The sequence below is a fragment of the Colius striatus genome, chromosome 9 (assembly GCF_028858725.1).
Source record: "Colius striatus isolate bColStr4 chromosome 9, bColStr4.1.hap1, whole genome shotgun sequence".
NCBI classification, from domain to species: Eukaryota; Metazoa; Chordata; class Aves; order Coliiformes; family Coliidae; genus Colius; species Colius striatus.
Genome location: NC_084767.1, coordinates 29,756,476 through 29,891,710, shown reverse-complemented (window position 1 = coordinate 29,891,710; position 135,235 = coordinate 29,756,476). Strand labels below are relative to the sequence as shown.

General features: G+C 38.6%; 6 protein-coding genes across 15 annotated transcripts; 3 read left to right on the top strand and 3 right to left on the bottom strand.

Annotated features, from left to right (window-relative positions):
- Window positions 1–14,914: 14,914 nt before the first annotated feature.
- MSTN (myostatin) lies at window positions 14,915–20,707 on the top strand. The gene is made up of 3 exons (XM_010205010.2): window positions 14,915–15,287; window positions 17,443–17,816; window positions 20,173–20,707. Exons 1-3 carry the CDS (start codon window positions 14,915–14,917, stop codon window positions 20,551–20,553), a joined length of 1,128 nt encoding a protein of 375 aa, XP_010203312.1. The 3' UTR covers window positions 20,554–20,707.
- A 29,956-nt stretch (window positions 20,708–50,663) lies between these two features.
- On the bottom strand, window positions 50,664–107,509 carry PMS1 (PMS1 homolog 1, mismatch repair system component). Of its 3 annotated transcripts, XM_062003069.1 has the most exons (13): window positions 107,167–107,507; window positions 104,074–104,227; window positions 99,565–99,747; window positions 97,446–97,548; window positions 96,064–96,227; window positions 86,328–86,444; window positions 82,391–82,513; window positions 80,376–80,519; window positions 78,541–79,433; window positions 72,966–73,421; window positions 72,302–72,432; window positions 64,102–64,262; window positions 50,664–59,882 (listed from the first exon to the last, which is right to left on the bottom strand). In XM_062003069.1, exons 2-13 carry the CDS (start codon window positions 104,203–104,205, stop codon window positions 59,691–59,693), a joined length of 2,799 nt encoding a protein of 932 aa, XP_061859053.1. In that variant the 5' UTR covers window positions 104,206–104,227; window positions 107,167–107,507; the 3' UTR covers window positions 50,664–59,690. The 3 variants fall into 3 exon arrangements, with proteins under 3 accessions (XP_061859053.1, XP_061859054.1, XP_061859055.1); XM_062003070.1 differs by lacking the exon at window positions 82,391–82,513 and having other exon boundaries at window positions 107,167–107,509; XM_062003071.1 differs by lacking the exons at window positions 50,664–59,882; window positions 64,102–64,262 and adding an exon at window positions 65,013–65,047.
- ORMDL1 (ORMDL sphingolipid biosynthesis regulator 1) lies at window positions 107,183–113,446 on the top strand. 7 transcript variants are annotated; one of them, XM_062003075.1, is made up of 5 exons: window positions 107,324–107,408; window positions 108,454–108,619; window positions 108,897–109,090; window positions 111,238–111,389; window positions 112,778–113,446. In XM_062003075.1, exons 2-5 carry the CDS (start codon window positions 108,502–108,504, stop codon window positions 112,911–112,913), a joined length of 600 nt encoding a protein of 199 aa, XP_061859059.1. In that variant the 5' UTR covers window positions 107,324–107,408; window positions 108,454–108,501; the 3' UTR covers window positions 112,914–113,446. The 7 variants fall into 7 exon arrangements, with proteins under 7 accessions (XP_061859062.1, XP_061859059.1, XP_061859058.1 ...); XM_062003074.1 differs by lacking the exon at window positions 107,324–107,408 and adding an exon at window positions 107,417–107,532; XM_062003076.1 differs by lacking the exon at window positions 107,324–107,408 and adding an exon at window positions 107,539–107,771.
- Window positions 113,447–114,690: 1,244 nt separating this feature from the next.
- OSGEPL1 (O-sialoglycoprotein endopeptidase like 1) lies at window positions 114,691–125,297 on the top strand. Of its 2 annotated transcripts, XM_062002076.1 has the most exons (8): window positions 114,691–115,603; window positions 116,208–116,595; window positions 117,777–117,981; window positions 118,064–118,212; window positions 118,697–118,827; window positions 119,070–119,141; window positions 119,970–120,021; window positions 125,108–125,297. In XM_062002076.1, exons 1-8 carry the CDS (start codon window positions 115,392–115,394, stop codon window positions 125,117–125,119), a joined length of 1,221 nt encoding a protein of 406 aa, XP_061858060.1. In that variant the 5' UTR covers window positions 114,691–115,391; the 3' UTR covers window positions 125,120–125,297. The 2 variants fall into 2 exon arrangements, with proteins under 2 accessions (XP_061858060.1, XP_010204668.1); XM_010206366.2 differs by lacking the exon at window positions 125,108–125,297 and having other exon boundaries at window positions 119,970–120,322.
- A 1,028-nt stretch (window positions 125,298–126,325) lies between these two features.
- On the bottom strand, window positions 126,326–130,679 carry ASNSD1 (asparagine synthetase domain containing 1). Its single transcript, XM_010206365.1, has 3 exons — window positions 129,198–130,679; window positions 127,762–127,943; window positions 126,326–126,654 (listed from the first exon to the last, which is right to left on the bottom strand). Exons 1-3 carry the CDS (start codon window positions 130,677–130,679, stop codon window positions 126,420–126,422), a joined length of 1,899 nt encoding a protein of 632 aa, XP_010204667.1. The 3' UTR covers window positions 126,326–126,419.
- A 4-nt stretch (window positions 130,680–130,683) lies between these two features.
- ASDURF (ASNSD1 upstream open reading frame) lies at window positions 130,684–133,801 on the bottom strand. Its single transcript, XM_062002078.1, has 4 exons — window positions 133,593–133,801; window positions 132,131–132,184; window positions 131,636–131,711; window positions 130,684–130,772 (listed from the first exon to the last, which is right to left on the bottom strand). Exons 1-4 carry the CDS (start codon window positions 133,671–133,673, stop codon window positions 130,702–130,704), a joined length of 282 nt encoding a protein of 93 aa, XP_061858062.1. The 5' UTR covers window positions 133,674–133,801; the 3' UTR covers window positions 130,684–130,701.
- Between the last annotated feature and the right edge of the window lie 1,434 nt (window positions 133,802–135,235).

Sequence of the window (135,235 nt, the reverse complement as noted above, 5' to 3'; positions counted from 1 at the left end):
ATCTGAATGTAAACTGCAGCAGATATCTGAACTTTGCTATGGAAGGCAAATGGAGGTCAGATGAAACCAATTCAGTTCTTTAGCCGTGTCACAAAACCAACCTTCAACATCAGTTGAAACAAGGCAGCCTCAGTGCATTTGGGCAAGCTGGTTCTGGCCACTCACATTTCCCCTGCCTCCGGCACCTGCTTTGTACTTCTGGGGAACTAAAAAAGATGAGGAAAGAGGCTCCCAAGGCAAAGCTCTTGTGTATACCTTGTCCCAAAAGGAAATCTGACCTTCCCCCAAAATAAAGCTGAAATAACACACCTTGAGCTCAATCTATTGCTGGGAGATTTGTTTACCATCATCACAATCTGTGGCTGTGAGAAGAGGAACCACAGTTCTCACGCTCAGTAGCTGTTACTTTAGAAACGAGGAAGCTGCAGACTGCCTGTCAGTCTCTCCTTACCCTTCACAAATTCCTATGATGAGGAATACTTGTGTGTCTTGCTCTTGTGTTGTCTGCTTTTACATTGAATCAAAAACTGCTCATAGACCACTCTGTGAGAAAGCTGAAGTGAAAAAACAACCCCCTACCAACGACCGTTTTTTCTTTTCCTATACAGAAATGGGAAAGTCTGACCAGGTCACTACAATCCTAAAGCAGTTAGTCCTTCTTGTGTCCAGAGATCCGTCAGTGTATTTCTAGTAAGTGCATTATTGCCCTTCCTTCCAGCAAACATGTTCTTTTGAGAAGAGGTTCATAAAGCATGATGGACATCTTGCAGGTACTGCATATTAATATCAGTTCTCAAAGAGCAACTCTACCTCAACACCTGGCTCTAACTTGTCAGCTCAGAAAGATGGCTATTTTTCCAGAAGCAATACCCTCTCTGTAAATGCTGCAAAGATTCAGAGCATTTTAGGACCCTTACCTTTCATAATCTAACTGAAAGGAGCACACATCATACCTACTTGTATGGAAAAATTACTGACAGAGGTGACTTTCTTAACATCTACACACTATTACACTGAAAACCACTTTTTGATTCAACTCTCTAGAAAACAAAAATTTAATTCTGTGCTATGCAGTGGGAGTTGCTGGTATTATAAGGAGTTCCTCTGAGTTTGTGCTCGCTGCATAGAATCATAGAATCATGGAATGGGAGGGGTTGGAAGGGAGCTTTAGAGATCATCTAGTCCAACCCCCCTGCAGAAGCAGGTTCACCTAGATCAGGTTGCATAGGAACATGTCCAGGCGGGTCTTGAAGACCTCCAAGGAAGGAGCCTCCACAACTCCCTTGGGGCAGCCTGTGCCAGGGCTCCCTCACCCTCACAGTGAAATAGTTTTTTCTTATGTTTAAGTGGAACTTTTTGTGTTCCAGCTTCATCCCATTACTCCTTGTCCTGTTGCTAGCTACTATAGAAAAAAAGGACGTTCCAACCTCCCGATACCCACCCTTTAGATATTTATAAATAAGATCTCCCCTCAATCTCCTCTTCTCCAGACTAAACAGCCCCAGTTTTCACAGTCTTTCCTCATAAGGAAGATGTTCCATTCCCCTGATCATCTTGGTGGCCCTGCGCTGGACTCTCTCCAGAAGTTATCTGTCCCTCTTGAGCTGAGGAGCCCAGAACTCGACACAGGACTCCAGATGAGGCCTCAGCAGGGCAGAGTAGAGGGGAAGCAGAACCTCCTTCAACCTGCTGGCCACACTCTTCTTGATGCATCCCAGGATGCCATTGACCTTCTTGGCCATGAGGGCACATTGCTGGCTCATGGTTAGTTTATTATCAACCAGGACTCCCAGGTCTCTCCCTGCAGAGCTGCTCTTCAGCAGGTCAGCCCCCAGCCTGTACTGGTGCATGGGTTTGTTCCACCCCAGATGCAGGACTCTGCGCTTGTCCTCGTTGAACCTCATGAGGTTCCTCTCAGCCCAACTCTCAAGCCAATCAGGATCCCACTGAATGACAGCACAGCCTTCTGGGGAATCAGCCAGTCCTCCCAGTTTGGGGTCATCAGCCAACTTGCTGAGGGTACACTCTGTCCCTTCATCCAGGTCATTGATGAAAATGTTGATCAAGACTGGCCCCAGAACTGATCCCTGTGGAACTCCACTGGCCACAGTGGAGGAACTGTGGAGTTCCACTGGCCACAGTGCAGCTTTGTCTTGTTTCTCTCCGGGCTAACACGGCTCAAGGCCATTCAAAAAGCTTCTTGAAACACAGCACATCATAAGGCAAAAATAGTGTCCTTTCCATTGTAATATACTTGTTTGTGTGTTCAGTATTACTCACAGTAGAGGCTACAAAATTGGCTATCACCTGTCCTTTTATTACACCTCAGAACGGCCAAAAGAGAGAACTAATTTTAACCCTATATAGTAATGCTCAGATAAAGAGCTGTTAATTTATGATTGATTGATTAACTTATATTGATGTCAGCGGCACCAAATTTTAACCTGAAGACAGAAGATGTGTCTATCACTAAAGAATTAGCATTTCTGAGAACAACACTCTTCCTATATGAACAACAAATATACATTTCATACAATTCCAAATACATCCTGAAATAAGTAATTCCTTCTTAATATTTTCATAGACCTTATTTCTTGTAAAGAAATGTATACCATTAGTCATGTTGCACAATTCTGGAAAGTATTTAATGAGATTATGGTCCTCCTAGCTAATGCTTGAGGGACTGACAAGAGGGAAAGGCTACACAGAAAAGCGATATTGTTTATTAAGCCAACCAGTGTAAATAAGTAATGGTGTGCAAAAGCTTTTGAGCAGAAAACCTACTCTTTTAGTTGAATGTCTAATTAAAACATATATATATATATATATCTATATATGTAAATGCATTTTTGGCAAAGTTTAGGATGTAGTGAGACAATTTCTCTCTACCAAGTTATTACTAGGATATTAAAATTTACCACCCTGATTTCTCAGAGTTATTAATATAAATCATTGGATACATCAATCAAACTTTAGAATTACCAAAGCAGCTAGCTGCACAATTCAATAGCTATTAATTTTTTGTTGTTGTTCTCGAGGCTTTAGACAAAATCACAAAACACTTCAATTTCTTAATGTTAAGCTACTTTGATAATTTGTAGAAAGTATAATAAAGTAATTTGATATAGTCAATTTTATCTCCATTTTGCATTGCATTCCTAATTGTACCATCAATCTCTTTTAAGCAATATGTACTTGAATGCTTTGAAGGTTGGTTAAAACAATTGTATTTTCAGTTGATCATAAGCTTGGCTTTTGTATGCAGCAAGACACTTTTTTCCTCACTTGTTAAAACTTCGGAAACAGTAGTGAACTACTGCTTGAAGTGTACTCAAAATATCCTGGTACAAAGTTCACTTGACATAAAAAAAGTTTTTGCGGTTGTCACAAAGGCAGAAGCATACAAATAACTCTGTATCTATTGATCTGGATATCCTAGGAATTTTTTTTTTCTATTAATTCTTCCAGATCTACTCATTGAAAACCATTTCCTTGCCTTCATTAACAGGAGCATGCCTGTTCCACAAAATCACAGAATCACAGCTAGCATTATGCCAGTGCTCCTTAAAGATAAACTCCGAAGTGATATCTGCTTCACTATCACTATTCAGATCTATTATCTGAATTATATTTTGCAAACATCCTTTAAATTATTTGCACAGTATGAAATGTTTACATAATTTTCCTGAGTGTAGGGCCCATCCACTGATATAGCAATAGACTCTTTGCTGCAAGACTAGGAAGAGTTAATTCCTAAGTGATTTTATGTATCTGCAGAATGATAGAGGGGCTTTCAATGTCTGTTCCTGATGGTAAAAAAAAACCCCAACCCTAACATTGAATTCCTTTGTGATTTATCTTTGTTTCTTATCAACCAGTTGGCTGATGAGAATTAGCAGATTGATGGGAAAGAAAACCTTGCAAGTCTCAAGAAAAAAACCAACACCGAACGCAAAAATGCAAATTTTTAAGGCATCAATCTTTAAATGGTGAGGAATTGGAAGTGTCTGCTGAAGGAGCAAGAGAAAATTCCCAAGAGGAAAGGATGGTAAAGCTAATGCTTTAGTCAGTAGGGGCAGTTTTCCTTCAGTTGATGCTCTATGTGATGCATCATAATGGAGCTCATAAATACAAAACATCTTTACTACATCAATAGAGAGCAACCAACAAATAAAGATAGATATCTAAAAAAAGAAGAGAGGTAGTAAAAGCTGTGGTTTGTTTCTTCCCTTGGATACCTCAGCACCTTTGAACTGTTGCACTAGTTGTGTGAAAATCCTCCAAAGGCACCTCGTTTATTCCAAAACTTATAATTTATGTTATTCTCTTCCAAATGAGAATTAAAACCATCAGTCTCTGATCTGCTTTCTCCTTAAGCAGCTATATGGTTTCCTGTCTCTGCTTTAGTTTGCACAGTTTTTCACAGACACCACCTGACTCTTTGGGGTCCTACTTCAACAGAAGCTGCTTCATCAGAAGCTACAGCCTTTAGTGCCTGCTTTTTGCCATTACACACTTTTGTTATTAATGACTTTGAGAGCTTTAATATATTTCATCATTAAAAATTAGCCATTTCTTTTTTTTTTTTAATTTACATTACCAGCATTACCACCTCCCTTTCTCCTGGTATGTATTTTAAACAATCCTCTGCTCTCAGTCTGCAGGGTCATCTTCCATTTTGTTTCAGGATTCAATTAGATTCCCAAAAAAGTTGAAATAATTTAGCACAACTAAAAATTGTTACACTTATGTGGAGTAGACAATATTTAGAGTATTTACAAAAAATGTCTTACAACTTCAGCAACTGTTTTGACTTTTCAAGTGTTTGTGTTTATAACACTGAAACATGGAAATACTGTATGCAAAAACCCTTGCAGAGCATGCAGGAACCAACTCATGGTGTGAATGCAGTTGGCTGATCCCGGTAGCTATGGCAGCAATCAAGAGAGAACACTGCTGTACATTTTGAATATCTATTTCACTGCAAAGTAATTACATCGTATTATTATCAGGAGTATTACAATGTGACTAATTATGTCCCACCTTAAAAGGTGTTCAGCAAACGTGTTGCCACTGCAGATGCCCAATGCTGGAATGATCTGCCAGGTTTGCAATCACAGAAAACTGTTTTTAAATGTATTTATTTACAGAGCTTTCTCTTAGGGAACCCTCCCTGAGGCCTGGGTTAAGAACATCACTAGGAAACTTCCTAGCCTGGTACAGCCCTCAGAACGTCACCCATCATGTGAGGATAACTTCTTAAGCCAAGTCATAGATATTACTACCAGAGGGGATATGATTAGTGAACCTAATAGTTACCAACATAAATAGCTAACTGGTGACATCAAGACTGGGGGCAGTCTGGGCTGCAATAATCATGTCCTGGTGTAGTTTGCTGTCCTGAGGGATATAGGTCAGGCAAGGAGTAAAGTCAGGACCTGGAATTTTAGGAAAGCAAATTTCCAGCCCTTCAAGGAGTTGGTTAATAAGACCCTCTGGGAAACTGCCCTCAGGGACAAGGAGCAGAATAGAGCTGGCAGATCTTTAAGGACATAGAGCATAAGAGCTCAGATCCTTGGTGGAAGGAAAGGTAGGCAAGAGATCAGCATGGGTGAGTTGTGCCGTGCTAGTCAAACTAAATGGCAAGAAGGAAATGCCCAGGTATCCTGAGAAGAGCATAGGGATGCTGCCTGGTTGTGTAGGGATGGGGTCAGGAAGGCCAGAGCACAGATGGAGCTGAACTTGAAAAGGGTTTGCAGAGAATAATACGGGTTTCTACACATATCTCAACCAGAAAAGGAAGGTCAAAGAAAGTGTATCACCCTTATAAGCAAGACTGGCAAACTGGTAACAACAAATGAGGAGAAGGCTGAGGTACTCAACAACTTTTTTGCCCCAATCTTCACTGGCAACCTCTCTTCCCTCAGTGGACAAATGAAGAGTTATGGATGTCATCTAGCTGAACTTCTGTAAAATCTCTGACATGGTCCCCCACAACTTCCTTCTCTCTAAATTGGAGAGATATGGATTTGATGGATGGATTGTAAAGTGGATGAGGAATTGGCTGGATAGTCATATTCAGAGGGTCAATAGCTCAATGTCAAAATGAAGACTGGTGACCACAAGTGGTGTCTCTCAGGGGTCTGCACCGAGACCAATACTGTTTAGTATCTTTATCAATGACACAGACAGTGGGATCACATGCACTCTCAGCAGGTCTGCAGATGACCCCAAGCTGAGTGGTCTGGTTCCCGTGCCTGACGGACAGCATGACTTCCAGCAGGACCTGGACAAGTTTGAGATGAGGGACCAAGGGAACCTCACAAGGTTCAATAATTGTCAAGTACAGGGTCAATCCCCAGAATCAACAGGATGAAGAGACTGAGAGCAGCTCTGCTGAGAAGGACTCAGGGGTACTGGTGGATGAAAAACCAGACGTGAGCCATGAATGTGTCTTTGCAGCCAAGAAGGCCAAGGTTATCCTGGGGTGCATCACAAGAAGTGTGGCCATCAGGTTGAGGGAGGTGATTCTCACCTTCTACTCCACTCCCCTGAGATCCACTTGCCATTCTGCCTCCAGCTCTGGGGCCCTTAGCACAGGAAAGACAAGAAGCTGTTGGAGTAGGTCCAGAGGAGGGCTGCAAAAATGATCAAAGGGCTGGAGCACCACTCCTGTGAAGACAGGCTGAGAGAGTTGGGACCTGGAGAAGAGAAGGCTCTCTGGAAACCTTCTAGCAGCCTTTCAGTGTTTAAAACGGAGACAATTGTTTTAGCAGGGCCTGTTGCAACAGGACAAGGGGTAATATTTTAAACTGAAAGAGGTGAGATAATTGGCTCGCTAGATAAGAGGAGAGCAGTGGATGTCAACTACCTTGACTTCAGCAAGGCTTTTGACACTGTCTCCCATAACATCCTCATCAGAAAGCTCAAGCAGTGTGGCTTGGATGAGTGGACAGTGAGGTGGATCGAGAGCTGGCTGAATGACAGAGCCCAGAGGGTGGTGATCAGTGGCATAGAGTCGAGTTGGAGGCCTGTGGCCAGTGGAGTTCCACAGGGATGGGTTCTGGGGCCAGTCTTGTTCAACATCTTCATCAACGACCTGGATGAGGGGACAGAGTGTACCCTCAGCAAGTTGGCTGATGACACCAAACTAGGAGGACTGGCTGATTCCCCAGAGGGCTGTGCTGCCATTCAGTGGGATCTCGACCAGCTTGAGAGTTGGGCAGAGAAGAACCTCATGAGGTTCAACAAGGACAAGTTCAGAGTCCTGCACTTGGGAAGAAACAACCTCATGCACCAGTACAGGCTGGGAACTGACCTACTGGAGAGCAGCTCTGCAGAGACCTGTGAGTCCTGGTTGATAATAAACTGAACATGAGCCAGCAATGTGCCCTCGTGGCCAAGAAGGCCAATGACATCCTGGGATGCATCAAGAAGAGTGTGGCCAGCAGGTCAAGGGAGGTTCTTCTCCCCCTTTGCTCTGCCCTGGTGAGGCCTCATCTGGAGTCCTGTGTCCAGTTCTGGGCTCCTCAGCTCAAGAGGGACAGATAACTTCTGGAGAGAGTCCAGCGCAGGGCCACCAAGATGATCAGGGGAATGGAACATCTTCCTTATGAGGAAAGGCTGCGGGAACTGGGGCTGTTTAGTCTGGAGAAGAGAAGACTGAAGGAGGATCTCATTAATATTTATAAGTATCTAAATGGTGGGTGTCAGGAGGTTGGGGCATCCCTCTTTTCTATTCTATCTAGTGACAGGATGAGGGGTAATGAGATGGAGCTGGAACACAAAACGTTCCATTTAAACATAAGAAAAAACTGTTTTACTGTGAGGGTGAGGGAGCCCTGGCACAGGCTGCCCCGGGGGGGTTGTGGAGTCTCCTTCTCTGAAGGTCTTCAAGACCCACCTGGACGTGTTCCTGTGCAACTTGATCTAGGTTGACCTGCTTCTGCAGGGGGGTTGGACTAGATGATCTCTAGAGGTCTCTTCCAACCCTACCATTCTAAGAAAAAAAACCCAATAAAATCCACCTTCCCATGGACTGGGAAACAGCAGAGAAGAAATTATCAACACAGCAACAGTGGCTTCTATTATAGGATTAATTTGTATAGAAAGTTCTACAGTAGCACAGTGAAAGAAACACATGAGTCTATATTTTTTCCCAAGCTGTGTACCTATTTTGACTAGGTATAAGGAAGGAAGTTTTTACAATTAGAGTGGTGAAACACTGGAACAGGTTGCCCAGAGAGTTGGAAGATGCCATATCCCTGGAAACATTAAAGGTCAGGTTTGACAAGGCTCTGAGCAACTTGATCTAGCTGGGAATATCCCTGCTCACTGCAGAGAATTGGACTAGATGACCTTTAAAGATCCTTTCCAATCCAAACTATTATAGAATTCCATGAATTTACTGTCTCAAAAGTTAATTTTTAGAACACTTTACTTCCAAGCAGTGTCCTCTGATTACAAAAATCAGAAGGGGGAAAACAGCTATTCTTACTCTTGTATATCTTTATATTGCTGTGAATTTACTTATCACTGATAGACGAGTACCAGATGTTACAGATTGTTTCCATTTGGCCTGAATCTGTGCTCAGTAGAGACAAAACCATGGAATGGGACTAACGCAAAGGAGGCACACAGCCCATACGAAGGGCAGCAAAGGGATATTTTGAGATGGGAAGCCAAATCTATCCCATGTATAGCTATCTTCTGATAAAAAAAAAAGCTATTTAATTCAGTCCATTATGGCACTGGGATAAGCAGATTTCTATTTTGCAAAACCATATTTTTCTGGTTTTGTCAAGAATATCTGTTAGCTTTTAACTTATCATATAGGTTGAAAGAAAGGAGAGGAGAGGAGAGGAGAGGAAAAATAAAAAAAAGAAAAAGAAAAAGAAAAAGAAAAAGAAAAAGAAAAAGAAAAAGAAAAAGAAAAAGAAAAAGAAAAAGAAAAAGAAAAAGAAAAAGAAAAAGAAAAAGAAAAAGAAAAAGAAAAAGAGCCTTCTGGGCTGCTGCCCTCAGTTCCCAGTGGATGCCGTTCCTCAACAACCCAGCAGAGGACAGGCCGCTCATACCAAATCACTGACCTCCGGGGCCGAAAATACCCTTCAAAGAGCTAGTAGTACCAAGATGAAGTATTTTGGTATTTCCAGTACTTTGATTGTGTAGATGCAGATATGAAATCTTTCCAAATGTGGTAACAGCTCCTTAGAGGAGTTCCAGATTTCCCATCAGAGATGCAGTGGCTAATGCAGCTGTTTTAAAAGACAGTGAAGATGAATGTCAGGAATTTGGAACAAAAGCATAAAAGCTACAACTCTAAAGAAATGATAACACCCTGTAGCAAGAGTAAAGCCCTTAGAATTAAACAGGTATTTAACAGAGCTCTTTTATAGGATTTATCTTAAGATATATAGATATCTGGAAGGCTGCAGAATAAAATCCTCCATAGAAAAGAACTCAGAAAACCTGGCAGTTTTCACTGTGGTTGCATTCTTCCTTAAATGTTTTTACTGGGCCTAATGGGAATATATTTCCTTATCTGTTTCTAAAGTTCATTTCCATTAGTGTATCTGGTTGGTTCTGGAGCAAGATGTTCTGGAATATCATAGAATGACACAGAATCACAGAACTAATATCCAGAAGAGAAAAAAACCCAGGGTGTTTTTGGCCCATTCCACACGTATTTGGCCCATTCCACAGGCAGGAAGGAGATGGCAAGAAGGGCAAGAGTAAGCCAGAAGCTGAAGGGGATGCCGTACAACTTCCCTGAAGCCTGCATTCAGCAGCATGTCTTGGCCAGGTCAAGAGGTACATCACTATCTGAAATAGCCAGAGCACTCAGTCCTACCAGTTTTCACCTGCTTTATACATTGTATCCTTACATACCATGGCTTGTGAGAAACTCCTTAGTAGGTAGGTCTCCCATAGCTGCTGGGTTGAGGAAATACTGACAGAGTGGCCTTTTACCCTGGTACTCAACCTGCAGACACAGATCCTCCTCTGGTCCAAATCCCAAATGCCTGAACATCATGGTTTTCCTGAAAAAATAACCCAAGAGCAGGAGTTGAGAAGGAGTGGCAGCACATCCCACCCAGATGCCAGTGTAGTTGGGCATCTGTACCCTGCATCGTGCATGCTCTTCTCCTGTGTGAAATATGCTCTCTGTTATCAAGAACTCAAAACTTCTTTTTTGGTAAGCTGAAGGGATTAAATATCTGCACCATCAAAATAAAGAAATAAAGTTGTTGTACAGTAGCTGAAACAGAACAATGTTTAGAAGGTTTTATATGACTACTTTGTGGGAAAACAGGTATAGCAGAGGACAAACTGTTTCAGGGAATTTGTTACGGAGTAAGAAGTCACTCTGGTTACAGCTTTCATATTTTAGTTCATGATATATGTTTAACTTTGAAGGTGGTTACTTTTGCCTTATAGTAGCTGCAGCTTTAGTTTATGTAATGTGATTGGGGTGATGTTTTCATAGACTTTTTGTTATTGCAAGATTTATTTCTAGGTGTTTTATATACATGACCTTGTATCTGTTTTGAGGTTCAAAGCAATGCATTTATATTGGGATTCAGGTTGCTAAGAGCAGGCACCTGGAGAGTTAAGACAGCTGGGATCATAGCTAAGCACTTAAACCATCCTAACTCCATTGCATTCAATTATATGTCTGATTTTTTTTATTAAAATTTAACTGTTCACGCTGAAACTCCTTCACAAACATAATTCCACCTTAAGTGTGAGATGAATCCAGTCCAAAAATATTTAAGATGGATTTTTCTATCCATTTAAATATGCCATTCTAGAAATTAGGCTTTGTGCTTGACAGAAGTGAGAGAAAAGGTGACTCAAAGAGCATCTTCCTCAATGGCTCAGAAAGAATGTTATATCTTCCTTGTAAGGCAAACTGGGGCAAAAAGCCAGCTGGTTCAGAGGTAGGACTTGACATCAATGTAAACAGCAATCACAGATTTGCAGTGCATTTCACACCACCTGATAGTTTTCTTCAAGTTCTACCTTCTGAGGTGAATCCATTATGGGAACTATTTCATTTAACTTAAACAGCATGAAAAAAAAAAGAAGAGTGAGTTTCTGGTTCTGCAGGCTGTAAGGAAGTGTTTGGAAATCGAGCCTACAACAGGATGAACTTGTCTGATTTCTGGCAGGGTTATAACCCGCGTCCCTCTCCTTCCCTGCCAAGAGAGCAGCTCCTTCATACCCCTGTAACTCTCCCTTTTCTCAGAAATGTCCTGGTTCCCTTCCATGTCCACTTGGTCCCCCTCCAAAACAAGCTCAAATCCCATCCTGAGCCATATCTGTTTTTTCTGGGTTTCTGGCCCAGCAAGGGATGACACACTGTAGATGGTCCAGAGCTATCAGCATGCTGACTAATGACAGAGAAACACAAGCTGATTGGCTGATAAGAGGCTGCCAAAATGGATGGGTAATGGTTGGGCTCTGCTTGCCTTCTCCTCAGGGAGGGCATTAATAATCTCCTTTTCCTCTACACAGTCACCATTTTTCCATAAAACTGACAGTAACACAGTGTCTTTGAAATCTCTACTTTGGTCAAATTTGTTGGGGGTGGGTTGTTGGGGTTTTTTTTCCTTCCCCCCTCCCCCCATTTTTAAATTTTTTTTTACCAAACACAAAAGCTCCTGGTGGAAGGGGTAATGGAAAGGGATAGCCGTCAGGTAGAAAGATGTGTGCCTTTTCTCCTTTAAAAAGGAACATTCTTACTTTGCTTGATTTTGGGGGTCTGAGCCATGATCTTTGGATAGTTAGGATTGGGAGTACTATTCACTATTGGCAGGCATGGCGGGTAGAATGACACAAATCCCAAAGATAATATTAAGATGCCATAAAGTTCAGTAAGATGTCCATTTCATTTTTAACTCTTCTTTAGTTTTGCTGGTGGTAACATGTTTCATTTTTTTAAAATTGTTTTTTGCCAAATAAATTTTTGAAACAACTTTTACCTGGTCACTTTGTCACTTTTCTCACTTCTATCACCTCTAGTCATCACTTTCCAAAAACACTACATTGAAAGTCAGAAAGAAAAGCAATTTGCATTATTCTTATTACCGATATTAGATACTTCAATAGCTCCTAATCAGGTGCAACTGTGTAAGCTCTCTTCTTGCAGTCTCATGGAAATGTAAGAAATGTCAAGAACAAAAGATTAATAGAAAGGTGCTTTACTAACAGCCTAGAGTTATTCAGAGCACATGGATGTGAAGTGCATTTTGTGAGAGAATTATTGAAAAAAATATTGCTATTGGTTGTGCAGCTGCTGGTGAGTTCTGAGGTGCTTTTGTCATCCTTGGCTGGTAGTCCTTTATGCCACCATTACAGCTGCTACTGTGGCCTCCTGCCTCTAAGCAGCAAGCAGAGAACTGGTGCTCAGTGGGGTCTGTTTGCCACCATGTGTCACTTTGGTGGCTGAGTGCAACTCAGCTCTTGCTCAGAGCCCGCTGGGGTTTCCAGCATACAAGAGAAGACATTGCTCCTGCTCTCATAATAAAGTGCTAAAGGGTCTTTGTTCTGTGGGTGGTTTTTGGTTCTTGCTTTTTTTTTTTTTCAGATTAATGGCGTCATTGGAGAAGGTCTGGAAAAAAAAGCTCAAAACTGCAGTTCTGCATGATCATGGTGAGCCACAGTCAGTGAGAAGATCTTGAAGGAAAAGGTCCAGTGTGGCCACTGAGCACTGGACAAGTTGCTGCAGAGCAGACATAGTGCTGCAGGCATTGTTTTTCAGAGCACTCATCTTTTTCCCTCTGCAACACAAGTGGCTCACAGCCATGGTCTGTGGTGCATTTCATTACTCTGATATTAATGACTGCATCATTATTTCCCCCCTCCTGCCCAAAGTCACCAACAGGGTCAGTGCTTTTCAAAAAGATTCTTTCTTTTAATCATCCTACATATCTTCCAATAAAATACATTTCCAGCACTTGACATGCACTAAAAGTCTGTTTAAAATATGTTGTAGGCAAGGCAGGCAGTCTCTAATGCAAGATCAGACCTATCCTGACTTTTCAAGCGCACTTGTGTTACCACACTTTGCAAGTAACTGCACTGGTCTCTTGTATAAAATGCAAATGCTCAGGAGCTAAGAAGCCAAACTGCTTGCTTTAAACATGGATTTTGGCTGAAATCAGAATATCAGGGGCTGATCGTAAAGCCATAGGCCTGCAACGTGCAGGTGTGATACATCTATCAATTATATCAACTTTACACCAGGGTAGGTCAATCAATTTCAATTTAATACTCATGATTTATGTCACTGGTCATAAGCTGAGTCTTAGGCTCAGTTCTGTGTGATGCAGTGCATTTGCACGTCCTGGAGAAGTGATATAAAAGAATATGATTGACCAGGCAGAAAAAAGCTCTTTGAAAGTTCTATCCCACATCTTTCTATATACCAACATCTTTCCTACATAGACACATGCAAAGAAACCCAATTGCCAAACCACGTTTGTCAGAGTTTTAGGTAGATTTCAGAATGGAGTCTTGCACGAGATTCTAGGATTTCTGTTTGCTGCAATATACAGATTCCAAATATACACAATATTTACAAATTCCAGGATTTCTGCTTGCTGTAATATACAGCCTATACCAAACAGTCCCCCCCAGCCCCCTCACATCCCCAAATAAGGATTCCATATTCCATATGGAATATGGATTCCATAGTTCTTTCTAATAGCACATCTAATGTGAACTACATTACTTTAAGATTTTTATAAGCCATGACCTGTAAGCATAAAATTGTGTCAAGATGTGTCTCCCTTACACAGAATGAATACAAAAACTGTCATGCATATAGAGAACTTAAAAGTATCTGAGTACAAAGCAAAAGAATGCATAGATAGGTATTACTTAAATTGGTATAATACAGAGACATTTTGAACAGAAATAAAAGATGACATGGATAAAGAAGAGGTACTTAGAGATTTAAAGGTTTTAAGTCTTTTAGTACTTGCACTAAAGGCAAGCTTTATTATTTGTGTATAATATTAGAGTAGCTAAAGATATCCTTTAAAAATACCTGTGCAACTAAAGTTCTCTCAATATTTAGTTTACTGCACCAGATACTGCTGACCTAGTGATAACATGAAGAAGGGACAGACTAATTTTTTTTTAAGTGACTTAATTCATAAAGGATTCATTCTGTTTATTTGGGTGTATTCTAAAGGGACAAACCAATAAGATATGCATTTACATAGAGTCATACATGCACAAAATCTTTACTACTGCTTTAGCTAGTACCTAGCAGGCAAAGCCATTAAGATTTTTTGAAATATGAACTGCTCAATATATTTTAGTTGTTGAAGAACCTCAGTTAACAGTGTTTGCAATGCATTTCTTAAGTAGTTTTTCCCTGCCTGCTGACAGTAATCTCCTGGGATTTTCTTTTAAATAGCACAAACTTTCAAGTCAAAAAACCTGGCAGAAGCCTAAAGAAAGTTTAAGAGAGGTCTGTCTTGACTCCTAGTACAAGTACACAGTTGGTATATATTTAAGAATGACAGTGCTGTCTTTCAGTACTGCTGCCTACAATACTTGGAAATATATCCTTTCAGTATGCAAAGACATATCCTCTGTGAAGCACCCAGTTAAATCAGCTAACCCTTGGCTGTAACTAAACTCTGTCTAGTGACTTGTGATTGACAGGGCTTTACCCTCTGACAGCCAGATTCATTGTTGGGACAGCAACCAATCATCGGGTTTGACGACATGAGCCTAATCAAAGTTGGAGTATAAAAAGTCCCCTTGGAATATATAAGGTACACCAGTGTGGCAAGCTGTCTCTCAGATTGCGTTTGCTCTCACGGATCTGTTTAGTACTGAAAGGGAAAGGGAGAGGGAAGAAGAAAAAAGGGAGAAGCACTGCATTGAATGTGAGATCATGCAAAAGCTAGCAACCTATGTTTATATTTACCTGTTCATGCTGATTTCAGTTGATCCGCTGGCTCTTGATGACAGTAGTCAGCCCACAGAGAATGCTGAAAAAGATGGACTATGCAATGCTTGTACGTGGAGACAGAATACAAAATCTTCCAGAATAGAAGCCATAAAAATCCAAATCCTCAGCAAACTGCGTCTGGAACAAGCTCCTAACATTAGCAGGGATGTTATTAAACAACTTTTACCCAAAGCTCCTCCACTTCAGGAACTGATTGATCAGTATGATGTCCAGAGAGACGACAGTAGCGATGGCTCTTTAGAAGATGATGACTATCATGCCACCACTGAAACGATTATCACAATGCCTACGGAGTGTAAGTAACCCTGCTGCTTTCACCTCCCACCACTCCTCTGAGAAAGTTGTCTCCCTGCTGTAGAGCCACGCAACTCCTCCTCGGGCTCTCCCAACAGGCTGCTGGCTGAAGTCTGCTAGAGAGAGGGAGGAAAGTGCTATTTCTAAAGAATTTGAGCCAGGTTCAGATGACCGTGTTGCGAAGCTTTGTTTTACTGCTTGGTTTTCGGCTCTTTATAATGTGTATGCCCTCTAGCACTTAGGATTTACCCATTGCCTTAGAAAGCGAAGGGAGATCTGCAGTTTAGTTGAATTTTTTACCTGCAGTGCTCAGGGCATTTCCTATCATAGATATAAAGTACAAGTGCAGATAATGAGATAAGTATATTTTTCTGAGGGAATTTTTAATGAATGGTATTTTTAGGAGCAACAGAAATCAGCAGAAATACAGCTTAGAGCACTAGACCTACCTAAATGCAATATGTTATAGCAAGTGCAAGTACAGAGTTAAATTCTTGCTTCTCTGCTGATCCCATAAACTAGCACCACCCACCTCCCAGTTAAAACTATATATTTAAAGCAAATATGCTTGTAGCAGATTTAAATGTTAAAATGTCCATGCTACAGCAATTAGCTCCAGTAGTCGTGCCAAGGAAGAATGAAGGCATTTACTGAATGAGCAGTTCTGAGTTATCTTCTGAGTGCTAAACATCTGCTATGACTCCTATCAAGTATCTTTTGCATAGCTAATACTATAATATCTTATGTTTTCATCAGCTAAAATATTTGGCAATGGCAGCTGTTTTTTAAAATAACACTTAATGAATATGATGTCAAAAAGGAAAAAAAACCCCATGACAGGACATACAAGGCATTTTAGCAGTTACAATATGCATGCTAGAATAATATCAGCTGCTCTAGCAGCTAAAAATGTACACATTGATGAAAAAGTAACTTTATCTCTAAAAATTTTCAACTTATTGATTAATAAGATGTGTACCTAATAGCAATGTATGTCTGCAGCCTTATCACAAAGTTGAGGTCTGCCAACAGTTTTATTCCAGTCTATTCTGTCTGAGGCTTTATAGCTGTTTTTAATTAAACTGTTACATAATAACTGTGGCTGAAGAGAGGTCATTGTACTACGTTGATCTGAGCTCATTTCCTACTTTTTATAAAAAGCCCTTGAACTATTTTAAATGCACTAAAGAGACAGGTATCTTAAGTGGTGAGATTTATGAATGTCAAAGCCCTGCACCATTTAAGATTAGCATTACCCATTTTATCCTGGCACGGACAGATACTGCCATGACTAGGTATGACAGCTGCATCGTAGGCTACAGGAAGGAGGAACACAGCATGGCACATGACTTTCCTGTAATATTGTTCAAATGAAAAGAAAACAAAATGATCCTTAGATTAATAGAGTCTTAATTTTTTTCTTTGCCCCATTGAGAAAAAGAAATTTAAGTGTTTGTGCCTCTGTTTATCAGCTGTGTAGGACACTAAGGCTATTTGTAAGTTAGAAATAGTGAGATCACCACACATATATGTTGTGTCAGCTTATGCAAAGTTGCCATTCTGCACACTTCGTGAAGGTCTTCGAGGGACAGCAGAAGTGAGTTGGTAGTAGTCACTGTGAAGTGAAACAGGTTGCCCCCTCATCCCCAGGTAATTTTTTGTTAGGGAAAGAGGGCTTTTCACAGCCATACATGTCAGACCCCAACACTGGTAGCACTGCCTGAGTGTTGGGCATGCTGAGGACTGCAAAGGGCCTCCACAGCATGCATCTTCTTGTGACTGCCTATCATTTCTGAGCTTCACACCTCCTCTCTGCTTAGCCTATTGAGAGCAAGGCATTGACTCGAGATGTTTAGAAAATAAAAAGCCAAACTTAAGTTTAGCCTGTTTATGAAACAATCACCAGTTCCTTGTCATATGACGTTACTTTTAGGCATAACTATTTTGCTGACATCTGTTAAATTTGCTGTAGAACATACAATTAATTATCACCATGGATAATTAATTAAGTTAAATCATCTTTGTTACTGGTGCTTTTTATAACATTGTGTAAGACTTCCTACAAAGTCTGGAAAAAAAGAGAAAAATTGGGGTTTATATATGCATATTTCTTTTTGTTCCCTGTTCAGTAATCTGTTCTTTCCATTCATTTATAGCTGATTTTCTTGTACAAATGGAGGGAAAACCAAAATGTTGCTTCTTTAAGTTTAGCTCTAAAATACAATATAACAAAGTAGTAAAGGCACAGTTGTGGATATACTTGAGGCAAGTCCAAAAACCTACAACGGTGTTTGTGCAGATCCTGAGACTTATTAAACCCATGAAAGACGGTACAAGATATACTGGAATTCGATCGTTGAAACTCGACATGAACCCAGGCACCGGTATTTGGCAGAGTATTGATGTGAAGACAGTACTGCAAAATTGGCTCAAACAACCTGAATCCAATTTAGGCATCGAAATAAAAGCTTTTGATGAGAATGGAAGAGATCTTGCTGTAACTTTCCCAGGACCAGGTGAAGATGGACTGGTAAGTTTATTTAGAAAAATGCCATTTAAATATCTTGCATTGTATTGGAAAGCATTTAAGTTGTGTTTTAAGGATAAAATGGAAGGGAATGGAAAAGTTCTGTATTTCCAGTTCTTTGGTTCTTTAATCTCTGATCACGTCAAAACCAACACCACCCCTGTGCTTCTGATTCCCTATTTGGCAAATTGAGACAAATTGCAATAATTCAGAGGGATGCTGAGAGGCATTAGCTAGAAAATGTTTTGGTAATTACTGAGGGATGGTACTATCAGAAGAACACTGTTTTCAAATTTGAGAGCAAACACCACTTTATAAGCAGTTATTTTACATAAAGCTAAAAGAATAGTTGCTAGATTCTTTCACTGATGGGAAAGTTGCCCCCTATCTATATTGCTGAGAGAGAGAGGGAGCTTCTTCCTACTCTCTCAGTATATATTTTCTATTAACAGGAGCAAGTGTTGTTTATGTTTATGAAGGTGAGGATAGAACTTCATAACGTTAAGTTCTTTACCTTTCACTATGTGATAAAAGGTGCATTATTCCACCTATTAGAAATGTTTGAATAGAGAAACTTTGTTTGGTACAGTAAACGAGCCATAATAATTAGAAAGTGCATAAAATAACGATCTGGTTTCTTTTTGTAAGTATAGATGAACAAATTAAATCTGAAGTGTACTAGTTAAACAACAGTATTTTCCTTATTATTTGTTTCTGCAAATCATTGCTCATCTACTGCTTATAAACATTTCTGAACCTATCACAGCTGAAACAATCACAACCAAGAAATCTCTCCTCTTGAATAAAGAAAATTATTTCACTTTTAATTCTGTGCGGTAGATCAATGTTTGTCATGGATCCATTTAGACTGAAAAAGACCTTTCAGATGATCAAGTTCAACCTTATTTATGTAGCTATGTAACATTTAACTTCATACCAGTACAATGCATTTGAGAGAACTTAAAGGAAAAATGCTGTGATATTTTAATTGTAGATCCACTATAGATGTGGATCTCCTATACTTGAAATAGGCCAGCTGGATATCACGACAAGGAATGTCCTCACCACCTCTGACCATAAAAATACCCACCGCTGTGCTTGCACACATATATAGATAACCCATGGTTATCATCATCATCATCTATAAAAACAAACTGATTTAACAGTAGGGCAGGGCTAGATGCACAGCTGATAATGGGAGAGGAAATTTCTCTTTGCTTTCCTCCGGCTCCTCCTGGTGTGGGGATGCTCCTCTCACCAAGTCTTCCCCATACCATTTACTTTTGGGAGGAGCATCTCCAACAGCTGGACAACTTGCAGCCGTAAAGGTGGATATCTTGGAAGAGACAAATCTGTGTAATAAAGTTAGCTGGGCTTTTATTTACTCCTAAGGAATGGTCTTCCTTCATGGGTCAGCCCAATCAGTGCCAAACCAACACGTGAGGCTGGAATTTGCACGTGGAAGGGAGGAATCTTTGGGAAGTTTTTCAAACTGGGGATTGTGAAGGTTGCAATTTCTTTCTGTTCTCAATTGGTGACTGTGGAAACACATATTTACTATGAAGCATGTGGCTCAGAGATCTGTCAAAAGTGCATTCCTGGTCACTAGACTCTTTCAGGAGTCAAAATATTAGTGGTAGATCCAAATTCAGTACATTCAAATTCAGCACATCAAATTCGGTGCTCTGGCAGAGAGGAAAGCTCTGATGCACAAGGAACCTGTACTAGCAAGTGAAACATTCATTTCTACTGCCGTTGCAGTCATTCAAGGATGACAGCAGCTGCAGAACAAATTTTGTCCTCCTTGGTCTCAACAAGAAGACTTCCTTGATATCCAGAAAGCCTGAACTCAATATGATTTTCATGGAGGGAATTTCAGAAGGACTCACAAAAGGGAGACCAATACCATTCGGTCCTGCCCTTTAAAATTTTTTTGAGTTTTTTGTTTCCTTTTCGGCGTTTTTCTATAGAAAAAAAAATAAAGTAACTCTTATTGTGGACTTTAAAGCAAACAAATAAAACTCACGTGAAAAGTAAAAATCCAGGATCCTCTAAATTTCTGAAACGTTCTTGTTGCAGTTAACAGAAACGATGCTAGTGCTGAGATAATCATGATTTAAGGACCAGAGACTCAGGAATTAAAACTCTTTATAGAGAAACGGCAGGGGATTGCTGATCCTCAGCAGATAGAATAAGAATAGTCCTTGGATAGAGATTTTCAGGACAAAGTTTTGTTTGCAAATATGACAAAAATATTAGTTTGATGCATCTATAGCCGATATATTATTTATTTATATCTTTTTACTGAACCGAGGCTTACCTCCGTAATGCTTCCTGATTCCTTCTGCTCTTCTCACAGAACCCCTTTTTAGAGGTCAGAGTTACGGACACACCGAAACGGTCCCGCAGAGATTTTGGTCTTGACTGCGACGAGCACTCGACAGAATCGCGATGTTGTCGCTACCCACTGACAGTGGATTTTGAAGCTTTCGGATGGGACTGGATTATCGCACCCAAAAGATACAAAGCAAATTACTGCTCCGGAGAATGCGAGTTTGTGTTTTTACAAAAATACCCACACACTCACCTCGTACACCAAGCAAACCCCAGAGGCTCAGCTGGCCCTTGCTGCACACCCACCAAGATGTCCCCCATAAACATGCTATACTTCAACGGGAAGGAACAGATAATATACGGCAAGATACCGGCCATGGTTGTAGATCGCTGTGGGTGCTCATGAGTTTGTCATTAGATCCACTGCTTCGGAAATTGTGGAAGCTACCAAAAAAAAAGAAAAAAGAAAAAAGAAAAAAAGAGTTCTACCCCCTCACTGGTCTCTGAAACTGTGAAGTTATGCATGCTAGGCATTGCCGACATCCTATATGCTGTGTGATAGGCTGCTGTGCAAATTTAGTGCAGCACCAGCTACAGAATGTGAACTGAAGGATGATATAGTTACCTGACGGCTGGCCTTGATCAGTGAAACAGAAAAGCGACACGCAAAGCCACCAGATTTAACACACATAGTTCTTACATTGTGAGGGAATCAATATTCAGTCATTCAGGCACAAATTTATACGCAGGTTCCAGTACATGTTGGTAATCAAAAGCAAGCTTCTTCTCATCTGAGGACAGAAGGAGCAGGCTTTTAAGTCTACTTCTTCACAGCTTTGCTTAATGTTATATTTACAGGAAAATATATACTGGTAACACATACACCACTACACAATACCACCAGAATCATCCTTAAACACTTGAATATATAGTGCAGAACTGCAAAATGTATCAGATGAAACTCCACATAAATGGACAAATCCTGAATTTAGGGATGGCGTAGTGTATTTAGTGTGTTTCCCTTCCTTTTTCTCATTAGTATGCTAGTAATCAATGGCAATGGTGCTATGTAAGCAGGCTGAGTAAATAGAAAGATAGTTACCTAAGTGAAAGAATTTAGACTAATAAAGAATTTGCCCTGTCCTCAGGAACACTATTCAACATTGGTAAGAAATACATATTTTTTAAATGAAAGTGAATAGTTTTGTAGACATGGTAAACCAAAAGGCAGCAGAGAAGTCTAACATTCAAGTCCTAATCCCACATTATAATCTGCCTTTGCAACATTACCGTTTGCACTATGATAAACCAATGCAAATAACTGGTTGCTACAGTGGTTTAAAAAACCACTTTGATATCACGTACATGTGTAATATGTATGCATCAATATTTTGTAAATAAATGTTTATTTTTTAATCACTGTTGGTATATGTTCATAGCAAGAAAAGAATGACTTTAACCTGTACTTTAGTTTAATAAAAAAACCCCAATATTCTCATCATAATATAATTTTCCAGATTTTAACACAAATAATACGTAGGAACAATGCAACAAAGCAAACCCTATGTTGAGACTTATACCACATTTTATATGTTTTTTTACATTGGTGTGAGCCTTCTATGATAAATGATGGGTGTTGACACGTTTATGAAGTTCTTTGGGCTACAGTTTTTATGGCCATTTTGATCCATGACTGAATTTCCGTACTTTGAAAGCTGTGTTCATAAATAATGATGATACCAGAAAACATTGCTATTAAATGCATTTTATAATATTTAAAATTTTGCAGCAAAATATTATCTTTATTTGACTAAACATGGTACACAGATTTCCACAGAAATCCTGTACGTTTTCCTCATGCTAAAATACATTAATGGAAAGTAAAACCCACACTATTTACTATAAAGTCCATTTCATTTCACATGTGAAATACAACTGATGAAACAGGTGTTTGTTAAGAGAACATAATCACTTAAAAAAATTATTCATGTTAGCATGATGCATTTTTGCTATATTCCAGAATTCAGTTTTGAATTTTCCTTTCTGTAAAACCACCCTAATATTGCAAAAGTACTTGATTTTCTTTCCCTTCCTCTTTTATATATTTTCTGCCTAGGTGGTAAATATTTTGTATTGACTTTTCTAATTTTTTTTAAAATTATGTATGTAAGGACATTAAAATTTGAAGTTTGAGCAATGAGGTTTGAATCTTAAAAACAATCAGATTTTTCTACGATTTCTTGTGAACATTTAGGAGTTCTGCTGAGGCTGTGTCCAAGCATCAAGCAGATGTTCAGCTTCTCCTGATGCAGTTCATCAGAGCAGGTCTCTGGGGCCCTTAAATACACTTTCAATTTAGTTTCCCACAAAACACAATCAGAGTACATAAAAAAAAAAAATAAAACCTCTTAGAATACAGAGTCTTGTTGAAGCCACAAGAAGTTAAAGTACAACACAATTATTTACACTCCACAACCCAAGGTTAGAGAACTAAGTGAAAAATCCTGTTTGTTGAAGATAACAGCAAAACTTCCACTCGCTTTAAGGGACACCAGTGTTTTGCCCTTTGACTTCTAACTCATGATATTCAGGCACCAAGCAGTCCCATTCTGCTCATATGAACTACCAATAGCATCTCTCTGAGCCAGGCATAGCAAAAGCCTGTTCAGAGACTTCAGATTGACTTCCATGGTGTACCATGTAGTTAGACTTTCACTAGGTCAGTTAACTCGGTCAGTTCATATAGCAACAGCTGCAGAGATGTGGCAGCAAGCAATTTGGAGTTGATAGCAAACAAAATGCATTCCCAGTCTGCAACAGAGTCCTGTTACAATACTTGCATGATTATTTTTACTCATGGTAGCTAAACTAAAGCTTATGCAAATTCAGTCACCCCCATGAGTGACATCATTGGCTGCCAAGTAATAACTGTACTCTGCATAGATGTGCTGCACAAGTAATGGAAGTTCTTTTGCTAGTATCATTGAAAACGAAAACAAAAAATGAGAAAAAGAAATAATATGAACTCCTAACAGCATGTACTCCACCAGCATTCCATCTCAACATTTAGACAAATTTTATTCCATAGAAATTTATTGCAGTATGTGACAAACTTGAAAGTGTCATAGAGCACTCCTGGCTCCCACACATTTAATATTATCCTCACATATAAGTTGCTACTCAAAGAACATGCACTGGGCTCTGATCTTGTTGATTTTAGCTGCTGACTGCTTTGTAACGAATGTGTTTATTGACAACCAATTTGAGATGTCAACTATTCGTTCAGCTCTTATTGTTACATATTTCCAAGGCTCAAGTACCAGAAACTTCAGCAGCATCCGAAGCTCTTCATATGTCACTCAAATCTCACTGTGAAGTTGTGTACCCAGAAAGAAGAAAACAGGCAACAAGGGACAATCTGAGAAAAAATCAGCCTCAGTTCTTTTCCTGGCATCATAAGAACTCCTTAGGAATGACACAGGTAGAATCCGGCTTTCCAAGGCAGCATTCAGGTGCCCCAAGATATGTGTACATGCCTGCAATGACAGGGCAGTCCCTCATCTTGATTTTGCTTCAGCTCTTCCTCTTGGTTCTGCCACTCAGCTCCCCCCCTCCTAGCATGAGTCAGTTTCTGTGCCACTGCTATTCTATCCCTACCTCCTACACAGTTCCAGTTGCACTGTGGCTCACGCAGCATTTCCTCTCTCATTTCTCACAGCATCTCCCAGCTTAGCCCAGCCCAGCCGAGCCCATGTCCATCTCCAGCTCACAGCACACTCCACGCTCTGCCCCATGGCCCCTTTCGCAGAGGGAAGAGCCCCCATGCAGTATTGTCTTCCTGCCCATTAACCAGACCCAACATATCCTGCTTCTGCTGAGTGTGTTTGGGGAGGAAACCTTCCAACACACTCAAATGGAGCCTTTGGGGAGTTTAGCAGCTGACACAGAACTCATCACCACTAAGCATATGTGAACTAATTTTTTTCCACAGATGTATTATTTTGCTAAATATGAGCAGATTTCAAAGGAATGATTAAAGGCCAAATCCATTCATGGTTTTTGGGGGCTTTTCCTCGGTTCTGCAGAGTCTAGGCTTGGGTTTTGTGATCGTTTGTTGGGGTTTTGGGTTTTATGTAGTTTTTTTTTGGGTGGTTTCTTTTTTAATCACAGAGATTATTGAATTGACTCATTCTTGGATGCAAATAAGCTCTTTTGGCTAAATGCCTTAAAAAAGAAATCAGTCTGAGACTAGGCCTGGACAGTTCTATCCAGACAGTTGCATTTCGTTAAAGTCCCAGCAAGACAAAGCAGGGTATCATAATGTGATAACATTATAATGTTATCTAAAGCAACATTATGTGTCTTAACATCACAAGTATCTATCCATTATACTGATTTAATATCAAGACAGGTGGCAAAGAATCACTCAGTAAACTATTATGACTGCATCTGTTTCTGGGAGTTGACCTGCTGGAGAGCAGCTCTGCAGAGAGAGACCTGGGAGTCCTGGTTGATAACAAACTGAACATGAGCCAGCAATGTGCCCTCGTGGCCAAGAAGGCCAATGGCATCCTGGGATGCATCAAGTGTGGTCAGCAGGTCGAGGGAGGTTCTGCTCCCTCTCTACTCTGCCCTGGTGAGGCCTCATCTGGAGTCCTGTGTCCAGTTCTGGGCTCCTCAGCTGAAGAGGGACAGGGAACTGCTGGAGAGAGTCCAGCGCAGGGCCACCAAGATGATCAGGGGAATGGAATATCTTTCATATGAGGAAAGGCTGCGGGAACTGGGGCTGTTTAGTCTGGAGAAGAGGAGATTGAGGGGTGATCTTATTTATATATATCTAAAGGGTGCGTGTCAGGAGGTTGGAACATCCCTTTTTTCTATAGTAGCTAGCAACAGGACAAGGGGTAATGGGATGAAGCTGGAACACAAAAAGTTCCACTTAAATATAAGGAAAATCTATTTCACTGTGAGGGTGACGGAGCAGTGGCACAGGCTGCCCAGAGGGGTTGTGGAGTCTCCTTCCTTGGAGGTCTTCAAGACCCGCCTGGACACGTTCCTATGCGACCTGATCTAGGTGAACCTGCTTTGGCAGGGGGGGTTAGACTAGATGATCTCTAAAGGTCCCTTCCAACCCTACTATTCTATGATTCTATGATTCTCTATGCAATCTTCCCCTGCAAGCAGTAAGACTATACCTCTTCTTTGAAATGCATGTGTAGTGTGTTTGAATCCATAAATATAAGATATTATCAAGCTCTGGAAACTAACTAAAGTGCTAAGTGTTTAGTTTATAGAAGCCCTGATGAGATTCAAAGGAAGAAGACAGGGCTATAGGCCAACAATTGAATTTGATTAGCAAGAAGTACAGAGTTGTTTGCACCTGGCTATTTTAAAATAATCACAAAACAAGTGATAGTCCAACACCTGCCAAAGTAATCTTGTGGAAAAAAGCAATGGAGAAGCGCAAAACTACAGTTAATTCAACAGCAAATTACTGCAATTAATTACTGGGTGTGTTGATAAATTAGGCAGAATCATTCTGTCTGATGGTTGGACATGGTGAACTTGAGGTATAAAGAGCTATTACAGTGGATATTCTGATGTCTGTTTTTCAGTACTTCAGAAGTGTAGATGACAACAAGCCTCGAATCCCTCTGTAGATGAGGTGATAAGATCAGCAATGAGCTTTGCAGCATTTTGGGCATAAATATGGCTGATTTTCACCAGTCTTGACAGTTAAGGCTTTCCGAGCCTGCAGGAAGTGGACATAATTCACACCCTGTGTGTTTCAAAACAGTAGTTTCTAGAGAAAATAAAATAGCTTAGTGTCCATGAGACAGCTCATGTTGCATCAGTTCTTGACCTAGAGGCTATTTGGGCTCTAAATCTAATTACGCTTCCACAGCAACAAGTGAACCTAAAAGCCATTATCTTTCCTCTCTATAGAGATGTCTTTCACTTACAAGTCAACAATCAAGTTTAATTTCAAACCTGTTGCTTTTCCATTATATTTATCTTAACTACTTTGGGTTCATAAAAGTAAAGCCAATCTCTCTTCAAGAGATGAAAGGATTCAGTTTGAATGAATCCTGCCTGTGGAAAGGCAGAACAAGCCCTGTCTCGGCACTGTCTTTTCTGTAACTCCTGACGATCTTCAGGATGCTTTTTCTTTAGGCAGAAAAGCATAATAATCTTTGATTTTGGCAGGAAATGCATCTTATGTTCCATGTTTCACCCGTAAAATTAACAAGAGCTCTTAAAGACTATAATGGTATAAGGAAGAGTATCCTGGAAAGCACTATGGAGGTATTACTTGGCAGACAGCTTCCACAAAATTTAGAAAAGGCAATTTGCAAAGTGTAACTTGTCTATTGTACATGCACAAGGGATGTTCTGCTTCTACATATTTCAAGGAACTGAGCACAACACAAAATCTGAAGCTTGAAGGAGTTAAATAACTTGATGTAACCAAGGCAGTAAGATTTTATCTTCCCAAATCTAGGATATTACTGGAGGTATATGCCTAAACTTTGACTTCCACTACCATAGAAATACTTAAACTGAGAGGTCTAGAAAAGATTTGTTCTCTGAAAAGATTAAACAGTGTTTTAAAGTAAATCTAAATCATAATCTATTGCATAATAATCTGGATATGTAGGAATTTAAAATATCATTACTGGTGACTTGGCTAACAGCTAACTTGATTCATGGACTTTTCCTGCAGAAATAAAGGGAGGTTTCCTCATTAGTTTTTCACCTAGGACAGAAGCAATTATCTCCCCAACCAAGTAATGGCATTAGGCAGATAGTACATTTTCTTAAGCACCATGCATAAACAGCATGCAGAGCAAAGACTTTCTGCTCTAGTGAATTTGAATGAGAGGTTTATTCTGATTCTTGTCAAACAGCAATTCACTCTCCTGCTAGCACTTTCATCACTATTTTTCATATTGTTATCCTTTGACTTTGGTAAGGTTGACATATGAAGCAGCAAACCTGAACACCTGGCTCTCACACATTACAGCTTCAGGTTGCAGCTCCTCCTTGTGCGTGTGGCACCAGGTGCTTGCAGCAGCGGAGGAAAGCGAGGAACATCAAACACACGCTGTCAGGATGAGCTCAGCTGCCTACTGTATCCTGCTGTCACGTGGTATAGCGCAATCAAGGTGATACTCCAAGGAGGTTAAAAAAGTCAGTTGTTTTGCTGCTATAGGTGACATGTACCACCATACGCTGAAGCTTCACCTCATCTAGAGGCCAGAAGCTTCTGTTCGTTGCAGTGGGGAATGACAAATCCCATAGGAATTAACTGTCTGTCCAGAGGTACCAAAGAAGATGGGTTACTCCAACTAATATCAGCATATCTTTATCATAATCATTTTCCTTCTAAACAACACATTAAAATTGGACTTCTCCCTGGTGCAGAAGCATTTCTCTAAAGTACCATCACAATATGCAGCCACAGCATTAGAATTTCATATGCCGACTTGCAACTGGATTTGAGTCGTCACACTGCTATGTATCAATAGCTGCCAAACAAATGCCAATCCTCAACAAATCCTCAACAAATAAAATGTATTTAATTTGGTTTTGTTTGCTTGTTTTTTCTCCACAGAAAGTTGTTACCTGGTACAATTCAGGCAGAACATCCCATTTACAGTTATGTCATTTTCCTAATGAAACAGACAAGGCAGCTGCCCAAAATATTCTCTTTAGAGGCCACTGTGTCTCGAAAATATTTGGAGGCTACCTGCCTCACTTTTTGTTTGTTAGCTTTTGCATATAACTTGGGGCTTACTCATTTATTAATCTACTCTTTTGTACTGATGTCTTTTTTCAGTTTTCTGATATCAAGACTAGAAATACTATGAAAGCATCCTTACAGGTTTCTCTTCTGATTTCTATGAGAATCTTACCTTTCTTGTTCCCAAACAACTGTCTCAGCTTTCCTTATCAACCAACTCAGATTTAGACTCAAACTTGATCTGCCACAAAATGATATAATTACTTGGTTTTGGCCATTCAGCCTTCACAAGGTTTTTCCAGATCTGTTCCCATGGACCCTAATTCTGGTCTGGAAGCCAATTGTTCCTTGGCAGCGTTGCCATGGATCTCAGTCAGAGATTTAGCAACATCTTCTCCAACAGCTTACAGCAAACACCAACATCCCCAGCACACCCAACCCACAGCTTACTTATATCACAATTTGTGAGTTATCTGTATTAGATTCCACCCCTTAAAAGAACAGGAAGGGTGGGATGCTATGTCAGTTGAGACTGAATTTTTCTAACTGTACTTGACACTGTATTTTCATAATAAAACATTAGAGCTTCCTGTAAGTACAAAATGCAGTCACAGACTAGCTGGACATATCTAAGGTAAGCGTAATCTACTTGATTCAAGAGCAATAGTTGAGATGCAGCAGCAAAGAGCTGGATATACACCTGCAAGACAGGTGCCCAGGACTAAGCACTTGAGCTTCTCTAGCTACAGCTGGTGAGGTTGATTCAGTCTGGGCTGGTTTAATACCTCTCCTCAAGTCTCACATTTCATTCTAGGATTTCTACCTGTCTACAGACAGCAAAAAATATTCCTGTTGTATAAGGCACATATCAAAGACAAGAGAACGCGGCTAGTACTTTAGGAGCAAGGAAGCCAGACCTCAAAAGCCAGCTTCCTTCTCCCATGTGCCACTACATGCAGATGAGGACCTTACTTCCCTTATACCTACTTGACCTATCTAGTTTCCTCATGGTTCCAGAAGTGACAGCAACTCATACATGGTTTATTTAAAAAAAGGATTAACATTTCATTTACACAGTTAAAGATAAATGCAGTTGTAGGAGGCTTATATAGGTAGAACAAGCCTCTCTTCTGACAGGAGGAAGTAGCAAGAGTGCTGTAAATGTGTCCTTTGCTATTAGTGAGGTTCAGCAGTTGGTTGCACAGCTGGTTGCAGGGCAGGGCTTTGGTTTCTGACAGAATCCTCTTAGGGTGAGCATTGCTCAGAGACACGGGATCTAACAAAGTGGTCAAGAACATCTTTGCCAGCAGGCTTGCAAACTAATGAGGAGTTCTCAACAGATTATTTGAAGAGTGGAGTCCAAACCACTAGTGAGTGCACATGGTGAGGACTCACCATGGATGGAGCAGGGAATACTGACCATAGCAAGATGCAAAATCATCAGATTAATCTCCAGTGCCCATGCACAATGACATACATAAGAGGAAATCCACAAGATTCTCTAAGTATTTGCAGAGCCACTGGGATCAAAGAGATGTCTCCCACTAAGGCAGACACTATGGTGGGCGTCCGTTACGGAATATCTTATTAAGAAATAAGGAAGCTTCCTTTAAAAAACTTGATGAAACTTTGTGGCCATGGGTTTATGTGGGGATTTTAACCATACCAGCACCACACAGCAGGGCACCAGCAATCCCAGAGATTTCTGGAAGATGATGGAGACGTGGAATGTGCTGCATGAGAGAGAATTTCTGCTGCCTCTGCTACTCACACCTGGAGAGGAAGGTGATGACGGAGGGTAGGGAATAGGAAATTAGGGTGTTAAAACAACAGAAAAGCAACTCTGGGTTTCTAGCTTGTTTCAGCAGTTAGTAGGTGTGATCATAGTAGAAAGCTGTCCTGAAAGGTGAAGGGGCTCAGGAGAACTCACTGATCCCCAAAGACAACTTCCACACAACCCAGGAATGGTCCTGCCTGGTGTACAGAAAGGGATGTTTTAATTAAATGAGCTTAAATAACCTTAAATGAGCTTAAATAAAATAACCACATAATAAAAAAGTTGACTCAATGCTTCAAAGGCTATTTATTTGCTTTCTAGTAGCTGCAACATTTCTGGATTTTTTTCTTGCAAACTCTAGGAGGCATTCAGTGAAATGAATAAAGTCCTTCTTCTTTCAGAGTGTTGTCTTACTGCAGAATTGTTTGGGTTGGAAGGGACCTTTAAAGGTCATCTAGTCCAACCCCCTGCAATGAGCAGGGACACCTTCAACTAGATCAGATTGCTCCGTCCTGTCCAACCTGACTTGGAATATTTCCAGTGATAGGACATCAACCACCTCTCTGAGGAACCTATGCCAGTGTTTCATCACCTTCAGCATAAAAAATATTTTTCCTTAGATCTAGAGAGAATCTACCTTCTTTTAGCTTAAAACCATTACCCCTTGCCCTGTCGCAACAGGCCTTGCTAAAAAGTCTGTCTGCATCTTTCTAATAAGCCCCTTTAAGTACTGGAAGGCCCCCTGAGCCTTCCCTTCTCCAGGCCAGTCCTCAATCTCTTCTTTGGGCTTCACTTGTTCAAGAGTGCTAAACAAACTGAAACAAGCAGGAAATGGAAAAAACGGGCACAGGAAGTTCCACTTGAATGTGAGGTGAAACTTCTTTCCTGTGAGGGTGAGGGAGCCCTGGCACAGACGAGCCTGGGAGGTTTTTGAGTCTCCTTCTCTGGAGGTTTTCAAAACTTGCCTGGACGTGTTCCTGTGTGATCTGATCTAGGTTGACCTGCTTCTGCAGGGGGTTGGACTAGATGATTTCTAGAGACCCGTTCAAACCCTTATCTGTTCTGTGATTCTTTTCCATTGGTTGTTTTACTGATATGTAAAGAAAAAATCTAAAATAGGCATTTTAGATAGTGAAGTCAGACGTAGTGGTGTCACTCACAAGCATCTACATTTCCGTGTCAGAACACACAACTGCCTAAGTCCTGTTCTCCCTAAGACCATATCTGTGCTACAAACATACAACCACATAACATGAAATTATTTTATTTCTCCTTCCCCTTTACTTATCTGTATTGTACTGCTGTTGGGTTTTGCTTGGTGTTTTTGTTGTTATTGTTTTTTTTTGTGGTTTGGGGTTTTGTTTGTGGTGGTGGTGGTGTGTGTTTTGTGTGAGTGTGTGTTTGTTTTTTTAAAAAAATACAGGAAGCCTTCTAAAATCTGTTCTTCTAAAATCTTTTCTCCCAGATGAACGAGCACCTAAGATATGGGGTAATTCTACTAAAGCACTACAACCTAATGTGGAATAAGAACCTATCGGTTACACAGGGCAAGAAAAGAATGGTATGGACTCATTCACAAGGTAGAGGGAGGAATAATACTTTAATCCTTTGTTCCAGTTCATTTTTAAAGTCTCCTCTCACCATTCATTGGAGACTTCCCACAAGCCCCCCCACTGTGAGCTGTGGGCTTCAGACAGTAAAGAATGTTTTGTAATTTCTTTGGTGAAAAAAAATTTCAAAACTCCACTAGTTAATTTTTGAAGCCTACTTTTGTTCATCAAGTACTTTAGGAAATTTTTAAATGGACATTTTTAATAATACTTGGCCAGCATGAATAAATGGAAGTGTTAGTGTCATTACTATTAAAAAAGTCACAGAAACATTCTTTTGTCTGTCCAGATGGTCGTACTTCAGTGAACAGTAAAACAATGAAAAAAATCCCTTGGAATCAATGGCAAAATCACAGAGCAGAATCTGAATTTCATGACCACTATTTCGTAAGTGAGATGAAAGTCTTCAATTCCAGATTTCAGTTGTGCTAAAATACTCAAGTAATCTTCATTCTGTAAACGTGGAAAGAATGTAAGAGAATACTGCCATTATGGTGGCTTGCTTTAGCCCTCTACAGAGATTACTACAAATAACTGTAATTTCATCCCAGGAAATTAGTTTGGTACATGGGTAATTGGATGGAAACACACATTTATTTGACCTGCTATTCAGAAACCAGGACTTTAGATTCTTGAGTTTTTTGTATACCTGTTCTTAATCAGCTTTCCTTTGAGTATACCCGTTAACACAAAAAAAGAAGTATCACTCACTCTTGTTGTCAATAAGATAGTGGAGTTTGGTTTTTAAAAGCTGAAATTTCTAGTTTAATGTTTTAAATTATTACTATTTCACATAATTTTGATTAAAGGGAAGTCTCACTGCACATAAACCTTGGGGTAGTAATGTGGCTTTAGCATGAAACTTCAACTTCAGCATTATTCCACAGCCTCATTTCTGCTTTGGGGTTCAACTCAAAGCAGGCTATAATTTATATTCAATTGTTCTTAGAGTGCAAAATTATGTTGGTTTTACTCTTGTGTTGTTCAATGCACTAAGTCACCCCTGTGCTGAGACTTTTGATCAAGCATCCCTTGAGAACATCAGATTTCTCTCAGCCTCACTCATCAGTGAAGGTCTTTCTCTAAAAATTGAAAAATAATGAACTTGTGTTCCCATCATGCTGAATACTTCTATTCAAAGAAACAAATAAAAACCCCAAAAGACAACAGATAAAGATTCATCTTACAGCTGAAATAAGTATTGTAAGAAAATTATTATAATGTATTTGTCACGACTCACATTTAAACTACAACTCTATATCATATCCTAGAATGATTAATCCTTAACCTTAGACATAATTACTTTCAAGGAAATACTTTTTATATCCTTGTGAGTGTGAACTCTCATTGCCACAGATGGCATTACATATGCATTCTGACAAAAGGGATACCCTGTTATCTTCTGTGCCACTGTTCAAAAACTTCAAACTATTGGCAGATGCTAAAGTGCTACTAGTGCTAGTAGAGTGAAATGAAGTGCTGTAAAAAGAAAGACATAATTTCAAATATTTCATAGATGATTTAATAGTATTGTTCTCTTTATCAGTAATTAAACTAGTAATTTCCCTGTTGAAAACTAAAACCACTAGATGCTTAGATTTTGATTCATATATATAATATTTGTAAATTACTTATTTAGATAGTCTATCCTTTCTAAATGTGTCACGTAGATACAAAATGTGCTGTCATCACAAGATAGTACTAATGAAAATAACCCTAATGAAGATTTCACAATGAAATACTACAGCAATAACAGAGTCACAGAAATAGTCTTATTGAAGATTTTTTATTCCTTTTCTGAGGATGCCCTGTGTGAATTGCTGAGGTCTGGAAATGCATCTCTGGCTACAGTAGCTGTTGTTAACTCAAACAGCAGAGCCCAGAAATTATAAGTAATTCACTTTGATTCCCACATAGCTTTTAAAACAAAAATATGCACAAGTCTGCCTGCAAGATTAAAATCTAATAAAAGCTCCAGACTTGATCATTTTGAGTGATTGTGACACTCTGGGGAGACACAAATAGCCTCTCATCTTCCTGCATTTTCTGGCGATACACTCAATAGGTTTCCCAGGATAACTGTATCTCCTCTTGTCCTGCAGAAGGCAAGTCAGTGATCACTCCTAAAACTAATGAAAGCATTTGTTGGACTAGATGATCTATAAAAGTCCTTTCTAAACCTACTGTTCTATGATTCTATGATTTGTGTATACAGATCTTACCCTAATTAACTACATCCCAAACATTCTCCTTCCTGTTGGTACCTGGTAAAATGAAGAAGTCATATAAAGAAAGATTGAAAAAAATACTTTGAACAGATTTGAGAATAATTAAACACATCAACAAACCCCAACTGAGCTTTCTGATCATCAAAGCAGTGGAGGACAGTCAACACAAAATCATACTTCCAGAATGTGTTAAAATATTGGTACCAAAAAAATCATTGAGAAACACATTCAGCTCTTACAGCCGGCAAAAGAATAGCTATATGTACATACGTGAAAAATTTAGAGCAAAGAAGTTGTAAAATACAGCACAGTGACTGAAACATCTTAGAAATACCTGCAATACCATGAGATACACAATTAACATCACAATAAAAAATGTAAAATGCAAGATGATGAAAACTCTAAAGAAATAAAAGTGAAATAAGTTTTCCAACTTTTAATGTGCACTCCACAGGATATTTAAGTTTTGCTAGCTTTCACTAGCTCTATGCTCCTTGACTAAATTAGGTTACCTTCCAAATGTAAACACCACTATAGTGGAAAGATCCTTTACCACTGGATGCCTTTGAGAAAAAAAGACATTCCCTACCGTAAAACCAAATCAGAAACTTAGAATACTTCAGCAAGGATACACCAATAATGGAAATACAATGTTTGCTTTTGAAAGTACTATTCCAGAGGTGAACTGGCTCCAAGAGCAGTAGGAAACTGAAATACTCTAAAACATTTCTGGGTGCTTTTTTCCCCCATTCCCTCCACATCAGTATAGTTTACAACAGCGTATCTATCCTGTAGGGGCAATATATGGGTGTGCAATGGGGACCCCTCTATGGAAGTCCAGTTTCAGGTGAAGTAACTTGAACTAAGTAATGACTTGGGCAAGCCCAGTACTTCACCTTGAAGCAATACATCTACTCTGAGCATTCCAGTGCAAAGATTCCCCCCAGATTTTCACTTTCTCTGAACACGTCTTTGCGATTCAGATAAAAACCTGCCAGGGTGTTTTTCTCTGAGACTTCACATCACCTCAAAGGAATGCTGTTGACACCTAATCTCGTAGCATAGAGTGCCAAACATTTTACAATCCATCCGTTTTTCACCAAATGATCACTATCCTATGTTCAACTGGAAAGTCAGTTTCCACTCCTAGAGCTAAAAAAATATCAAGTGAAAAAAACCCATCCCACTGCTTCAAGAACACTATCACAAGGGGCATACTAATAGCAGAAATTTAGTGCTATTCAGTAAGAAGACAAACTGCAAATGCTCCTTCCAAATAAAACACTACCAAAAACTCAATCCAGAATAACCTCTACTGGTGGATATTTATTTTTAGGACAAAATGGACTTTAATTCTGGAATAATTACTACTCACAAATATAACATACAGAAGGAAGGGAAAAATAATTAGGAAATATGCATAATTCCTTGATGGGACAAAGGTGGATGACACACCATCATCCTCATGACCTATAACAAGAGCTGTCATGAAACATAACATATTTCTTGTACATTGCCATCTTCTTAGCCTTTCTCCAGGACCATAATGCAGTTTTTGCTAATTACTGTCTTTCCATAAATACACCCACAGTTTGTTTCTGATGGACTCTCAAAAGTGATCTGCTGCTTTTAACTTTTCTTCATGTACCACGGTTCCTCTGGGAGAGCCACGACCCAGGGAAGTTCTCTGTTGTGCGCAGTGCAGGGCTGGGAAATTGAGACCCCTATGGATTCCTCCATGAGGCCACTACCACTGTGATACCTCCTATGCTTCATGAAATGGATAGGTACAGAAATTGTTTAAATATTGTTAACTTATAAGAAATTTGCATGGTTTTATCACTACATTCTCTGGATTAATGAAGACGTGACGTAAAAAAAAAAGCAACCAACCAACCATAAATGTTTAAATTATCACCCAAAAGCTGCAATCTCTCCAAATTAAATGACGTGAGAGACTGCAGTTTTGCTATGGGGATACAATACTCACGTAAACGTGATTTTGCCTCATCTTGGCAAAAGATTGTTGACAAAGGATGTAGAGAAGCAGGAAGTGGAGATTTTGGGGATCCTGTAGGCATCCTTGTGTTACTCTGAATCCTGTTCTTGTAATGGAAAGTCTACCTAGTGAAAAGAGATGCGTGTTTTTCCATCACACACACCTCTCCTATGGGCCATGAATCATCTGATAGACTTCAGCAGTGGTTTTCATCTTTCTGAATCCAGGAGTAATCCAATTTTAAATACAGAAGGGATTTTCCAAGGTAATAAAAAATGTCTGTTGTTAACATGAGATATTTGGACAAATCTATCTTTACAAAATTAACTAGATGTTTCTAAATACCTGAAAAACCGATCAGTACTGCCTGTCTTGGCATCCTGCTTTCTCAGTATTGAGCTTAACCATTCAAGTTGAAATGCAACTCAAACAAGCCATTGTACAATATACTTCATTGAAAAAGACTATGTTTATATTTGATATTTTCACAGTTACATATGTTGAACCTATCATTTAGAAACAGCTGAGAAACTGAAAACATTGGTGGAAAGCTAAATCACATTACATATTTGGTACTGGTACATGAATGTATTTCCAAAGTCCAAGGCTAGAAGAAACAGTTATTATTAAGAACTTCTCTCTACTTAGGTCTTTAAAACAAGCAGTCCTGTTCAAGTTTGTTTATGCATCTTATACTGAACTAAAAATAATAATGCTCAGTTAGTGATGCTTTTGCTTTCTTGATCTTCTTCTAGCCTTGGGAATACCACAGTATTTGCCAGGCAGGTTTTTTTATAAGGTATATAGATGTCAGATGCATAAAAATACGTGTTCTTAATATAAGGCAGTGACAGCAAGAAGCTAAGTCAATGTTACGCTTGCAGTCTAATTGAACATGTTTCCAGGCACCTGTGGCATGAACTTAGTGAAGCCAAGCAACACAATCTGAAAACAAATTACTGCTAATGTTCTAATTAGCATTAGTCTAGCAACTGTCACTAACTGTCCTAGATTAGGGATTGCAGTTCTGCTGCAAGTTTATGCAGCATCTACAGGAGAGTCTTAGTGCTCTAACACTAAACTGGAACACAGTCATCAAGCTGGTACCAGACCCTCCCTGTGGGTGGGCCATTTTCAAAGGCCACTTGCCACAGTAGAGTACAGCAGCACTGACAAATTCAGGGGCAAGGCCTTTTACTCTTATAGCTCAGGACTTTAAGTGATATGGGTTTAAAAAATTACCTGAAAACTCAATCAGCAGCCCAGAGCTTTTTTGTGGAGTTTCTACAAATCTACACTCATGTTCAAAATAAAAAATAAAATAAAATTCCCTTTTTGCAAAGTCTGTTGGATGAGCTTATTTTAGTATTATTTTACATGGCTATGTCCATTTCAGCAGCACAGAATGGAGAATGAAAATCATTCAATACCATTGCCTTTCCAGCTGTAGTTCTAGATGAAATATTAAGCTATCACATAACAGTGGCAGCTCTCCAGGCAGAGAAAAAAAATGTTTTGCACCTGTTTACATATGTATTTAGTCATTATCCATCGTTACCTTGACTCTACATTTGATTAAATACATTCCTGCCAGACTGACTTTCCTTTATGACAGCTTCAATGCCCTCTGTTACAGTCAAGCCTAAATCTTTACTTTCTAAGTGACAGGGAACCCCAAAGGTACTTGCCATTTTATTTTCCTGCATCAGTGTAGTGTGTTGACCGTAGTTGGACATTAGGTGCTCACCAAAGTCAATCACCTCCATCCCCAGCTGGACAGGGGAGAGAAAACATAATGAAAGAGACATGGGTAGAGATAAGGACAGGGAGACATCAGTCATCAGTGACTGTCACGTGCAAAACAGAACTGAGAAAATTAGTTTAATTAAATGAGATTAGGATAATGATAAATAAAATAAAACCTTAAAAATACCTTCTCCCCACCCCTCCCCCTTCTTCCTGGGCCTAACTTTACTCCTGCTTTTCTCTATCTCCTCCCCACCAGTGGCACAGGGGAATGGGGGGTTAGTTCATGGGGTCAGTTCATCACATGTTTATCTTTGTTGCTCTTTACTTCTTAGGGGGAGGACTCCTCATGCTTCCCCTGGTACAGTGTGAGGTCCCTCCCACAGGAGAGAATCCTCCACAAACTTCTCCAGTGTGGGTCCTTCTCACAGGCTACAGCTCTTCACAAAGTGCTCCAGGGTGGGTCCCTTCCATAAGATGCAGTCCTTCAGGAAAGAACTTCTCCAGTGTGGGTCTAGTGGCTGCTCATGCATGGACTTGCCACAGGGTCACAGCCTCCTTCAGGCATCAGCCTCCTCCCTCTCTTTCTCCACTGACCTTGGTGTTTGCAAAGATGTTTCTCTCATATATTCTCAGTCTTGTCACCAGCTGCAGTTTCTGTTGTGCAGAGTTTTTTCTCCTTTTTAAAATGTCTTATCCAGAGGTGTTACCACTGTCATCGATGGGCTCGGCCTTGGCCAGCAGCGGGTCCATTTAGAGAAAGTTTCTAGCAGCTTCTCCCAGAAGCCACCCCTGTAGCCATCCCACTACCAAAACCCTGCCACACAAACCCAATCTTCTGTGATTTAAAGAAATCCTTTCATGTGTTCATTCAAAATTTTGTTGAAGATCTTTGAAGCCACCCATCTGCCAACCTATGTCAAATATACACGAACAGACTTCCTATTGATGCCCCATTCCATGTCACTGAAGATCATCATTTGCTACTGATCTTACTCTTCAGCTTCAGTAACTTACACCAAGTATCCTCCCCAGCAGAGGCACAGAGGCAAATGGCATTTTTATTTGTGCAAACACTGCCCAGTCTCTCTTTTAGTAATACTGGTAGTATTACAGTTGCTCTAAGAGTTTGATTCAGGCTTGAATGATTTTCGAAAGAGTTACGTGACTTGGGAATTGAAATCAAAAGCATAAACCAAACATGATGAAAATATTTAGTTATTTTGGAGCCATAATGTTATGTAAGGAACTACTGGGAAAAATTTAAACAAATATAGTTCCTTTGCTGAACTTTGTCCAAGACACTGACATCACTGCTAAAACCAAAAAATAGAGAAGGTTATTTGAGAAGCAAATAAGACCATAAGGAAGATGTAAGAATTTTACCATACCAAGACAGTGATTAATTCCAGTCACCACTTACCAGCTATGGTCAATTTGTTTTCTCTTTATCTGTCAAACTGCCTCCTGTTCTTTAGGAATGTGAAGAAAAAATATACAGGAATAGATCTTGAAAATGTTTTGCTGCCCACATAGATCTGTATAAGCTATATATATGCTCTATGTGATAAAGATTTTCTTGGAATAAGTGTTCCTTCAGGTGAGACTGTACATTGGTTGCTCTCCTTATTGCTTTATAAGGGAAGCAGAGCCTTAACTGACCTTCAGCAGGGTTGGTTGATGGGATTTGTTTGGATTTTTTTTTAAAGAAAACCTTCAGAACTTTTAATCTATATTTTGTCAGCTAATCGGGATGGTGGAGAGTTGTGTCAGAATGAGGATCATTGCAACTACACAAATTTACTTTGAAGGTACATATGTATTTCAGCATAAATAAAAATGATTACCCCAGCAATTGCCTACAGACACTCACTTAAGTGATGCAAAGGTATAGTACATTGAGCTTCAAGATAGAAAAGTGCTATTTGAAGAATGGGAAGGGCAGAATATCAAACCTTTCTACAACTCTGAATCAACAGCTAAAGGAAATTAATGCACAGATCTAACTTGAAATAGCAATACCTGAAAAAAAAAAAACAAGTGCTGTAGTTTCTAGGGAAGCAGCAGGGACTGTCTGAGCCTCAGATGAAGAGGGCTTTAATGTGTTCCTTGTTATTTGATAGCTAGTCTTAATATAGTTAGAAGAGTCTGAAGCAGGTGAAGGCTGGCTTTATCAAGACAGGAGTGATAAAACCTGTAACTTTCATAGAGTGGGTACAAAAACACAGAGGGGATGAAAAAGATCTACAAGATAATGAAAACAAGTCTTTTTTTTTCTATGTTGAACCACAAAAACCTTTTCAAACAGTGTGAAATTTAGCATGGTTCAGAATAAAACATGGGCTTTGAAAAATAGAAAGACAAAACAGAAGATAAATAATTTGGTTACATGGGAAGACTAAAATGACATTTTACAGAAACTTGAGAACATACCAAAATCTTCTTGAATAGGATATGTGCAGTTTTCCATATCATCTCTTCCATCTGAAGCTACAGGTTATATTAGGTTACATTGATTTTAAATTCCAAGTATTAGTAGATGATTTCTCAGTGGTGCCCTAATGACACAACAGGCACATGAGGCTCCTTACAAGTTCTCAGCCTCTAATGGAGCTGTGGCTTCGCAGAGGACAGCCATCAGGAGCACAAAATGGTACACTATTGAAGCATACAGAAGGGACACAGCAGGGACTCTGTCCTACATCTACACTGATCAGAAATATAAAACCAAAATTCCCAAACCAGGCTGAATGGAAGACAATTTTAACATCTTTAGTAATGATCTGGATAAGAGGATAGAATGCACTCTTAGTAAGTTTGTATATGACACCAAGATAGGTGGAAGTGTCAATCTGCTTGAGGGTAGGGAAGCTTTACAGAGAGATCTAGATAGGCTGGATGGCTGGGCCAAGGTCAGTGCCATGAGTTTCAATAATGCCAAGTCCTGCACTTAGGCCACAACAACCTCCAGCAGAGCTACAGGCTTTGGGAGGAGTGGTTGGAAAGCTGCCAGGCAGAGAGGGACCTGGGAGTTTTGGTTGACAGTGGGTGAACATGAGCCAGCATTGTGCCCAGGTGGCCAAGAAGGCCAATGGCATCCTGGCCTGTATCAGGAAAGGTGTTGTCAGCAGGAGGAGGCAGGTGATCATTGTCCTGTACTCGGCTTTGGTGAGGCCGCACCTCAAATACTGTGTCAAGTTTTGGGTCCCTTTCTACAAGAAGGATATTGAGGTGCTGGAGAGGATCCAGAGGCAGGCTACCAAGCTAGTAAAGGATTTGGAGCACATCTGAGGAATGGCTGAGGGATCTGGGGCTGTTTAGCCTGGGGAAAAGAAGGCTCAGTGGAGACCTTATCGCTCTCTACAACTACCTGACAGGAAGTTGTAGTGAGGTGCGGGCTGGCCTGTTCTCCTTAGTAACAAGCAATAGAGCAGGAGTAAACAGCCTCAAGTTGCGCCAGGGGAAGTTCAGGCTGAATATTAGGAGGAATTTCTTTACTGAAAGAGTTGTCAGGCATTGGAACGGGCTGCCCAGGGAGGTGGTGGAGTCACTGTCTCTGGAGGTGTTTTAGAGATGGGTGGGTGTTGCACTTAGGGAAATGGTCTAGTAGTTGATAAGGCTGGGACAAAGGCTGGACTCAATCTTAAAGATATCTTCCAGTTGAAATGACTCTATGATTCTATGAGGGAACATTTCCTTTAGATGCTCTATGGGACAGAGCCAAGAGAGACAGCAGTGCTAAAAAGGTTCCAGAATCACAGAATGGTTTTCATTGGAAAAGACTTTTAAGATCACTGAGTCCAACCACTAGCTTAACATTGCCAAGCCCATCAGTAAACCATGTTCCTCAGCACCTCATCTACATGGCTTTTAAATATCTCCAGGAAGGGGACTGGGCCGTCCATTCTAGTGTCTAACAACCCTCTCGATGACAAAGGGCCTTCTAATATTCAACCTAAATCTCACCTGGTTCAGCTTGAGGCCATTTCCTCAGGTACATTAAGGAGATATCAGGCCAGGAAGGCATCCCATAATATTCTTTCCAGTCCAGAATATGAAATACTGCAAAAGTGGGTTGGAGGATGAGAAGATTATGCAGTTGAAGCCACTTATCTTTAGTTCTTCAGAGACAAAGATGAAGAGGGCACCCATGGGGCAAGTAGTGTCAGTGTTGTTTAAAATAATCAAACCCTACCACTGTAGGATTCATACAGACAAAATTATATTAGCACTTATACAAGAAATTTCATATTTCCAGAATGAAGTGTGTTCTACTATACATTGATATACAGGTTCTTTGCAGATTTTCTACTTATTTCAAATTACACCTTCAACTCTTAGTGTCCAAGAGCATCACAACACATTCTTCAATAGTCACACAACTTTCCACATTGTCTTAAAGTCACATGTAAACTGGAAGCCCAAGCAGATGGAAGGAACAGGTGATATTATCATTTAGAAACACATCTCAATAACAAACTTGTGGTTCAGGAACAAAACAGAACATACAGACAACAGGTGAGTAACTGAGTGATTTACCACACATCTACAATCTAAGCTAAAGCAAAATGGGAAAAAGAGGCATCTGAGATGAGCAAGTAGAGGACAAATTCCATTGTATTGATGTCTTTTGGAAAAAAAATTAAAAATCAATGCTAAATTTAGATAATTGGATTATCAGTTAAGGAAAAAAAGAGATACCCTAAAAGAGATAAAGTGCTACAATTTTTGAACAAGATGATCAAATAGTAGGCAAACTTTACTTCTTATCAGTAAGTTTATGATGAGTTCTGAAGACCACGACTTCAAGAAAAAGCAAAGGACTGGGTTTCTGAGGGAATCAATGAAGGTAAATTAAATATGAGAACATTTTGAGGCACTCACATATAAACTCATCATCTTTACAAGCAGTAAAAAGGAAGAAAAAAACTCCTACACTCAATAGCACTTCATAGTGTGAGAAGTCAATTAGAAAACAGCATGAGACAACCCTGAATTATAACAGCTCCATATTAGCACCTCTCTTCAGGTGATTTTCTTGGTTCAGTAACTCTGCCAAGGCAAACAGGGAAGATGGCACAATATGAAGCAGTTCCAGGTGTCGAGTTTTGCTCCTGGGCAAATGCAAGCCATATGGCTGCAGCTGACACCATTTCACCAGTCATGTGCTTCATTTATGTCATAGATTGACTTCAGGCTGACAAATGGCGGGGCGATGAGGAAGGGGAGCAGAATCTCCTGAGCTTGTGCTCTCCGTACATCGATGAGCACAAGAGCAGGATGAGCTGCAGCAGGGAGAGGGAGGCTGCTGACCCAGCCAGGCAAGAAGCCCCGGCCAAGCTGCTGCTCCCACTTCTACAATAGAGGACTCAGCCCGTGGCCGCTGCTTGCCCTCAGTGGAGAGTTAAAATAACAAGAGTGGGAAGAAACAGGAAGGTTTTGCATTATGCTGTTATTTGCAGTGCCAGCAACAGCCAAAACAGATTAGCCGGTGTCCAAATTCATGAGCATATGCTTCAGAGCCAGCATCCCAGTTGTTCACCATTTATCTACACCTCATCTCCTCCTAAGAGAGCATTAACTGTTTCAAAACTTCAGTAAGTCATCCTTCAAAATATTTATCTCAATTTCAGTTAAAGTGAGTACTCCCAGTATGGCTGGTTCCACCAAGAGCACAGCAAAAGTTTTGTCTAAATATCCACCTGTCACCACAAACAAGTTAACAAAATAGTAAAAAAAAAAAAAAGAAATGTAGAGCAGTCATTAAAGGCAACATCCCATAATGATGAAGATTTTTAAAAAGTATGACAAAAAGTACTGCTAGAGTTTCACTCTAATGAATGGAAATAATGCTAGAATCATAGAATGGTAGGGGTTGAAAGGGACCTTTAGACATCTAGTCTGGCCCCCTGCAGAAGGAGGTTCACCTAGATCAGGTCACACAGGAACACATCCAGGTGGTTTTTGAAGGAAGGAGACTCCACATCCTCCCTGAGCAGCCTATGCTGGTGCTCCCTCAACCCACAGCCTCAGTTACCGCAGCCTTTTCTCATAAGGAAGACGTTCCAGTTCCCTGATCATCTTAGTGGCCCTGTGCTGGACTCTCTCCAGAAGTTCTCTGTCCCTCTTGAGCTGGGGAGCCCAGAACTAGACAGAGGGCTCCAGATGAGGACTCACCAGGGCGGAGTAGAGGGGGAACAGAACCTCCCTCGACCTGCTGGCCACACTCTTCTTGATGCATCCCAGGATGCCATTGGCCTTCTTGGCCACGACGGCACATTGCTGGCTCATGGTTAGTTTATTATCAACCAGAACTCCCAGGTCTCAATATGCAGAGCTGCTCTCCAGCAGGTCAATCCCCAGCCTGTACTGGTGCATGGGGTTGTTCTTCCCGAGGTGCAGGACTCTGCACTTGTCCTTGTTGAACCTCATGAGGTTCTTCTCAGCCCAACTCTCAAGCTAGTTGAGATCCTACTGAATGGCAGCACAGCCTTCTGGGGAATCAGCCAGTCCTCTCAGTTTAGTGAACTGGTTTGGGTTGGAAGAGACCTTAAAGATCATCCAGTTCTAACCCTCCTACCATGGGCAGAAACATCTTCCACTAGATCAGGTTGCTCCCTGAACACTTCCAGAGATGTGGTATCCTCTCTGGGTAACCTGTGCCAGTGCCTTACAGTGAAGAACTTCCTTAAATCTAATCTAAATCAGGCCTCTTCTAAGTTAAATCAAATAATCTACTCTTTAATGACTGTTTCAGTGCTTTTTTTGAAACTTCTAAAGTATGTTTCCAAAAATGACTAAGATGCTAGTACCAAAAATTATTTTTTAAAAAAATCCATACTACAAACCCACTAATTTTGTACATATTTTACAATATTTAATAAGCAGATTATGTCATTAATTACATGCAACCACAGAAGGGAATTGTGGAGTTTAGAGTGCTAGAGATAGGTTGAGAAAGAAAAATGGTGTAAATGAAAGAAAAAGGGTAATAAAAATGTGTGGAAAAAAAATCCTTTTTCAACCTCAGATGTGACAGCTTCTGAGTTATATTAAATCAAATTTTTAGTGCAACAAAAAGCATTTTTAATTAAACTGAAGTTGTTCATGAGAGCAGTGAGTGCTAAGGGGGAAAGAAGGTGTAGATGGAGAGTTAGAAAAAACAAACAAGACTAGCAGTTGTGTGTAACAAAAACAGAAAGAGCAAAGACTACTGAGAAAGGCATGCCTGAGCAGAAGAAAAGAAAATATTCCTTCTTTTCAGAGGGCGAGGATGCAAGAACCAGCAGCAGAAAGAAAGAAAGTACAGGAGACAATTTACTGGAAAATTAGAGTGTGACTGGGGCGGGCGGGAGCAAAAACAGGAGAGACTATTTGCTGAAAGAACAGATTAATAAAAATTCAAAATATAGGTAAATTTAATACTTTGTTCTTGGATACGAATTTCTGAAAAATCAAATTTGATACTTACATTAAGGGAAAACAGACAAAAAGTTACAGCACAGTGTTGGGTCAACAAAAACTACAAAACAAGAAAAGCTACAAAGATCACAGATGCATAAAGCTATGGAATATGCACCTCCCTGATATCTAGCTGTGAATCACCTTCCACTTACATAAATCCTTTGCTGCTTTATTCTATCAGATTACCTTTACCTAAAAATATTAGTCAATGAAAGAAATGTTCCTATAGTATTAAAAAAAATGGAGTATTTTTCCTGCACAAAAGTTTCCAGGAATTTGTGTCTCATTTTGGAAACAGAAGCTAGTACAAAACATGAAACTTGTCAAAGCTCAAACAAACCAAGTAATATAAACTTCAGAATGTGTAGAAGACATGAGTGCATGCGAGAGTTGATGGCAGGAGACAGTATATTGCCCTTGTGCCTGTTAGGAGACTACCAGTATGAATAAAGCTATTTATATTTATTTACATATAAACTAATTAAAAAGAACACATTTCCTTCTATAATAGAAGTGTAAGTGATCATAAGAGAAATGCTCCATAGCACAGCCATATTTTATGCAAATATTTACTCTTACATGTGGAAATTTAAAAAGCACATTTTCAAAGGTTATAGTGCTAAAACTATATAAATGGCTTATTTCAGATCAAAATGGGAAACTAGTTTTAAGTAAGAATATATCTCATTTGATCATAGGCAAGACAACTAAATTTCCTATTCCAAGTTAAAAATCCATTAAAGCCACACACAGAATCACACAGAATTTTAAGGGTTGGAAGGGACCTCTAAAGACAATCTAGTCCAATTCCCCTGCCAGAGCACGGCCACCTAGAGTAGGTCACACAGGAACTCATCTAGGTGGGTTTTGAATGTCTCCAGAGGAGACTCAACAACCCATCTGGGCAGCCTGTTCCAGTGCTCTCTCACCCTCATAGTGAAGAAATTCTTCCTTGTATTTCTTTAGAACCTCTTGTGTTTCAGTTTATACCCATTGCCCCTTGTCCTATCATTGGACATCACTGAGAACAGCCTGGCTCCATCTATAACTCATATTAACATCTGCATATGTAGCTAGTATAGATTCTTCTAAGCAACAAACAGTACAGCACATTGAGCTACATTTACTGTCAAATATTTAAGTAAGATTAATTCAGCTTTCAGCACAGGTCAAAAAGAGATATTTGTCACAGTGTAGTTTTTTCACTGAAACATAATAAAGACCTTGGAAGGATGTTTTAAGCTTCTGGGTTTCAAACTTCTGTATCAGAAGACGGATTTTTTTGTTGTTGTTACATTAAAAAAAATAGCTTTTTCAGTTTGTTGATTGGTTAGTTTTGCTTTTTTAACCTTCTTCAGAAGCACCAGAGAGTGACAGGCTGATGCAGGGTCAAGACCCTTAGCAATCTGCACTGACTCAGAAAGTAATACTAGGAGTGCTCTCAGGAACTCCAGCAGTGCATGATACTCACCTGTGTAGGATCATATATTGATTTTTGCTATCTGAGATTAGAAATACATTTCTTGTGCTACAGGACAAATCACCTGCAAAATCTTCACCTTTCCCTGCAGTGTAGTAAGTAGTTCACCTGCTTAGACCACCGTGAGAGGTTTCACTTAATTACTGAAGATGTTATGGCACTGATGAACAGTCATCTTTTGTTTCTACCTGCAGCCTAGGTGCTGATGTACTAGGAGAGAAATAGCTGACCTACACAAATATTTACGCTTGACACCAATTCCAATGGCCTGCCATACATGACAGACCAGACTAAATGATCTCATTTAGTTTATTCAGGTTAGTATGCAGTACTTAGGCTTAGTATGCCTCACTCCACAAATGAAGAGAGAAATTTATGTTAAACTAAACACAAAAAAGTCTCCCAGTAATGTACCGCAGCATCACTTTGTCATCTTTGTATTGCAGATAGAAGGTAAGCAAATTCCATATTTAGAGAGCACTGTATTTGAAATCTCTGTATATCTGGCACATACAGATATTCCCTTACTATCTTGTTAAACACTGAGTACTAACTCCATATCTGTCTGCTTAGGCAACATTTAAAATTTATATATATAATCTACTTCCAATTAGTATCCAGTATCTTTAATAAAAATTGCAGGGCTTTTATAATAAAAGGCACTTCTAGTATAAGAAGTAGCAGAAAAAGAGTACCTTGAGTGTTTAGATACTGCTGTTAAGCTTACAAGAGACTCTTTAAGCAGATGGAACATTATATATTTATATGCACATGCATATATATGCACAGACTACAATATAGACTTCAGGCGAGGCAAAAATCACATTAGCTTTATTACATAGTTTCTATTTTTCCTCTTTTGCAATGAACCCATTGCAATAAGCTTTCCTATACTTTTAGTTTGGTCTGTTACTTCTTCTGCTCCTGGAAAGAAGTTCAACAAGGAATGAGAACAGTTGTTGATACCATCTCATTTCAGGTCTGTTGCACATAGTTCACACACATCCAGGGCTCAGATTAACCTCATCCATTTTAAATGGCAGATAATTAAGAAAAATTAAGCATCATAAATTACATTTCATCCAAAAGGCTCTTAAAATGCTTTATAGACTCTACACACAGATCACTCCATCAGTCACCGAAAGCAAGTACCTCTGGGATGAAATGCAACAACTGTTCCACGGGGCATGGCAGAGGAGAGGAAGTGAGGAATACCAGCACATCGAATTGCAATTGCAGGGGGAATTTAGGTAGGAAGAATGTAATTACCCCATTTGGAGCCAAGCCAGACCATGGGGGTTAATGTCTTATAAAGAGCCCTATGAGAATTTTAACAACCCCGACTGCTCAGGACCTTTAATTTATATTAGCCCTCAGGAGTAAGGCTAACAGCTCCGCTCAACTGGTTTCATATGCTGCTACAGGAAGCAGGGAAAAATCAACTTCTAGTTGTTCCCTGCAGTTTCTACCCAACTACTAGGCAGATTAATACCACTTAGTCTGCAATATCTGATGAAAATGCAGTAGAAGGCAACATGACTGAAAGCTGTACCAAATCAGAGCAATTCCTACTGATCTTTCAAAAGCTGTACAGGAAGCTGTCCCACTCTGGTGAGTCCCAAGTCCTCATAAAGAAAGCATCCAAGATCATCTCAGCAAGTTCAACAACAGATGAAGTTACACAGATAGGAAGACAGCATCAAAAATATCTATTCCCTCTCCAAGAGCAGCCTCTGAGAAAGCGCAGGAAACTACAGTATGTGTACAGATCAGTTTCTTTCATATACGAACTAAGCAGTTTTCACCAATTACCCTTATTAATATATTCTGTTAGCAGATATGTGTCCGTTTTAATTCTTTTTGCTTAAGTAAAACATAAAGTTAAAGGCAACAATGAAAGTAAGAAAGATGAGCAGGTAGGAAGAAATAGAAACATGAAGCTCCTATTTTTTCCCACTGTCACCTTTAATCAATAATAAAAAAAAAAGTGGACTTGCTTCCAAGTTTCCTTCCTTCAAAATAAAGTATCAAGCAAGGCTATAATGGAGCATAGCTTTTCACTTTCATTTAACCAAAAGCCTTTGGAGCAAATTCCAAGCCACTGCCAAATACTCTTTGAAATTGTTTACATTATGTATCCATGCTCCACAGAAGTATCTTATTTCTTCAACTAGGTTACACACAAATTAGAGTCATTTAACTTCTTTACTACAGGTATTTTTATTTAATTGTTCTTAAGCTTCTGAACGTCCACAGGGGTGCATTTTATTTAATTTCATCAAATTTATTTTGTTCACTTCAGACTTGCATAATAATAAAAGTATCGTGGTATTCCATATCATATTCTCTTAAAGACCCTTATTTGTTCCATCTTACAACCAGAATTACTTGTTAAGAGGCAAGAAATGGTGAAAGAAGAAACAATGAAAGGCTTCTGCAAATCAAGCAAGGCGGAGCTTTTTTGGGTTGTAAATATTCGTTGGCTGCAGCAGAGATGCTGTATATCATACAGACAATGCTACTGCTGCAGGAGCTTTGTGATTTATGCTAATGAGAAAAGCTACCTTGACGAACAGAAAACAAAGGACAGAACAGTTCAGTGCTGATGCAGATTTTGAACATTAGGTTTAAGTTTCACAGGAAATACCGAAGACCAGTGGTTACAGGAATCTCACAATGCTGGTACATATCTGGGAGTCTTCACTGGACTGTCAGTCAGAGGCACAAATCACTTACAAGTGATTTGTACCATGTGGTTTCATCCTAAGTCTTATCAACACTCCCATATGCTCTGCAGTAGAGCGGATAGTCCCTGCTTTTTAAAGAGGATTCACTGTCTAGAACTTCAACCACAGAAACAACTTTGAAAAAGCACCTCATTCAGTCTTTTCATGTAAGACCATCACGCAAGAGTGCTCCACATCACTGCAGCTATATGGGAGAACTTGCCTTGCTCTCAGTTTATATTTAAGCAGCAGATATATCTCAGCACCAGATTGCTGTGATCTTCTCCTCCCCTCCCCAAACATGGTACATTTTTCAAGGGCTAAGGAAGTGTTTAGGTGCCTAATTTTTCACTTAATTTCAAGATTAAAAGAGCTTTTCTAAAACCTTAAGTACTAAATTTTGAGAAGTATTTAGGCGCGTAGACAGTTTTCACACATGCTCATCTGTCATTGACTTCTGAACATTTAGGAAAAGCCCAGTGCTGGTTTAAAGTCTGTGTGTCCTTGCTATATTCAAAGATAACCCAAACCAGGAGTCCAAAATCTCTGAAAAGCCATAAAACGCTGAAATTCATACTTCATGAACTTTGAACTCGCTACAGAAGACACAGACCAGTTCTGCCTGAAGTTATTTTTAGGGATGTGTGTGTGTTTTGACCATATAAAGAATAGGTCTAAGATACAAACTAATTTCTTATCCATGTGGAAATCACGTCAGCTTCTTGGCAAATAAAAGCCAAAGGCAGTAACTTGAGAAGATTTAAAAATTGCACTGTGTAATTGATCATGTCTATAAGTTAAGCGCATGCTTTCAGTTTTTACTAAAAAATCAGTGTCATACATCACAAAGCAAATTTTGTCTCTGTGGTTAGCAGAAGTGTTCTTCTCCTTGAGCACCTGTAAGGCAAAGACCTGCATTCAAATGTATTGCTTTCAAGCTATTCATGTGCTACCTTGAATACAGCAATTGCTACACAGGTAAAGAAAATGCTACATAGGTTAAGACAAAATACAAAATCCACTCATAAAAACAACTCCAGGTTGGACTTAGGAGGAACTCCAATTAGGCACCCCACAGAAGACAGCTAGTAATCATTCTTATGATCATGAAGTGGATCATTACAACACAACTGATTAGAAAATCTTGCCAAACTCCCTCTGGCCAAAGAGGCCTAAACTGCAGAAATACTTATGCTATTGAAATGTAAGCAAAATCTTTTTCAAATGGACAAACAAACAAAAGAGCATTTGTGTGATATGAAGGGTCAGCACCTAATTTATAGCAAGAGGATGCCAAAATGAGGACCCTTTTGTATTTCTCTGAATACCTGCTATCACATAGATGCACTGCAACTTGCACATATGCACAGAAATTAAACAACATGGACAAATTCATCTAGTTACTTGATATGAAATATTAAAAAAATAATAAAACTCAGCAGTGGTTTTCACATTTAGTACAAGGTGGGGAAAAACAAGGACTGTATTTTGCCCCATTGGTTAAAGTGAACAAAAGTAGCCATGTATCTTAACACCTGGGAAAAGTCAGGGCATGCACAGCTGGCCGCGAGCTGGTCACACATTCCTGAAGTTACAATTACGACCAGTGTTCTCAAACCAGGCCCATTGACAAGCAGTTGCAGATGGCCAAAACACTTATGTATGGAAATAGCTTTAGTCAGCAAAATCTTAGAAAAATAATGTATCAATAGGAACAGTTGTATATGTAGATATAGCACTTTCTCAGTGATGTTTTCTTCAGCTAGCCCACAGGTCATGTCACATAAAATGAAAACGGGAAATATTTTGTGTTGCGCATCACATATAGCATTTGGTACTAGCATATAGTTTTCCCGCAAAAGCAGACTTTCAACGTAGTTAAAGTGGGGAAACACTATCAATGTGTTAGGTTCTGTTCCCAGATTTGCCAACAGCCAGCTACATGACCAGTCTTCTTTTTAATACACCACTTTAATGAGGAGACAAATATGCATGACTCTCATTTGTGTATACAACTTCACATTCTGACACTTGAATGAACAGCAATGAACATTGTAAAGTACCATTTTATAATCTAAGTAACATAACAAAAAAACCCAACGTACTCCTGTTTTGTCTCTCCAGTAATGACACAAAAAACAATATACCTGACGAAAACTTCTCAGATACCTACTGAAACAATCAAAATTCAAACATGTTAGAAACAGAAAAATGTCCTGTGAGAACATAAAATTAAGGTTTTAGTTATTTGCAAAATAATCCTTGCAAGATGCTTCTTTAATGACAAGGTGATCACATGATTGGGTGACATTTTTTGTGATGCTGAAAGCATGGACACATCTAATATAAAATAAAGGGCAACAGTTATTGTTGTGTTAAAATGAAGGAGGGAAAAGAAAGAGCAATATAAGATATGCTTTTCATTACTTGTTTTGAAACTTCTGTTTGGCAAAACCTACACCAGAAATGATATGGCAGAAATTTATCAGACTTCACACTGAAGTGGCCAGAGCCAGCAATCAGGGCAGAATATCACTTGAAATTTAAACTAGGGTACTGACGTCTATTTAGAACACAAAGTGAACCTTTTTTTTTCATAAGAAAAGAACTGCAACCTTTTCTGAAACAGAATACAAAAAAAATTACATCAAGGTGTGATTATAAATATTTTAATTGCTATTTTTTCTCAAAAAATACCAGTAGAACAAATATACAAGACTATTGCTCATACCTGTTATCCCCTGAGCAAGAGTCCCATAACTGTGAATAGCACAGACCAACAGATGAACATCTTTACGCACATGATCAGCAAGACCAAAAGGTCACTATGATTTTAATTTACTATTCACTATAAAACTCGTACCTTCAACTGACTTTGCATACTTTTATTACGCTTACCTGGAAGTCACAAATCACAGGTTAGATTACAAATCAATATAAACTCCTATTAATATTTTCACTCTATGTAGCCCAAAGTAGAGAAGACCTCTCCAGAGCTTCCACTGTCCATTTTATTGGGCCTTACAATGCAGCAAGACAGACAAATCTTCCTTTATGAAGATTAGGGACTTTTGCCAGGATAAAGTTACAGTTGAAGACCTATTCTAGTCCAGTAATAATAAAACTCTCTCAAAACTATTAATGTTTGCACACAACAGTTCAACTTATGGTTAAAAATGCTGGTAAATAAGTGTGATTCTCAATTTTGCAGGTTAGTATTTATGAATATGCCTGATTCTCTCGAAAGAGAATTAGCTGAGAGGTAAATTTGAACTTGCATATTCCGTTCTGTATATTGAGCTTTTCAAAGATTATTTTATTCGGCTTGTAACTACCAACACAAATGCTGATTCTAAATATATCTGCTGAACTCTAAATGACTTCTGTTTATAGAAATAGGACATAACAAGCTATTAAATCTTCCTTACAACAAACTGTGCTATGCCAAAATACTTGCTCCAGATTTTTGAGCTACAGTTAAGAGACGTAGACTGGCAACCAGAAGAAAACTGGCAAGATAGTTATTATTGCAATATATTTTCTCATTTAAGCCTTTCCTTAGATGGACTTGATTTTAGTGTTATTAATTCTGCAGCCACAAAGTTGGGGTTAGATTTTTAAAAAATATAAAAATCCAATGGTGTATGCTCAAAACCTTCATTACATGACTAAAGAATTCAACACACTATTGCTATATAGCACCCAAATAAATTTGGAAGAAACAGGACACAATAATAATGAAAAACTGCCTAACTTTTGATAACTCAAAGTAGTTTAGAGTCAGAAATCATATACTCCTGAGGGCTCCATGAGGAGTTCACAATTAGGGAAGAATAAACTTCACCCACCCATTAACCATTAGGTTTATGTTCATCATAGTAAAAAATGCAGATTTGGGGTTTTTTCTTCTGTACGCTCTGCATCTAGCTCAAAGCTGATTGAGCTTTTTCTTCAGTTTCCATAATCTAGAAGTGGTTGGTGCACAATTCAGCCTTTTCAGGTTCTACAGTGAAGGTCACTAATAGTGTAAAATAATACTATTCTAAAAGGCCATTTTATTGCTGTTAACAGTTGATGCATAATCACATTTACTCATTTACAGAAATAGACCAAAACTGGAATTTCAAATCCACACTTCTTTAGAAGCATTTTAAGCTGCTCAAAAGTAGCTGTAAATAAAGTGTAAAGGTATTGCTCTCCTAAGTGTCAATGGGATGATAGGTAAGCAGTTCTGAAAAAGGGGATTTTGAAGCTGAATGTGAAGCTTTAAGTGCAACAGCTAAGGAAATGTCCTGTAACAGAGAAGGCTATCTTGTGAGAGAAGTAACTGTATGAATTTCTCTGGTGAGAAGACATTTTTCTAGAAGCACATGTATACAGTTTCAAGGTATTAGTAACTATTAACAGGTTCTAGTTCTAACTTACACACACCTAAGCTGTCAGGGACCATCAGGAACGTTAACTAACTAAACAATAATAAGCTTTGCTGGCTCACATAAAGAACAACAGAAATCCAACAGCACATTGCTTCGAAATAATCCACTTACTACTAGTCAGTTTTGGGCAAGTCTGACAAGAATCATACTTTGATTTGCTCCTCACATATGAAACCATCTGTCTTTCAACCACTACTATATATGAAATGAACTCAAATTACTTAAAAAATAACTTCTCGTTCTCTTGAAGTGAGATGAGAAGACTCTATAAAAGCTACTTAACAAACACAAGAGGGTTTCTCCCTCCCCTCCTCTTTTTTCTTTTTTTTAGAAAATAAATTCTTTTACCTTTTCTCAAGAGCACTGTTTCTTATTTACCTAACATAAACAGCACCAGGCTAATGAGAACATGACATAACCTCTTTGCTATTTTATAGTAACTTAGATAATTTTACCTGACCAAGCATATTTAAAATCCTCCAAAACCAGGCAGTCCTGATATTAGAAATAAGGTAGAATCTTAGTTTATCAATGCAATTTTATTACTGCAATGACTTGACAAGTGACACTCACATATAAATGCATCATACACCATTCCTCTGTTAAAGTGCTTGCTCCTTGTGAATACTGTAATTTAAACAAGCATTTTAAGTGCTGAAGCAAAAAAGATTGGTTATTTAAAATATGTAAAAAATGTAATGATTCAATTAATGCTGACTTACTCCATGCATGAATGAACAATTTGACCTGGGCTTGAATACAGTATTTTAATAATGCAGCTGCCATGTTCATTGGTCTCTACATTTCCTGAAAACTAATCTGCCAAACCAGTTATACAGTATTAATCTTCTGCACTTCCGTTCTTGGAGTGCTAGCAATGCTCCACAATCACACGATATTTCACTGAAATTTTACATTTCTTAGAACATTTACAGATACTGTAATTCTAAAATCAAGACAGATATTTTCCAGTTGAACTACTATTGCCACTTTTGAGTGGCAGGTACTGGTTTATCAGGCCAGTTTACACACAAGTTTTTAAATATTTTTGTTTTCTTCCTAGGTACACGTGGTACTGCATCTGCAGTTTTAGGTATTTTTTTTCCAGGAGGCTGTCAGAACCATAGTTGTTCCTTACTTCAAAACCTTAGTAGGAAAATGTATTTGTTTTAAGACACACAGATACTAAATAAATTAAGATTAAAATTATTTTCACATTAGCCAAAAAATTCCATCACTAAACAAGAACCTCTTCTGTACCACCTGACTGGTACAATCCCAGCATGTAGTGCTGGACCTAACTGAGCATACTCTGACTAAGCTTCATTTATAAGAACCAACTAACTTCATATGGAGCTCGTATGATGTGTGTTAACCTGTGCCCTCAAGAACAGTTTCTTCTCACCTTATAAATAACAGCTTACTTCACTTTGAGGTGAAACTACAAATATAGAAGAAGAACTCTGAGCAAAACCAAAGTCAGGGTTGCTTTGGCTGACTAATTCAGCCCAATGAAGTCATCAAAAAATTACTGATGGGCAAAAAGACTTACAATGGGTTGAGGAAAGATTACAATAACTTTGGATACACATTTACAACTGTAGATACAAATTATTAAAAAAAACACCTAAGAATTCTGTAACTGCAGATGACAGCAGCATTACAGTTAATATTTAATCATGATATTGTGAGAATGTTCAGTAGTGGAAGACAGGATTAACATATTGCTTTAAAACATTCCATTACTTTCTGCATCTGTTTACTGATAGTAAAAGAAACAGCTGTTCTAAATGTAACATTAACAGGTGTAAACCATTCATTGGAGACTTTAAAACAATAATTCTCCTCCATTTCCTCCTTAGCTATTTTCAAATGACATCATGAACACTCCTCCTATTATCTTACACAATTAACTCGTAATTGTTTAACCTCTCCGCATGTCCGCAAAAACGTATACATGTGGAGTTAGCTTCCTTCTCATTTTGTGCAAAAGGCTCTGTTCTTCTGCAGTGCACATCCTGAACTAATGCACCAGATGTGTCCCATAAAATGGTTGGTCACACTGTTCAGCAGCTTTCCTTTAGCAACTGTTCTATATCAAATTTACTGTAAAAAAAGCATTGTAATTATGAAGTAACACTGTATCAAATTCACAGACCTAATACCTCACTATGTTCAGTTAAACTATGAATGATAATTGAGCTTGAAATTGTATATTTACTTTAAATAAGTCCTCCAAATCATCTGCAACAATGTGTGCTTAATTCGAAGCCATTAACAAAAGATTTAACATTTCCAAATTTATACTCTCCATAATTTCAGATATGATACTTCATACTTAGGGAGTGGAGGGGAGTGGAAGCTACTTCTGGTAGCTTTCCATTTCCAAAACTAAATGGATATACCTTAAGTTTCATACAATTGCTAACTCAACCTGTTAAATGCTGGGTACCAAAGAAACAAAACATTCAGGAATCCTTCAACATTACTATTGCAACTGAAAAATTAATTCAGAAATATATTTCTTTAACAAAACAAAACCGTCCTCCCCAGCAAAACAAAATGAGACAGAAAGTAAAACAGGCTCTCAAGACCAAATGTTATAAACCTTTCAAAAACTTTAAAAGTTACTCTCTGATGCTTGCTCTCATAAAAGGAATACCATTACCTATGCTGGAGAAAAAGAAAGGAGAAATTAAACCACTGGCATAAATTGAGAGCAAGGAATGAGTGTTTGTACCACTAAACAGAGTGCTGCTGATTCTATCACAGGTTATTTTAAATGTTCTATATTAGCACATAGTAATACAGAATCAATTTTAACAAATCACAAATTACATCACAGATATTTTAGTGGTGCCAATGACTGCTAATTTCTCTGGTTTTGCTATTATTCTCTGAACTGCTATTACTCATATTAAAAGAAGAAGAAAAAATCCTCAGAAATACTCCAAATCCTTTCACACAAACACTTCTTAACTGAGAGAAAACAGAAACTTCATTATTAATATTCTAAATACATTCAGAAAAGAAACACAAAAGGCACTACCACCATTTCATCTTTATACTCATACTCACACCCAGGGAGAAATAGTTTTGGTTTTTTTTCCCAATGATATTTTCCTCTATTTAAAAAGAAAATTGGTATTTGTTTCTTATTAAAATAACGTACAATTTCTCAGAATTTGTCTGAGGCATAAACCCAAGCTGCAAACACACTGATCCTGCCCAAACTGACTGTACGAATGATCCTCTGAAAAATACGCTACGTACAACTAAAAGGTTTTTTTCATTTTTATTATGAGATTGTGTGTTAGTCTGGAAAGCTCATGATTAGCCCTTTGGGAACACTGATACCTGCACTACATATTTTAGGAAGGCCAACATGCACACTATGAGAATCATAATAAGCAGTAAGACTTTGACCTGCCAGTGACTGAAAGTAAGGAAGGAGTGATGATACTGTGACCTGCCGACCCATCATTTGAAGCAGCAAAAGTTGTATAAAATAAAATGCCAGCAGAGGGCAGCGCAAATATTCCAAGTCCCCTGCAATACTGTAGGGGAGATAGCTGCTGTAGGGGAGATAGCTGCATGAGTCCACAGTGTGGGATACAACCATGGGGCAGGGCAGCCCGTCTGCTTGCCACAAGGAAATGTGCCTGTCACGTCATGCCCCACTGTTTTTTCTTCTAAGGTAAGAGGTCAAGCACAACAGGAACCAAGTCCACTCATGACACATTTTACGCTTTCTTCTTCCCTTCCAACAGCTCATACAGCTGGGGACTTATCAACTGGCTGCAAGGACATGCAGCTTGTGCATGCTCTCCAGAGAGCCTCCGGGTGTTCAATACTTAATGAAACATCTGAGTGGCACCAGGTGCAATGGCAATCGTTGATGCGCCTTCTCAAGAACCATTCATGACATCAGCACGCCATTTGCCTTTTTTTTAAACTTGTAAATCTAGAACTGGGGTACTTAGCTTAAATAAGGAACATAAAATCACTAGAGGTATCAGCAAAAGCATCTCTAGAAACAGGAAAATACCATTTCCTCTGTCCATACTGAATAAAACAGAGACCCACCTTGCCTAAACCCATCTCCCATTGGCACAGTATCAGAGCAACTCAATTTCAACTTGCAAATCCAGTCACAAGTACTGTGGTAGACCTAGACTTAAAGCTTCAAAGCTGTGCTGGCACCCAGCCCCACAACCACCTCCAAGATCCCATAGAGACAAAAATCAAACTATATGTACGTGCACCTAAGGAAGATATCCACAGCAGCCCTCTGAGGTAACGTATGGCAAACCTAGCCAGGAAAGAAGGGAGCAGGGAAGGAAGGCTGACTCAGCCTCTGACCTGCTACACCTGCGTACACAGCAATGCTGGCACTGACTTGCTTCTCTAGCAACTAAGCCCCCTTTGGCACCTATGAACACCAACTTGCCAGTCCCTTTTTATCTTCAACCTAGGACCTGAATATCTATTAAACAAATTTGTCCTCTGCAATGCCATTGCTGTATGAAAGCACTTGATATTGACTACTTTTATTGAAGATACTAGCATTTGCTCCAGCGTAACTAAGATATAGGTATTTTACCTTTTGGAAAAGAGCCAGCAATTACTTATTTCATTAAATACTACACATTATTCCCAACTAGAATTGGTGCATATATTCATTTAAGTTCCAACAACCTCAGTTTGGAGATAAATTTTCATTTTCCAGCTTGCTTTTGGCTTTTCTCACTGTAATAGCTACTCTCTAAACTCTCACAGTTTGTATCCAAACAAGCATAAAAATAACCAAACTATAACCTTCTGCATCCACTGCATGCTGAGATCCTGTTTCCCCCCCAGAGCCAAGAGTCACGTCTCCTTCCTGTGTCTCCATCCACCTTCTCACTTCCATTCTAAAAATTCACATCTTCTGCACCGAGTGACATTTGCAGCCAACAAGTGTCCAGTTTTGCAGTGACATTCTCATCTTGTGCCTTGCTCACTAGTTAGGTTTGGAAAGATACCCTGCTTGTGCCCTCAGTCATCCCTGTTCTTTATTAAAAGGATAAACTTCATTTTAATGGCATAAAAATATCATTACTATGTTTCAGTTTAGAAGTTAGATGTTGTCATGGATTGCTGTGATGTGGTTTCTTAACTTGACCAGCTCAACATCATTTGCTACAGAGCTATAGATCGGTAACTGAAGATTTTCAGATTGTACATTGGCTTTTCTGGTCCAATACTCCTGCCCACAAACTAGCTTGCACACCGTTCTTTCAGCAACCTTCAACCATTTCCCCAGCAGCCATAGCAATGCTACAAAGCTAGGTCTTACCACCTCATTTTCATAGTACTAAGACTTGTTAACAACAGAACAACTGGGATGGACAGGAATATTAAGGCTGAAACTTTCAAAGCATGCTCTTCCAGAGGCATTGCATCTGCTATGCACAGAAGGCATAACTGGGTAGCTTTATGGAAGTAGGCTACTACTTGAAGTAGAGAAAGAAACATAACATTCTGGTAGGGAAAGAATGAACAAATTTACCAGAATCAATAACTGTCTATACAGTAGACTTTGCCCTAGTTATGCCACATTCTCAAGTGAGGACAGTTAATGGTTACCACCCCTAACCAGTTTGTTACGCACAATGCACCAATGCACATGTATCGGCATCTGCTTTCTGTCCTAACATGGCCTCCTGTGACTATAAGACTTTCAACTTTCAAGTCACTAGCAAGTCTTTGTTGATCTAAAATTTTAAGTGTACTATACTTTTAAGAATTACACTTCTGTGTGTAAAAAACCCTTTTTGGAGAGTGGGCACTAAGACTTCAATACTCATTTATGCGAGCTAACAATTTCCAAATAGAAAGAGAAGACCACGAAAATGTAACTATAATAACTGTATACGGCAATGCAATGTTTAAATACCTACAGCTATCTGCCATTCCTTTGAAATTTAACATCTCAAGTCCTTAGTACAATAAACTTTGTCAGGCTCTGTGGAAAGTAACTTCTAAGTACTTCACACCTAAAAAATTTTGAGATACTGGTGTTTTCTAAACCTGCATCATTAAGAGCAGCATCAAATCAAATGAGAATATTTCTTTAATAAATTATTTAAAAAATAGTGATAAGTTGTTTCTCTACAACACTTCTTTCCAGTTTTCAAGTAGCATTTGAATTTAAATTAAAACAGTCTCTAGGAGTTGAGCATATGATAATGAAAAGTCATTATACAAAAGCTTTGCACAAAACATACTGAAATTACAGAGTAATAATCAAAATTAAGCAAGAGAAATATGATCCCAAACAAAATGTTCCATTTACTGATTCATTTCCATGGAGTCGTGCTTGTCAACTTCTGGAATATCTGTTAAGTGGTGAAAAAAAGGACGACCATGAACACAGCCTTTATTTTCCTTTCCAAGCTGTTGCTTCATCCTGTAAATTGTGTTTTGTACATCTTCTTTTGACAAATGTAAGGGCAGCTGCCGAGCTAAACGTACTGCTTCTCCCTGTGGAAATGAAAAACAAAAACAAAACACCAAAACGTAGTTTTCAAGTACCACTTTTTAAACATGTTAACCTGTGGCTACCAGAAACCAGGAATTAAGCACTCACTGCTTAAATGTCAATTCTTCTCTCTTCTGCTGAGAAATATTCCAAATATCAGAAACCCAAATGTAACTCTGTATCTTATGGGTTATTTCATGACACTTCTACAATGCAGCCACCCATAGTCAGTCTCCTGGTCACGCTTGCACTTTTAGGGTTGACTTTTGCAAGATGCTTTGCATTTCTGACTACGTTTCCTGTTGGCACTAGTATCAGCTGAAGATGTTTACCAGTTCATGAGACAAATTCTACACCACAAACTTTAGAACTAACATAAATGAAGTCAAACAGTCATTTAAACAAGGGTTTAAAAAACGTTATAGTGAATTTTTAGATTAATGTTGTATTAACTATGGTCTGTTGCATCCTACTGTCTGTTACCTCACAACACTAGAAAGCAGAAGGGAATATTAAACACAATTACTGAAGCACTCATCCTCAAAGAATCAAGCAACCTCAAAAAGAAGCTGTCAGGTTTTTTGTTTCCTCTTCCAAGATGGGCCTTCCTGCCATTGTCTTCTTTTCGGTACTTTAGTAGTGTTACCTAGACTGAAATTGATACGGCATACAATCTCCCTTGACATTGCACAAGTCTAATGCAGCATTCATAATGTTTTAATCTGAATATTTTAATTTTTCTTTGTCTGGGATTTCCCCTCACTCTTCCAAGTGGAAAAAAAAAATCACTGTGGACTATTCTCTACCTAGGAAGGCTGCTTCTTCAATTGTCACCCTATTCTTTCCTCTGGGTCTACCAAAACACAGCAAAAGCTGCAGATATGCTGCCTGCTACACATGAAACACAATAAAATGCTGAAAATTTGAAATTCTGAACATGGCAGTGAATGGTGTTTCTAGTGTTTACCCCCTAAAATGGTCCAAAAACTCAGGGCTTATTTTTATAGTTGCTTTTGTTTTCATGACAGCAAGCCATATACTTCCTACTCAATATGTATTTTCCAACTACCACTACTGCTGCACATTACTAACAGTTCCTCGCAGGATCAATGTTGCTCTTAACAAGCCTTCCTTTAATCATCTCTCTAGATATACTTTTATACTTATGTCTGTGTGTATCTCTATATATTTGTATATATGAAAGTGAGACTTGTGTATCTATTTCTCTAAACCAACAACACTCAAATCTGACTGATGGGTATTAGTAAGTAGAAGGAAAAAAGCTTGTACCTCCAAAGCAAGTTACAAACCATTCCCATCTCAATGTAACTCATCTCGTAAGCTTCTTTAATGTGTGGATGAGAATGGTTCTGTAGTACACAACAGAATCACTCATTCAAAAGGCAGCTGTAAATGTACTGCCCTCAAAAGACAGGGAAATATTTATATAAGAAACATTTAAAAGATGAAACACATATTCTGTGTGAATGCCTTGGTCCCATTTTGAAGTAGTCCACTTCAGCAAAGAGTGTTAGTAAATGCTTAAGAAGAAATTTAACATATATTTTCTAAACATTTTTGAAAAGAGATCTTAAGAAATTGGACTGAAGACTGCATTAGTGAAACATCTAGACAAGAAGTGATAGAAAATTACTATTGTTAGTTACTCCAGCTTTAACTAGTACCACATATATAAGTTGTCTCTGTAACTTCATGCCAATTAATTGTTTCTGGATGGAAGATGATATCTATTTGCATATCAAATACTAACAGAGTCATTCCAGTTCCAACTGTTGCACAGTAACTTCTGTAAGAAATCAGATTAAAGATTCTTTTACTGAAGTACCATATTTCTGGCAACTAATAATGCTGGCTGCTTGTCAGGAATACATGGTTTCATCCCCATTACTGCACCGCAGAACTTGTCATTACTGTGGCCTTACTGACAACCAACAGTATCCGCTTCCTTTAACTGCAGAAGTTAGTGATATTAACTCAATACCTGCATTTTCAGAGGCATACAGGGCTCATCATATGTGAGACTTCATTTTTCACTTCAATGACTTTATTTCACTGACAGTTTGCTTTTCTGGAAAAAAAAGTTTCTGTTTGTCTATCTCTGCCCTTTCAACTGGAAATGGCATGCTTCTTGATTTTCACAATGTACATCTCATTGAGAGTAACATCATAATTAAGCTTCAATTAATGCCTACTTTTCATAAAATACTACCTTAAATAATTTTATTTATTCATAGATTTATTTATGAAGGAGTTGAATCCTGATGGCTCTTCTGGATTCACAGAATTACAGAATCTTAGGGGTTAGAAGGGACCTTTAGAGATTATCTAGTCCAATCCCTCTGCAGAAGCAGGTTCATGTAGATCTGGTTGCACTGGAATATGTCCAGGTGGGCTTTGAAGACCTCCACAACCTCCCAGGGCAGCCTGTGCCAGGGCTCTGTCACTCTCACAGTGAAATAGTTTTTCTTATGTTTAAATGGAACTCCGTGTTCCAGCTTCATCCCATTACCCTTTGTCCTGTTGCTAGATACTATAGAAAAAAGGGATGTCCCAAACTCCTGATATCTATTATTTATATATTTGTAAATATTAATGACATCCCCCCTCACTCTCCTCTTCTCCAGACTACACAGATCCAGTTCCCACAGCCTTTTCTCATAAGGAAGATGCTCCAGTCCCCTGATCATCTTAGTGGCCCTGCGCTGGACTCTCTCCAGAAGTTCTCTGTCCCTCTTGAGCTGGGGAGCCCAGAACTGGACACAGGGCTCCAGATGAGGCCTCACCAGGGCAGAGTAGAGGGGGAGCAGAACCTCCCTCAACCTGCTGGCCACACTCTTCGTGATGCATCCCAGGATGCCATTGGCCTTCTTGGCCACGACGGCACATTGCTGGCTCATATTTAGTTTATTATCAACCAGGACTCCCAGGTCTCTCTCTGCAGAGCTGCTCTCCAGCAGGTCAATCCCTGGTGCATGGGGTTGTTTCTTCCCAGCTGCAGGACTCTGCACTTGTCGTTGTTGACCCTCATAATTTTCCTGTCTGCCCAACTCTCAAGCCAGTCGAGATCCTGTTGAATGGTAGCACAGCCTTCTGGGGAATCAGCCAGTCCTCCCAGTTTGGGGTTATCAGCGAACTTGCTGAGGGTACACCCTGTCCCCCTCATCCAGGTTGTTGATGAAAATGTTGAACAACCGATCCCTGTGGAACTCCACTGGCCACAAGCCTCCAACTCGACTCTGTGCCACTGATCATCACCCTCTGGGCTCTGTCATTCAGCCAGCTCTCGATCCACCTCACTGTCCACTCATCCAAGCCACACTGCCTGAGCTTTCTGATGAAGATGTTATGGAAGACAGTGTCAAAAGCCTTGCTGAAATCAAGGTAGATGACATCCACTGCTCTCCCCTCATCTAGTCAGCCGGTTATGCACTCATAGAAGGCTATCAGGTTGGTCAAACAGGATTTCCCCTTGGTGAATCCATGTTGACTCCCCCTGATAATCATCTTTTCCTTTATATGTTTAGTGACAATATTCAGGATGAGTTGTTTCATCACCTTTCCAGGGATGGAGGTGAGGCTGACTGGCCTGTAGTTTCCTGGGTCATCCTTTTTGCCCTTTTTGAAGCCTGGAGTGACATTGGCCTTTCTTCAGTCCTCAAGCACCTCGCTTGTCCTCCATCAATGTTCAAAAACAATGGAAAGCAACTTAGCAACTGCATCAGCCAGCTCCATCAGCACTCTTGGGTGCATCCAATCAGGTCCCTTTGACTTATGAGCATTAAGCTTAGCCAACAATTCTTTAACCTCTTCCTTATCCACCCAGGGCAAATCCTCTGCTGTCCAGACTATCCTATTATCCTTGCTTCAACTTTCTTCTAGATTTTGTACAGCAATTTAATGGTAGCTCTGTACTTTAACACAGAGAAAGGTCTTTCTAGTCTGAAAATCGCCTATATGGAAACACATTGTGAACATAAGCTTCCAGCATGTATTGTATCACATCAGATAATGGGTTTTGGCTATATCTCATTTAAGTATTTTGGTGAACAATGCACCTCAGAGAGGATAATGACAGTCTTCTTTTCAAAAGTAACGTCTGCTTAGAACAGAACTACAGTAAATAAAGCAGAAAGTTAAAGATTTTTTTTGAAGTTGATAAGGCTCACCTCCATGATACCTGAAAGTGAAGTTATGTCTTACCTCCAAGTAATTTACCACTTTGAGAGGTCTACATTCATGTACTTCCTTTGCATTTCCATTAACTACTGCATTCAGAATTTCTTTCAAATCAGAAACACCATAATATGGCAGACAATTTGCCATTCCTTCTATTTCCAAATGACTTTCTGTAGCTGAAGCATCTGAAAACACAAAACCAAAAGAGTAATTTATACACTGCTTTAATTTCTACTCTGGAGTAATGCAAAAAAAAAAAAAAAAAGAAATTGATGTAAAATCACTAAGTAAATTAGTCTCACAAATGCAATACAATTAAGAGAACATTTTTGCTCCTTCCTTGTAGTGAAAAGCATTAATTTGTCCAATATTTCCTTATGAAAATGTGTGCCCATTCACATTACAAATGTCTCAGGTTATTTTACTTCAAATCCTAGCTGGCAACTATGTAAAACATTTTGCAGCATTCCCACTCTTAAGCATAGCTTTAATTACAGCTTCTATGGCTTTAATTAAACATACATGAAATTAAAGCAGAAGCTACAATTTAGCTTGAAAAAAATTTAAAACAGAGTGTTGCTATTATTTCCTATGTAATTAGTTTAAACATATGTAGAGTTCAAATATTAACAAATTCAGCTTCTATTGAAATAAAAAGCAGTTTTTTCTCCTATCACATTTCAACAAACTTCCCAACAAAAATCTTTGAGGTGTAAAAGTTTTCACTTCTTATTCACAAAATGTAAAAGTTTTCACTTCTTACTCACACTACTTGCTAAAAATCTGAAGGAACTTGCTACTGTATAGCTAACATTTCTTCCACTCTCAGTCAGGAGGACGTTCTCTAGGGGTCAGGCATGTTCTCATGCTGTCCTTCAGAGCTCCTCTTCTCATTCATGTTGGGTGCACAGAACCCCAACTCACATGGCTATCTTCCCCGTTCCACTACTACAATTCTAAAAAGTAAAGACTGGGGAAGAATACAATTCATAAAGAAAATGAATCCATTCCTGTCTAATGGCTACAGGCAGGATAAATTACATTAAGTCCAATTCAAGAATTGTTTTTGCAAAGTAAAAAAGCTGGAGACAAATGGATTGCTACAAACTGGATTAGACTTACAAACTCTGATAAGGGATCATTCATGTTCCTAATCCAAACAATGTGATACATTTCCGAAGTGAAAGAAAAAAATATATGCAATAAATCATCACAATGTACTTTCATTAGCTAGTAGAATGAGACTGTTATCCATGAGCAGGCAGTCATTATTTGGCAGTCATTAATTAAGAGCACAGATGAACAGGAGGGCTGTACAGGTTGATTTTTTTTCTAAATATGGGTGTTTCAATAGGTAAATAACGTTGTGGGTGTTTTTTAAGCTTCATGGTAAGAGATGTTTTGAATGGAGGGGGAATTTGATATAGAGAACAATGCCCCCTACCCCTTCCCCGAAATTCATAAAAGCTCCTTCCAGCTAGATATCTAACACTGCTTTAAATTTGAAACTTACTTCCTTTTTCACCCATCGTCTTCCTTCTCTTTTTCAAGCTGTCCTTCCCTAATCGTGACCAACAAACACAGACACATTTTTATGCAGCACTGTAAGCCTGGGATCAGACTCACTAAAACCAAAAGTTTGCTAGTTATGCAAACTGAGATAAGATGATATGCTATGCTGACATTTCCCCAGAAAGCCCTGGGAAAGGCTGTCAGTAAGACAGGAGCAAGAGATAATGTCTGGTTTTAATCTCCTTCAAGTCTAGATTTGAGTAACTGTTCCAAATAATTTGATTATACTGCTTTCACACCAAAATGAGAACTTAGTCTATCTGCCAGTCTTTCAATAATAACCTCTCTGTATGTTACCAAAGACAAAATTCTAAGTTTCAAGTGTCAAGATGTTTTTCAGTTTCAGTGCTTCCTCTTAGAATTTCACAACACTGAGATTCTGGATTTGCAAAAGTGGGTTTGTTGGTTTGAGGTTTTTTGTTTTGAAATCCAGTAAACCAATCATACATGCCTGCTTAATGAGACTGCTAAGCACAGAATCACAGAATCTCAAGGGCTGGAAGGGACCTCAAAAGATCATCTAGTCCAACTCCCCTGCCAGAGCAGGGCCACCTAGAGTAGGTCACACAAGAACTCATCCAGGTGGGTTTTGAATGTCTCCAGAGAAGGAGTCTCAACAACCCACCTGGTCAGCCCGTTCCAGTGCTCCATCATCCTCACAGTGAAGAAATTTTTCCTTGTATTTCATTGGAACCCCTTGTGTTTCAGTTTATACCCATTGCCCCTTGTCCTATCATTGGACATCCTTGAGAACAGCCTGGCTCCATCCTCCTGACACCCACCCTTCATGCATTTGTAAACATTAAAGAGGTCACCCCTCAGTCTCCTCTCCTCCAAGCTAAAGAGCCCCAGCTCCCTTTTACCAATAGCAATTTTCCTATCTGCAACTTTTTACAGCCAGATTTGCCTTCACCATATTACTCATTAATTTTAAAGAGAAAGGGAGCTCTAAAGAGTCTAACATAAGAACCAAAAATGCAAATTCTGGCTGAGACAATTTTTCCTCTTGGGTATTTCTGTTTGTGTGTCATTCCTCTTTTTTGCTTACATTCTTTAGACTGCAAATTAGCCCACTGCATGTTGATTAGCCTATATTTATCTGCAAGTCATACCAAGAATTCTGATATTGGCAGCTTTTTATGATCTAAGCAGATGTCCAAGTCTCAGCATTCTTGTAAATTTTTGACAAAATATATGTTAAGATTTTTGTGTATTCAAACAGCAGTCTCCAAGCAGTTTACACAGTAGTTTCTACAAAATGCTTTGCAAATTTCAAGGAAAATATTTCTGTGAACAAATAAACTAGCTTTCAATTGGCTAAAAATGTGGATTTCTCATTGCTGCAAATTTCCTCTTTCTTTTTCCAAACAAAACATTCACAATCATCTTTGGATAATTCCTTTTTGATGGCCAAGAAAAACTGTTCGCTTCCAGCTGCCACGTAAATTAGGTGACACTGTAAAACTCTGTCTTCCAGTGGATATTCAAAATCAGATTGGAATTAAGGAGCAGGATGACTTTCCACTCGTGGGTTACAAAAGCTGAGGCAGCTTTTATTACCAAGGAAGATGGGTTATTTACCTACTACTGTTCTTTGAGGCCTTGTAAACATATTAGTGTTGTGTGTGTGTCTGTGTGTATATATGTTGGGTACACAGTCTATCAAGCAGACAGTTCTATCCTGAATGCCTGCCGTGGAGCATGACCTGTAGGGCCTAGTGTTGCTGCAAAAGCAGGTAAAATGTGCTCTTTGCTCTCAGTTTCATTCCAGCTAAGAATTCACATCTCTCTCTAGGATTTTCACAAAGACAGACAGATGTGCACTGAAGGTACATACAATAAATATCTTAAGAAGAACTGGATGGATAGAAAGCAATACATCTTACTTCTTGAAATGTTCTTCTGTATGTAGGGGTCATTGCAAGCTATACCCAGCAAACAAACGCCTGGCAGGTCCCAGAATACTGAGTTAAGTAAAAGCAAACAGACTGGTCTCCCAAAGGTAGCATCATTTGAAGCCTCAGTAAGGCTAGAACATGAGGGGGCGGGAGGGCAATGGGAGACAGACTGGAGCTCAGCGTCACAGCTTTGCAAATCATAACAACTGGCACGTTCCACACAGAAACCATTGATTTTGCCTAACTGACATACAGTAAGAAGCTTTTTATTATCTATTTCACAACATGTTTTTCACTGTCAGCTATCCAGAGAAAAACCTAGTTGAAAACTACTTAGGCTACTGAGCAATCAATATAAAGAGAGACAAGGAGACATTACAAAGTTCTTAGTCTCCCAAACCAAGAAGAGAGGGCACGTCCAAGACCTAGGATACTTGGAACAACTTTGGCTGCAGTCATACAGAGTCTTTGAACAATATGGAACAAAGGTAAATTAGACTCCTGTGTTAGAACAAGGAAGCATATAAAGAATAGACTTATCTTCAAATGAAATAATAGGCAAGGAATGCCTGAAATACTTGGACTTCTATAAAAGTAGTAATCCAAAGGCTGCACTTGTGAAAAAGGAAAAGATTGCCAGAAGTTCAAACAGTTTTCCCATCAAAATGGCAGAACAACAACAAAACTCCATGTGGAACTGAGTCTTTGTTGAGAAGGAAAGGCCTAATTAGACCTTTAAAAGCCTCCCAGGAGTAATGCATCTGGTGTCACACAGGGCCACGGGTTCAGAGCGAGGCATGTCCATACTACGCCTGTGATATGTAACTCCTGGTAGTTTACTGGAGCAAATAAAGTCCAGAACCACCCTGTTAGCAAAATGGTTTTGGTCATTAAAATAGTGTAGTTGTATTTCTACATATTTCAAGCACTGTAAGGGAATAAGATCAATCTCTTGAACATTAATCCAAAGATCTGACAAATTTAGTGCAAGAATAATGAATTATTTCTTTTTATTCTACGAGATATGCTGTCCTGTACAGTTGTGTCATCCAAATAAAGAAAAGTTGGTAATTTGATTTTAACAGGTGATATTGATTTTGTTACTTCCCAAGTCGCGTCTATTTTGCCCACGATCATAACTGGTGAGCGATCCTTGCCTGTCCTTGTCTCGACCCATGAGCCTTTTGTTATCTCTTCCTCAGCCCAGCAGGGACACAGGAGTGAGCAAGTGGCCATGTGGTGTTTTGCTGCTGGCTGGGCTTAAATCTCTACAGTGGACTTTTCTTAAGTAAGAATCTATTAGAGTCAAAATCTTTATTAAAAGTTCCTTTGTGCTGTAAGTTGCCAAAAGGTAGGAATTTAAACTGAAAAGAAGCATCTTAGACAAAGACCAGTTGAGATGCAAGCCCAACACAAGAAGGGAATTAGCAAAGTCACCTTTGAAAATAAGGCAGGTGTTTAGATTTTCTTGTTAAATAGTCAGTCCTGTAACACACTCCCCCATGCCCCTAAAAGGAATTACACAATGATGTATGGTACTACATTAAAGTCATTACACCCATCCAGGAAACAGTACTAGTGAGGTGCTCAACACCAAAGCAAAAGGTCTTGCAATTCAAATTAATATTTTAGTATTATCAGTAGATTTAAGATATGATAATAGGCAGCAATACTCAGAGTCCTTCTCCTTTAGTAGAATTATGTGTCCAGAGCTAAACAAATAATCAATGCAAAGTACTAGACTGACAGTTCTCTTCAGAGATCACCATGGGTCAAAGAAATCCTCTTCTGTGTCCAAAACTGCCAAACATCAAATTGGAGCAGCTAAGTTTCATTTTTTCTTATTGTGGATGGGATCGTATAGCTACTGATACCATCACAGACTTAAACACATGGATCAACAGGAGGACTTGTTATTTTGCAAGAAATTACCAGAAATATTATGATCCTATTCAAATTCAAAGCTAAAAAAAGGGAACCTTTGCTTGTGACATAAAAGCACATCTCTGTCAAAAAACTGTGCACTACAGAAAATAAAACTCTTAACCCAAGATGAAAAACGAAGCCATGCACTAGTGGCTATCACTAAGAAATCAACCAGTGGTCTGAAAGGGATATCTAATATGAACATGTCAGGACTGAGATTCTGAAGGAAAGTATAAACCTTCAAATATGCTACAGTGGACCCTGACAGCAAGAAAGACTTGATAGTTCAGTTAATACTAGGACTGATCCAACTGACCTCAAAAGTTGGGAAAAATGAATTTCAGAGGTATGTAAACAGAAGATGAGGTTCAAGCGTGCTGCTAAGTGCACATTTGTGTTCTGGACACCTTTCCACAGCAAGCTGTGATTTTATCATCCCCCATGCAAAATGGCAACCCCATTCCAAAAACTTAACAATATACACTGAAGAACCAGAACTTTTCTGAGGCAACTTCTAGTTCAACAATATTTGAATGCCCCCCTTTAGGCTGTGTCTGAATTTAAAAAAAACCACAAGAATAGATATTGAATTCAGACAGTAAACAAAAAAAATTTTTTCTAAAAGGTGGCAAAGAATCTTTTATGAAATGAAGTTGTTCTCTCAAATCTGAAAAGTCCTACAGACTACTCAGGTGTAAGTGGGACAAATCACTCCGGGTCTGCAGGTCACTTTCCATGAAGATTATACAACAAGAATCTACAAATTAAAGAATCTCAAACTGCATAGTGAAATTCTCAGAGGAAATATAAGGAGTATTAATAATTAATACCAGTGTTTCTAAAGATTAGCTTTAATAACTATTTGTAGAAGACAGTAGCATATTGGTAGCAGATAGTAGCATATTTGTAGTTTAAGAAAAAAAAAGACAGACTGATGAAGTATTAAGTAAAAATGCTTGGGACAGTTGGAAAAAAGGCTGGGAGAAATTCCATTAGTTGCTGGTATTTCTACCTTCATCTACAATGGTATGCTCCTTTAATAACAGAGGCTGTAACTGCTCTAATGTCATCAGCAGAAGCTTATAAACATGACTGACAAGCCTCAGATGTTATTAATGTTTCATTCAAGTAGTTAAAATATAAGACTGGGACAAAGCACTGAATTAGATTCCCATTCCTCATATGGGCTAGTCGTATGGTATTGATCAAGTCCATGACCACAGTTCGTTGACCTATGTAGTGCGTATAAAACATTTTTACTTGCACTAACTGTAAACCAAAATGAGAACAATTTCCTCACAAGATTTCCTTTCCTTAATTTTACATACTTAGCAACACAGGAGTGGAAGACAGTTACTACTTCTCAGTTACTGTGTTGAGTCACTAGCTGCTATATTGTACAGTTCTGCTCTTAAATTTAATCAAGCCATCTAAAACTAGTTTCTCATCTCCAGTACCACAAGATCCGTCAATAGTTCTCCTCCACTGTTGTCTAGAAACCGTCTTCAAATTTTCACATTCAATCTATTCACATTCAGTTTATATCAACTGGATTTTGAGCAAACTTATTGGGGGCAGGGGAGAAGTATGTGAGCAAAAAGGCTAAACAACAATCCCTTTCTCCCATATTTGTCTAGAGACATATATCATAGACTTTCAGCTTTTGATTTGCTACACAGAATAAACTTTTTAAGAGTAGCCCCTTAGAATCATTCAATCCAAGATTATTACCATGAATACGTTTCCTACAAAGTGTTTTCTATTTATGTAGAGATACAGCCAGTCAGAAAGTGGTTTCCTTGTTTTTGCTGTTCATGATTTGGTAAAGAAAATAGTTTAGGCTCTGTTCTTCCCAAAAGCCAGCCTCTGAGTGAAGGAGTTGCTCTACATCCCTTTTTTGTACCTACGCTTAAAAGACCCCATATGTTACAGTAGATCTGTCATCACTGTGCATATGTGAGGATCTGTAACACATGAAGCTATAGCATTTCTAACAGCTCTTATAGAGAATCTTTTCTCTGAGCTGTCAGCTAGGTACTACCCCCAAAGACGTTTGCTTTCCTTGGAATTCTGCTAGAGAAATCCTGATCTGCAGAACCAATCCTGTGTGGGTTGCCCCTGGGTTTCCGACAGCATCCCTATAAATCATTCTTCAGAAAAATGTATGAAAGTTTCATCTCTCCTGATAAGATGAAAGGATCTTCTATGAAACAGATTTATTCTGTGATCAATATAGAGGCATTGAAAAGTAGGCTGTCTCAAAAAAAGAAGTTCAGAACAAACTCTATCAAAAGGTGCAACGGTGATCTTGTCACTCTCTCTTTGGCCTTTGTGTTTCAACTCCATTATGAAAGTCGGTCAAAAAACACATCCAGCTCCTTAACAGACCTCAGCTGCTTAACAGCAGAGGAGTAGTCAAGCTGAAGCATGTACTCATAGAAGCTTTTGCAAGTATCACCTTGAAAGAAGCTGCCAGGACTAAGGAATTCTTAGCAGTTTAACCTAAATACCATCAGAATGGCAATTAAGGATTTTGACATACAGTATTTTGAGAAAAGAATTAAAAACGAAAGTCGGGAAAACATGGATTTCAGAGCATTCTTTGAAATACTACTGAAGTCTTCTGTTCAGTTATCAGTTTCCATTACTCACTGTTCTGTGTAGAACAGTACATTCTTTGCCAAGTAACAAAATCTTAATATTAAAAAAGCACCATGTTGGTGCTTTAAATCATAAGGCGATGTAGGATAACATGATCTACATCAGCAATCATTTAAATCACAAGAATCAAGTCTAAATACAACCAAGAGATTTTAAAACCATCATACCTTCTATCACTTTTATCTGGAATCCATTTGCTACAAGCCTTGGATCTGACAAATAACCTGATCCATTGAAACTCTGGTAGTCCTTCTGCATTTTATAAAGAGCAGCCATATATTGAGATCCACCAATAAGACTGGAAAAAAAAAATTCCCAAAGTGTTAAATCCCCAAATCCTTAATATAAAAATTAAAATTGTAATAAAAATACAGAAAGAAGTAGTAAATGCTAAGGAATGACCATCATTTCAGTATTCTGAAAAACCAATTTGTTTAAAGAAATAAAATAAAAACTATCCAGATATCTTAAAGAATGACCAAGTTTAGGCATCTAATAATAATTACGTTGGCCATTCCCTAATCTATGGGTGAAAGTTAACTAGAATGAAGTTGTGAAAATTGGGAGTATTTAATTTTCCTCTAAGGGAAGAAACTTGTCTTTCCTGGACTACTAATGAAACTGGTCAAATTCACACTTATTTCAACTACAGTATGACCAGACTTGCTCATTACTGGAAGGAAAAAGTATATAAATCATAAAAATCTGTTCTTATAGATAAACAATGCACAAATCACAGAATTAGAAGCTGGGCCTTACCAGAGCTTATGGTAAATAATTCTGAAACGACACTTGAAATAATATACAAACTTTTGCTCAATTGTACTATACCTGTCCATTAACACAATTGGCTTGTCCAGTTTCTCTACTGGAAGCTTATGATTCATCAGTAATCTTTTACGTAGCAGGGCTTCTTCCAGTCTATAGGGATTCAGCAACATTAGCTTTCTTTCATTACTAAATATCCAGACATCAGGAAAACTCTGACGACGGATGAGGAAAAGCTCATGTTCATCTGAATCTTTTTTCTCATGTTTCTGAAGATGATGTGTACAGGAACTTAGAGAAAAAGGCACTGTCACAATTTTCGTAGGCTGTTCAGGTTTCCATTTCTTTTCAATTTGAACATGAAATATCTTGTCAAGCTTCCGCTGGTCGGATGGGGAAGTCTTCAGTTTGGTTTTCTGTTTTTCTGTCTCCTTTGTTGGTCGGTGCACTGTCTGCCCTGTAGCTTTCTTGACCTCTCTGTTATACCGTTCCAGGTCCTTAGCTGCCTTTATTTCGTAACTTAAAAAAGAAATCAAACCAGTAGCATAATCATATTAAAAAAACAACCACCAAACAAAAAAACCTAATCACCACCTCCTAACATACTAAAACATAAGACGAGGTAACCACTTCAACAGATAAGGAGGACTCCCATGGTCCATTCAAGTAGCCACATCAGTATGCTTTCCACTCTGATGGAGATGGGAAGACATAAGGGAACGTACCCGTGCTATGTTACCCTTTGAAAATGATGAGTAGGAAAGTTTCCTTCCTCATGACAGTCTGCAAAACCTGAATTACTGAAGGGGGAGGAGTAGTCTCCATCATATGAAGAGAAACAGCAAGTTGCTTTTGATCTCAGTCACAAAGCTGCGTATAAACCTAATCCACAATCAGATATGTAGTTTAGAAGGAGTTTTGTTATAGGCACATTCAGCCCAATTCATGAAGTCATTTGAGCCTCTAGACTTCTAAAGACTTCAAAAGGAGTTCATGAGCTTAGGTAAGAGTTTGGAGTGTAATTAACTTCATAAGCCTCAGGCTTTACTTATTACAAAGAGGTACACTTGATTTCAAATGACCTAAAATTAGCCACATAAATAAAAAGCCTGAGAACACAGAATAGAGAAGATTACCACAGAATTCTATAACTAATAGAATGCTTTTGAAAAGTACTTCAAAAGGAACTGCTCCTGAATGCTGTATAAATGGCCACAAACATTACTACATAGTAAATCTCTAAAATCAGAATGAATTCTTAGTAAGTTTACAAATATCAAGAAGATGGAGAAACTTGTATAGATGCCAGGTTTATATTTACCTACTGCCTATGAATCTTACCTTTTTTGAAAGCCAAGGAAGTGATTTGCTGAACATTCTCTTTTTGCCCTTATTTGATATTCTGGATTCTAGCAAGTGATTCAAACCAGTTCAATTTTCAATTAAAAAAAAAAAGTAATACTATCATATGTAACTATTGGAAATAAGTATTTTAGCTGGTCATATTTATTTATTGCTACTTGCTGGAACAGTTTGATTCAATTGTGTGTACGCATGCTGGAAAATTAAGGTCAACAAAAGGGTCACCGTTTGCAATTAATTATGATGTGCTAGCATTCACATATGGTGCCAATATTTAGTTAACTTAAAAAGTCAGCTTAAATAGTTTCTTGCAATAAATCATGTCCTAGGAAATATGGAGTAAATGTTAAGATAAAAAACATCTGCTCTTTTTAAAATGAATGGATGAAATCACTTGAACAGGGTTTTTTTTTTATCCCAAATACATTCATAGCTTTGCCCAGATAAAAAAACAACTTTGTTTTGAATACACCCAACTGCAATGCAAGAGAATATTTAGCTAGAAGAGAAGTGAGCTTTCAGTGATACACTGCTGATCCAAACCAAAAGCACTTCCGCAGAAAGTCCAACTTGCCTCTCATTTTAGGCTACGATTAGGAAAATTCTAGCCTTACAAGCTTTGATTGCAAAGGTTTTGCAAATTCATACACCTCACTGTCATTGATTTGCTAAGAATCCAAGGAAACAGCAGGTTTACAAATAATGAGGGAATACTGTTGCCTTTTCAAAAATCTTTACAGAGGAAAGTACAACTGACAAGTGTTAGACAAACAGTTTCTTCTCTGCTTTGTGAATTAAGATTGTAAATTAAGGATCTTTTCCTGAAGCTACAAAACCTAAAGCCAAAAAATCTGAAAATCTGGTTGTAATGATTGTGTGGAAGACTAGAATAAGGTCTAGTTTCAAAGGCAGTAACTAGGAAAATGGATCCATGATTTATTGTTTTCCCCTTCCATTTTAAACTGAAATGAATTATTTAGCAAATAACAGAAATCTTTTAATAGAAATAATCTGAATTTGACTATTTGGAGTACACTCTAACTAGAAATGGCCACTTGTGTATTCCTAGGTGTCCAGAATAAAGAGGCATCCCATTCCGAAAGTAATGCATCTCAGCATCAGCCTCTTTACCTAATGAAAGCAAAGCAGCTCAAACTATCACCACAAGTATTACATTCCACTTCCACTTCTGTGGTTCCTCACTTTGTGAAGAAGAAAAAGCTTTTAATTGTCCATATCAGCTTTTCGGTTTGCTTTTGAAACGCATAGGCCTCAGGTGACTAGCACTGTTTCCTAGGAGTGAACAAGACCAACCTGCTATTATGACTGAATAGATGTCAGGGACAAACAACAGTATGTAAGGGCTGACACCAATTATTAATATCTTTATTGATTATGAATTGATTATGTCAGTATATGAATGGAGGTGGCTAAAGATATGATAGATGGCCAATGACCAGACAGTACAACCAAGTGATCTCCATTCAAAGGAAAGCAAACATGTTAACACAGTAAAAAATAATTTTTCTGGAATTGCTAAGGAAATATACCCCAAAGTGAAAGTGTTGAAACTAATGTGTATATATATACAAACACACACACAAGCCACAAGAAAGTTTATCAGGCAATAAAAAGCTACCATACATGAGCTAGTTACTACTTAGCCACTAATGACCACCTATGTGCATATTCTTGCCTGTCAACAGATAGCAAAGATGACGCTACCTGAAAAGTTGTTCCTCCCAAGGTACAAATATGCTCATGAAGAATTACTGTAGAGTGCTGACAAGGTAATTTTTTAGTCCTATGATAATGTGTGTGTAGCTCTGTATCTTTCCCATACCTTCAGAATAACTACTGCTCCCACCTTCATGGCACATGGAGCGATTTCTCCCACTCCTACCTGAGCCTGATATGCAAGAAAAATTAAGGCCAGAAACACACACAAGCTGTACTAAGTGAGAGAAGGGTGCAAGAAATTAAATCCTGGCTTTGCAAACCAGGAGAATATGTGATGTTGCCAACATGGCCATGCATGGAAGCTTTCCTCTTCTATTATAACCTAAAGACCATAACATTTTACTTTCCGGTTGAGCTATAATCGCTGGCTTGTTTTGAAAAGGCTATCTTATGTCACTATGAGACATCTGTTGGTTCTACTGCTCCCAAAAGGGATTAAAATTCATTTAGACCTGATGGAGGAGTCACAGAGAGAAATAGAGAGGCTGAAGCCATACACATATATTGTACCGTAACTGTGACTATCACAGAAGGAGAGAGGACTAGATCCCAGGAAAAGTGGTTGCATGAAGCTGGAGGTATAGTGTGCTCAGCAGAACTGTGGCACTCTGGCTGCCCTGTTGTATATACATTTCTTGTTACCTCTAGGTGGCCCAATTTATCCAGAGTATCTGATAGGCAAGCCTTATGTTCTCTGCCAGAGATAAAACAGTTCTGGATTGTGGCCTTGAAGGAAAAGATTTATGCATATCCCTTCCTATTTATTATATTCTGAGGCAATTTTAAAAGATTAAAAGTGGGAAAAAAAAGCCCTGTGGATACAACTACTGGTTAATTTCTCATTCACTTCAATGTCTACCAGACCATACTGCATTTAATCCTACACATAGGAAAAACTTCATTACTGGACAGGTCTCCTTCCTGAACTAACACAAGGTTAATCTGTAGGCACACTCTTAAACATAACAGTTGTACCAGGAAAGCAACCATGAAATCTCAAAAGCTAAAGCAGAGCAAATTAAAATTTTCTGAAACAGCTGGCAGAACCTTTTGTTTAATTTCATTAAAAGTGTGAATATAATTGAAGTAGATTTCTACTATTACATTAATATTTCTGCTAATGCAGAGATGGACAAAACACTTTCTCACATGTATGGTTTTGTGGCAATCTGCTTGCTTAGTGAGCTTTAAATCGGGTAAATCGGAAACTAGATAAAAAGGTTTTATTTAACTCTGGTTTAGCTGGTATTCAGAACGATGTAGATGATTTCAAAGTCAACAAATCAATGAAAAAACAGATATATTAGCAATAATTCAATGTATATAGCTTCTCTTTCTTACTATTCCCCTAATCAAATCTCTCTTTAGAGTTAAAATTACCGTTTTGGCTAGTATAATTTCCTTCTCAATGGTCTTTCCTAATTCCCTCTCCTTGCTTCCATATCATGAATAAAATGCATTTTCACAAGATTTACAAGGAGTTTGTTCTTCAGAAGCAAAATTTCCACTCTCAAACTCTCCACTACAAATCACAGTAAGCACTAAAATCATTACATGTAGAACTACTGAAGCATTGCTTCTATTTTCCGAATTTGTGTGATATCCTACAATGTTTTACACTTTGCAAAATTACAAACAAGACCTGGAAAATGCAGTGTTTCTTTTTTTTTTAAACCGTCTTAGAATGTCTCAAAATGTGTTATTCTAATTAATCTTTTACTACAAGTTTTATAAAGGACAATATATCCATAATATTTTAACTAATCGAACTATGGTCCCAAATTAGACTAAAATATTTCCATTACTTGCATATGGATTTCAAAAACTCTGTGATTTCTTTCAGAAAACTACAAAATTTAGCTGCTCAGACTGTAGCCTAAAAAAAGGTTTTGTTTTGCTTGAAACAGATTAAAATTCACAGTGGAATATACTCTCTGAAGTCTCTGAATAGCTGTTTAGGGGAAAAGGAAATTCTTTGTGTCATTTGATTTGGTTTATAAATACAATTCTGAGGTAGCCTCAGTTGTGATACATACTTAATTTAGAGGAAAGGAGTTTACCAAACATTAAAGTACTAAAGACCCTGAAAATGAATTCTCACTTTGTAGAAATAAAAAAGAACATTTTATTGGAAAAGCTTTGGAGGAGCTATACTGTGGCTCATCCACCACCATGCTGGTTTTCACTGACAGTGCATCAGAGTGACAACCTACAGGCTGCCCTCAGAAAGCAGAAGTTTGCAGGATTCAAACAGTACATTTTCTTGCCTGTTATCTCTAAATAACAACCCAGCTAAACTGCCCCTACCTAACTGCTGCATGAAAGTGACAAAATGAGTAACTCAAATCTGCAGTGCACATCTGCACATAGCAAAAGATGACTAGTCACAATATCGATGTTGATTTTGAAAAGATAAAAAATATTTTTCTATTCTATTATTTCACAACTGGGAAGCTACTTTTAAAAAAAAAATCACTACAGGTGAGTCATGGGTTAACTACCAGATTTAGAAGTAAGTTACAGCCTAAAAACTTACTTCTTTTTTTCCTCTTCATTCAAATTCTTCCACTGCTCTTCAATTTTCAGAAGGATGTCCCCCATGCTGGTCTTCGGATTATCAGCAATTAATTTTGGACGACATTCTTCAGTGAAAAATCCAAATGCAGACTTGGCTTTCCTTATTATTCTACTACTAATTAAGTCATAAGCTGTCACGTGTCCAAATTTATCACTGAACACATTTCTTTTCTTTATGCTTTGATTTGAGACTTGTGGACCATTGCTTTGTTCATCAGTATGTTCATTTTGCTTATTTATTGTTTCTACAACTTCAGGAATCAAAATCTTAACAGGTTCCAAGTTATCTCCTAGACTGTTTTTAAATCCACTTCCCATACTCCAATTATCAGCAGAGATTTCAGGTAAGTCTTTAGGGACTAAGGCTTGCTTATTTCTTTCTATTTCATCAATATTATCAGAATTCAAAAGATGCTCATCAGCTTTTTTAGACTTGGGGTCAAGAACACTGTCACTTTGAACATCAGTCATGTTTTGTCCATTCTGTTCCTCCTCACACAATAAATTTAAGGAACTGTCTGGACAGGCATCATTCTTAGAAACCTCTTTTTTGTCCAGGCAGCTATGTACATTATCACCACAAAACGTCTGATGATTTAAGCAGATCTCTGTGTTTTTTCCTGCTTGACAGTTTTGCACATCACTACTGAATGAAAGGAATGAAGTATGAGCATGTAGATTATCGTTTCCAGATGGCCTCATTTTATTAACAACCACATCTGTTTGTTCTGTTCTATGAACAAACATGTCTTCTGAGTTAACATCTGTTTTATTACTTTCACCAGGGACTGCAGCAGGTAGCGGCCCATACAGTGACTTCAACACATTTTCAACAGCAAGCAAGACAGATTCCTGAAAAACAAAACAAAAAGGGCACACACATAAGCACACCTGAAAATGTAACTGACAGATACGGAGAATATAGAACAATAAGCCAAGTGATCTTATTTGGAATATTTTTCAGGCAAATCTGGACAGATTTTGCATTTCAGTTGTTCAAAAAAGACTCTGAACTGGACACATTTAGCCTCAAATGTTTTGTGACAGGTATTCTGCCTCAATGGTTATCACAAAACCAATTAACTGCTTGCTTTATAAAAAGTTACTCACTACTTAAACCAGTATCAGGTAAAGCTATTCCTATTTAACAAGGGGTTAGAGACTTTGTAGTGAATACAAATGCACCAGCAACATCCCACTGCATGTAAGCATGTTTGTTCAGGTGCTTTTATGGTGCATGCTTCTAAGCCAGCTGTACAGAAAATGATGGAAATGAAAAGGAAAAACAACACACAGAATAATAAGAATTCCAATCCCTACCATTCTGTGGAAAAAAAAAAAAGAAACAACCTTTTTTCTAATGCAAAATATTGCTTTAACCGGAAATCAACTACCCCCCACCCGCACCTTAATGTACACAGCTTTTAAAAGGTGATTACTTAATGTGATTATGAAGTTAAACATGAGATTTATGTAGGGTCACATATCATAATTCCATTTAGCTTCTCTCACTATAAAGCCATCTGAAACCCGAGTGATACACAAACATATCTACACTGTAAAGATAATCTGTGAAAGGAACTAGCAAATCAATTTTGAATAGCCTTCCACTTAGCCTGTTCAATACTTTCCAAATAAAACTGTCCTGTGATAAAGGCAAGCTATCATGTTACATAAAAAAGATATATCAGTGTCACTGTTTACCTTCAAATGTTTCAGTAATCTCAGAAACCTTTATTATGCTTACAGAAGTAAAAAGCTAACAGATCAAAACCAGATTAAAACCTCAGTTACCTTATAATGAAGTAAAACTTGAGTTTTATCAGGTGTTAAATTCACATCCACGGCAGAGGCAGGCACAGTAATATTGAGAAAGAAAACAGGATATAAGCGAGTACAGTCCTTGTGTGTCACCAGATTGTAGTACTGTCGAATTAACTAGAAATTGATTTCATGAAGAGATATCATTAAAGGCAATAAAACAGACACAAAGGCACAGAAACAAAATTTTACATCATGAAAGCATAATTGGTTTGCTGGTGCTGGTGTTTTTTCACCTTAAAGGAATGCTAAAAAGGTTTAGCAACTAAACCCTTCACAACTACTCACTCACTCACCCCCCACAGTGAGATAGGGGAGAGAATCAGAGTAGCAACGATGAGAAAACTTGTGGGTTGAGATCAAGGCCGTTTAATAGATAAAGCAAAAGCCACACACACTAAGATAAATCAAGAAATTGATTCCCCACTTCCCTTGGGCAGGCAGGCATTCAGACACATCGAGGAAAGCAAGGCTCCCTCATCCATAACAGTGATATAAATTTACAGCTTTTCCCCAGACCCTGCTTGCCCTTACTATTTTCTCTATAATCCTCCCAAAAACTCCTTCAAAAGCTTACTAAATTAAGTAGTTGTTTCAAAATGTTGGTCTTGTTAACTAGAAGGATTAAAGAAAGATCCTTTCATTTCCCTCTAGTATCAGGGATCCTTCCACAGACATACATACTGGAGAAAAGAATATGCTAACAAAACAAAATTGAACGCATTAAAAAACACGAAGAACTACTGCAAAATAAATTTTCATTTTTATTTATTTTTAATTCTTAATTATTACTTAAGTAACAGTACCTAAAAATATTTTCAAATTCTTTTAACCTTAGTATTCCCTTAGTCTGTCCTCATCTGTCTGTGAACTGCAGTAACTAGACATCCACCAGTACTCCTTTCCCATATTTAGCATGCAGATAAAAGTGATCTATAGCTTTTCCAAATCCATCAAAATGCACTCTTACAGATGGACTCTTTTCTTCACCTGACCAAAAGAATAAACTTAAAATATGGACCAAATAAAAAAGAGCAGTGGAATACTATCACACTAATACAAGAAGAGCCCTAAACTACTGGCAATGTAATTTTGCTTTGTATGACAGCACTCTATGTTCCACCTTGAATCTAAGCCTCCATGCTCTGGTTATAAAGCTGTCTCTGTCATGGAATTCAAGCTGAGCTTTGAACTCCCAGAAGAACCAGGCACATCAAATGCTGCGTGAAGATAGAATAGCCTTATTTGACACCTAACATATCAACACCAGTTCAGGGTTTACATCTACAAAGCTTTGCTTGCCAACTGAAAACAAATTCATTGTCTCCACTTTAAAACCTACATATATACTTTGGCATGAACACGATTTTCTTTTCTGGGGAGGGCAAGGATTAGGACAGCAACGCTGCTCTAACTGAGGTGCTGCAAGGTTCAGTAGTGTGAGAAACCCAAGAATATCAAATTCTGCCTACACAATGTCTAGCTGTAGTCAACGCTGCTGCACTATCACTTTCATTTTTGTCCAATGCATACACAAATTAAAAGGGAAAGCATGCTATTTGCTTGATAAACCCACAGCAGAAAGTGAAGAAAATAAAAACTTTACTTTCAGAAAATTTCTCTTACAAGAAACCAGCATAAACCTCCCCCATGTAAAACTGTACAGATGTATTTCTGCAGGCCAATATAAAGAAAGAATCATCTATTCTAGTCTCTTACGTTAGAGTATCTGAAATTACATTTTTAAAACAACCATAAACATAATCTTCAGCTCTATGGTTGTAAGTGACTGCAGCAAATAGAACAGAACTGAGGCACCCAGGGCATTAGACCTGTGGAAGAGATTTCTGTTGTAAACACAGATTTTGTTGTAATAAGGTAATAGGATGGTTATTTTATGTGGGGAAAAAGGTTGCAGATTGCAGAGGGGTCTCTGACCTCAAAAAGTCACATTTGTATTCTATGAATAAAAAGCTTGAGGATGTTACCTTCAGTATTTCCTTCTGATGAACTGGACGATTATTTACAAAAATGAAACTCCTTTCTGAACTTGAAAGGCTTGTTAAAGAACTGTCTGACTCAGCTTTTGGGAGAAATCCAGAGAGATTTATCTGCAATGATAAAACAAATACAGTGCAAAAGCCATGTTAAAAAAGAGAACCCCTAAAAAATCTTTTAGAGATAAGATATTAAAATGGAATTATACAGGAGCCCAAGTTATTTAAATGCATGCACTGCTTCTTGAAAGTTATGATACAAAAAAAAGGTAAAAATCACTCAAAGAAAAAAACAAAAAGTTGAGAAGGATGGGTTTGTATCTACTTTCCTTGATCAATTTATTGCCAAATTTCCTACATTTGGACTGCCAGTTGCACCAGGTTGCTGTCTGCAGCTGAAGGTTGCAAAGAACCCCAGTCAGCTTTAGGTTTGCTGACTGCAGGGGGTTGCCAACTTAACCCTGGACAAGCTCAAGGCGTGGACCACTGACAAACTTGGCGAAGGCAGGAGTGCATTACCTCTAGGGAGAAAGCCCAAAACACATAATCCCTCCCTTTCCAAACACAGCACACCTTAAATAGCCTGTCACAGAACATTTTTTCAGGGCACCTATATTTACCTACGCCACCTGTATCCAAATCATCTGACTCTCAAGAGTGCTGAGCACCCATGATTCACAGACTGCAGTAGAATCTGTGAGCACACAGCATTGCCAAGGAGCCTCAGAAAAAAACCCAAAACAACCAACCAACAACAAAAAAAAAACTCCACCAACAAACCACACATAATTTGTGTACCTACCACTAACTCCCAAGATTTACGATTTTTCTGTTCAGATTCTTTAGTTTAGTTTTTTTGTTTGAGGTTTTTTTAAGGTCAAAATGAGGCTGCATGACTTGTGCTGCCTGACCCATCACCTCACCCGCCAAGCAACTTTGAAACTGTTGGATCAATTTCAATTCAATCTGATAAAGAAGTAGAAATCCCAAAGATATTATATTTCTACAATTTCTGTGATAACTGACAGCTGTTTGGACAGGAGAGGCTTACTTATGAAAAGGCAATTGCAACTTTTAAAAAGCCAGGATCCATCAGCACATAAGAACTGATGTGACAACCAGCCTACACATATTGCCCCAGCTAATAGGTGAACACTGAGGCATCATGAAGATGGAGATTTTTGAGAGAAGAGAAAGTTGGGAAAACGTTGTGGCAGCAGGGTGCTTCACTGAACACAGAAATCAGACCTTGTTAGTTTTGTTTTTGGCAGAACTACCTCTATTTACTAAAATCCAGATTACCAAGCATTTGAAACAGAATTTAAAATCCCTGGGATTTGGCCTATCCTTCCCATTCATCTACGTCACACCAGCTATCTGCTCATGTGCTCCCTTATTCCCTCTTGACCTTGTAATACGCATTCTGTGCTAAAGTTGGAGTGTTCTGGTCACACATAACCAAATACCACTGGTCAAGTTAAAGAGGTGTCAAATATCTGTTGGATGATTATCAGAAAACAACATGCAGCACTTCCAGATTTTATCCTGCAACTTTAGCATATCCTCCCTGAACGTTCTTCCTCTAGAGTTCAAGCTCTTCTTCTAACTTACAAATATTTGTACATTTCTTTCACTTCAAACAGTATTTTTACATACAGGTAACATTACAACAAAAGTGAAAGTCTCTAAATTACTCATTTAAGAAGTTGGCAGATTGAGAAGTGGCTGACTGCTGTTATTATTTAAAGCCATACAGAGAATCAGTATGTTCATTAAAAGTTAGTAACAATTTCTAAAACTAGTATTTTTCATTAGAATTTTCATATATTAAACTATATGAAGGATAAAGATAAAATTAGAGACTGGAAAACATTCCAGAACTTAGCTTTAAAATTAGATCAACTGTTTACAAAAACAGTATTTTCGTAAAAAACAACTTACATATCTATTAAAATATATCTCTGTTGAGTGGTAGAATGTCTGCCTTAAGTACTTATCTTCTTCCCAGCAGCATGTGTATCTGCTAAATTTAACCTCCACAGAAAAAGAAGAGACTAGGAAAATGTCCTACGTGAAAGTTTTTGGCCAAAATTGATCCATCCATTTGCAAGACTGAAGGATGTGAAAAGTATAGATGCTGTTTTGCACCTGTAAAAAGTTGTGTCGAGTTTTATTTTCCTAGTTCTCTTTTTATTTTACAAGTATCTCCTGAGTTTACATGCTCTGGGGTTAGCTTGAAATGTGTCCTTGTTTAATTCAGTGCTAATATTGGACTAGATGATCTCTAAAGTGCCCTTCCAACTCCTACCATTCTATGATCCTATGATTCTATGTTTTGAAGAAGGCCAGTTTTTAAAATCTCTGGGTCACTCATTACAGAAGTTTTAACTCTGCAGCTAGTAAGGTACTGCTTACAGTAAGCTGTTTTAGCGAGATTAGTTTTGTCTTCATACCAACCTTTGCAGCAAAGCAGTAAGGATCTACACAATGAATGAGTAGGAAAGGAAAATAAATAGAGATCTGCTCTCTGGTCTGTGTACTGAATGAGGCACAGACATAATAGGAAGGAAAAAAACAGCATATGACTTATCATTAAACACCTATCCCAATATCTGCACACAAGGGAGAAAGCAAGGGTTACACAGGCAACTTTAATTCTGTCATTTCATACTGTTTGGCTGCTTCATTTAGATATGCCCATGGTTTCTGAACACAGATTTGTGCATGAGCAATAGGCATGGCTCACTTATACACCTATAAATGATGCACACGGTATTTTACACACTATTTAGAGAGAGAGAGAGAGAGAGATGGAATGTTCCCCAACTTCTATTCAAGGAATACGAATGCCTCATGATATAGCAAAGAGGTAACCTGAGAATCTGAGTCCCTCCTTCAAGCTAGTCCCTTCTAAATACCCCCATGTCTTCCTTTTGGAGCCTCCTGCACTTACGCTTGGGGGCACATCCAACCTGCACTCAGGTAAGAATGACTCTGGATGTCCTCTTCATCTAAGACTTTGTAAACTACAAGAAGCAACTTTGATTTTTTTTTGCCCCCCTCATTTCCATGCATGTATATTGTGGAAGCATTCTGACAAGCTCAAGATTTAAGTCTGAATAATGCTAGTTAACACAACTTCCTATGCTGCATTCAAGATGGTAAGTTGTGTTTAACAGCCACTATGACTTTACAGATGGTGATGCATCTCATCTAGGTGACTGGTCAAGATTATTACTACAAGATACAGGAAAATGCAACTTTGAAGAATCAGCAGTAGCAAGATTCCCTTTCATACTAATGTCTCCAACAAAAATGGACGGAGAGAAAACAATTTTAAAAAAATATTAGACAAAGGAGAGTACCATGGGAAATTCCCTCAGCAGGAGCAAAGAATGTCAAGTGCATTGAATTTTTTGAAAACTAATTAGCATTTCCTTGAAATACATGTTTAGTGGAAATTTCGCAGAACTTGCCTTGTAAGTATATGTTTCTTTTGCTGCAAAAGTGTCCCTCAATGAAATTGAGGACATATTCTTTAGAGTATAAGGCTAAGAGGCCACAAGGATGAGAATGATACAAATGCTTAGATATCAACCAGAGCACAACCTGCCTGGAGGCCAAGAATCCAACTTAGACAGCTCTGAGCAATCAGCAATTCTGCATTTGTCATCACAACTGTTTTTACTGCCATTTGATCAGTACCACGTGAGTCCTGACTAGATGATTCTTGGAGTGAAGAGTGGATTTTCAATCACCAAACCAATTAATTTTATAAAGAGGACAGTAATAGAATCAAATGTATTAATAAGATGTCAATCTGGAAATAATATTATCTTTTTCAAAATCTTCTTCTTTTTGAATTTGGATTTAGCTGTCTTCATTGACAGGCTTTAAGTGGATTTGTGAGAAGGAAGTTTAAACTCACCTCAGGATCTTCACAGCAGTGTTGAAAAGGTACCATACTGCCCATAACGGCTGTTCCCAGAACTGACATACAGGCCATTTTGTGATCCGATACCCTGGTTTTCTGCCAAATAACTGCCTGAAACAAATGGCACAGAGTCAAATTTTTGACATTATATTTGTTGAACTCGAGTCATGTCTATGAACATGCATATGCAACTGCACACATACTGTATATGTAACATTCTGTACTTTGACCCTCTTACATTCACAACTTTTCAGTGTTAACACACACGATATGGTACTTTTAAGCATGTCTTCTCATATTGTGTTACTTATTTAGACTTGTAGAAATTGGAAAATCAGGCAAAGCTTTTATTTATGGATGTCAAGTCGCTAATCTGGACTTCTGCACCCAAAACAATTGTTAGAAACAAATCAACAGAAGTACTACTCCTCTTAGATATATAGCAGCAAGCTTTATATCTTAACTAAGCATATAAATTCCGAGTTTATGATACGTGTCTGGCATGGTGGTCAAGGTTTGAAGGTGGGCACTGCAGTGCTTATAGTACTTATATTTAAGACACAGGACATTTTGGTAGAAATCAGGTTATTAGGTGTCCACTCATAGGTCTCGTCTGGATACTCTAGGTCTATGATAAGCCTGCTATTTAGAAACACTTCCTCAGAAATTGCTTTCCTTTACAAGGAAAGCAGCCGTTTGTCTGCTGAAAACACAGTAAAACTTAGATGGATAAGAGGATATTTGCTCTATTAGCTACACATCTTGCAATACCATTGCAAAGATTTGACAAATATAGTAAGTCAGTTTGAACTGCAACTTGCATCAGAACTTATCCATCAAGCCCAGTTACATATACAGAAAGTATCAGCTACTTTGGAAAGTGTAATTTTGTCTCTCACTAATGAGACTACTTCACTAAACAGCCACAAATTTAACTCTGAATCTGCTGACTTTTATTGCTACACATCAACAACAAAAAAAAATCTGGCTTTCTGCTTCTAGGCAATTGAGACTGCTTAACTCAGATCCACTTTATGTCTGTTTCTGTCACTGTTAGCTGACTGTTTATACCTCAATATGTAACATTCAAACACAAAAGGAAAAAAAAATGCTGCAAGTTGCACTTCAAACTTGATGTTACAATGCTGTTTAAAATGATGTTTTAAATAGGTGCTAGGTGTCCAATAAATTCAAAGTGTGTTCACAGTGTTCTGGTATGGGATGTTATATGAAAGCATGTTGAGTGAGAAAAGAATACACATGCACCCATCTCAAGAAATGCAATACATACCCTTAAAATTCCACCTGTCCAGTGGGATATTTGCTGGCCTTGAGGGGTGAATACCACAGAAGAACACGGTACTCCTGTAAAATGATATTCCCTTTCTGCAGGACAGGTGGAATTGTAAAGCTCTTAGACTTGTTGAGCCTAAAACTATTCCTCAAATCTTTAATTTTTAATTTCCACGTACATTCCACAGCATTTGTGAAGTGAGGATTTTTATCCCTGCCTGAATCTAACTCACCTCCTAGACACCAGCCTGACAGCCCTTTGCACATGCTGGACCACAGTTCAGTCATTCTACAGCAAGCATGAATACCTCAGACCTAAAGGACAATTATGTCAGGGAGGGCAATGGATACAAAGTGAGGAAAAGGAGAAATGAGAAAACAGAGCCACAGGCCACGTGTCCACAGCTCTGGCAGGGGGAGCCTCCACTGTGCTTCGGCAGCAGGCAGAAGCAAAGGACAGCCCGGGGCTGCCCAAAGCATGCTGCCTCTCAGCCTCTCTCCTCTACACCTGCTGTAAATCTCTTCAAAGACATTTTGAAGTGATGAAAGAATTTGTCCTCTTCTTTGGAGCTCCTCTTATAAAATATATCCTGTACTGCGGCTATTTTAAAACTGATTACTTAAAATGGAAACACAAAGTGCCAAGCAATTTTTTCTTTACTGGAGATATTTTAAATTAAATGCATGTGACCAAACTGAGAAAGGCATTTGTTACATGACTAACATAAACATCATGATGTTTATTTTAGTTTATACTAGTGTGATGCCATAGGTACAGATATAAATCTTAGCTGCTGATTAATGCAAGGTTATTACACTGCTTGATCTGCTGAACGGCAGATACTCGGGACTGTGAAAAGATCACTTCAGTAAGGTGGTTTGAACAAAGCTGTGGAAAATGAAAACTTACTAAACACAAACTTGCTAAAAGTAGATAATGTTTGTAAGTTCAGGAAGTATTGTTTAACTAGTAATATATTTATCACATATTAATACTGAGAACTACAGACAAAATTTTAGAAACTAGTTACCATTGTAGATTAAATTAAAGCTTATATACTAGAGAGGCCAGGCAACTCCTAAATTTCTGTATTATATAAACACAGAATAGATTGTGTGTTCATTTTTGCCCTGACTGCACAACATGAAGCAACAACACAGCAATAGCTGTTAATTTAAAGAAAATTATGTTTTTAGTCTCTCCATATGTATCAATAGGCATTAAAAAAAAAATCCACAAAGAAACAATGCCTGTTCCATTTCATTTATTTTAGAAAGTGCTTGTTTCCATGAGGTTCCTGCAATACCCTATTCTTTTAACCTTGCTTATACCCTTTAGTTTAGCTAAAAATACACACTCACACCCCTCATATTTTTTTCTAGGTCATATAAAGCGGGTGTCCAGGATGAGCCAAGGAAGAATCTGACTCTAGTCAGTATGATGACACTGCAAGAAAAAGCCTACTCAAAGATATATTATTACATATGGCCTATCTTAGGTTTTGCTAGAGCTAGCCAAATATATCCCACCTCCCTCCTTGCTTCATTGAGGGGGATTACATGATCTAGATTTTACAAAATGTCATAACACATAAAAATCTATTGCACATATACAGAAGATAAATACATGTGTGTGTGCCCGTATGTCTGTATTTCTCCACCCTCATCCAGCCCTAGGACATAGGCATACTTTTGTTGAAGATGACAATATATACACTGAGCAGGCATCTATGTTATTTCAGCATGTATACACATAGCCAGAAGGATTCATTGAAAAACGTGTAACAAGTAGAGAAAGAGTATGCAACCTCTTCCCACTGGAGTTCCTAGAATATGGCACTACAGAGTTAAGTTGCTCTTTGTCTCCTCAAAGACACCAAGGAGGAACAGAGAAAACATGCTGCTACTCCTCTTCCCCAACTGTCCTTCAATATTTTAGAACTTCTAGCAGCAGTCACAAAGAATTGCCATCAGAGACAAAAGAAAAATCATAATTAGAGCTGGAGACTGGATGCTGCTGCTGGCTGTTCTACTTCAGTGCAATTTTGAGGCTACAAGTTAAAACACATTCATCCTGTTTACCTCACTACTATATACCATCAGTAACGTAATGAAATGGACTTCTACTACTCAGAAGCCATCTATTTTCTTCATTTGTTTTGTGATAATCATCATGTTATTTATCTTGTAATAAAGTTCAAGGGTGTAAAAGTCCAGCAAAATCACTGTACATAAACTGCAGGTTGGTGAAGTATCACGACTTAGCTCTGTAAGTGAAATCTGTATTTCACATTCTCTCTGATTTTGTTTTACATGCTTCAAAAATCCTGTCACTCTGGCAAGACCTCACTGCAGATAGTGAACTCTTTGGGCCAGTACCTTCCTTAGCTTTTCACTACTTCAAACCTAATAGTCTATTAACTAATTGAAATTTCTGCCAACTTGTTAAGAGAATATAACAACAGGAACAAAGCCAGGCAACAATAGCCAAAGTTTGAAGTGAGCCTAAGGGAAACAAAAACCTACCACCTAGTACAATGTGTATTGTCTCTTTTGCTTCTGATGCACAGACACCTTGCTTCTCTGCAGTGGCAGAAAGTCTATCAGATGAGATTATGAAGAGAAGAAGATAAGGTCTTAACCATATTCTTTAAAATCCCATCTTTGAAAATGCTGGTGTTTGTCAGCTCCACATTGTAACTGGTTTCTTTTTTTAAAACCAATGGTAAGTTACCTTCCTAAAAGAAAGCTCTCGCATAATCTTCCCTTCAAAAAAAGAAATCACAGCAGTTTTTAAATTTAGCTTTAAGAAAAATAATGCAATTCTATACATAATTGTAATTATTTTCCCCATATATTTTACACTTGACCCTGAGGAACCTGTTGTCCTATCTACTTAATAATTGATGGTGGGACAACTACCAGTGGAGATATGCAACTCAAGGCATCATTTTCCCCCTCATCAGGTGCAGTTGACCTACCTGTCTATCCCACAGGCATCAGAGAGTACAGTTACCAAGGGGATCTGCTGAAGGACAGTAATGTTCCACAGTACTGTTCATCCTACAAATTTAAATGTATTTCCTGCTTAGATTTCTCTTTTGTAACATGAGAACTCTCTATCAATGAAAAGACTTTCTTGAGCGTCATGCAGTGGAGAAATGCTTAGATTTGAAAGTCGAAAGATAAGTTAGGAGAGGACCTAAGAAATACTACAAGGAGACAAGTACCTTCATCTGGTAACACGCTTCTTTAGAGAGTTTCGAGAATTACAAAGACTATAGAGAGCTGTAAGTTTTCCATTTGCTTTAACCACACATATTCAGTTGTGGGTGTTTACAGAAATTCCATTTCCATAGTAGAAAGAACAAAAACCTAGCAAAAACCCTCTCAAACAATTAAACTACTGTCAAAAAAACAGTTTCTGATCCTAAACAGTCATTTAGACTGTGCACATCATCACAGTGAACTCCATTTAAGTAAAAGGAGCTTTGAAAACCTTTTGGAAAACAGTGGTTATAAAAATAACATATCTAACTGTGACAAAGTACACTGGTAAGGAAGACGGCAAAATTCCCAGATGGCTTTGGAAACATCTTTTTTTCCACTAATTTTTTAACAGTGTACAAAGTGAATGTGAACATCTAGCAAGAGCTAAAGGCACATCTCAGAATCTGCAACACACATTGCATATGTGAAACAGTACTTGTTTTGAGATTTCAAACATATACTGTGCTGTCATTTGAAAAAAGTGATGGATGAGAAACTGGAAACCTCAAGGAATTAGTAATAGGATATAAAGCATTTCACCTCTAGGTCACAAGTTCAAATTCAACCAGGTTGGTAGTGACCAAAAGTAGTTACCATCTGGCAGCTGTTCTCTGGCTGATGTAAAATGAGTTGAGGGTCTCAGCGCATTTCCTAGTGGACAGGTGTCCTTAGCACAAAAAACACCATAATTAACCCTCTGTTTGGCTTTCTCAGTAAAGCCACTGAACAACGAATGGAAGTAAAGACTGAGCTGTATTCCAGGTCATCATGAAAGCATGCTGGCTGCAAAGCACTGTAGATTCTTAATAATAATTCCTCTTTATATTTTAAGCACACAGATTAAGGAGGGTCTTAATTTATCATCATTACATTAAATGGAGTGGCCTTTCCAACTCAAGAAAGAGATTGTGCTGTTGTTTCTGCTCAATGCAGATTTCTTTTCAACATGCAGCTATAGTAGAGTTTAGAATCCCAATGAATGAATAATCCAATTATTAAAAATGGCAATTTACTTCAACACGCTTACAGTCTCAAAATCCCAACACTTATTACAGAGGACTCAGACACAGAAAGCAAACTGTTCTGGGGCTGCTGGATACCGACTGTAGGTTTAGAATATCCAGCTTTGGAAATAATACGAGACTTACTGTAAGGAAAAAAAAATTATGGCATCCTTTAGGTCAACACCAACCACAGTTGCAAAGGGGGTCTGGGTAACAATATTGTCCACAGCTTTAAAATGGACCTCTTGCTTTCAGAAGTTCTAATCCATGACCCTCTCAAGAAACGAAGAGGATGATTCTAGGCAGAACTGTGTGTAACTAGGATTTCAAACTATTATGCACATGAAAACCACTGGGGAAAAAAGAAATTCTCTTATGCAGATTTCTCCTCAACAGGAACTGGAAAATGTATTGAGCCTACCTGTGGCCCACCTGTCCTTTGCACAAGGCATGGGACTGGTTGTATATGGTATGACCTGTTGATTGGCACCATCTAAACCACATGTTGCCATAATTTGTTTAACCTTACTATAGCTGAAATTGTTAAAAACAGGTATAGTTATTTGGTGTCCTCTCTCCTTTTGCTGTTTGTGGAAAAAAGGCAACTTGAGCATAATTAAACTATTTCATATCAGCCTTTCAACACACAAAAACATTTATTGAACATTAGTGGGTTTTAGGACTGAGCTGACAGCCAGTGGTATTAAGCAGTGAAGTGTGAAAACTGCTGTTCCAGGGGAGAGCCCAACACCACCTGGGGTACAATACAGCCAGTGCTCATAAGTGGCCAGATCATGGCATTTCGGGCTGAAGAGTGATGCGGTTTAAGCAGTAGTTGACTTTGGAATGTTCTTAGCATGCCTTCAGATAATGTTAACTTTAAATAAACTTGCTGAATACTCATGTAAATTATTTCCATTTGGCTGCCTCATTATTCAATATGCTTTCAAGGAACATGGTGATGAAAGAAGAAAAATACCTCTTTCTAACATAACCATACTGGCAAGAGGATCAACATTATCAGTATTCAAAGAATGTCTTGGCAGGATAAAAAGAAGGAGCACTAGCTAATCCAACTTGTCAAACTAGTAATAGTACTTCAAAGGTTGATCTGCAAAGTGATTTGTTATTTATTGCTAATGCAAACAAAACATTCTGAGCAGAAAGAGCAATTGAGTATTTCCTTATCTCGGAAATAAACAAACCCTAGGATGACTGACAGAAAAATATCTATTTTCTTACTTAAAAAAACAACTCAAAGGCTGGAAGAGCATTGTAGTTCTTCACAAAAATCAGATATTTAATGGTAGTATTTTCCAAACTAACATGGAAACGTGGAATAATAAGAAGAAAAATTTCTGGAAATTTAATTCAGAAGCACAAGACATACCACTTTAAAAATATTCCCCACGGTGGAAATAAAACGTGCAATGAATTGTGCATCCTATAAACATACATACATTCAACAATTCAACAGAAGGCCTGACTTGCCAAGGTAAGTTTCTGCTAGAATCAATTAGGCAACACATTTTCATCTGCCTAACTTCTGTCACTTCTACAAAAATGTCAGCATCATCACATTCTTCCTCAATACAGCCAGGGCTATGCTTTCTTCTACTCTCCTTTGATTTCTCGTAAAATATGGGACTGTCTTTGAAGACTGTTTGGGGTTTTTTTAACATGTACTAGTTTTGTCATTTATTTTTAATATTTCCTTGAAATACACTTATTTACACTTTTTTCTCTTACTACTTGTTATACTCTTTCAATCTGTCTTTCCTAATCTCCTTCTGTAATACTCCATTTCTGCTACCTTCTTGCTCTTTTAAGCCTTGGAACCTGATCTTACTCCTGATGTGTATCTTCTTCCATTGCAACAGAAAATATTGGCTCAGCCCCAAGAATTTGAGATTCTAGGAACTCCTACACATAATTGCACATACAATTTTTTTTCAATTAATATGAGTTACGTGAAAAATAAATCATTCTAGTAAGTTGATTCTTTCTCCCAATACATTTCAAACAGAAATAGACGACATCCTCCCCGCCCTCCCTCCCCAGCAAATCACAGATATCTCTATTCAGTAAAGAATTATTCTACCAGAGATATACTGTAGTATCACTGTAGGAAAAACACCTTCTGATGTGAATTAATAATTTTAATGACAATACTTTTCCTCCAGATGCTAAGTATTAATGAATATTCATGCTCTGTTATATTACAGTAAGACAGATGCACATAAACCTGATGAAAGTTGTTATGCACTGGAATTTCAGAATTTCAAATTTCCTAAAAAGTATGATGCAACAGGTATTTTTTTCTTTTGTAAGGAATGACAACAGCAGTATATATATAGATAGGAATATGTATTCAAAGATTTTTAACATTTTCAGACTATTTTAAAGCATTTACACAGACTACACTTTCCATAGGGTTTCTTAAGCCTTTACTTTTCCCCACTCAGTAATAGCTACTGAGCGACCTCTTGTGTTGAAACGTTTGAGTAGCTTTTTGTCTTCTAAAGGCTATCAGTGCAAAGTGAAGAGCCCCCCAAAAACAGCACTATTTCTGTCATTACAATGAAAAATACTTCCTGCAGATAGTATTTGTATTGATTTATTTTACCTACTAAAATTGTTTATTGAAGAATTTACCTCTGAAGCTAACAGGATAGGTAGTAAAAAAACAACGTCCACATCATTTTTGCAGTAAGTATTGTGAAAAAGGCATGTGATTAACCTCTGGCACATCAACTCCATTGTATTAAAATAAGCAGAGAGAAAAAAAAAAACAAAACAAGATATTTAATGGGCTAATCAAAGGGGATGAAATCAAAATACTGTTAACAAATTTGTTAGAGAGGGCAAAACCAACCAACCAATAAAAGACAAATTTAGTTTTATTAACCAACATTTAAGACTAATACTATGAACCACTGCTAGATATGTCAAGAAGTTTAACCCAGTGTAAGAAATGCACAACCCTGAGATCTCTGATTTCAAACTTTCTATCATCCCAACAAAGTAAGACTGAAAGTAGCTGCATTTTCTCAGCTTTGGAATGATAACTCTGTAGCCACAAGCCTGGCATTTGTTTTTCCCAGTATTTACACTTTGATATTTGGAAATACATACATAAATATAATTAGAGCATGTTACACAACTTCAGAGAAGAAGAGGCAATCTGTTGTTGTTTCAAGAAAGCACAGGGTTATTCTCCATTCTCACCAAAGGAACTGAGATGTGAATGTTTGGCTCATAAGAGTTAGCAGATCAAAATTGCTCAATAAACAGGCCAAATAGCAATATCCACAAACAAAATGCCTTTAGAAAAGAAAGAATTGCTGAGGGGTCTGGCCACGAGATGTCACCCTCTACCTTGTGGCAACCTGGAAATTCATTAGCACAGCTTTCCTCTCAGAGGTGTCAGAAGCAGGAGTACAGCTAATAAAATCAGCAACATTAAATTGGGGTCAGGTAGAGGACAAGTGCTTAACGTGTCATTTCTATACTTGTGTTGTAGAGTTACTGTTCAGTATGCTGTGAAGTCAAGGTAGCCTCCAAGCAGCCTCTTTCTGTTTAGACTTGCGGGAACAATCTCAACTAAAGCCTGTTGCTGTACAACATTACACTTACTTGCACCAATGTAGCAAATTGAGTGGAATTTTTTCAATCTTTTTTAAACAAAACCATCATTATGTATTGAGCTCTTATGACTTAGCATAGCTACCTCTGTGTGCTACACTACCTACCCAGACAAATATCCTAACAAACTCTTGAGAGTTTTTTCAGTCGGTTTAGAGTTAACACTTGATCAGGCCCTGTGGCCTACTAAGGTCTCACTGCTTTGTTCTGCAGAATACTACCATCATCTTTACTAACCACCAGCATTTAAAGTAATTTTTATACTTCATATATCTAACCAGGCCACTCTGCTGCACCAAACCAAAAAGATCTGAGTCTGAGTTTTAGAAATTTAGTATCAAAATCTGTAACTGTCATAACTACATGTCTATGAAGGGAAGAAAGAAGAGGAAGTCCAAAACCTGTGATGAAAGAAAATTCCTAGGAATCAAAGACTTTCTGTAAGTTATTAGATGAACTGTACAAATTTATCAGAAATTGATCTTTAAGATAGCTGATAAAGAATGACTCGTTACTACCTTATTATGTGTTAAGGTTATCCTCAGGTCCGGCTTTATGATACCATACGCTGTCAGTAGATCTTGGATTTTTTTCAGCTCTTCCTTACATTTTCTGTTTGTTGAGTAAAACTGCTTTCTTACAGGAAGATTCTGAAACAACTTTAGGACTGTTACTGTAGTACCTGCAAGCAGATGACAAAAAAAAGAAGTAGACATTAGGCTGAAAGCATACCACTGACTGGATACTGAGGTACTTTCATTTTGACTTGAACAGACCTCTCTGTATGCTCTTCAAAAAAGTACCTGCAAGGATGTTGTAAATTATTCAACAGACATCACTGTGTTCAGTCAATTGTTCAAAAATTTTGACAAAAGACAAGCCAATGGAGCACACAAGCTTTCTGGCCATGGAAGATACTACATGGACTCATGGGTTAAAATTAGACTTCTCAGCTTCATCTGTCTCTTCAGGATTTGCCTACTGACTAGCCCTTGGCAGCTTCTTCTGGCTTAATGGCTCCCTGCAAGCAGTTAGTGCTGAAAAGGAAGGGAACCGAGTGAGCAGTCAGCTCCCTGTGGGTGTCGGAGCACTGCAGCCAGCTGTGGGGCAGATTCTGGGCTCAATATTGGCAAGCAGTTGCTGCAAAAAACTGAGCCTTACAGAACAGCTGCAACTGCTTCCTCAGGAGCACACCCTTGCCACATGGAAGAAGCATATAATTTCTTTTCTGGGAATACACATTGGCTAGAGTGTGAACCAAGAACACAGTAGTCTTAATGGTCCTCGCTGAGTGGCAATCAGCCAAGCTGAGCATGAAGCACAGCAGATGCTACTCCACACCTACACTATGCCTCATCCACCAAGACAGTCTCTGATGTGAGGGCAACCTTTCATCTCTCACACAACCACATAAAAGGATTTCCAGTGACACACCTTTCCTGCAGGTTAGAAAGACCCATGTCTTTGTCTGGTCCTATAGGCATACTGCTTCCAGCAACTCCTTCATATAGCAGTAGGGCAACTTCTCCTTCTCCAATAAGGACTTTGCTACATACAAAAACCCGATTTTGGTCCTGAACAAATCTTTCTTATATAGTAAGTCTGCCTGGACCCAAGGTACAGAATTTTTATACCTTTTATTTTTGCTGTCAGCTTGAAGAAGTGAGTCACAAGGAGAAACCAGTTTATAATTACTATCTAAAGCAACTTCCAAGACATTTTATTTCTTACGGTAACAACACATTCTCAGTTGACAGACATAAGGCAAGAAATGTTTACAGCTACACGGATTTAATATTCAGCCTCCAAGTACAGAACAGGTATTTCAACATCAAATAGAGTCTCAGAGAAACACAAAATACTTCTGTCACATTGCAACACCATAATAATGATATCCTACCTTGCCCAAGATGGGAAGGTTTTTTGGAAGTTATATGCCCAGTGCTATCCAATGTATACTGAGTGCTGAAATCATCAACAGCTGTCCTTGTTGTGACCAAAACCTGAAAAGAGTGATTAAAAACAATTATGCTCACCAAGGATTCACAAAATTCAGAATGAGCTTAGACAAGCTCTGGTACCACTCATCATTGTGCTACTTTAGTCACCACGGTTACATTTAATTAGTTTATACAATTTTTCTTTTACAGATATTTTGTAAGAGTCACAGAAACATTCTGCATATTACTCATTTTTCCCACTCATTTAACTAAAAGCTATGCATTTCTGTCACATTAATAGACAAAGCATAGCAATCCCTACTACCTACCACACAGACTCCTACATCTTCTGTTCTAGCACAGGTTAAATAAACTAAATCAACTTATAATTTTGCATTTTCGTCCTTCTTTAGAGCAGCCATACTATGATAACTTCATAAATTCATGTGAGACTCCACAAAGATAACAACTACTATCAAACAAACAGTATATAATCTTTGCACACCCAAGCATATCTAGCAATCAGTAGTAGCATGTTTCATAAGCTATTAAGATAATACAGAGATCAGCTTTAGCAAGACCAGTCATAGAACAGCCATTCAATAAACTACAGTTCCCTCAGTTCAGTTATCAATATTTTGAACAACAGAATCACTATACTTCAACCACCTGAAAGACATAATGGTTATCACACATACAGGGCTTTGGGATATTTTGGTTTATTTTAATGTCTCATATGAAGCATTCTGAGTTCAGCCATGCCTCTGGAAAGAAAAAATAGTAACTGATTAATTGGAAATTACAATATTACAGACCTACTTAAGGGCCAATAGTAAAGTTCCTCTTAAACGAAACTTCAGGCGGCATTTTGGGTAGGCAGAATACAAGCAATGCCAGGAGTGTTTAATTAACATAATTACTGATCCAACACCTCAGGCCACCTCCCAACTCTTATGAAATGTACCACAGAGATGATTAAAAGCACAGAATGGATGGCATCCTGCTGACAACTCATTAGAAGGACCCAATGATTGAGGGCTGTCATCATCTGTCAAAACAACAAAACTTCTGAAAGCATCTTCGGAAATCTCCATACAAACACTCCTGCTTAGTGCAATGTGAATGTAGCCCCAAGTAGCACGGAGTCAAGCTCTAACATGTCTCCTGACCTCAACAGTTGATAGTTCCAAGCAGACAAAAATATCAATATCTCCTTGCAGGATCTAATCCATGGCTGAATAAGAAGGAAGTATTTAAAACTTGATCTTGGTTCAGCATGGATACAGGAAGGCAGAGCACAATGGAACAGGCAAACGCTGAGCCTCTAATAGCCTGAACACTTTTCAGATGGTTTTGAGCAAGCTTACTTTCAGTTAACAAGTTAAATCATAAATATCAGTACACTGACAGTCCTCTGAACACAAACATCCAGATCACACTCAGATAGGCCAGGGAGCAGGTTCCTGTTTACTCATATAGACAACAAAGTTTGGGCAATCGCAGTCATATACGTGTCAAGGAGCAATATGGAGCTCAGCAAGATCCCATGACTGCTCATCACCTAGATAATAGCAAGGTAGAAATAATTACTGGAACAATTGCTATGTGAGCCATTAGTTACCTGATGCTCCTCATTGTGTTTCACTCTAACTCAAACAGCAAACAGCCACACAACATTCAAGAGGATAAGCCTCTATCAGGAGAATGATTTCTAAACAACTACTTCCCTATACATCTATGCATGAGGAATCACGTAGGTATACCTGATACAAAACACAAGGAAACACTAACCAATCCGTGTCTGACCTATTCAGATTGAGGGAAATAAACAGAGCACTACTTTGTGACCAGCATGACAGAAAGGCAGGACTGACACTAACAAAAAAACATACTGCTTCCTAATCAGGCAATGTGACTTCTGGGGAGGGAGGCAGAAGCAGCGTATACACGTTAAAGTTTGGAAAACATCTCTAGTAGGCTTCTGGAACAATTTAATGTCTTTGCTCCGATATTTTAACAAAACATTGACCAGCACACACAGAGCATAAAAGACCAGATGCATTTGTAGCAACTGCTCACCTCTGATATGCAGCAAATTGATCCCAAAGCTTCCCCACGAAAACCATATGTTGTCAACCTTTCCAGGTCCTCAGAAGAGCTTATTTTTGAGGTGTAGTGTTTAATTGCCATAACTGGAACATCATCCACTTTGATTCCATTGCCATTGTCTCGTACTTCTATTTTGTGAAGCCCATAATTTTCCTAAAAAAAGAACAAAACGTAACAGAGGGCTAAAATAACTGCATTAAGTCACATGTTGGAAGTAGCTAAGGTTACACCTTTTAGCCATCCAGGAGTTTTGCATATTTGGAGAATCTGAGCACCCATTAAATGCCTCTTAAAAAAAGGAAAAGAAAAATATTTGATGTTACAAAAGTAGTGATGGTTTCTCCAAACAGATAAGGTAATTCATAGCTTGTGGTTTATAAACAGCACACTAAAGTAAATACAGTAAAATTAAAACTGGAATCAAGTAAAAAACTTTAACTATGGTGGAATTTGCAAAACCTAAGCTCAGAAAGAGATCTATAGCTGGAAAGATAGACTTTTTACCCTCTCTTACCTACTTGATATTAATTTATTTTCTTAATAACACCAAAAATGCAGCGCTGAACTCATTAAAGTAAGTGGGCCGTCACTCAGAACTGTTTTAAATTTTAGTCTTTATCCATGTGATTTCAGTACTTCAGTTTTCTAGTTTCTGTATTGTGTCTCAATATAGAGAAGCTGTAATTCTAATGGGGGCAGGGACTAAAACAAGAAAGCTTGTAAAGTAGTAACATACTTTACAGAAAAAAACTAAAGGTTCCTAGAGGGTCTTTTAAAAACAGCTCTCAAGGAAGCTAAGTTTAATTCTCACGATTTACTGTTACATACATGCAATGCGTTTTTTACTGAATTCTAATTTAAATGTGTCAGTTTAATAAGCACCAGTGTAATTAAGGGAAAACTCTGAAACCCCAGATAATTAGGAAAGTTAAATGAAAGATGGAATTCAGATTCTATAACAAGTCAAACAGATGCAACAAACAAATGCTTCCTTCCAGCTACATTATAAACAAAATGTAAATTCATACAATCATAGAGTGGTTCTACCCAAAAGAACCACAAGCCACTAGGAGAAAGTAGAGAGCTGCAGGATCACTAACAAAGCTTCTTTTACAGAAGACTGTCTTGCTCTTTGAAATTATTATGATGTAACACACAGAAAAGTGTGCTGTAGTGTGGAATACATTTAGGTGACCTTAAAGGTCTTTTTGCTTAAAGAGTATCTTGAACAAGCTGATGCTGTACAGAGCATGTACAGAGCATGTGATGGTTGCTCATAGAAAACTGATCAATTAAACAGAACTAACTTTGTTGTCCTATCTGGGCATATAGTGAAACCAGTTATGAAATAATACAATGTACTCTCAAGGCTATTTCTTGAAGTAAAAAAAAAAAAACAAAAAAAACACAATTAAAAACAAAAGGAAGGTATCTAGAGTTATAATCTATATTCACACACAGTCTGCATTAGGAAACATCAGAAGCCTCTTAGGTAGACACAGAACTACATATATTTAATTAACTGATATGCAGGAGAAGTGGCAGTACATTTCACTTTGACTTAAATATTAACAAAAACATCGTTTTTCAGGTGAAGATAGCTTCAACACCATTCATGAATACAATCTCCTATTGGGAAGCAAAATAGAACATAAGCAACACACCTCAACTGAACATAGAAACACATAAAGAGATATAAACACAAAACCTTCTACCCTGCTGCTATACGTACTAATAAAGTGTTTGAACATTTTACAGTGAGACTCTATTTCTGTTTCTGTTCTTATTTTCACTTAACTGCTTCAGAAAATTACTAAAGTTGAAGAAGATAAATCTCAAGTGTCATATGAATGATTCTCTATTTCTTTGTTTAATATTACTCACTTTTACTTCCAGTTTAAACTTTGTATTCTGTAAGACCTTCCACCATGCTACACAACCTAAATGATACTGAAGTCATGATCTCATGAGCTATTAAAGTTGCCCTACCAGACAGTGATGCCAAACTATATGGTTCAAATCCCTCTTCTTTTACTCATGAACAAATCTCATATTTGTTTCAGCTACAGCTCTGTTACTCAAGAGAACGCTAAGATTAATTCAGCTTATTCAACTGCCACAAATAGTATGCTTTTTTTGCTATTTTTCTTTTGAATTAGCAAGATGAATGGATCACGATAGGCAGAAGTGTCTAACAATGCCAAGCAGATGGCTGTAGACAAGAGATGTGATGGATTGGGTGTAGAGTGGAACCTCACGCTGAGCTGAACTTCTTCTGAGAAGGTTCTAAGCATTAAAGCTCCCACTTCATGCATTAGAATAAAAGATGCAGAAGTGTCTGCCTTTTATGACAGCCATTTTGTATGACAGTAACAAACCTGTAGCTAACAGTCACCCTGCTTGCATACCAGCTTTGCTCCAACTACTAAGACAGGCTGTTCCTTATCTTCTCTATAAATTACAATATGCAGGTCTCAGTCAGACTGCAGATTATTCGCATAAATTTATATTTTGTGGAGGTCAGGGAAACTGGCAGACCAATGCCCATAGAATCTCTTTATCCATACAAAAGCAATTATATTGTTGCATCAATGAGTTTTGGCATACTTTAACCTGAAGCCAGGACATCATATTAAAATTAAAACCATCATTCTACATATGCTAATGCACAGCTGTGATACAGAGGCAGTTGACTCTGCTGCTAACAAGGTAAGCTCCACCACGTTTTTACTTCCAAAAGCAACAAAGCTGAAGCTCTAATCAATAAATAGATACCACTCAACCCTCACAGAAAGGCACAGTTCTGTTTCTAACCAAATGACTGACTTTAATTAAATTACTTTAATCAATTGTAAATGAAGAAATGTTACACTATCTAAAACTACAATATAAGCTGATATTTTTCTCAGTGTTGTGTAAAAGCTAGTTGACATACCGGGCAAAGATGCTGAATAGCATCATTCATTGTAGTTTGGTCAACTGAGAAGTTTACAAGAGATAAAACTCTAACCAAAGCTTCCCACTGTGACCAATCACTGCCAAAATCTAGCAAATCTTGAGGATCTGTATAAAGTCAGGTGTGCTTTAGAACACATTGTGATAGGATAGAGTTGAACTGACAACCAATATATCAGTAATGCAGATGACTTGTAATCACTGCAAATGCTCTTTTAAATTGATTTAGGACCTCTCATTATGGAAAAAACGGTTATTGCACTGTGAAACCCATACTGATTAGAGGACTTTCTCCTCCAGCTATCTGCATGGCTCTGTATCTGCACTCCAGTAAAACAGACAAGGTTTGTTCTAAGAGTTTTTGAAGGCTCCAAAACCTTCTGTTGACTTCTTGCAGTTATTGATCAGCTCACAGGATCTGATTCTAAAACCCTTATGCTCAGAACTGTGCACACGCAACTCCCTTTGGAGCTACTCATGAAGCAAGATACTACACAGTCCAAATACTGAGAAAATAGAAGCCATCACAGATCACAGTGAAGATGGAGTAGCTTCAGCTCATCTAAGGCAAATAAAAAATACGCATGGGCATGTGCAGGAACAAACATTCAGATGAAAAGCACTTGAGATTCATTCAGAAAAGACAGCAATGATATAGACCAACAAGCAGAAACTGAATTGCCCTGCTAATTAAGAACATTTGTCTAACAATTAAAAAATAACATATATTCACTGTTACTTGCAGGAAAGGAAATTGGTTGCAAATCTGAATACATCCATTTATACAGACTGTAACAGTGCACCTTCTTACAAAGTAAGAGATAATGCTACTATGTGGCTGTTCAAAAAGCACTGCAAAACCAGAAATCCTCATGGCAGCAAGAAAATCTGATCAGTTAGCCATTTTACACAATTTGGGAGAAAAGCACAAGTTTAATCTGAGCAATATTTCCCTTTTTCAGAAACTATCCTTGAGTGATTTGCCAACTTTTTAAAATATCTTTCAAAAAAAAAAAAAAAAAAAGGGTTAGATGTAGCCAGAGCTCACTATGCTAATCAGGGACTACATAGCAATTTACATTACAAAAACATGTAGTATGGCCATCAATCTCTGCCACTGATTTAATTTTCACCTCCCTTACAATATTTTTTAGAGAGCACTGAACACACCAATCCAGCAGTGAAACTTAAGCCAAACATCTTTTAAAACAAGCTGTAAGTCAGAAAAAGTAATTTTTAAGTAGGAAAAGAAATATTAAAGAAGTTGACAGTTTTCCCCCAAGATACACTGAGAAGCACAAATACGCCTTACTATTTCGGCAGAGTCTCAAAAAAGTTAATGGAAACTGAATTTGGACCATTTTTATTTGTGGTAAATATCTATATATATAAACAAATATTATTAATATCCTTTGATTCTCCAAACCATTACAGCCTAAAAAATACATTTGCAGTGGAACAACTTTCCTTGCATCTTATTTTACATTCAATTCTCTATACAAGAAAGAAAGAAAGAGACCATACCAGTTTAATATCAATATTTGAGGCACCGGCATCCAAAGAATTTTCTATCAGCTCCTTCACTACACTCACTACTGATGTGATCACCTGAGAGCTTGAAATGAGACGAATGGTCTCTGCTGACAGTTGTTTCATAGTGTAACAAGATGCAGAGAAGCTGCACGGGAAGAGAATAAAAAAAGAATATAAAAGGCACATTAGAAACACACACTTCTAAGTAATCATTTCACAACAACTTTAAAGGTAGGTAAAATATAATACTGTGTCTCAAGAGTAAAATTTTCAAGAGATAGTAAGACCCACCTTCCTCTGCAGTCAGTGGAAGTCTGACTCATGGAAAAAAAAAAAAGAACACAGGACTATACTAGAAAACACTATTGTGAGTAAATAAAACTTCTAATAAAATAATTTAAGAATTCAGAGATGTACTGAGCAGGCCAGTTTATTATCTCACATTTAGATAGTCATCTCCTCTAAATTACTACATGTAATGTGTGATCTTGCAATCACAACAGAGTAAACAGACCAGATGTTAGTGCAGTGCTCTTCAGCCAGGTTATTTATGCAGCATCAGGTCTAATTCCAGCACTGATGCAAAAAATCAAAACCAAACCAAAAAAACCCTTTTGAATATTTGTTGGTTTTTTTCACAACAAATTCCTTGCATCACTTTTCCCACCCCACATTATATTATTTAAAATTTCTGAGCTCAGCACTAGTGTGCTGTATGATCCCCAGTACCTAAAAAATCATGGAAGAAATATGATCTGGAGGCAATTGTTCTGGAGTTGGGAAAGAAGTGCTGAGGAAGCACAGCAGTGCTGACAGAAGAGTCATATTTAGTGGCAATGTCACCTACTGCCAATAATGAAAAAACTAAACAAAAAAAAAAAGATTTAATTATAATCTTGCCTTGCTCATGTGACTTACTGTGTGCAATCTGGCAGGTCAGTTTATTTCTGTGTCTTTGTATCTTCCACTTGAAAATGAAGATGCCTTTTATTATAAGCCAACTGAGATTTCATTTTTTTGTAATCACTGTACGGTTACAAAATTCCTGCTGCATTATAGAGACCTCTACCATGAAGAGACTGTAAGAGGTTTTGCAAATTTTTGCATGTTTCTGTTTAAGTACCCAAGTAAACCAATTCACTAAGCTCCAGGAAAAAGTTTGTTGATCCTTGTAGCCTGACACAAAGAACTCAACCGTGTTTTTTCACACATATAAGAAAATGGGAAGAGCACTGCTAGAAAGCTCTTTGCACCTTAAGAATGGTTCAGATTTGGATTTCTTCTCTCCACAGCAACACTCTTAATGGGTTATGTTGCCTAATGTTATTTACATTGAAAGGCAAACAATACTTGCAGTCCTGGTTTTGCCATGGAGTAGGTCCAAGCTATCTGCTGGCAAACACAAGACCGTGCACTCAGCACCCACCCCAGGGATACGAGCACATGTGGAGGAATGGACCAAACACAGATTTCCTCCTGACACAAGTCAGGAGGGTTAACACAGTGAGGGACTTAGGCCAGTACCCCAGAGCAGCACTGTCCTGCTGTGTACTTGCAGCTGACACAAGACAATTCTCTGCCTCAACAGCCTTCTAAATACTGACACTCTTTATAATAGAAAACACAAAAAAATATGCTTATTTGAAAAAAAAAAAGTGTTTTGAAGAGGAAGCAACATTGAAACTTTCCTAAAACCAGCTACGAAGAGATTTTCTCTTTATACTTTACATTCCAAAGGGAGTTTGCCTTTCAGATGTGATAAAATAGATCAGACAAATCTGTTTTCCACCAAACTGGAAAAGGAGCATGGGAAGACGTGTTGTTAAGGACAGAGCAATATTGATCATGTACACGCATTCAGAGACACAGGTTTCTTCATGCATTCATGTGTTATACAGGACTTTTGTGTTAAGTGCTTCATGATTAACTAACGATCAGTGCCAGATCAGATCTGGGCATCTTTATCTAAAGACACTGACTGATCCAAGGAAGAAAGCTTAAAACAGAAATGTTGCAGATCCCACAGACAGATTTTCTATGAGGAGTGACTGATGCGGGTGGTTTGGGAGAGGAACCAGCTCCCAGAGGGCCCTTTTGTGCCACGGAATCAAACACCCCATGCAGGGCTGCTCACTAGGTCGCTGAGGGAGGATGCACTGGTCATACAGCCACGCTGGCCACATCTCAGGGCCACGTGCTGCAAGAGGAAGGGAAGGGCCTCTGGTACTTGCTACCTATAGAGACGCGTCCAGTCCCTGGTGACTTTTAGCTAAACAATATATATTTCAGCTCAAGCCACATTACTACTATAAATCTTCACTGACCAGGTATGTTATAATCCATGCTCAATGAGAAGGCACAGTATTTTCTGTCTTTGAACACCATCACTTTTACCCTACTAGATGAAGGACAGTCCAGCAATGAAAGGTGTCTAAATAGTGATATGGCCTGCCATTAGATAAACTACGAACAAAAACTCCTTAAATTTTACAGTAGCAGCCTCACAGATTTCTAGAGTAGCACATAAACCCTACTCCAACAGCCTGGATGTTATTCAGAGTCCACCAGAACACATACTCATGACAATTCTTCAGTTTATGATCAAGAAAAGGGGGGAAAAAAGGAGAAAACCTGCAGGTAAAACCTGCCAATGGTCACTCTTGAGTTCACCCAAAACCACATAAACAGTCTTCAGTTCCCGCTTCAGGTTCTCGTTAAGCAACGCACGAGAGGTCGCGCCAGCAGTGGCGGGAGATGAGGGGAGGTAAGAGTAGGCAAGGCAGCCATCGCCGCGACGGGCCTCGCTCCCCAGCAGGGCTCGGCACCGCTCTCGGGGAGGCTGCGCCGCCCTGAGCCCGAGCCCGGGCCCGGGCCCAGGCCCAGGCCCGGCCCATCCCGCGCAGCCCAGGGTGCCAGCGGTTCTGCCGCGCTGCCAACAGCTGCCCACAGGAAGCAGCACCCCCGCTCTGGCGAGGGCCGCAGGGAAAGCGGCAGCAGTACCCGTAGCAGGCGCGCAACTTCTCCGCGCCGCCCGTTCGCCCTTCCCAGGCGCCCGCCCCCCGCAGGGCCCCGGGACTGCGCTACCTGCGCCGCCACACCGCCACGGCCGCAACGCTGCTGCTGCTGCCGCCGCCGCCAACGCTCCCGTCGCCGCCGCTCCTGTGGGCGGTGCAGACAGCCCGGCCCCTCCCCTCGCGACAGCCGTGCCCACGGGGAGGCCGGGGAGGGTTCTACCTGCGACCGCCAGTCTGGACTCTGCTCCTGCTCTTTGGGGGCCGTGGCCATCGAGCAGCTGGCGACGCTTGGGTCGGCTGTTGGTCGGAGAGGTGGGGCCGCGCTGGGAGGGCGGGAAGACGGGAAGACGGGCTGTGCTGCCGCTGCCGGTTGGGCGCCAGTGCTTGCCCGTAGGCCTCGCGGCGCTCAGCGGCTGCTGCCAGGCCTGGCCCTGAGGCGAGTGGCAGGGCTCGGCGGGCTGGGACGGCGGGAGGGGAGGTCTGCCGGGGAGCCTGCACGGCGTGTGGCCGGGAACGGAGGCGGCGCTCGAGGGAGGCCACGGCTTCTGCGCCAGCGACCTGCGCCGGGTCTGTGGCCACAGCGTCCAGCTTTCGTGCGGCAGGGCTCCTGGGGGCGAGAGAAAACCGAGGGTACAGCGAACCGAGAGGCGGTATCCAGCTCCTCAGATAAGAAACGTGAGGAAGGAAAAAATAGGAAGCGATAGTAGATTAAGCCGTGTGTCTAGGTACCCGCTCACCGGCGGTGCTACATCCCGGGGAGGGAGGAACGGCCACACTTCAGTCAACAGATAGTGTGAGTGTTCTGAAATACTTTTCAACAAGTATTGATCTTAATCGGCGTTGCCTTGGTTCAGTTACAGGTTGATCACATCTATTTTTATTCTACTGCCTACTGATTATATCGCAAAATACTTTGCAGCACTAAGCACAAACTTTCTACCAAAAGCAAGCTGTTTTGGCTGGTTAAAAGAGATTTTGTAGACTGATTTAGGTGGAAGTTATGAAGTCTTCATTCCAGTCTCATAAATTAATATAAATAGTCTCACAAATCATATGAGGTAATTTAACGATTTTTTAAATTAATGACCATTACAAATGCTAGTATAAGGGGATGAGAATGTCACCTTCAGTTAAGTCCTGTCAATCTGTTGAAGTAATCAGCATTATGAAATTGTTCTGTGCATCTCTGTTTATGTCTGTCACTTGAAAAACTTTTGAACCTGTTGGCTAGTTTCAGATATCTGAAAGACAGAAATGTTTATCTGAAAAATAACAGATGGGGAGAGGGGAAAATCCGAAATCTCCACTCTGCTGTAAGAAAGCAAGAATATTAATTGTTGTTTGTTCTTTCTAGCAGCAGGTGGCTGGAAAATTGCTATATGCAGAGTTCTTCACTAGCTATTACATGAACAAGAAACACGAGGAAAATGGTCTGATATGGAAAGTGGAAAAGAACAGTGAACATTGTTCTGGAAAAAAGAAATTAGAGAGCAAAAGTTACAAAAAAGCTTGGTTTCTCACAGGTTTGCAACTTCAGCTTCTAACTATTTTTTTTTTTAAATGTCCCTTCTGTAGCAGGCATTTGGCTTTCATTTGTTTGTGCCTTTTTAAAATAAGCAGTTCCCAACAGCCCCTTTGTACTGACATGTCTAGAAACCATACTTTGAAGATCTCAAGGTACATGTTGGCTTTTGCACTGTGTTCCTTCCAGATCAAGTTAGTTGAAATAGCCTTTTCCCAAATTCGAAAATCATGTATGTTAAATACTCCTCTATAAGAGTAGTCTCAATCTTCAAACAGATCTGTCTTATAGGGTAAAAATGAACGTAGGAGTTGCCCACAGCGAGGTAAATCCAAACACGAGGGTGATGAACAGTCGTGGAATGTGGCTGACGTATGCGCTGGGAGTCGGCATGCTGCACATTGTCTTGCTCAGCATTCCTTTCTTTAGTGTCCCTGTCGCTTGGACTTTAACAAATGTGATTCACAACCTGGTAAGTGCCCACTCTTGCAACAAAATTTGAGAAGTTCATAAATATTTATTTGAGTAGCAGGAGATGGGAAAAATAGCCAACCTGTATGGATAATGAAATCTAGCTTGACAAAACACTACCTCTGCTTAGCCTTTCCACTGTTAAATGAGTTGGCTCTTTCTGCGAGGAGTGATACATTAACATTTTGGGTTTAAGCACAAAAGGTATGAAATATTCCTTACAGAATTTATGTATTCTTTTAAAAAGCATTTAATTAAACCACAGTCTTGTAAACATAAATTCATCATGCCGACTGACTTTATGGTATTTTCTGGAGAGCTGTGCGCAATCCAGAAAATATATTACATTTTTAATTCTTGCATATTATCTACTAATGATTGTGTGTATATATATGTCACTATCTCAGAATGTTTAATTTCATCTATCTGTTTCCTTGCTTGGATTTCTGGTCAGCTGGATAAATTTTAGTTCAGAATGACTTCAGCATTCAACTTTATCATTATACCTGACGTATGAAAAATCTGATTTGAAAGCAGTGGGAAAAATTGGGGTACCTTAACTGAAACCCTTAAGAATCCTTCTGCCTCCTCACCCCAGGATATTATAATTTTGTTGCAAACATTTAAAGTAATGCAAGCATGTATATTAGTCTTGCCAAACATAGAGAAAAAAGGGCCATAATCCAGCAATTTACATCACAGAAGAGATTTGTTAACTTATTTTTCTAAGAAGTCTTGACAAAAAGGTCTCCCTTATATAGGAAAACAGTAGTTCACTTTAACAACTGAGATGCCGAATATCCTCTTTAATAATATCCAGTATAAACTGCACTTTTGGATATTTTGGCATTTAAATGGTACTTTTTTGGAAACAAATCCTTGAAGGGTTGACAAAACAATCCTGGTTTTCCACTAATGGAAAACTCTCAGCTGACCTTGAAAGCATTTTTGGTGGTCCTTTCTGCAAGTACAAGCATGAAATAAAATGTGTAGTAAGCACTTGGATCTGTCCTCAAAGTGCCATTTTGGATAAGTTAACAAAGCTGAGATGATTCAAACATCATGAACTGAAGAATTAATTAAGCAAATTAATTCTCCTAGGTTAATACACCTCCAGGCAAGGGGCTGTTTCCAAAAAAACAGTGGAAGAAGATGTGACTTGCTTAAAATTTAACCTCTTCTATAAGAATCCAAAAGAAATGTAATTTGTCTATATGAAGAATTCTGTAACAATTTCTATATATTAATTAGAAACAACTGCAAAGATAGGAAGTATTTGATGTTTTTTAATAGAGAGTTCTGCTTGGAGTTGGTGTGCTCTCTTTGATAGAAAACAAGTGTTTGTCAAAACTGGAAAAGGGCAGACTCCCTTATCTGAAATCACAGAATCATTTAGGTTGGAAAAGACCTGTAAGATCATCAAGTCAATTGTTTACCCAGAACTGCCACATCTACTACTGAACTATGTCACTAAGCGCCACATCTACTACTGAACTATGTCACTAAGCACCACATCTACACATCTTTTGAGTACCTCCAGAGGTGGTGACTCAACCACTTCCCTGGGCAGCCTCTTGTAACCAACCAGATATGATGTGCTCCCACCAAATAGCAAAAATCACGAAGAAAATCCAATGTGGTTAAGGAAAAGTAGCAAGGAGACAGACAGATGGTATTCAAGAGATTGCTGGTAGTCAGCTTCCAAGTATCTGAAGCTGGTGAGGGGCTGAAAAAGCTTTCAAAAGTTCTTGTAATTTTGCTAGTAGTTGTAGATAGATTTTTGCTTTGGGCAGAACTACCTCATATCTCAATTAACACTGTGTTAGGAAAGTGAATTATAAATTGGCAGCCATAAACCTGTTGCAGTGCTTATTAGAATTCCGTTGATGCCATGCAATTTTTGCCATCTTAGTACAGAAGATTGGACGTCACATAGACTTTGGCTTTAATTATGACTGTGCCACTGAGAGCACAACCTCGGGCAAATCATTTCTTGTCTCTTCCTTCTTCTTAGAGAATTGGTCATTACAGGCTAGCAGCTCTTCTGGGTGAGAATTCATTTACTTTTTTTAAAATGCATTGAGCAACACAACTGTTGTAAATCATATCGCTAAAAGTGCCACTGTGTTGACTTTTTGTTTTCCCCAGGGAATGTATGTGTTTTTGCATGCAGTAAAGGGAACTCCTTTTGAAACGCCTGATCAGGGGAAAGCTAGGCTACTAACACACTGGGAACAACTGGATTATGGAGTACAATTTACATCTTCGAGAAAATTCTTCACAATCTCTCCTATAATTCTGTGAGTTCAAAACTGTATTGTGGGTTCACTGAATCCTAAGACAGTTATTTCAAAAGCTACAAGAAACTGAGTTGGAATTTACATTCTAAAAGCATTATTGTCTTTTGCTTGTTTGTTTGTTTCTACATCGAAGAGGTAGGGAGTGCCTGTGTGATCAACAGACTTTCTTCCTGCAGCTTTTGACACTCAACATACCAGAGTCAAAAGTTTGCTGTTAATGGGTCAGGGTTTAAAGATTAGAAATGTTGTCAGGAAAACTTACTGTTAACTCTTGAAGTTCTTTAAGAGATTGAAAGCCTAAATTAATTGCCTTTGTTGCATGGGAGAGTTTATTAACCATTTTGCAACTTATGAGGAGTGTGATAGGCCCACACCAAATGGGGTCCAGGATTTTGTGTGTCAGTTTTGCTTTATACAGATTGTCTTCTGTTTGCACTAGTTATGTAAATAGATTCGAAATGGTACACCACCTGACTCTGTTGACAAAAGTATGGTTGTGTCCCCGAAGGAAGTTGTCCACTTGCACAGCAGGTTGGCAGGGGAAGGGAAGATCATGCAGTATATTTAGAGAGCTGGTTCACAAAGGATAGAAATCGGAAAAAAAATAACTCCTCAAAAAAATCCTCTTTTTTCAAAGCTACTTTCTCACTTTCCAGTGGGACTTTTTTATTCATTTCACTTGTGTATGGTTCTTTTCATGCACTAATAACGTTGAATAAACATTGTTTTGCTGGGAAGAAAATTTCCATAACGCAACAATCCAACAGCCACATTTCTGTGACTATTTTTTTGCAAAGAACAAGATGAAATTACTGACTCAAAGCAGAAAGAAGTTGGGAGTGAATTGGATTTTCTAAGGTGCATTTCCTTATTCTGGCAGTTGAACAGGTTGTGGACTAACTTAAAAGAAAAATGTACAGGAAACATCTGCCAGATGGGAAGCATTTTAAAATCACACCAATCACAGATTTGCTCAGCATGAATGATTTTTGCACTGAAAAATGTCAAATGCTTTTATCACTGAGCTTGCCAGGGCAGCAGAATTGTGAGTGTTTTGGCAACGTCTTACACAATTAAAAACTTGTATTATAAATAAGGTATGTGGCTGCAGAAGTCAGAGACTCCAGCCTGAGGGGAGCGGGGAGAAGTGCTGGAGGAAAATACTAGCTGGGAGTTGTTTTTTAGCACCTTGTGAAGTGTAAGAAGAGACTTAGTCCATAAACTTGCTGCAGATATTCTAGAACCTCAAGTGATATATTTAATACGGGAATAGATCAGTTGTTAACATGTAAAATCTTACTGATCACCAAACACTTTTTTCAACTATGCTTTCATTATTTTTTAGACAAGAGTATCATCAGCTAAGTTTGCTCCCATTTCTCCTGCAGGTACTTCCTGGCAAGTTTCTACACCAAGTATGATGCAACACACTTCATCCTCAACACGGCGTCTCTCCTGACCGTGCTTATCCCCAAGCTGCCACAGTTACATGGTGTTCGAATCTTTGGCATCAATAAATACTAAGCAGAAGGTTTGATGCTGACCACCCCTGATATGGCTACTGCTGCTCCCCAGGTGAAGGAAATGAGTATTGTGCTGTGTATCTGCTCATATTCAATGAGAGATGCTTTCGCATCTGAGATACAAGTCCTACTTCCTGCAGCATTGTCTGGGATCAAGGTTGAGTTGATAAGAAGATGCCTTCAAATACTACTTAAATGGAAATCAGAAACCTCTATAAGAAAGATTTCTTTGAAGAACTGGACAGGCCCAGCTCCAAAGCCTAATTGCCACCAAGGCTGTACATGTGCCTGGCTGATGCACGTGACTTGTAAGGAAGGTGTCCATAACAGATGAAATGAAGTGTTTCACTGGCAGCCATAACGCAGATGACAACTTGGCTCCTCCATGGACTGGTGAGACTGCATTCTTAGGTGAAGTGAAAGTAGCTGGTTCCTGCTGCATGGATTGTAGGTGGTTGTGTTTGTTACTGCATTGTAAAAGTTTGTCTCACAGTAAATACTGCGACAGCTAATACAAACTGACAGTGCAATTCATACCTTATCTGCTCTTGTGATTTTTTTAAATTTTTTTTTGTCACAATGACCAAAGAAAGTCCTGAACTGCCAGCTCAGAGGATTTTTACATCCACTTGATGGCTCAGTTTATGTATGCTTTTACAAGTTGCCACTGTTGTGTACATTTCATTGTGCTCACCAGGATACTGGCTTTTCTGCGTGTCAATGGGACAGCCTGAAAAATGGAAATATCTTTTAAGGTGTGGAATTTTGGCCATTTTCTCTGATACTTGAGTGATGGGTTATTTTTCAGTAGTTGAGAGGCCTGTAACAGTGGGGGAAAGGGTTGCTGCTGTTGTAGAAGCTCCTTTACGGAGCAACAACATGGAAACACTAAGAAAAACTCTGTAGGTCCCAAGTTAGAATAGAAGCCAAACTAGAAGTTGGTGAATAGGCAAAACATTTGGACTAACTGTATGTTTTGCAGAAAAGGATATTGATAATTTGCATGTCTTGGAAATGTGGAGGAATGTTGTGGTTTAGGGGTACTGTGTAGTACTGGGTAGTCTTGTATATAATCAACTGTGGAACTGGAATGAAGGAAATATGGAGCTCTGAGTACTTAATATGCTATCTTGGAAAAGGATTAATTTTAAAGTCTACCATGTGTGTGCTAGCTGAAACTGGCTCACATTTAGCAGAAGACTCCAATTAACACTCGATTTTCATTTTGGTTGCAGTGACAGCTAGTGAGATGGAAAAAAAATAAATAAAGCAAAGCCCACAGTGGTGTGCTTTTTTTGCTTAGAGAATTTTCTGCCTATTTACTTTATTGATAAAGATTCTGTTAAAAGGAAAAAAATAACCAAAAAAGTAACGAGATACGGATTATTCTCCTTTTTAGCAGTTTGAAGTAATTCTTTGCGTTATTTGTACAGAAGTGATAGCGGACTAGTTCTTAAATCATGAATACCCCAAAAGTATGCTGCTTTGTACACCAAGATCACGGTTTACTACGCAAGGGAGGTGGACCACGACAGGTGGAGGGGTAGGGGGTGAGGCGTGCGGAGATCTGCGCCCGGCCCCAGACCGGTCAGCCGCTGCGCGCCTGTACCGAGCTCTGGACTTGAGGAGTTCAAGTGACTCACCCTCGGCCGCTGCCTTTTCTTTCGGCCTGGCAGCAACGCGGAGAACTTCGCGGTCCCCGGGCGGCCGGGCCCGTCGCCCCGCCCCGCTCGGCGCCTGCGTGGGCCGCGGGAGGCCCGCCCCCCCCCCCGCCTCGCGACCTGCCTGCGGGCGGCAGGCGGCTGCTTCGCGGCCCGGGCCCGTAAGGTCGGTGCGCGGCAGCGGGACGTGCCGAGACGGTACGGGCCGGGCCCGGCGGTAGGGAGGCGGGCGGGTGAAGAAGCAAGTGGCGGCGTCCGGGCTGCCCGGGCCACGGCTGGCGGTGTCCTCGCGCGGACGGGAACGTGACGTTGGGAAAAGGGGACGGCGCGAGGCCTGAGATGGCAATAAATTGGTAGGGCCAGGGCGCGGTGGCACGGGCGGCCGCGGCGGGGCCGGAGCTGGGGTGCCTGGTCTGCCGGCACCCGCCGGCCTTGCCGCCGTCAGGCGACTCCGTCGGCCGGTGCGAAGGAAGGAACGGGAGCTGAGAAACAGGGCAGCTCAGCACCAGCAACCGGGCGGCGCGTGGTTCTGGGGGGGTCGTGGGGTTACTCTGTGGCTTATATCCCTCGCTTAGGACCGCAGCGTGGGTAGGGAGCTCTCCTGAGCGTGATTACACGAGGACACAGAGACATTCGCTCCCAACTCTTTTTTTTTTTTCCTTCTCCCCCAGCCCCTTAGGATCTCAAGTACCACGTGTGGTCTTTCCTTACTCAAATGGTACTAGAGAACCCAAGCAGAGCATGTGCATGAAGCCCTCCTGTAATAATAAACTATACAGTTCTTTTCTAGACATAATTACCAGGTAGATGTTTTAACAATGAACAGCATCACCAAAAGCCTTTTAAAGTCAGTTAAACACATCCAAGCTCTGTGGCCGAGAAGCAGTTCAGCTTGCTCTGGAGAACAGCATCTTCGGAAACTAGTTCTGGGCATAGAAACAAGCTGTGATGACACCGGTGCTGCAGTGGTGGATGATGCTGGCAACGTTTTGGGAGAAGCCCTGTACTGTCAGAAGGAAGTCCATTTAGAGTAAGAATATACTTCTTTTAAAGCCTTTGCCTTAATTTTATTGTTATTTGTAATGTCATCCCTTTCTCCAGTTAAGTTGGTAGGTGTAACGATCCATCCCTTAGGGCACAACATTCTCTACTTGAGATACTACTAAGGTTGAAGAAATAAATGCTATATGTTTAACAAGTTTCCTCCAGTATTTTCTTTAAAAAAGAGACACGCTCCTTATCTATCTTGAATTAAAGTCATCGCTGTTAAAACCACCAAATGTCTCTCATTTTTTTAAAAGGGAAAATTAATCAAGCATAGGCATTGGTGGCTAAGTCCAGGAACTGACATGTGAGGGCTTGTGAATATGAAGTTACAGACATTGTTTTGGAACAGCATTAAATTAAGAGTTAAGAGGTATGTGTACCAAAAAAGGGCAAGTTCCATCCTTTTCTGATCTCCCAGTGATAATTATGCTCACTTTAGGGCACAGCTGCTCTTTACGTGATGTTTGAGAATGTGCTAAAGGAAGAGGCAGGATGTAGCAAGGTTGAGAGGTGTTTGAAATCTGTTTTTATGCCATCCTACATGGTATGGTACACAAACATATCATCGGTCTTTGTTTTTTTTCTAGAGCAGGTGGAATAATTCCTGTGGTGGCTCAGCAACTTCATAGAGAAAATATCGAGCAAGTAGTAAAAGAGGCGCTTAGTGTCAGCGGAGTGTCTGTATGTGAACTTGCAGCTATTGCAACTACAGTAAAACCAGGACTTGCGCTATGCCTTGAAGTGGGGCTGCAGCACAGCTTGAACTTGGTGAACAAGTACCAGAAGCCATTCATACCCATTCATCACATGGAGGCTCATGCACTGACCATCAGACTGACACATCACGTGGAATTTCCATTCTTGGTTCTCCTACTCTCTGGAGGCCACTGCATCTTGGCAGTAGCACAGGGAGTTTCAGATTTCCTTCTGCTTGGACAGTCCATAGACATAGCACCAGGTGACATGCTGGATAAGGTAATATTTCCTTACATATGTGAATCTATGTATTTTTTGTCTTTTTACTGCAATTATACTACATAGTGGTAGAATTATCATCAGCCTGGGGACAGTAATACAGTGCAATATGAGCATTTTTTTTTCTGTTTTGAAATGCCATAGATGTAAGACACAAGAGGCTGTTAAAAACCTATGCAGAGTATCAGTTGTAACCTATGTAAATTATATTGTAGCATATAGATAACATAGCTGTGGCAACGAATATGACTTGGACCAGCCAGATACTTCCGCAATTTGAATAAAGATGGTAGGGAGAAGTTAATGCAGCTGGCAAGCTGCTTTCAATTATCAGAAACAGGTGCTGCAGGTTAATCAGTTGAGCCCTGGGTGATCACATGGGTGGAAGCAGCATATAAGGAAATGGCTAGCAAAGGAAGGGTGGTTTTGAGTCAACCTTGCTGGTTGCCTGTGTGTGTCTTCATATGTACATTTCCTAGTTTTTATACATCTTTGAATGAGCATCACTTGCATTCATCACAGCACATAACCAAAGCTGGTGTTGGAAGTTTCACTGATGCCCATTGTACAAATGAACTGTATGAATTTGAGAAGAGCAATATTGATATCTTAAAGGATATGGTGAGGTTTAAACTGATAAGTATTAAAACATTTCCTACCAGTTTGGAAAGCCTAGTTTGGCTTTCAGAATCCTCAACGGTTTCTGGGTCACTGAGTACAATCTGTAAAGTCGGTCACTTGCAATTTTTATTTTTTTCAAACAAAATAAGTTTTTTAAACAGTCCTTGTGTGTGTTGGTTAAGATTTAAGTGGGGGAGTCAGGGGAGTCAGGGGATTGTTTGAAGTCCAAACCAACTTTGTTCTTATTTCTCTTGTAATAAACTGTGGCTATCTGTGTGTGCTTCCTGTAGCACAGAAACTGGGTAATTGATGTTTCCTGCAAAATTTCTTCATCCTCATGTTTGCCCAAATTGTTCTAGGATCGCATCTTTAATGACTCCACAAAAAAAACCCAAAAAACCACTGGCATATATCTTGCCCTTATTGTGCCTTGTTTGTAATTTCCCTTTGGACTGGATTTGTGGTGTCTGCTTTATTCGGTGGACTAGAATACAGTGATGTGGTTACAAGTGGAATTAAATGTGTCTCTATTCTCAGGCTGTTTTTCATTATCTCCTTAGGTAGCAAGAAGACTCTCATTAAGAAAGCACCCAGAATGTCACAGCATGGCTGGAGGGAAAGCAATAGAACACTTGGCTCAAACTGGAGACCGGCAACAGCACACATTCAGGCTTCCCATGCAGCAACATCGTAACTGTGACTTTTCTTTTTCTGGACTTCAGTGCCTTGTCAATAAAGCCATTAAACAAAAAGAAAAAGAAGAAGGTATTTTTAAACCAAGTCAGATATAAACCATGATTTGATGACCTATACTTAGGAAAACCCATTTTATCTTGCATTTTTATAGGCATTCAAGAAGGTGAGATCCTATCCTGTGTTAAGGATATTGCTGCTGCTGTACAGCACGCAGTGGCTGTTCATATTATCCAGCGGACATATCGAGCCATGCTGTTCTGCATAAAAAATAGCATATTATCATCAAAAACAGCAACTTTGGTGGGTATACATGATATTTTTCCTTTTTATATTTGACTGTATGACATAATTTTAAGACACAGATGCCTTGTTCTTTCTCCCTTGACAAGTGAGGAAGATATCAGTATGTATTAGATTGATGAAATACCAGGATTAAAGAAATAGTCATATCAAGTGTTTACAATAATGTCTTTTGTAGTTCAGTTTTAAGATAGAAAGAGACTTTCTTACTATCTAATCTGACCTTCCATAACAATTTAGACCATGTAATTTTACCTAATGTTCCCCAGTACTGGACAGTAGTTATACCACTTTTTAATCTAATAACGTATTTTAGCATAATCTCACCATACTCTCTCTGGTATGTTTTAATCTTCAAAGATACTAAATGCATTATTTATTGCTGTCTTCAGAAATTCATCTGACAAGCTTTTTGTAAACAGGATGGTAGTTGAGAGTGACCCATCAGTACTTCTGAGTTTTTACTTTTGGAATCTGCTGTCAGGTTGTATCAGGAGGAGTTGCAAGTAATCAGTACATCCGAAAAGGTCTACAGACTTTGTCAGATGCAAATGATTTTGCTTTTCTGTGCCCTCCTCCAAGATTGTGCACTGACAATGGTGTTATGATTGCATGGTAAGAGACGCTTCTCTTTGCATGTTGTTTCTAGAATCAGAGAATGGTTTGGGTTGGAAGGGACCTTAAAAGATTATCTAGTTCTGACTCTCCTGCCACGGGCAGGGACAGCTTCTACTAGACCACATCATAGATTCACATTCTGTAGAAGCTGACATCACTCAAAACTTTCTATGGTGCATGAACCATATACGCATATTCAGTTATGATGTACATTTTTACATAATTGCTTTCTTGCTTAGGAATGGCATTGAAAAGTTACGTGCAGGAGTTGGTGTTTTACATAGTACTGACAACATCCGCTTTCAACCAAAGTAAGTGGTTACATTCATTCACAATCCAGTTTTTGGACTTACTATGGTCAGTTACTGAGGTTGTATGTGTCTTCCTGTTACCTTTGTGGTGTGGTAAAATTGCAGCAAGTTACGCTGTAATCCATTTCCCCCTAGCTTTTTGGTCACTGTAGACATACATCGAAATGCTGCAAGTCAAACAGTGTATTCATAATGAGCAATCAATTTTTTAAAAGAATTTGACAAATAGCAACCCATAATACTGGGGGTTTTACTGATAATACTTTTTTAATGTACTCTCGTAATTTTTTAATGACTTGTTAGGTAAGACTTGTTCTATGGATTTCATTAAGGTCAAACAAAATTCTGTTTTTTCCAAAGTACCAACTGGTCTTAAAACTTTTTTTTTCCCCATGTTTTTACCCTCCCCATTTCCAAGAAAAAGGACTTATAACATCTCAGAACAAGAAAAAAAAGTACAATTTTCACATGAAAAATAGCAAAATACTTTTCTCCAAAATAACTTGCTGCTTTAGTGTGTCTTGCATTCATCAGTGAGATGTAAAATTCATCAGAATTAAAATGAAGTAACATCCCCAAAAGATGTCTTTGAAATCACAGCTGTGTTTCTGGAGTTTGCAGTGGCTACAAATGTAAACATTTCCTCAATGTAAAGATGTTTCTAGGTACAGCTTCTCACTGACCATTTCAATGGTCAGTCTTACAGTGCAGAGTACCTGCAAAAACACTGACTCCAATGCTCATCATAGAAAAGGTCTGTGAATCTGCACATCTGTGTCATACTGCGATAATGTTACTTATTTTTAACATCATTTTATTATTTTCTAGAGCTCCCCTGGGAATTGATATTTCAAAAAGAGTTGAAGAAGATTCCATCAAGGTGCCCAAACTAAAAAAGATAGGATGGCTGTTATCTTAAAAAGTAACTTAGTAAAGTAAATAAAACTATAAATTGTTCCATGCAACTACAAATTGTTCCATAAACACTGTTTCAAGGCTGTTAAGATTTACTGACAGTACTTAGTTTAAAAGTGTTGAAAATTACCTGTCAGAGAAATAAATGCTGTGTGGTATCACCAGAATGATCCCAGTTACAGTTCTACAAATTTCTGAATTCTAGGTATTAACTATTTTTTTTTTAAACGCACTTTTTAATAAATGTCAACTTACACAAATGAAAATATCTCCACTGTTTAGACTTCAACTTACAATAAGTTTTATATATTTAGAATATATACCATTAATATAAAGCTTATATTTTACATGATGTGTAAAATCTATACCTTTCACGATTCAAAAGCTATGGAAAGTGAACACATGACAGCACAGATTTTCAAGATCTCCAGTGAGCAAACCCTTTTTTCCTGCCATATTACAGCCAATCTCTCAGTTATCCCAGGTTTTAGTTATGTTTGTACCTTCCTTGGGAGTCAACGAGCCAGTTACATTGCTGTTCAGAAATTACACTCTGCTTCCACTTCTGTACTTTCTGAACACTGAGGAGGAAGAAATCCCTAAATAGCTGTGTTTTGTGGAACAATAAATGCTGATAAAATCCAAGAAAAATTTCCCAATATAGGGGACGCAGCCTTATGTGAACTGGAGGTAGAGTGGTCTCAGTATGTCCCAAGCCTCCCAAAACCATAATCATTTGGACCAGAGAGCTTGATTCCAACATCACAGAAATGTTCTTATGTGATACTACACATACAGTTGGCAAAGGACTATTATGATTATTGAAAGTGTACACAGCAAAAAAAATTACTTTTTTAAAAAAAATACTGAAAGCTTTTCCAAAACAAGTATGTGGGACAACACTCACAGTAATTATATTACAGACTTTTAGTATTTCAGTGGAGAAACACTATCCTGATAATTTCCTGGCCTGTCTCAGTAAATCAGACTATACAGCTCATTGAAAATCTGCTTCATAAGTAGTTATTGATGGCCTTTTGATGAACTGTGATTATAGAGCACACAAGGTCTTAAAGATTTGTTTCAATGTCTCATTCTGTACATTTTTTAAATTTGTGGCTAAAAATTGAAAGCATACAAGTGGTGAAATTGCAGCTTATACCATTTTAAACATAGCTGTTAACACTTCTGAAAACCTACTTACAAAGATCTTTGTTGTTTTTTTAAAAAAACAATTAAGTAAAATTCAGTAGTGTGGTACACTTAAAGATAAGCAAAACAAAATACCAACTAGCGATAATGAGGTAGCTCTGTCAGGCAATCAAAGCTAGTATAAAACCAAATAGTGCTGAGAGCGCCATATATTTGCTCTTGAGTATAGGAAGAACACATTAAGAGACATGAAATACAGAGTTGGGGTTTTTTATTCTGCAGTAAGAGGCAGATAATGATGGTGATACTCTGAAGAATTCTTGGTCTATTATAAGGTGAACCAGTGTTCAGTTGTTCATCATTGCAGGGTGGATTAAAGTATTTGGCTTAATTTGCAGAAACGGCTTAAAATACTGCTAGAAAAGCTTTGTGTTTTCAGGAAGAGGAGTAATGGAGCATGCTACCTATTGAATGTTTCCTCAGTCACTGCATGTTAGTTATTAAAATAACTGTTAGAAAGCTCTGCAAGTACTTAATTTTTCACTCAGCTAAGGCTGTGAGCTAGATTATCTCTGGAGATCTGTTGAAGCCTGACACTACTATAATGCACACATGGCATACATGTTGTCCTTGTGTGGATATTATTAAAACCCACAGAATATAATTTAATAACTTTAGGAGTAATTTTGTTTTCAAATTGTATTAACTGCAATAAACAATTGGTAAGATTTTAAACCTAAAAGAAAATTAATCTTGAAAGTTATCTTCTTTAAATATGTCTGACTAAGTTTAGAGTAGTTAGTGCAATTGAAAACATTTACTTCAAATATTATACTAAATAGCAAGATGAGAAGTTTTCTTACATTAAGTAATACAACCACTGCCTCCTACAGGACATTTTAAAGTTTTACAGTGCTCAAATAAGGGAAGAAAAAACCCTTCCAACCACTGATTCTGCTTGTTTACAATTTGAACCTTAGTTTTATAGTGCTTAGAAGTGTATTTCTGCTTTATACACATCTTTTGCACACCTCACAGCAAATGCGACCCATATCTAATGAGAAATATTATAATAGTTTACACCTTCTCAGGTCAATCTGTTTTGATCACTACTTAGACTACTACTGTGGCAAACAGAAATGCCACCTAAAGCTTACGCTGCTTTTAGGGGAACGCTGTCCTCATGATTACAGAATCTTGTGCCAGCTCACACAGTTCAGTATGAGCAGCAAATATTCTTACAGCATACTTATTTTAGAAGTACTGAACTTTGTATTAGCCTGGTCTATAAGAACTACTTAGATAACCAAGCAACAACAAAGTCTAGACTGCAGTGACCGCTGGAGTGAGCTTAAAGTTAGCAAGATGCTAACTTGGTAACCAAGTACAATATACTTTCATAGTTTATTAGTTTACGAGACAAGTCACCAAACTAGAGTTGTGATCTCTAACAGTTCTTTACTAATGAAGTACCAACAAACTCAGTTCCCCCAAGAACATAAAAATACTAATTCTGTGCATGTTGAAGGTGTTGATATTTGAAGTTTGATCTCCAAACCCCCTGAATAGTGGTAGTTCTCCCTCTGTTTAACTCTGCAAGATACAAAAATGATTTTTATTTTCTCTTTTAGAAGTAGCAATATAACAACAGCTTAAAACACTGTTATTTTACTATTTCACATGTTTGATGTAAACATATTATCATTTAAATATATTAAAAATTACAATATCTGGAAGACAAAAACATCAATGTCAAAATTGAATTTTAAAAAATTTACAGTTTTCTTACTAGAATATGGCTGAAGACTTTTACTTAAATTTGAGATTTCCATTTTCTTTTTAAACCTCAGTAAAAATGGAATCTGAGCTCATTAACTTCAGGTACTTTACATTCCTGTAGATACCTATGAATTTTTCCAAATGTTTCTTCGGAAGCTTTTGCTAAAGAGCTAACCTCTACTGCAATCTGGTATGTTTCTGTATTTTAATAGGCCTCTGTTGATCTTACCACTTTAGTGAACCTATTCACCTCATCAAACCTAAATATATTTTTGTGTAGCTCAAATTTCTGTAGTGCCAAGTGTAAATTTAAATGGCATATTAATCTTAGCAGCATCTTGAATAAAGACTTGGGACTTTTTTCTCCCTGTACTCTTTGGTTTGTAAGTTAGATCTTAATTTTTATTTTTATTGTAAGTTCCCTAAAAATCATGTTTAGTGGAAATATCAATTAGCCCTGCAAAACAGGAGTAAGTACAAAAATCTACAAGGTCAAATGAAATATTTCAGATCAGTCTCATAACCCGCCATAAAAAGATGTGTGTAACACCTAAATGTAAAACTTATTCCTCATTATTAAAAATGTATTTCTCACATGCACTTTGCTGTTGCACTTAATACCGAGAGCATTTTTATTAATACACTGGAAATTATTAGTTTCATGCAAGAAAATAAAAATACTCCATTGTCTCTAACACCACCTTATTTAGTATCTAGCAAGGCAGCTAATTTTAAATATTATATAGATATAGTAAATAATATAAGTAAAACTACATAAAATGTTCAGAAAAAAAATATATGCAGGTGTTTTTAGAGATGTATTTTGAAGAATTCATAAGTCTGGAGCTCTTGTTATTCTTAAGAGAGAGCTTCCGAGTACTGAGGACTATTGAAAATCTGATAAATCACTTAAATATCACAGTGGAAGTTGAGCTTCTTTCTGTTACTTTACAATAACAGCTTACAATTTTGCATGAGATCCCATGTTCTATATTTTTTCAAGCAACGATTCTGGCTTTTAGGAATGTCATGTATAAACCACAGGCAGTACTGCTTTTTTTTTCATCGGAATGTTCTTGTACTTACCTCCTGAACAAAACTCAAAAAATATTTCCATGTTTGGGTTTTACCAACTGTATCAATGTTCATTTTGCAGCACCGAACTTTGAAGAGCCAGACACATATCTTTTTGAATATGTGTGCCCCAGTCTTCTATCATGTAGTCAACACTGATCAAAATTTGCTCAGTTTTTATGTAAGATGGAGGAAGCTAATAAGAAGTGCTGTGATGACAATTTGCATCTGAACTGATGGAAGGTTGAAACAGCACATTCTAACAGAGAGATCTCACAAAATCTGATGGACTTAATAATACAAGGGCATATCTGAATCCATCAGTGCTAGCAAAGTCGCTGTCTGGATCCATAAATTTTTTAGCTGGCCCAGCAGCCTCTTTGAGAATCTCTACTGAGCGTTCTATGTCTTTTGAAGCCAGTTAACCGGAGGACATCGTAGTAAATAATTCTTGCTACTTACTTTTGTCAGACTTTGCAAGCACTAGCATTTTTCTGTGCTACTAAGTTTGACAAGCAGGTTGTCTCATCAGCTTATTCAGCTCTGGGGAATACCTGAGCATTCTTCAACATATTCTGCAGTTTCTAAACCACAACACTTAAGAGATGCTAACAAAAAAAGAGAATTTATTTATTTAATCTAGAACTATACTAGTATTTACAAGAAAATAATAAATTCCTTGAGGACTAGATTAAAAGACAGTAGGTCTACAGAAAATCCCTCTAGATTGCTCTAAAATTTCACAGAATGTCATTTTTATACATTAAGTATTTTAAAATATCTTTTCTTTTCCTCCTTCCCTCTGGAACCAGATATTTAATCATGAAACTCTACAAATAAATAACAAAAAAAATAATTCCTTATGAGTAATTGTATAAATGGAAAAGTTGGCAAACACCATAATGCAGTTTCTTTTTAAAACTACTATGTGAAACGATTCAGAAGCTTTCCAAAATTATTTTTCGCGATTCTCTAAATATCGGAGGCCTCTTAGTTTGGAAAAGAAATTATTTGTCTAGGTTCAAAGGCATAACTTTTTTTCTTAGGGTCCCAGGTGACATGTAATTTCTAGGAAAACTCCAACACTACTAGAGAGATAACAAATAATGAACAACAGCTGCATTTCATCAACCTCATGTTCCTCATCCAACTTCCACCCGGTTTGGAGCATGATGGAAGAACTCCTGCAAGCATCCCAGGGTAAGGTACCAGAGAGTCAGTTTTCCTCAGAGCACCAGTTAAGAAATCTGCCAGTGCTTTGAAGCAGTCTGAAACTTAAGGCTTTTAAATAAATATTTCTTTACAGACTCAACAAATTATTTTGAAAATCTACTTATACTTTTAGGCATACTTTGTAGGAACGGATACATGATGCTGTGTGTGAAACTGGATTTTGTGTTTCTGGTATGATTTTTCATTTCCAACTGCTGAGTACTAAGCTCCGACCTTATAAAAAATGCTGTAGAGCACGTATCCAGTTCTTCTTATATTAACTTCACAATTCTTACACACACAATTGGAAAGACAAATTAACTCAAGCTTATCTTCAGACAAGTCTATTCATATTTCTATTCCAAGCCTGTGACAACATCCATATGCTCACCCAGAGTGCCTTTATTTTCCCCCATGATGTACACAATGGAGAGGCAGCAAGCTAGAGAGCCATCATGGGACAAAGAACACCTTGGACAGAGCATCCCAGTTTCTCAGGGAGCAGGAGGAGCTCTGGGCTGTGGACTAGGAACTGCCCCAGCCTCACGGAACTGGCCAAGGACTAAAAGGCTGCAGGGGATAGCCCTAAAACACCCAGGGTGTGTGACAGGTGTGTGTTTCTCAAGTAATGAAAAGGGATGCTTGGAGGGCAGCCCTCCAAGAGGCAACAAGGCCCGAGATCCTCAGGTCTTTCTGGCTCTGGAAACGTAGGCCAGCTCCTCATTTCTTCCCGCCTTCTAAAACCATAACCTGAACCCTCTCCTAAAGTACAGCCGCAAGACTAGCACTGTTCTACATCAGAAGAAAATCTACTATACTGAACTCAATATCTGTGACACATTGAACAGGTTTATGATGCTTTTTGTGACACTGACAATAGTAAGGAGGGGTGGGAAAGCCACCCTCTGGCTATCTTCTCTTCCCCAGAGCCCAGTATTCCCTTTCCTCTGAGGATGCATTCATAGTGGTTCTTTAGTACAAGTACACATCTACATATATTACTTTGATGATACATAATGCCGTCTAAGTGTGTAAAAAAATCAGACCAAACATTCAAAGAAAACTCCAAAGATTTACTGAATTTGCATATAGAATAAATGCAATATCTCAAGATGCAGCTTTATAATTAATCCACTGAAAACAACTTCAGTCTGCTGTTGTACTGGATGCTTTTTCACCATTGCTCTCTAGTTTTGCAATCCGAGATCCAAACTGTACAGCCCTTTTTGGCAAAATGGTTGAAGCTGTAAGACCCAACTCCTTGGCTGCAAGGCGCAGAAGCAATTTCTCACCAATTCCTCGAGGTAAAGTCAAGTCAGCTTTTTCTGAGATGGGCAGAGAACTGAGGAATGAAACAACATCTTCATCAAGAAAAGGAAACCTGAAGGAGAGACAGACATGGGGAAAGAGCCTTTAAAAACTTTATACAAATAGTCTTAGCTTTCCCCTTTACTACATGCAAAGACTTCAGAGTCTGTGTCAAGTCCTAACTATACAGGTACGTTAAACGTTACTGTCACAGTAGTGAGGCAAGTCTCTAAAGCAGTTACACTGTCTTGGAAGAAAGAAAACATAATATATAATTTTTAAACTCAGAAGCCTGGAAGTTTTCAAAAGTCAAGCAAAGAAAAAAGAACAAACATCAGAAATGTTGGCTTTATATAAAACAAGTTAGGAAAAAAAATCAGGAAACAGAATGGAAGAGCAAGACAAATTTTGAAGTAACATATCTCAAGATAATTTAATAATACTGTATGAAGCTATACTGTAACTTTGAAACAAAAGTATGCACATCACCAGTTCTGGCAACATTCCAAATTCCAAGCATTCATACCTAATCACATACATGACTAATAGCATGGCCCGTCCAGCACTGCAACTGTTTTAATGCTAAACTGAAAATGTTCAAGTAAGAACAGATTTGGAAAAATACTTTCATGCACCTGAATGGCCTCTGCTACTGGAGAACACCTAAAGAATTTTTGCAAGTTGGTGGTAGCATGGAGGCAGTAAACACAAAATGATTATTTACTCGTTCTGACAGAACAACCAAGAGATGCAGTGAATACTGATCACACTTTTACTGCATGGAGAGCAACAGGGGGCTTCTACGTCAAGTTCTCATTCTCCAAAGTCGCTCCTCAGCTGACCCCACCAGAAAAAAATCAAAGTTGTGCAGAAGACCGTTCCACTTAAACCAACTTGATTTTGCCTATTTCCACAGCTATTGCTGCTGCTTAAAACTTTCAGATGGAAATCCAATGTTCAAGTTCCTAAATTTCCTTCAGTAATTGTTCCACAGTACTAAAAAACACTTAAAAAAAAAATCAAAACCAAAGACCCCAAAACATTACACACATTAACAAAACTGCAACAGAATTTAGAGACAATAAAAGGCATGTAAGTTTCAATTAAGCTTTCTACTAGAGGTCTAAAAGCAGGATCTAACCAGCAAAACCAGTTTTGCTTCTTACTAAAACAGTAATACCTGGCTTCTTTTCCATGATCACCAATAATCCTGTCATCTCTACCAAGATTTCTAGAAGAAATGCGATCTAACTCCATTTCAAGTTCTTTATTCAGACCTTCTAAGCCATTTTTTTTGAAGCAAACACGATGTCGAGAATATCCAGCAAGCTGCTCATCTGCTCCAATTCCTGTAAGCACAACCTAAGAAAACAGAATAAAATCTTTCTTAGTATCTATGCAAGCTAACAATATGTAACAGAACTTAAACAATTAACTACATCTTAAGGGGAGTAACTTTAACACTTATACTCTAAACATATTCCTTATCATGATAGGAGAGCCTTTATCATTTACTGGGCCTGAAACAGTTCCCAGTAAAGTCACTGGAAAATTGAAACAGATTCACAGTCAACCTAAAAATACACACACCTAAAATATACACAAACATTTCTACTAATGCAAGTAATGTTTATGCATTGCAAATACACCAATATCTTTGAAAAATGTCTTTGTTAGTTTCTGTTAAAATAAGCAGCATTTGTTAAACATCAGCCTTTATTAAAAAAATGCTACTGAAGATTATGCACTTTTTTGTATGTTCTAAATGGTTATCTGAATCTACAGCCAGATTACTACTAATTTACCAGCTACTGGGTTAGTAACAACTCTATTACACAAAGTAAAAATGTCTCATATTGTTCTGCCTACTCAGCAAGTACATAAAAGCTTACAAAGACAAAAAACCCTACTACATCAACAACAACTCACTATAAAGGAGGAACACTCTTAACATAAACAGTCAAGTGTATTTTACTATTCTGATAACAGCTAGAATCAAATAATTTCATCAACTGTGTTCTTCAGCAGGAGTTTAAGTTCAGTGGACTGCAAACTCCCGAAATTAAACAGTTCACTCTTTCCTACACAAACCACCAGGAAACTAGGAAATGAGAAATAAGAATCAAATTCCCAAGAAAATCAACTAGTTACTAAAAAGACTGTATTTAATGCTATGTACATAAAAATAAGTTACAAAAATGAAAGAACTGCTTTTTGTAGTTCTGCCATTCAATCAGCCTCTAGTTACAAAAAATTTCAAGCAGCCACCTTTTCTGCCATTACTATTTGATATTTTGTCCCATAAATAGCATGCCTAAGTAAGCAGCTTGTAATTTTAGAATGGCTGGTATGATGGCACAAAAAAGTATTACTTAATTTATTATCATTTCTCTCTAAATTTGTTCACCTGTTCAGTTTGGACTCAACAGTTGTTACCCACTACTGGAATTGAAGCACTGAAAATGACAAATGGTTATTTTTTTTTCCCTAGTCATATTACGTGACAGCATAATGAATTTCAGAAGCCTTATGAATATGAAAGACGCTGATTTCTGAAACAGAACTGGTTTTACACTCGCAGGTCAAGCATAAGACAGAAAACAAAAAAATCAGTACCTTTGCCAGACTTTTGTATGGTTTCAGTTCTCCTTGGTTACTAATAAAACCCTCCCCTCTGGAAGCAAACCAAATTGCACAGCCAATGCTGTCATCCAAGACTGTATTCAGTGGATAAATCAAGTGATTAATGCATTGTTGTCTGGTTTTTTTCAGTTCCTCTAGAGTAACATTGATTTCGACAAAGTTCCAAGTTCTTGAAGGGTTAATGGCTGCTAATTCTTTCAGTCCTGCCCTACCAGTGATTCTGTCAGGCACATCAAAACAAGGTAAATGAGCAGCAGTTTTATCACCAAGATCTTGACAGCTTTCTCGAGGACAAAGCAAATCAAGCTGTACTTCCTGGTTGGTATGTTTTTTAGTGGTATCCTTTTGCTTATCTTGCTTTTTTCTCATGAAAGCTACATTGAGAAGATCAATTGGTTCCTCTGAAGGCACATGTTTATCAGCAAGGGCTGCAATAACCATAGAATCAACACCACCAGAAAACAGCACTGCAATATGTGCTTTCCTTTTAGGCATGCTTGGAGCTTCTCTTACTTCCTGATCTTCGTCCCTAAAGAGAGATAAAACACGTCTCTTCACTGCTTCACTTAAGATATCAATAAACTGATGGACTATTTTTTTCTTATGTTCCTCTGCAAGAAATCCTTGAAGAGTTTCTACAGAAACTGGATGGATAACATTGCTAATATTAGTGCCTGGGCATTCACCCGAAGCTTCAGAAATTGTTTTATTTAAGGGGATAACTGGTGCTCTGAGACATTGCCTTGATTCATTCATTTCAATGCATACATGGTTTGGCAAATCTTTTGAGACTTGGTCCAGAACATTAATGAATATTTCTTCTACTGCTCTCTCTGTGCAGCTGTGCTTCCACGGAAATAATGTTAAAGACAAAGATGTAGTTCTTGCACAAGCTTTGAGATCAATTTTGAAAATTCCAGATGCTGGCACTTCCTGCCATCGGTTAGCTGACTCAGCACAGGCACTTACAGATGTGAGACATAAAGCACTGTCATCTTCAGTACCGAATTGCCAAAGCAAACTACGACGACCAAAATAATCTCTACCAAACCATAAACTGTGTCTAGATGCTTGATAAAAAACAAAAGACCATGGACCTCGAAGTGATGAAAAGAGTGACAAAATGTCCACTTCACTGCTGCATGATCCAAGATGATGAAACATTACTTTAGTGTCATTCTCTTGATCTCCTACATGCACTCCGTTGAAAACCTCTCCATTCCAAAGAAATACATTGTTATTGGCATCTTCCAGAGGCTGAGTCGTCACTACTCCCCTCAAGTGAAGTACGTTGCCAGAAAACAGACACTCATAAGAGAGATCGGGCACAGTTTTTATCAATTGTTGGCTACTGTCTGGTCCTCTTCTTCTAAGACGGTAAAGGATGTCTTCATTAAAGAAACCACAAATAGCACGCTGGCTACACAAGGTAACAACGCAACAAATACCACACATTGTGACTTTGAATTCAGATGGACTATTTCTTGACTTTAGTCTTTTCTGAATTTTCCGTCTCCTGATGTGCCTTCTTTAATTCATCTAATGTATCTGTGTAACAGAAATATACACAAAGCAGCAGTTTCATAAACAGGTAAGTTTATGAGTGAGTTTGAGTCGATAAGTAAAAAATATATCTAAGAAATTAGTAACTACAGCCACTGGTTCAATTAGAGAGAAACACAAAATGCTAAGTAACTGAAGAGCTATGTTCGTGTTGCATCAATACTACACCTCACTGCAGCTTATTCCTCTTTAATTATACAAATATTATGATTTTATTTTTCTCTCAAAGAAAGCCACACTACAAGTATAAAAATCAGGAGAATGGCCAAATACTGCTTATATAATTCGTATAAGTTACACATTTGTAATAATAAGAAAAGTGAACCGTCAATTTAAATGCCAATGTTATTAACTCAAAGGAATGAAAATTAAAGTTGTAATTGTTCATTCTTGAAAATAAATTTATACTTCTAAAGCCATATATTTCTAATATTTCTTCAATCATCAAATCTCTGTATCATCCATTCTCCTATCTTCATTCCTTTAAGCATCTAAAGTTTTCTAGTTTAATCTCCAGTTTAACTTGTAATTTTCTTCCTATTCATCTCATGTCAATTTTAGACTTTGTTTGTTTGTTTTAAGGACAAAGGGAATCACAACTCCTCTGCAAGGCAAACCTCCCTCTTCCAACATTGTCAGCACTTGCTCTTTTACCACCAATCACATGTCAAGTGGAACCATTTTCATATTTATCCAATCCAGAAAAACAAGCACATATCTGAAGCCTACTTTGAATTTGATCAATAGCTGCCAGGTTTTACTTTTAAAATACTTTGAAATCATTAACAGCTACAAATACAGCTTTTAAGATATTAACTACTTGATCAACTTTTACACTGCAAACTTACTTTTGCATTGAGACAATGTTTCTGTTCGGTCTACAAGAAAGAATATGTTGCTATTGGGCTGCTGCCTGTAAACTTTCTGTAAAACATAAACAACAAAGCATTAAGTAAATGCAACAAACTCCGGCAACCACACTGCAGCAGAAGCCATGACTATTCTGCATTTCTCTTTTCCTCATATTAGAAGGATCACAATTATTTTAAAACACATACACGTGAAAAGTAAGAATATTTCATGAAGTCTTCTGATGAAATCAAAAAGCTTAATGAAATAACTGATAAAAAAGGCAGAAACGTGCAACAACATACTGTGTTACACTGCACAAGTGTATATAGTCAAATAATTTGGAGGACAAATTATTCTGAGAACAGCAAAGCACATCTGTATTTAAATCTGTATTAAGTTAGTGTGCTCCAATTTTGTTTTCCCTTGTGCCTCTATGCTTATTTCTCTGACACTACAATGATTTAGTCAAAAGCAAATCTGTAAATATTTACCCGGTTCTTCTTCAAATTAGAAAGCTCATCAACTACAACCTTCTGCTCTTTAATCTGAAAGGCAAAAGACACACTTCAATTTATTAATTAAAATAAACCACTGCATTTCAATCACGGTGGTGAACTCATGTGACATTTTAAGACAGCTACATGCATTTATAGTTGCTGTTCTCTGAAAGGACCATTGAAGAAAAAGTGTAAAGAGATGTAAAAATGAAATACTTAAAATAACTGCTCTAGAAATGTGTTACCTTGCATGGACTGGTATTTTTCCTACCCTCAAAAGCAATCACTACTGTGAAGCTAGAGAACCTCTAGCTATTTAAAATCAGAGATCACTCTCTCCCCCCAAGAAGGAAACATGCACACAACTAATAAAACATCAAAAAACTTTAGAAAACAAAATTTATCCTAATTTCCACAATACACTTTACAATCACAGGTGTTCTCCAGACTGAAAATGAAAACCCAAAAAATTGTAAGCATAATGGAAGCCTTTCTATTGCTCTGGAGTTCTTCCTTCACAAACTTCTTTAGTAGGATTTACTATGTTCAACTGCACTGGCAGAAGTAGTAGGTATTCTTATTTTCTTTTACAATGACAGTTGTCAATGCTAATGCATAGTCAGGAACATTGTCATAAAAGCCAAAAGATACAACAAAATCTGGTCAGTGAGCACTTAATACTTTTTTGCTAGGAACAACCAATATGTTTTTCTTTCTTCTTCCTTTGCATCTCCTGGAATTGGCGCATAAGTAGAAAGTTGACATGGAGCTAGGCTGCCCAAACTGAATGCAGCATACAAAAAAAAACTCCAACTTTTCCAGTAGCTATATCAATGTATTATATTTACAATGTTATACCTCGCAATACTGTTACATCCTAGCTTAATAGCTTCCCAGGCTATAGGCAAAAACACCACTAACTTTATTCAGTATGGCAATATGGAAAGGAAATCATTAGGGAAAGCAGTTCGATAGGACCTGACGAATTTCATGCTAAGTAACACTCCTGGCAGCACAGAAAATAGCACAGATCTATGAGAGTCTGTTTCTGTAACAAATCGTTTGGGACTTTTTGTCCAGACACCGCTGAAGCAGCTATTACAAAGAAGCTGCAATTCACCTGTCATCTCCAGCTTAACTTGCAGCAGCAAGAACAGAAAAAATCCCAATTTAACAAGAGCGCGAACAGTAACGCCGCCAAGAACTCGCTACACGATGTTGCCCTCCGAGGCCTACACCGAATCCTCAATTTTATCACACGAGCCCCCTCCTCACTGATCATACCAGAAGCTTGGCGAGACCGCCGCCTCGCCACCGCTGGGCAGTACGGCCCTAGACGTGTCTCAACGCGGGGGCGCGCGGCGGGATGCGCGTAGAGGGAAGCCGGGAGAGTGCGGGCCCACGGCGCCCTCCGCCCGCTCCTCCGGCCGGCAGCACGCCGCCTCAGCTTTCTTACCCTCCGGCTCAGCTCCTCCTTGCGGCGCAGCTTCACGCTCTCGCTCTCCCCCTCCTCCTGCCGCAACGCGCTGCCCGACATGCCTCTTCTGGCGCTCCAGTGGAGCGCGCCCCGCCGGGTCGCGGGCGCACAACGCCGCCACCGGCAACAGCAGCGGAAACGTCCGCGGCTCCGCGCGCATCCCCTCGCGCGGCCACGAGCGAGCGCGCACAGGCAGCCCGTCGCAGTGCGCGCATGCGTGCGGTAGGGCCATGCGACGCACCGCCGTCACTGAGCACGCGCGGACCGCTAGGCGGGACTTGGGGCCGTTGTGTCTGTGGTGGCCGCTGCTAGGGCTGACGGGTGTCGGCGATCCGCGCCTTCCGACACCGGCCCCCTGTCCGCGCGGGAACCATACCCCGTGGCGAACCGTCGTCATGCCCATGAGGGCGTTGGCAAGGCCGAGGTGAAAAAGATGTTTTGGATGAGGGTTGGAAACTGTGTCTTGCAGAGTGTGAAGGGAAAAAATAAAATGAAAAAGAAAAGGAGATGTGTTACGTTAAAACTGTTTAGCTGACCATGGACCGGGACCCGGCAGCTTGCTCTGAAGTAGCTCTGAGCAGTTTGCTTAAAGGTATTCCCGAGGAGATAGGAAATACATAATATTTACAGGTATTAAAATGGTAGATTTACCTCTTTGGTAGAAGGGTCCAAGTATTTCTCTGTCGCTTCTACTGTACCTATACTGCAGTAATCCATCTGTCTTCCTTATAAATATGTCAGGGAAGAAGCTGTGTAAATGGCAGGATGATGGTAGATCTAGAACATAATATTGCCATGATTTGCTATCATAAATAAGTTTTGGATAAGAAGTGGTAAAAGCAGGTAACACAAAGATTTTGAAAGTGTCCTTGACCACTCCCAGTGAGAAACAAAGAAAAAAAAAATAGAGTTTGATTTACTTATAGAAGGAATTACATACTTTGATCACTGAATTAACTGGTAAATGAACTGTGTATCTCAGGAAATTAGAAGCCTGATGATTTTCATGGAAAATAGATCCTATATTTGTTAATGGATATTAGTGGGTACCAGTGGAGAGTTTGGGGAAGACTTTGTCTAGGTGGTAGACGCAGGAACATTACAGTTTTTTGTCTTATCCCTTTTCTTCTTTTTAAATATTGTAATGTAATTATCATAAATACTCAAGACTCATTCCAAACTTACAGACTGCTACCAGTAGCTTAGTTGAAACAAAAATCTCATAAAATCCTACAAGTCCCAGTGCTGCTGACTGCACTGCAAATATTATGCAAATCTTAATGAATTGTTTGAAACTTTTGCCGTTTTAATAAGTAAGATAGAAATGCTGATGTTTGCTACCTTGTGATTCTTGGGTCACATAATCATATGTATTAAATATTTTTATAATATTTGGCACTAGTGAGCAAGATTACACCTTGTTTTGGTGGTATCCCTGAGCTTGGTTGCAAAGTCTGTGATGTCAGTTGGATGTTTTGGCAGTGCTATAGGGAGAATGAGGTTTTTGGCCTCTGGTAGAAGCATGAAAAGAGACATTTTGGCTATAAAAATATTTAACATGCAAATATTATGCTTATTTTCCTTTGAAGAAAGATAAACTGAGGTTAGAATTTCATGAAAGG

Excerpts from the sequence above, each read along its gene's own strand:
- MSTN (XM_010205010.2), top strand. The coding sequence starts at position 14,915 with ATGCAAAAGCTAGCAACCTATGTTTATATTTACCTGTTCATGCTGATT. Across the intron at positions 15,288-17,442 it reads TATCACAATGCCTACGGAGT|CTGATTTTCTTGTACAAATG; the intron begins GTAAGTAACCCT and ends ATTCATTTATAG. Across the intron at positions 17,817-20,172 it reads GACCAGGTGAAGATGGACTG|AACCCCTTTTTAGAGGTCAG; the intron begins GTAAGTTTATTT and ends CTCTTCTCACAG.
- PMS1 (XM_062003069.1), bottom strand. The coding sequence starts at position 104,205 with ATGAAACAACTGTCAGCAGAGACCATTCGTCTCATTTCAAGCTCTCAG. Across the intron at positions 80,520-82,390 it reads ATCAGAAGGAAATACTGAAG|TTAATTCGACAGTACTACAA; the intron begins GTAACATCCTCA and ends ATCAATTTCTAG. Across the intron at positions 72,433-72,965 it reads CCAATTGTGTTAATGGACAG|TCTTATTGGTGGATCTCAAT; the intron begins GTATAGTACAAT and ends TTTTTTTTCCAG.
- OSGEPL1 (XM_010206366.2), top strand. The coding sequence starts at position 115,392 with ATGAACAGCATCACCAAAAGCCTTTTAAAGTCAGTTAAACACATCCAA. Across the intron at positions 115,604-116,207 it reads CAGAAGGAAGTCCATTTAGA|AGCAGGTGGAATAATTCCTG; the intron begins GTAAGAATATAC and ends TTTTTTTTCTAG. Across the intron at positions 117,982-118,063 it reads ACAAAAAGAAAAAGAAGAAG|GCATTCAAGAAGGTGAGATC; the intron begins GTATTTTTAAAC and ends GCATTTTTATAG.
- ASDURF (XM_062002078.1), bottom strand. The coding sequence starts at position 133,673 with ATGTCGGGCAGCGCGTTGCGGCAGGAGGAGGGGGAGAGCGAGAGCGTG. Across the intron at positions 132,185-133,592 it reads AGGAGGAGCTGAGCCGGAGG|ATTAAAGAGCAGAAGGTTGT; the intron begins GTAAGAAAGCTG and ends TTTGCCTTTCAG. Across the intron at positions 130,773-131,635 it reads AACATTGTCTCAATGCAAAA|ATACATTAGATGAATTAAAG; the intron begins GTAAGTTTGCAG and ends TCTGTTACACAG.
- ORMDL1 (XM_062003075.1), top strand. The coding sequence starts at position 108,502 with ATGAACAAGAAACACGAGGAAAATGGTCTGATATGGAAAGTGGAAAAG. Across the intron at positions 109,091-111,237 it reads CAAATGTGATTCACAACCTG|GGAATGTATGTGTTTTTGCA; the intron begins GTAAGTGCCCAC and ends TGTTTTCCCCAG. Across the intron at positions 111,390-112,777 it reads ACAATCTCTCCTATAATTCT|GTACTTCCTGGCAAGTTTCT; the intron begins GTGAGTTCAAAA and ends TTTCTCCTGCAG.
- ASNSD1 (XM_010206365.1), bottom strand. The coding sequence starts at position 130,679 with ATGTGTGGTATTTGTTGCGTTGTTACCTTGTGTAGCCAGCGTGCTATT. Across the intron at positions 127,944-129,197 it reads CATACAAAAGTCTGGCAAAG|GTTGTGCTTACAGGAATTGG; the intron begins GTACTGATTTTT and ends CTGTTTTCTTAG. Across the intron at positions 126,655-127,761 it reads GATCATGGAAAAGAAGCCAG|GTTTCCTTTTCTTGATGAAG; the intron begins GTATTACTGTTT and ends TCTCTCCTTCAG.